The 144,179-nt window shown below is 48.7% G+C and overlaps 1 protein-coding gene across 2 annotated transcripts; it reads right to left on the reverse strand.

Annotated features, from left to right (window-relative positions):
• Positions 1-32,671: 32,671 nt before the first annotated feature.
• LOC144161484 (superoxide dismutase [Cu-Zn]-like) lies at positions 32,672-100,210 on the reverse strand. 2 transcript variants are annotated; one of them, XM_077692144.1, is made up of 6 exons: positions 99,546-100,210; positions 43,818-43,954; positions 42,278-42,374; positions 37,885-37,954; positions 36,156-36,273; positions 32,672-34,522 (listed from the first exon to the last, which is right to left on the reverse strand). In XM_077692144.1, exons 2-6 carry the CDS (start codon positions 43,947-43,949, stop codon positions 34,403-34,405), a joined length of 537 nt encoding a protein of 178 aa, XP_077548270.1. In that variant the 5' UTR covers positions 43,950-43,954; positions 99,546-100,210; the 3' UTR covers positions 32,672-34,402. The 2 variants fall into 2 exon arrangements, with proteins under 2 accessions (XP_077548270.1, XP_077548271.1); XM_077692145.1 differs by lacking the exon at positions 99,546-100,210 and adding an exon at positions 65,425-65,577.
• Between the last annotated feature and the right edge of the window lie 43,969 nt (positions 100,211-144,179).

The following is a 144,179-nucleotide window of genomic DNA, read 5'->3' on the forward strand; positions in this document are numbered from 1 at the left end:
TGACACAGGGTAGGTGAGAAGCTCACAGTAGTTCACACTCTTAACACCCACTATACCGCGGCGACATCGGCTGCCTCATGAAAACGAAGCGGGGGGGGGGGGGGGGGGGGGGTTGAATTTGTGGAAGAGTATATTATTACTGTTCAACATGACAGTTTCAAAAAACTTCCAGGTTTTATGCTAACGCAGTGGTTCTCAAATGGGGTTCCGCGGACCCCAGGGGGTCCGCGAGAGCATTTTAGGGGTCCGCGAAGCTTCCCTCAAAACTTTTCCCCCGCCATTTTTTTTCTCGATTTTGCCAGCATTTCCTTGCAATGCAAAAAGGTGACTCCACCGCATTACTTGTACGTTTAGCTTCTCCGCGTAGCACATATTTTAACATCTGATTTGTGCACAACACGCAAGCTATGAGAAGACAAAAAAAAAAAAAAAACAGACCCACAAAAGGCAGCGTATGGGTGTCTAGAAGACTTATAGATTCCAGTATAACTTGTTTCACATTATGGACCCTATCAACATGCGCTCCATCGTGGGGCCCCCCATCCCTACCGAAAGCCCGAAAGGGGTCCCCGGGGGAGTCATGGCTGTTGTTGTTGTTGCAAAGCTTTTATTTGGGGAAGGGAGGGCTAAAGCCACTTGGTGGGCAAAATGGGATATGAAGGAGAGGATTACACAGGTTGCTTCAGTTCCAGGCACTTTTTCTTCTATTCACTGACTGTTCAAAGGCTTCGCCGGGGTCGTCCTTCGTCAGACTACTCGCGACAGACCACTTTTGGTTGCAAATTTGCCTATTTCGTGTAATAAAGACTTATATTATCCGGTATGTGCTTCTTGGTGTATGGTGTTTAGATCAATGTGTCGAATGGTGTCTGAACGATGTGCATCGAAGAATGGGCATACACATACTAAGTGGTGAAGGTCTGCTTTGGTGTTCGTGTTACAGTAGGGACAATGTGGGGGTGAGGGTGTTGTGGGGCCCTTTGTCCTTTTCTGGATGATATGTGGGGTGTAAGCTGCATTGGCGCAAATCTTGTTGATGACTACTTCTTCGGCTCTTGTTAATGAGGGCATGTTAGCAAGATAACCAGATGGTGTCACTTGTTCATACTGACATTTCTTGCGCTTCTTGAGTCGCTGGATGAGTAGAGCAGGTGAAGTGGCCGATGTATGAACCAGTAAAAGTGTTACGTTAAGACTTTCCTGTGCCGCTTCGTGAGCTGCCTGATTTCCTGGGCTGGCATCTTCATGACCCGGTGTCCAGTCGATTCGGATGTTCACTTTGTGGCTCTTTAGTAGTTCCTTAAGCAGTAATATGGAGTTAACAAGTGGGTTGAGTGAAAGGGGTTTTCGTAGTTCTCGGATTGCTGCGAATGAATCTGTCAAAATGCGCACGTTGTGCGGTGGTTTAAAGTTGATTTCGTAGCAGATGTAGTTAATCGCGCTGTTTATGGCGTGTAGTTCTCCTTCTAATGCGGTTCCATCGTTTTGGTTGAAAGATATCTGCCCGTTAAAAGATGAATTTTCGGGACATGTCCATGCTGCACCGATATGTGTGGGAGTCACGCTTGTATCCGTGAAGATATCAATTTCATTTGGCAGTTTAGACGCCACCAGGTAGTGAATACGTTGAGATCTGGTTGCTGGAAGAGCCCGTGGGATTGGCTTGCTGAGGTGGCTTTCGATGTTGTTTGATATCGACCAGGGTGCAACGGGGATGGGTAGCTCAATTGTTGGTGCGGGTTTTTGTTCGTCCCATGCCGTGAGGAGCAATCCTTGGCGGGTGAGACCTCGTTTGCGGTCTGCTTGGTCTTTTGTTTCTTTCATCACAGTAACGATGGGAGGAAGTGCCACTGCCTGCTCAAGGGCTGCCTTTTTTGTGTTTATTGGGAGGCCCGTTATGGTACGCAATGTGGCGCTGTGGAGCACCTGAATGTGTTTGGTGTTGGTCTTATTGAACTCATAGACAGGGGTTCCGTAAGCTAGAGTGCCAATTGCGACCGCACGTGCCATCGTTAGGCAGGCTTTTTGATTCGCCCCTCCGTGTTTGTTGGAGAGGCGTTCTATCAATTTCAGCATTGGCTTCCATTTTCGTCTAGGCTCTGCGATCCATATCTTGGGGCTGTTGCAGCTGGCTAGCGGGAGGCCGAGTAGCCGTAAGTGCCCTCGTTTCATTTGTATTTCAGTGTCACCTATATACAGCAGGTCATCTCCTGTGGGCTGAGCTTTGTTCGTGCTTGAAACCATGAGCAGCTCAGTCTTTTCAGCGGCGAGTTCAAGACCTAGTTGTGGTAGGCACGCCTCTATGGTGTTTACTGCTGCCTGTAGTTCGGTGAGCATGTCTGTTGTCGTTGAGTAGTCTCTACCCTCGCACCATATTGTGACGTCATCGGCGTATATAGCAAATCTGGCCGACGTTCCTTGTTCAAGACTCTTAGCCAATTTCGCCATGACTATGTTGAAGAGGACCGGTGCAAGGATGGATCCCTGTGGCACTCCCTTGTCGTTGTAATAGGTGTTAGGTGTCCATCCGGGGAGCTTGCTGTTGAGTTGTAAGGTGCGGTTGTGAAGGAAGTTTCGCACCCATATTTGTGCTTTTTTGCTGGGAAAGGCTTGAGCTAGTTCATTCAGAATTGTGGTCTGATTTACTCTGTCGAATGCCTTTCTAAGGTCCACAGTTAAGACGTAGTCGGGAACTCCGCGGTCGTACGGGGATCTGTTGGTGACGCGGCGCAGCAGCCAAAGGCAGTCCTGCGTTCCCAAATGCGGCCGGAATCCAGTTTGGGAAGGGTGAAGCCAATGGTTGACATATTCCAAGTGGTATTGTATTCGGTTGTTAATAAGGCGTTCGATTAACTTGCACAAAGTAGGTGTGAGTGATATGGGTCTTAGGTTGGAAACTACTGATGGGTCCTTTCCAGGCTTCGGGATTAGGTTGACCAGGGATAGCTTAAAGTCTTCGGGAATTTCGCCTGTGTTCCACGAGTGGTTTACGAGCACCAGTAGTTGTTCCAAGTGAGCTTCATCGAGGTTTCGTATGTGCTGCCAGGTAATCCCGTTGTGTCCTGGGGGCCGATCTCGCCTTACCCTGTCTGATTGCAGTGTGGAGCTCTGCCATCGTGAATGGGCAGTCCAGTGATGAATCTTCGTTATCGATGTCAATGATGGGGAGGTAGTCGCTAGGTTGTCTACTAGCAGTTGGAGAAAGCGTCGAGATAACCTCTCGTTCCACCTTCTCGGGATCCTTGTGTAGTGTAAGCGTTGAGAATAACGGGATGTGCTGCTTTCCTTTTCCCGCCATTCCTCTGTAAATTTTCCAAAGTTTCGACAGGCCGCATTCATTTCCTAGACTCGAACATAGCTCTTGCCAGTGGTCGTTAGCAAGCTGTCGTTGGTACTCTTGAATCAGCTTGTATTGCCTTCTTAACCTCATGAGATCGCAATGGCGTTTTCCCATTTGTCTGTATTTGCGCGTGAGGTGTTTGGCGCGCTGCCACAGATTGGCCAAATGGTTGTCCATGGTCGGTGTGTCAGTCGAGCAGGTGGCCTCTTCATTCGAGGCTCGCGAAGCATTTTGGATGCGTTCAACAAGAGTATGAAAATCGGTGGATGGGTCAGAGATTTGGTTGAGGCTGTCACGAAAGGTCATCCAGTTCATTAATTTCAGAGTTTTGGTCGTTCTTAGTCGTTTCCCACGAAGGAAATATGTTATGGGGAAGTGGTCGCTACCCCAAGTTGTGTCAGAAATTTTCCACGCGTTTAAGAGACCAAGAGAGGCAAATGTGAGATCCGGTGTGGTATCTTTTTGGGAGGCGTGCAGCCCTATTCTTGTGGTTACGCTGAGATCGTTCGCGAGCGTGAGGTTATTCATTTCCATCACGTCTTCCAGAAGTTTTCCTCTGATGTCCGTCATTGCGTATCCCCACGTTGTGCTTTTTGCATTGAAATCACCTCCAATTATGACTGGTATGTTTGGATATTGATGAATTAGTTGGGTGACCCATAGGAACGATGAATTGCGAGCGGAGCCGGTTTTAGGTCTGTCATAAGCCGAAGCAACAATTATTTGCTTTCCCTCTGGGAGCCTGCTTCGAACCACTATTGTCTCATGGTGCTGGGACGTGAGTCCTGGAAGTTTTGTTTGATGGCACCCAATTACTTTCTTGACGAGGATTACTGCGTACCCAGGTGTCCTGGTCGCGGAGTGTCCAGGTTGGCTTGGTTTGCATGTGATTGCGGGGTCCGAGTATGTTACATACCCACTAATCGAAGGTATGGTGCGTGGTTCTTGTAGGAGGATGAAAAGTGGCTTCAGCAGCTGAATCTTTTGTAGCAGTATGGGCGAATTTTGTAAGAACCACTGTGCTAACGCATTAGCCCGCTCACTGTTTCATGCAATTATGAGTGTCTCATCTTGAGGAAAAAACAACCTCATAAAGGAACAATGAAGGGAGTTTTAAGCATTGCCAAGTTGAAGTTGACAAGTTTACAAGTTGAAGTTCAGATTGCATAGTTCATGCTCTGCGTTTTTTCGGCCTATTTCCGGGCGTTTTCCCGGGAAAGTACGTTCTAAAGTATCGCTTAGCTTCCACCATCCCCGCTAGCTTGTTGGTGACCTGAGCCGTGGTGGCACACTGGCAAGTCCATGAACAAGAAAGCTCTAAACGCATCCGGAGAACGTTTATTCTGTAAGCTGTGCGCACCCTGAACAAAAAAGAAAACAAAGTTGGGAGTCACCATGCAATAGGAGCACGTTTAAGTTTTAAAGGTTGACATAGCATCAAAGCAACCGGAAAATAAATAAGACGTCATTGCCGAAGAGCGCGATAAGCTGCCACGAAAGGCACATGATGTGTTTTCATTCAGAAATGATCCGAAGGCCTTGATTTTTTCCAAATGGTAAAATGAAGCAGTACAGGTCTTTAAGTTATTCAATGCAGCCACAAACAGCTGTTAGACTGATTACTTTTCTGCCCCCCTAAGGCATTCAATTCTTGATGTCTTTTACAAATAGCGAGTTAAGAAACAATAGTTTAAATAAAGCATTGTTAGCACCCACAATAAAAAGATACGGGGGCAACTGAGAACTCTAGAATGCGAAAACATGAATGTACGGCTGAAGGCCTGAGATGGATAGCGTCCGCCTCGCGTTGTCGGAGGGCTTTCGCAACCTTGCCGCCGCCGACACTTTGCTATGTGATCTGCCTTGACACTTTCGAATGGCTTCGATCTATCTCTTACGAGTTCGCCGCTACTCGCTTCTGTCGAATGGGCGATTTGACGACGGTGGTTAATTTCAGTGCTTGCTCTTCCCCTCCCTTCATCTGCGCTATACCGCCGGGTACGACCACCTGTCGCGATATTCAGCTCGCGTTGTGGGACGCCTTGTGAAGGGGCCGTTTTTTTAGGGGCGAAGCACCTTAAGACCGAGGCTTGTCCGGCGTCCGGCGTCCGTGCTCATGGCACAGCACCGTGTAAATCGAAACATCTGGGAACAAAGAGTTCCCAAAAGGATAACAAGAACAAAATAAAAGGTTCACGAAAGGTTAGAGAGAGAGCGAGAGAGAAAGAGAGGGAGAAAGAGAGAGATGGAGATAGAGAGATGATTGGATTGTATTGAATTGGATTTGGATTGTATTGGATTGGATTCGATTGGATTGAAATAGATCGGATTGAATTGGATTGGATTAAATTGAATGGTATTGGATTAGATTGGATCGGATTGGAAATCGTTTTAGCAGCAGTACGCACTCTCACGGGTGATTTACGGTAAGAACGATCCCCAGTGCTTCGCCCACTCGTCATGATTAACTTCGTGGAGACGCGTGAATTTTTTTTTATTAGGGACGCCGATGGAGGACGCTCGCTTTCTCGCTCGTGATGTAGAACGCCTCGTGATGTAGAACGTCTCCGGAGGAGCGGTTTTTCTGTTGAGGACGCCGGACGCAGCCTTTTTCGCTCAATGTGCCATTTCGGCCTTTCGCCTCAAAATTTCTGTCTTTTATGTGCGAATAATCAGCGAGTGTATTTAAAATGCGCGGCGCCATTTGCTGCCCAACTCCTTCGGGTAGAGAGCGAACCGCATAAAAATTCAGGAAATGACTTATGATCTCGGTTCCTTGCGGGACGCGCACACGCGTTTATATGGGGTTGTTACGAATGGACTGTGGCACGTTGCGCTGGCGCTGCGCTCAACAGCACGCAAAACGACTCGGAGGCGCGCTCTCCCATGTAGACTCCCCGTGTTGCGGTGAAGCCATCCCGAATAGAATCATCATGTCTGCGCTTGATTACGCCTCGCCGGCGCCGAGGCAGCCCACGAGATTGCGGCCTATGAGCCACCGATACACAGCCGCTGCTGAACAAGTACAAATGGGTTGCAGCTAAATCCGGTCCGCAACAAGCGTATCCGCAAAACAAGCTACGCAACGGCGACCCGGTACGCTTCACGGCCGCTGCTCGTTGCCACGACTGAATTCCCGTAAGTATTGGATGCGAGGTTGATGCATTTCTTGGCGGCGCTCTATCGGGTCAGGGTATTGGAATCTCCGAATCATGAAGAGAAGCGTGTCCTAAGTCCCATTCATTTTTACACGTGCGTGTCCGCGGACCCTAATGACAGTATTATGAAGCTAAGGGTGGTTGCGTGGGATATTGGCTAGTGTGGGGCGCATGGGGGGATACATATAGTTCTTTCCGAGACCGCAAATTTCAGATTTGCTGTCGGTCATAACGTCTAGTTTTACTGTCTTGGTGTGCTTCTATGGCGTTGAAGAAGGCCCAAAGTTACAGACATGTCGATGATGGTGCCAAACACCACGTAGCTGCTGCGAAGAAGGCGTAGCTGTGAAAAGTCTCCGTCCCGATTTTGGTGTGTATGTTATATGCAGCGCCACCGGACCCCGACGTGATACCAGACAACGTACAACGATGGCTCACCCTTTGAGCGTTTTTCTGAGGACTCAGAGACACCACTCTTGGGCCAACAGTCAGCCCTGACTGCAAGCCCTTGTTGCTGACCGTAGACTCATTTCCAGCGGCCCTTGGTGCCGTTTGCTCGGCGTGCACGAGCGCAGACTGTGCGGCTGACATTGTTTTTGTTCGATCCTCCAACTTCAACTGCTGCAAAAAAGTTACAATGCATAGCGTATAAGCACGGGCCGCGTGTTATGCACATATAAATTTAAACCCGGTGAAAGTACAGAAAGATCCCTCTTAGTTGGGCAATCGTTATTTCTAGGGACACTCTGAAACTGTTCAATAAGTCTGCGAAAGAAGTTACAAAACTGAAAAGGCAGACGCACGGTGAGCCAAAAAAGTTCGTTAATTGTGACATCCCATACTACACCGAAAAAATTAAGGATACGTTGCTTCTTGGTGATCTAGTCCCGTACGTAAAGCGAATTCAACACACACCAGTCATGATAGCACATGTGGATTGAACCATCGGTAGTTTCCAGTTTCTTGGTTAAAGAGACCCTGCAACACTTTTTCAACTTTTTTTTTAAATATTAAATAGTTGCAGAACGTAGTCACCCAACACATTGAGTACTTAAATTAGGGGGTCGCAAAGTACCTCAGCCGAAAAGTACTGCTCTATGCCCATCAGATAAAGTTCGAAACTCACTCAAAAAATTTTTCTCTCTCTCCCGGTCTTGACGTTCTTCGACGGCCCGAATTACGTCACTGAGGACATGTAGCGGCTATTGGCCGGTTTTCCTTCAGTTGCAGCAATGAAGGATTTTCGATAGGAACTTTAGGAATAAAGCCACAAAAGCACAGCAGAAACAGACGGTGTATGTGCTGCGACGAGCAAATCACGCAGTGCCACTCCGTGCTGGCGATAACTGTGGCTTTCGCAGTGCTTCCAGACTCGAAGACTAGAGTGAAAGCGTATATTGAAAGTGTTGCAGGGTCCCTTTAAAGATTCCCAGGTCGGCTAAATTAATTCGGAGCGCACCACTGCGGGGCACCTCATGAACGAGATGAACTTAACGTGTAAAATCCTCATAATTTTCTCTTTTAACTTCCAGTTTCTGTCACATTATTCCACCCACTACCCCAATCTAACGCCATCTAAGCAAATAGTTTGCTCTCATTCCCCACTATAAAGTGCGTGCAACGAATGAGATTTTTTGTTTGTTGTTTTGCTGGTTTGCAATCAGATGTCTGTTTATTATTTTGTTCTGATGCGATTACGCCAGTGTGCTCTCTTTTTTTCAATTTATTTTGGCGAACCCATGTAAGTCGCTTAATTTTTCTTCTTGTCTCTATAGCTTGTGCAGAAACATTTGTTGTTCCTTGTGATCCCACTGCTTCCCTGATTATTACGGGTGGCAAGGCCGCATCAGGCATATTTTCTTTTGCCTTTAGCCATGCCACCCAAGACACATTATATCCAAATGTCTTGAAATAAACGGATACTACATTGACAACAACGCCCACAGCAACATTCGACGCGCAGAAGTCACCTAGCGACGGCGGTGTCTACAACAGCACCCCGTCCATTTAATCAGCGGTATTTGAAGTTACGCGTTTTCATCCCAGCGTGCAGCGTATCCCCGCAGCAGCGGCGTCCACAACAACGCGCGGCACAAAGGCGTCGCCTCCAAATCTTGGCATTCAGCAAACATCCCGCCTCTGGGGCACAACGGGTAACGTGCTCGTCTAAAGGGGACATGAAGACGGAATATAATAACATTGCTCGATTTTAAGGGACTGGCTTTTGGTGACTTACTAAGCTCCATCCCAGCCACGAAAGACGTTTTTTAACTGAGAAAACGAAAGAAATATTGAAAAATTAGAGCCGTTCTACTCAATTTGAAAGCTGTCGGAAGTGCAGAGCAGTTATTCGCCATAATGGGCTGCAGCGCCGTTATCCACTCTATGCTACCACCCAATGCAATTCAAATTTCCCGCCTTCGCAGTGCTCGCGCGCCGCCTGCCTGAAACTGCGCCAGCGGGAATTCTGTTCTTTTTATGCTTCTTTTATGCCTCTTCGAACGCGTAATTTTTTTCTTGCGTGGCTGGAGCCTTTCTGCGTCATTTTGAACGCGCCATTTTTTTCTTGCACGGCTGGAGCCTTTTTGCGGCATTTCGAACGCGCCATTTTCTTCTTGCGCGTGGAGCCTTTCTGCGTCATTTCGAACGTGCCCTTTTTTTATGCGCGGCCGCTTTTTTTCGCTTACTATCATAAAAACCAACCAACGAGCGTTCCTAACTAAATGAACGTGGGCGCTGCCGGTTAATTACGTATATTTTGCCTGAAATGTAGCTATAGTTTTTTTTTTTGCGCTAAACAACGGGAAGATGTAGGACAAGCGCCAGCGGTTCACGAGTTTCGAACGCTTATGACTATATATATAAACCGCTTGGCTTTCGAAGCCTCTGGGGTACGCCCCGACGGCATCGCTACAACGGAACGCCCTGTTGCTCTTCTTGGGTCCAGCGAGCGAGCTACGACGACAAGGCGAGCGCCTAAAGTGCTCTGCACTTGAAAGCTGAAACTCCGCGCTACACTGACGTGTTATGGGCAGGAGTGATGTAATGTGGGACCCCACTGAAACTCCGAAGAGTTGAAACTTGAGCCGGTTGGTACATAACTGTGAGGGTAAGGGGCAGCGCAACAAACGGGACGAAGCGGAGACGAGACAAACACGAGCGCTTGTGTTTGTGTCGTCTCCGCTTCGTCCCGTTTTCTGCGCTGCCCCTTACCCTCAAACCACTGAAACGTAGTTATCAGCGTGTCAACTGCACGTTAGCATCCTAGCAATACGATCAAACCAAACTAGAGGCCCCACTACAATCGCCCAGTCATGTTTTCTGGCGGTGGCTTATGTCGGCGGCGGCCAATCGCACAAACAGAATTCTGTGACGTCATAGAAAGGTTGTCGGAAACTGGCTGTGGAGTCGCCACTGCAGCATGTATTTTCCCGAATATCTACCGTATTTCTTTGAAGTCGGCGATAAAATTGCTATCATTGGTATCGGGCAGAGGAGTGCTTTTAATGAACCAAACTTGTGGTTTGGTTTCATGGTCCCTTCAACGATCAAGAGGTTGATGGTCAAACCTCGCCACGGAAGCACTTATTTTTTCAGAATTCCAGGTCGTACGCGAACTGAGAAGTCCGCCTACGTCAATGTATGCGTCAACGTATAGATGGTCAATTATTTAGCTAATTATTACACCATTAATTAGGGCGTCACCTAGACGAGGGGCTCCACCGGCTCGTTTATAGGCGACGCAACGAACCACATTTCGGTTGGCGAAGACTGACGAACCACGACCGCCTAAGAATTCCTTGGTAAGTAGCCTAATAACTTTTCCCGTTAAATGTTTCAATAATATGAAAAGGGATAAAAGTATTGAAGGGTAAGTAATCTAAAACCTTTCCTGCGTGAAAATATGCCTCGATGTCTTTTTTCTCGTACACTTGACTTTGCTTCATTTTATTCCGAGCTTAACGCATGGTCGTCGCCGTCTATCGGCATACCAGGCGCAAAGCACAGCTGGGTTAACGCACTGCGCAATACCCAGCAGTTCCTTTTCGAAATCGACCTCTCAGGTGGTTTATTTCACATCGCCGCCCGTGGTCAATTCCAAAACATTGGTAGTAGACTGCGTTACGATAAGCCCTAAAGAGAGACACGCGTATTGATTCGCTGTTACACTAATTATTTGTTAAGCGCCTTTGCTAGTGAAGGGAACTTTTCTGCATTAGAAATGTACTTCTTAAATGCTGTAACCGAGTAAATGACAACCTGAACACGCTGAACCTTGCATACAACTGTTGTAAATCGTCCAAAAATTATCTTAAGCAGCCTGAGCCAAGCACGTGCTCTATCACGCGAACTCCTCGGTTTTCCATTCGTAGCTTTCCCTTCCCCTACTCTTTCCCTCTTCTTTGGCTATAACATATGCTATAATTATGTTATTTTCGAACAAATCAACGTTTCAGCCCCAGTTTTGGTCTCTACTATCGTTCAGCAGGGTGTGCGCTTTGCGCACTCTGACTATGCAGCAACAACAACAAAAGCTCTGAAGACAACAAATAAGGACTTAAAAGTATGTCCCAAACGCATCCCCCTTATTTACCCGAACATCAACTTTGAAAATGTAGAAACCTAAGTTGACTGCAAAACGTTGATACTCTTCAGGAACTTGGGGCCAGATGCACGTAACTGCGTGCATGAAAATTGTGTTCGAGATTGGCCGTTGCTTGTCTGGCGTGATGCTTTTTTTGGCTCCCGAACCCACCCGAGTAGGAGCCAGGCAAGGCGACTGCAAACATACTTGCATACTAAAAGCTCCGTGAATCCGGCCCCAGGTTCCTAGCGCATCCCAAAAACTACAGGGTATACCTTGGCGTATCCTGCGCCGTCCACCGCGAGAAAGGTCCGCTCAGGAGGCTGATTCGTATCTGCGCCACTGACGGTCACCGCGGGGCTGGACGCAGCGGTGGAGGAGGCCACGTAAGTCACCGCGAGCACCGTAGCCGCCGCGGCCACGAACAGCAGCAAGGTGGAGCAGAACGTCACAAGCGCGTAGACGAACGTAGGCGCCAAGGCCTTATCCGCTTCTTCAGACACGTCGCCTGTTGCGTGAATTAAGACCGGTTAGGGGGCACGTTAGCAACGTACTGGGGGCCAGGAATAGTATTGTATGTTAATTTAAGATGCGCTCTCTGTTCTCTTGGTAGTATTGTTCAATCACAGAGAACGGCGGCTGAAAATCCCCGGAAATGCAAGCATGCACGCCCCCACGCACACAGACACACACGGGAGCACTGGTGAAGAACTTATTGCTTTAACTTCTAAAAAGACTTCGCATATTGAAAAAAAAAATTATTTCGTCAAATCAGGCACAAAAAGGGTTGTACCTAAGATAAATTTATGGTCACTGAGAAAGAGTGGTAAGAGAAGGAAGAAGATACGCGCTGAAAGTTTCAGGCAAGGTACCAAGGTACAAGCTGAGCCTTTAGGTCATTCAATGAAATAGAATTCAAATGTGTGTATTTCTGTAGGCTGGCGTTCTGATGTTTAAAAAAAGAAACCACATACTACGAAAACTAGAAAATGGCATCCATAATTTTGCACTTGGAACTCAATGTCTAGGCACAGACTGACCCCCGCACAAAAATCCGCCCCAGACTTAATGTTTCTCTGTAATTTTACCCCTGTAAGAGTCAGGCATCAGCCAAAATTGTTTGACAGGTTTACGGCAAAGGAGATAACGGCGTTGTAGAAGAAATAAAGGCTCCTCGTTGCAGACTTTGGACAAAGTGGCATGTTCTATTTTGTTTTTTATAAAACCAACTTCAGCCAGACAATTTTTCTTTAACTGCTTTGGGAGCTATCTGTACTTCAGTTCGTGCTGACGAAGAAGTCGGTAGAACAAACCAGTCGCTCTGCTACCCCGCTAATACCAAGCGCGAGGTACGGCCACCCATTCATCAGAAGGTTGAGGAAACCTTCAGTGAATGATTTGGATGAGAAGCGAGAACGCTACGAGGTGTAAAACGTCTTGATTTCATTGTGCGTGCCTAGGTTGGGAAGGAAAAGGTTGGGAAAGCACTCTTCCTAGCTAAGGGGATTGATTCCTCGAGTGGCAGTGGAGCAAAATGAGCCGCATGCAAAGGGTGATCGGGAAGACGCCTCTTACTGATGGTGTGTGAGTGACCCTCACCGTTCCCCGCCGTGCTGGGCTACGCGCGGCTCCTAATGCAATTATGCTTCCTCGTATACATCACCTGCAGCGGGGAGGCTGGCGGCCACCGACCGTGTGTTTGCACTGCTGACTGAGTCGGGAGACGACGAAAGGCTCCTCGTACTGTCCGAATGTCCCAATTCCTTGTGCCGCTGGGCATGGCATGAAGGGGGTTCCCAGTCAAGGGACGTTAAAACGCTGTCTTCGTCGTCCGAAAGCGTCATTTGTGCCCGAGGTATTCGATTTGAGTGCGCCATCTTCGTGGTGGTTCACACCGCCTTCCCGCTCTAATCGCACACATTCAAAAGGGAGGATTTGCCCTTGGCCTAACTGATTCTTCGCAGAAAAGTGAAAACCTGAGAACGCAATAAGAAAGTTACATGGCATTTTTGTCCCAAATTTAAATAAAAATAAGCGGTATCTGCCAGTGAAGCACAGGAAATATGTAGCGTTCCTTTTTTTTTTTTTTGTCTCATGCGTTACATGTCAACTAACTTGTTCCTCTTCACTGTACACCGATGATAACGAAAAACAAACACTTCGCGGATGCCTGAGCACTTCTTATGGGTTGTGGATGTCTAAGGGCTTCGTCCTCATGCCGCCAATTTAGGCTTTTCTTCGCGATCCACTTTCCGCCCTAAAGCTTTCGAATGGCTTCGATCTGTCTCCGCCGCGTTGCGCTGCTACTCGTTTCTGTCGCCGTGTAATGGGAGAGTTGACGACGATGGCAAATTTCGCTGCCTCTCTGTTGACTCGTTCGAGTCTTTTTACCTCACGTGCGATGTACTGTCCTGGACGGCCAACTTTCCCTATCACCGAGTTGAGGCTCGCGCTGTGAAACGCTTCCCAGAGACGTAGGCTAGGAACCTTTTCACGGCTTCCGACGGCGATGTCGACGCAGGCTTTTTCGCTCAATGCGCCATTTTAGGCTTTTCATTAAAACAAGGTGGTAACATAGAACTTCAAGAAATCAAAGCCACTCATCTCTTCTGACCAGTATATATACAAGCAACTGTTCTCTTTGCTTCGCTGTTTGTGGGAGTACCGACACAAAAGATTTGTTGACGATGGCCTGGGAACGTCCTTGCTGAAGTCACAAATATCGGCGAAAACTGCAATCGTGATCATTGATTAAGACGATTTAGGGGGAACGAAATGTACCCAAAAAAGAGATTGTCCAGAAGATAGGCAGCATAGATTATTCCAGTGATAGCTTTTGAGAAAATGTGGAGTTGGCAAATATACCTACATTGAAAGCGACGCAGAAACGCAAAGTTAACCCATGAATATTTCAGTTATGAATGACAAACAATTAAAACTGCTTAAAAACAATTTCTTAAAATTAAGGAATCAGGCTTGTAGACGAGTATTAGGTGAGAGGTATAGTTAGCCTTGTTTTTGCAGACGAAATTGAAAAGGCGCAGCTTTGTTTGTCTTAACCACTTGGATCTTTGGGTTTGCAGTGTCTGTATAGTTAAAGTAGGGTGTGCGAATATATTTTTCCCCGCGGGTGGGTTCAGCGGTTGAGGCATGGTACACAAGTATATGGGTTGCATATGCCAAGCCCCAATGTCTGCTTTCTCGGCAGAAACAAAAATGCATAAATTCCAGCGTGTTCAACACTTCACCATGCATTAAATATCATCAAGCGATTTAACTTGTTATGCAGTTACCCACAAGGCACAGCTCATAGCTCGGGTTTTATTTCGGTGTGTAAACGCATCCCAACTATAAAAGAGCTTTTTATATGTGCGTTATTTGAGGATGACATGAGCTCGGTATCATTAGTGTTATTTCTGCTTAATGAACTTTTACCCACCTGTACATACATGATCCGTTGGCCTTAAAAGGGCGCAGTATTGGTATGACGGGTTCGTTTTTTATCGCATGTTGCTGTGGACAACATGACCAGGTATGGAATCTATTTCGTTACGTGCATACATCCGTAATATTAAATGACGTGCAAGGAACGAAACGTTCATATAGCAGAGCAGCCCGAAACAAGATAACCAAGAAAAAAACAATTTCGCCTATTGTTGTTCCTGTAGAGTCAGTTCCACCGGGTGATATACCGAGTGCTGGATGATGGCTCTAGGGCTGATCGCAGTTTACAGCTATATATAACAGGTATGTTAAATATTATTTTGAGGTACAAAATTGATAACGTGACATGGGGACAAGTCTAAGTTGGGATGATGCTTTCGCATTTCGCCGAAAATCTTTGAGCGAAAGCTTTGGGCGAATATTTGGTAAAATTTTAAGCTAACGAAAAGATGGTGGTTGTTTTATCGCATCGGTAATCACCAGCTTTGAAATCGTCGCGTGATAAAAGGCATCGAGATATGACTTCGCAGAATTATTTGCAAATCAATTGCCTAATGCGTTTTACCACTCAAGTGCCGTGTGCAACACTTCTAGCCAAAAGAGAGCAATGAGGGAGTGCCATTGCTCCTTTGAGAGAGAGAGAGACAGAGAGAGAGAGAGGAGCCCTTTGTTAACAGTGCTCTTTTGGGGGACTACCTGGGCTGCCACAACCATTGTTCCCCTACGAGAGTAAAGGCGAGGGGTCGAACGGGGTTGCTGCCTCAATTATTCGTCTTTAGCAGACGAGCCGTTGCTCCGGTTGGTAAATTTTTGGCCATTTCCTTCAGTTTCAATGTGGACTTTTAAAATTGTGGTCCGGCGACGAGCCGCAATTTAAAAAAATATACATTGAGTGAGGGATTTTGATCTGGTAGAAGTAATAGCAATAGAAAATAATTTTTTTGCGAAATGCGATCAGCTTGCTGAAACACGCTTCCCGTACAAAGATGGCAGACAAGCGACCTGCAGTATACCCGACATCATGGGAAGCAGGAATATTTTGCACTTGGCTCATACATCTGATTGTTTTATTTTTACTGATAACATCGTGGACAATAATATTTTTTGAATGCCATAGGTTTTTAAATGTCTTTACAGCAATATTAAAGCTTTTTTGGCGTGATTGCAGATTACAAAATACGAGGGAAGGAAGTATCGATACCAGACAGGCGTTTACTTTAATTAAAACGTGCGGCTACAGTTAGTTGAAGTTATTTTGTGCTGCGAATACCACCGGCTGTCCTCTTAAACTCACCAAACCTTCTACTCTATCCGTTTATTTTTTAAAGCGAAACTTTCAGACTCTCACTGATGTCGTCTGTAGTCCATCCACAAAACGCTCTGCAGGAAAGACAACTTTCTCTGACGATGATGATGATCGTGGGCAAAGTAAGGAAAACTTAAAACACTCCCCGTGGTCAAAATCGAAGCTGGGGGCCTCGCGTTATGGAGGCGACGTTTATCCGATTGCGCAAGCCTACAGAGGACCCACACCACACCAGCTTACCATACACATATGTGTATGGTAAGGTGGTGGGATGTAGGTCATCGAAAATCATCAAAATCATCAAAAATCACCCAAAATCATAAAAAATAGATAGGGTCCGCTCGCTTCTGGGTTGTTTAATTTGGTGTTTGACTTGATTTTGAAAAGCTTCACGTTCCCTATTGTTGCCGTTTCGACAGACAGGTAGTTGATTTTGAGTAGGTAATTTTTCTCCCTGTCTCAGGTTATTCCTAAGGTGGAAAAAGCTTTTTTTAGATGCGACTGCATCTCATTCACTCGCCTTGTCCCTCCATACGGCGTCGTTGTCCGTCCACACCCCTCCCCCATTCTCCTCGCCGCGCGAGCTGCGCTCTCCGCCGCTCACCCCCTCTCCTCTCTGATAGCGAACACGCTCTCGCGAAGGACATTGGATTGGATTGGATTGGCTTGGCTCGTCTTGGCTTGGATTGAATTGGATTTGGATTGGATTTGGATTTGGATTGGATTGAATTAAAGTGGATTGTGTTGGATTGTGTTGCGTCATAGCCGCGCCACGTTGCGTCATAGCCGCGTCACGTTGCGTCATAGCCGCGGCAGGGGGTTCACGGCACGTTTCACGCGATGGGAGAATCAACCTAACGAAAACAACAACGGAACCCCCCATGCGTCGCATCTACACAGGGGTTCCCGCGAGGGGAGGTGACAGTAATTTTTTTCTGTTTGTTTGTTTTGGTGGCTCTCCCTTCCACGTGATGAGACATATATAATTTAGTTTAAAACAAAACGTATATTATTGTCCATTAATAAGTGAAATCAAGAGTATAGACAGCTCCGTTATGAGGAAGTCCATAAGTGCGGAGGGACCAGAAGTGTCCACGTAACGTTTTTGGGTGTGGAATCTTCCCCTTGTCAAAAATTATAGGTAAAGCTTGTGCGTTAGTGATGTTGTATACAGCTTTTTGCTGCATGTAATTTTTACTTGTTGACTAGAATACACACCACAAAGCAGAATTGAGGTTTGATTTCTAGATCTTAAGAAAAATTCCGAAAGCTTCAGTCCACTAGGGAAGTGACCCAATTCTGATACTGTTTTATGCTTTTGTAGCTGCGTTGCAGATTTCACGAAAACTGCGAAGACGAACGAAGCTATGAATGCAGGAAGCAGGAGGTACTGTCATGGGCCGCTCCTAGCATTTTCCGATTTAGTTACGCAACTAGAGAGCAGTGTAAACCAAGACGAGCACTGCAATAAATGACAGAGTGATTTTAGCAATGTTCGTGTTCGTTGCCATTTTTTTGCGCTTGCAAGAACGGCTGAAAATATACTTGTGGGCAGTATTCGGTGCACGTTACCGTCAACACTGGAGATACGCGATAAATTGTTTTTTTACTATACACGCTGTGGTAATGTAGGAATACACACATGGTGGAATACGCACATGGTGTTAGCATACAAGGGCAGTATTAGGAATAAAAACTTGATCCCAGCTGTTAAGTAGCTAGGGTGCATGTCTGTCTCATTTCAAGTATAACCTCGTAGGTATACGATCTTGGTTTGTGCAATTATGTAGCCTGCTCATGGTTAAAATTGCTGAAAATTTTCAACCTAATCGCCATATTTCCCATAAATTTGTTGCTTCCACATGGCTTTATTTTTAAATGTGCTACCGTGATGAAATGTACTGTACCATATGAATATACTCTACCATATGATTTGGGCGTGCTCCCACACACCATCTCTCCCCCCTATTCCCTCCCCCAACCATGAGCACTGGGAAGGCATGCTAGCCAGCCCGGACCCCGGCGATCAGCTTCGGCTGGTTGAAAGGGCCCGCCTGGCAGAGACCGCCCAGGGAATTCTGGACTGAGAAGACCCCCCATTGCCACTACTCCTGAACGAATATAGAAACCAAGTTTATTCCTCCTCCTCCTCCTCCTCCTCCTCCTCCTCCTCCTCCTCCTCCTCCCGACATTTCTTAACACAAAAAAATAAAGTCGGTATATGATGATAGGCAGAATAAGTTTCCATTCTCAACTATACACGTTGGCAGGAGGTACTGAAGCTTTGCAGCAATAAGTGCAGTCAGTGTTCCCACAAAAAATATGATTAGAGGTTGATGTAAAAAAACATTTCAGTTGGTGATTTCAAAATCATATTATTATTTATTTCAGGCGAGTGCAGATTTTCTTTTTCTGGTAAATTTGGCGCTCCCCACTGTGATGTGAAGAAATCACAACGACGAAAATGCACGCCGATAAAACGAAGACGACGGCCATAAACAAGACCAGCGCTGTGGCTTACGTTACAAACACCCCCACAGCACCATCATCATCACCGAGAGCTATGGCACAAAACGCTCGAGGTAAGAGCACGAGCTCACGCCGGGCGCTGGCCAATAAGAAGCTGCCAGCGACAGCGGCCTGCAAAAATTCCCTCGCACTTCCCCGAGGGGGAGAGTGTGTAAGTGCGAATGCACGGTTGTTGATTGCGCGATTACGGTGGATATCGTGATCTTGGAGTGGAGAGGAGGCGCCCAACACCCGCAGTCACTGAGCGGAGAGAGGAGGAGGAGAGTAGCGCCCGCCGTTACGGCGAGGGCTACACGAGCGCCCTCACGCGTCGGAATGCGGAGCGCCCGCTACGCGAGCGAGAGCTCTCCCGCCCGAAGTGGAGAGGAGGCGCCCAACACCCGCAGTCACTGAGCGGAGAGAGGAGGAGGAGAGTAGCGCGCGCCCATCTCCCCCCGTTGCTAGGGAAGACGAGGAGGAAGACGAGGAGCGCGCGCACCCGCAGCTGTTGCTATGCGGACGACGGCGGCGGACGATTCAGGCTCGCTTAAGAAGTGCATTCGCACTTAAAACAGCGATCCCGTGAAGAACACCGAGTGAGAGGAGAGTCGGAGGATGGAGTGTGACCGGGATGCACGGCGGTCGGACTACCAGACCCGTGCTGTGCCCCAAGAGGTGTGGAGGACCTCTGGACCACAACTGCAACCTCCAGGAGGTCTTCTCCGTAAGCGAGTCGTGTGGCCGGACGTCGTTAGGAGACAGCGACGCCCCAAGAGAGCTGCGTTCGCCACGACTGTGCAACGGGAGCTCGGTGCGCGCTCTACCACCTCGGCCTGAACCAACACCACCTAAATTGCCTGAACACGTTACCTGGACATTTCAACGCTGCTACAGACCTTCCCCGGTAACAACCAAATACCGTGTCCTCTCCATCCTTTCCCGGACTGCGACTTTTCCTTGTTTGTTTGAACTAGTTCCGGTTTTCTATACCGCACTCTCGCTAGTTTCGCTAGTGTTCTCTACCTCTGTATGGTTCCTTGTTGTTCATTAGTAGTTTCTCTGTCCATTGTGTGTGTATTTATTTGGGTTTTGGGTACAATATAAACAAAGTCTCAATCACTGAGTTTCCTTCTTGTAATTATTATTGTTAAGAACCTGACACCCACCATAGCGGAGGCGCCCCTCCTTAATCCTGTACGCCTATGATTGGTATCAATTACTGGTGATGACATAACTGGAGTACACTTTCCAGCCGCACTGTCCATTGGAAGCATAGGAAACGATCGGTCAGTTGCGGCGCTTGCCTTTTACCACAGCTTAGCTTGCAATTTTGTGTTTGCACGTTGTCGCAATTTCGTTGGCCAATTCACTGATGTGTGACTCAATTATCTTAATTTTTTACGCGAGCGAGGACCTCAAAGCAGTGACAGTCGATGGCGCCAGTTGACAGATTTCGTTAGAACAAGTCTAAAGAGGGATACCACCATAGAGTGTTTACAATGCTTAGGATAATGTTAAGTACAGACTAAGTGGTTTGTTGTTATTTAAGTAAACATTTATGCTTGAGATTTCGCTGAATTTTACATTCGATCGACGAGCAAGAAGTAATTGTGCCCCCGAAAATATCCCATACATCTGTATACAGATGCAACAGTGCTCGTGTTTCTTGGTAGAGACATCAAGGAACGAGCAGACGCTGCTAAACTTTTGTGGTTGGCTTACAGGTGACGTGCGCTCACCCTCCCCCCCCCCCCCCCCTCAGTGGCGTAACTAAGGGGGTGGGGGCAGGGGGGGGGGGTACAAGTGCCCCGGGAGCCACTTGGGAGGGGGCGCCGAGCCGAGTACGCCGAGTAGGGGAAAATCACAGCAGGGAGGTGCAGCGGCAAAAGTCGCCGTTGAAAAGAGTGCTAGTTTGGACTTGTCGGTACATGGTAACGAACGAACAGCGCCGAGGAAGACAAGAATGAAAAGGGGGTGGGGGGGGACACACAAGGGGCGCTGTGCCGGGGTACATGCACTAGAGTCACTGAAAATAGGAAAGTATACTGCCATTAGTAGGCGACGCGCGGGCAACATTAGGGTTTTGTTGCCAGATTAAGTCCAGCGCTGCTGACGTGTTGCCCAACTAAAGTGACTAAAATTTATTCTATGCACTATAGTTCATTGTTTAAAGTATCTATAAACGTTGGCATCGTCTGCTTCGCATAGAAGTCGCCACTCGCGCGTGTAAAAACTATTTTTCTGCTGGTGGATTAGCCATTTTTGGAGTGTTATTTGAGAATTTCGTGTGATCTACTAACAAAATGAAAAACAGGCTGCAAAACAGTATTTGTTTTTGCACCGTAACGATATTCACGCTAAGGGCCAGTAGTAACACGCTCTCCCGTGCGCCATAAAGTCACCGGAACTTCGTGCGCCGAAGAGTTCACAGCTGGTTGTTTACACCGAATAGTGCCAAAGATTATTGTCCATCCACTTTTATCACAACTTTCGGACATGCAGTGGTACGTACGACGCATATCAGCGAACATCAAGGTTATCAGCATTATCCGTATGCGCCAGTGTCGTACACTGAATTTTTCCGGGTTTCGCGTGAAGAGGGTGTTCACAACAATAGGCAAACATAAGGAGAGAAATGAAACCATTTAAATTAAAAATCCCTTTTACTGTTGAAAAACCTTAAAAACCGCTATATCCCTCATAGGCAACCTCAGTGACCTTGATTCAAACTATGTAACCGGGATTATCCGCACACCCGTAAGGAAATAATTATGGGGGGAGAGGGCGCCAGCCCATCCCATCCGCGTACAGAGCGTATGCACAGTTTGTTCATCGTGCCTCGCAATGTGTTCCAGCTTCCTCAAATTAGATTTAAATATTAAACGAAGTCTCTATCAGCACTAGCTCCAATATGCAATCCGTCTTTTGATTTTCCCAGCGTGCGTTTCGTAAAATTGTTGCGGCAGGAAATAGCCCGTAGTCATTGGAATTATTGAGGGGCATATGCTCTGTCGATCTTGGAATGTACAGCCCCTTTCATCATGCCGTCCCTGAGGTTTAGCGTAGTGATGTTTAAACATTCCCATTGAAGACGTATATTTACCGCGACATCATGCGTTAGCGTTTTTCTTTGGGGGGGGGGGGGAGGGGGGCGGCAAGTACTGGGAGGTCCAGCATACAAAAAAAAGTTGGAGGGGACATCTACGTTTAGGTCTTAAGATGTAAGACGCGATAGAGTTACCTCGTGTCATGGGCGAGCTTCCAACGGAGCTGCTTAGAATCGCATTCATGCTCTCCGACCGCTAAAGTTTAACCTACCGAAACTAGGAACAACGGCTTTATGTAGGGGAAGGATCTTCTCTGCGCAGAAGCGGCAATTGACGAAACCACCTGTCCTTTCTGTATTCTACGCAGCAGTATCATTGTCGGCAGGCCTACCGGCCCGCCTTTTCCTTTCCACATTGGGTTTGAAGTAACTACGTCCGATTACAGCTTCAGGGGCGAGCTCTGTTCTGGGTGCGCAGACAAACAGTCGCGTGCAATTTGAAGGTAATCGCGCGAGCGTCGACCGACCGCGACGATAACGCCCCCGCGCGGCTTGTTTTACTGCGCGTGGTTCCTAGTTTACGCATTCTTTTCTCCCTCGGTCGCTGTTTATTCAAGCAGCCATCACTCCCGTGGCAAAACCAGTAACCCCTTCTTTTTTTCTTTATCGTGCAGGCGGCGACGACATCCCACTTGTATCTTACAGCCGTTCTCTAAAAGGTGCGCACAAACACACTGTCGGGAAACACTGGGCATTTGTAACAATGGGTATAATCGCTGCTTACTGTAACCAAGCGCACACGTGATTACAACCTCACAAAATCAACACAAAGCGGAAAGTGTGTTTACAAGCCGCTGGAGTGATGACGGCTTGCAGTAACAGTGACCGAGGGAGAGGAGAATACATAAACTAGGTCCCAGGCGCGCCGAAAAATGTCGCGCGGGGGCGTTATCATCTTCATCGGTCGAAGCTCGCGCGATTACCTTAAAATCGCGTGCGACTGTACTTCTCGGTAGACGGGCACTTCCGTGGTCCGTTCATGAGCACGGCTGATAGCAGATAGTTAGCCTTTACGGGCAGTCGCTGAATGAGCCCAGTAACGGTATCGCGTCAGTAGTGGCTCATAGGCGCGTGAGCCAACGGTGGGAGAACGAACTAAGTGCACAGAAGCGACGCTGGATTAATCAATACGCACCACTTCTCTGTCATAGCATCAGCCGTAGCGTCATTGCCCTCCTTCAAGCTTTGCTACTGGCTGCCTCACGTAGTTTCCGGTTGGCAGTGGTGATGTATTACCGTGGACAGTTGTTGAGGCCGGCTTATAGCGGACGGCTAGCGGGCACAGCAAAATCGAGAAATGAGCCTAATAACGCTATCGCGTGAAAAGGACAGGGGACGAATCTTGGGTAAATCTCCAGTGGAGATTGTATAAACAAGTAAAGCGTGAACCGCATGTCGCGTTTTTGCACGCGATTCGTGCGCGTCGGAGTTGAGCGTGCGATTATTTGACGCCCGCGTCGACGATTCCGCGCGCGCGGCAGTTTCTGCCTCGCTCAGAAAATGACGCGCGTCGCGCGCGGAAGTGGGAGGAGCCAGGCGATTTGCGCCAATGGGGAGGCGCGCGCCTCATGGCGGGAGTTTCGAAGCGCTCGAGACAGCCGGCTGGCTCTGCCGGAGATTATTGCATGGGCGCTTTCACTAGCGGCGCGGATGATGTTTTATAGTACCGTTTTCGCCCACATTATAAGCTCCTTTACCGCACAAACAACTTCGTGCGCGCTTTTGAGCGGCATTTTAGAGAGCGCTCAGAAGCGGTCGCTCGAGCTTCCGACACCCCTTCGCGGCCGAAGCCGCCGCCATGTTGCCGCCGCCGGCCGCGTCGCGCGTCAGCGCGCCTGTGGCGTGCGCGGCGCGTTTTCGCGAGCAGAAAACGCTCCACGTGGTTCACGCTTAACATGGGTGCAAGGTTCTTCACGGCGCCTCGAACAAAACTTGAGTAAGCTGCGTAATCAACTTCGTTCAATGACACGTAACGAAAATAGTGCCTTTCCAGACTCTGTTCTGTTGCTGCAGCCAAACGCACAGCCCCTGGAATTCAATGATCTTTTACTTTTTGTGGTAGCACGTAATGTAATAATAAAAAAAACATGCGCGAAACCGATGATGCAATCCGATGTGCATCATCGAGCAGATGGACGGAATGTGCATGGTCGCCGCCGACCGCGTGACCGAGACGGACCACTGAACGGCGGATTCGGGCGGCAGTGGAGAGAAAAGAAAGACGGTACTCTCCGAATTCCAGTGAATTTGGTACGCACGGGGAGCTAGCGCCCCTCGCATCCCCTGGCATAGCCCCCCTTGTGTGTACCCCTCCCTGTGTGTAGCCACGGGAAGAAGTGCGGCCGTTATCATTTTGTCCATCAAGTGCCGCTACCCTCTCGTTCATCGTCGCAGCGGAAGCTTTTCAGTCCGCCTTGGTTTTCCTTGTCACATTATTGGGTCGCTTGCCCGCGCTTATCGTGATGGGCCGTTTCGCCTCCTATATATTCTTGCTCCGTGACCGAGGTAACGAGGTAGCTGAACCCGCCAGTCGACTCGACCCTTTCTCGTCACGTTCATGTATCCGGGGCTCTTTTCGTGCAACGCCGCCACCCATGTGTGGATACTCAGGTACGCCCGAATCAAGGAGTCCAGGAGGAACGCCCTGATGATATCCAGTGTGCGTGGGTGCGTGCGTGCTGCATGTGTTTTCATCTGGTCTCGTTTGTATTCCAGCAGTAGGCGGGGAGGGGGGGGGGGGGGGGGGGGGCTAAAATTTGCACCCTTATATTCCTATTAACCCTTTGAAGGTATTCTTAAAAGGGTCATTCCATGCCAAACGTCCCAGCCGTAAAATCGACCATCACGGATTAGCTCAGTAAAAATTGTGGGTCATCCTCGCATGGCCAACAATGCCCCCTGAAAGTGTTTTTGTCCAAAAAAAAATTTGTTCCTTTTCCAAGCGCCATTTGACCCCCAGGGTTTAAAGCAAACTTACGTCTGTGAAAAAATTCATAAAAAAGTAACTTCTCTTGTAATGGCCACCATTTTTTGTGAGAATCATTTTGAGGCCCTGGGCTGCTTTTTGCCGCATTTTTAAAATATTTGTGCTTTTCTTTGCTGTGATTACGCCATTCAGAAAATACACGATGTCGAACGTTTTCAAACATTTTTAGCAAATACGAGCACATTCTCTCAGCCAACGAAGCACTTGTACCTGTATCTCAGCATTGTGGACAAGTGGTAAAAACTGTATTTACAGTGAAAAAAAGGTGAAATGTGCGAGAAAACGTTTGTCAAACTTGGAAAAATCTCCTTTCTTGGCCTATTCACCTTGAAATTGCGCATTGTTGTGCTCGTAGTACAAATATCAAATACAAGCCATTCACTAGTACAAATGATCGCAGTTTATTTCAGAAAGTTTAATCAGAACAGTTTTTGTTTTAGCAGAGAAAATAAATTTTCAATTTGTACAGCGACACTACTTCACCCCATTGTTCCACAGAGCGTTTTCTCTGCACGGCACCGCCTGCCTGCATGAAAGTCTCGCGAGCCAGCAGGTTGGCGGTACTACACTTCCCCGCAATGGTATTTCGTAGCGTCAGTACAGGAAAAGGTGTAATGCGCGTGCTGGTGAGAAACGTACAACGTGGAGCTAGCGGTGGTGTGCCCATTCCACGAGTACATGTAACTCAACGGCTGGACATCAGATGTGCATTTAAAGCATCGGGTTAATCAATTCCCGCTAACGCATACAAATAAATCCGTTTAACTCGATGACTCCGCGGCTGTTTATTTCGTAATTTTCGGCATATTTAAAAGATACCACGTATAACATACCCTGCTTCTTTAAATGCACATCCATGTCCAGCCAGCCGTTGAATTACCCGTATACGCATGGAATGGGCGCACCACCGCTAGCTCCACGTTGTACTTTTCCCACTAACACGCGAATTATTCCTCTTTCCTGTACTGACGTTGCGAATACCATTGCGGGGAAAGGTATTCTTGTAGTGCGAACCCGCTGGCTCGCGAGACTTTCATGCAGGCAGGCGGTGCCGTGCAGAGAAAACGCTCTGTGGAACAATGGGGTGAAGTAGTGTCGCTGTACAAATTGAAATTTTTTTTTCTCTGCTAAAACAAAAACTGTTCTGATTAAACTTTCTGAAATAAACTGCGATCATTTTTACTAGTGAATGGCTTGTATTTGATATTTGTACTACGAGCACAACAATGCGCAATTTCAAGGTGAATATGGCCAAGAAAGGAGATTTTTCCAAGTTTGACAAACGTTTTCTCGCACATTTCACCTTTTTTCACTGTAAATATAGTTTTTACCAATTTTCCACAATGCTGAGATACAGGCACAAGTGCTTCGTTGGCTGAGAGAATGTGCTCGTATTTGCTAAAAATGTTTGAAAACGTTCGACATCGTGTATTTTCTGAATGGCGTAATCACAGCAAAGAAAAGGAAAAATATTTTGAAAATGCGGCAAAAAGCAGCCCAGGGCCTCAAAATGATGTTCACAAAAAATGGTGGCCATTACAAGAGAAGTTACTTTTTTATGAATTTTTTCACAGACGTAAGTTTGCTTCAAACCCTGAGGGTAAAATGGCGGCTAGAAAAGGAACAAATTTTTTTTTTGGACAAAAACACTTTCAGGGAGCATTGTGGGCCATGCGAGGATGACCCACAATTTTTACTGAGCAAATCCGTGATGGTCGCTTTTACGGCTGGGACGTTTGGCATGGAATGACCCAAAAGCGAGGTGGGGAACGTCCAGGCGATTGCAGGGACGCTCGTTTGTTTACTCACGAAAGCTTTATGGTCATGTTTCATCAAGAAATACCCACCGCGAATTCCCAGTGGAAGGCGTTCCGCTACTGAGCTCGCTGTTGGGTTTCTATACTTTTGGCGAGTTTTACCGTCCTGAAGTTGATTCCCACGACCTCTATGAAGAGATTTTAAATTGGTGATTGCTGCTTCAACGTCGGGTTGACCAGCCAGTGCTGAGACCTGAACAACTTCCAAAATTTGTCGTGCAGTATGGAACTGTTAGCGTATTTCCCAAACTTCATGTCACCATTCAGATAATGTTAACCATAGCAATTTCTGTCGATGGCTGTGAGAGGTCCTTCTGCAAGCTAAAATTTACACTTTCATATTGGTGGGCCACAATGAGCCAGAACAGACTTTCCTTTTTTAATTTGCGAAAATATGCCCGCTGGCATAAAAATAACCTATTTAGAGGTACAGATAGGCAGCCTTGTCTCGGAGGAAGGCCTGAATCTGATCTTGCTCTCCTGAGCATGGAAAAAGAAAAAACTGAAGAAAAAAAACGAAGTTTTATGACATTATGAAACAGTTTGTTCCTTCGAAAACAAGAAAATATCTGGTCTAGCCTTGACGAAGTGCCCTTCATTTAAATAATTTATTTATTAATCCCCAAATGATTTCAATGAAGCCTTTCAAACAAAAATAAACGTGTTTTTCTTAACAATACTGTAGGACCAGGAAACAACAGGGATAGCGGGAACGAGTTTTCGAACGCATCATTAGCACTGATAAAAAATGGGGGCGTAGTATGCAGATTTTAAGTACGCAATATAATAAATTCTTTTCAGTAATACATTTCATGGTAATGAACGAAAAACGATAAGAGCTGTTTACATGCCTACATGGTCGTTCTCTTCTGTGTGGTTGTACGTAATTTATAAGCTTCAACTATTTCGTGCCAAGGGAGACGCCAACAGGTGACCGGAAAGGTAAATTTCTTTCACTTTTTTTTTAACCTTCTGGACGAAACAAGCCTTTTGGTTAATTACGATACATCGACCTGCTAAGACGGCTATACACCAGCGTTGCATGAAGGCGTTCAGACGGCTATAAAATCGCCAGTTTCATTAAATATCGTTCTCTCTCTCTCTCTCTCTAAGATGGCTATGGTCCACTGTAGTGAACAATCAATCACAAAATCGCTCAGAATTCGCTTTCAGAAAACAGCCAGGTGGTCGTTTTTTGCACTTACATTAATATTAAAAACTCAGCAAAGCTTGCACTCCGTCGCAAGGCATGAATGGTGAAGCGGTTGTAGGTGACCATTGCCGCACTTAGGATTTCAGTATAATTGTTTATTTGCACAGTTGCGGTGCTAGTAATCGTCTTCATAGGCTTCAAAGAAGTCGTCGTCTAAGTTCACGGCGAGTGGTGGATGCTAAGTCATCCTCAGCATTGTAGACTTCCGCCAGCTCAACTGGCGAAGCTTGCACTAAGTCGCGCAAGGCTTGAACATAGGAAAGCTACATGATTTCTTGCTATGTGAGCTCGGAAGGACACATAACCACGCATTTGTTCAAGTTTGAAATTGTTTATTTACATGTTCCGTCGTTACTTTGCACTGTGCTTGCAGTAGTCATCGTCATCTGCATCGATATCCTCGTGTTCCTCATACCAAGCATCACATGCACGGTAGCGCTTGACGACAGCGCTGTAATTTTTTTGTTAAACCCACTGCGCGAGCCGCGACTCTGCGGTCGCCGCTAGGCACGCGCTCACGAGCGCTCGGCATTTTCTTGGCATTCTTGCCTGCAACCCCGAACTTAGGGCTTCTACAACAGCTGCTAATATTTATGATACTATAATATTGATAATTACTATCCTTATCATCATGAGGGGCGCGAAAATATATTTGCCATGGGCGCCTTCCCATCTAGTTAGGCCACTACCCTCCCCCGCCCCCCCCTTCCCCACTTTTTCTTTTTTTTTGAAGCGGCACCATAGTACCTTTTCAAGCAGGGTTGTCCGTTCCGTGACATCGAGTGGTTGGATTTGAATTGATTTATAAGTTATTGTACAACATTAGTGTTAAACGTTCGCAGCATTTCCGGCTCTGGTGGACATACTTTTTTATCAGCGGAGCTGTTCAGCAATTTGTCATTTTGCGCGTCCGCAGTTAAAAATACCAAGAAAATGCCGAGCGCACGTGAGCGCCCGCACGTGAGCGCGTGCCTCGCGCCGACCGCCTGGCAGTTAAAAAATCACGCCATATCCACGGAATAAATGATGATAAGTGGGGCGAAGCTCGAGAGGGGGAGATCATCGGTAACCGTAACTCTCCCGTGAAAGTTCGCCCATTACATCATTAAGAAAGACGTAAGACTGTGTGCGTACATTGTACAAATCTACTTTTATTTTCGGAGTCAATGCTCCCAGGCCCAGACCTGGTGAAAGACCCCGCGCCATCGAGGACTACCCCGCACCTCCACCACAATTTGTCACGTAGGATGGGACAGAACGGTAAAGAAAGAACTTTTATTTAGGGCGAACTTGTGCCCGAACAAGACGAGAGGAAACGAGCAAAGGTCCTTGCGTCTCGTTCGATCTCCGAGAACGACTGCCTGCGTTCGTGGCGTGATCTCTTGCGTGATCTCCCCCTCGCAGTGCACGTGCGCTCGCGCCTCCGTTGGCGAACACAGACAAGCTCGCGCTCCCGGTGCCGAGTTTGCGCTGCCGGTTGCAGCCGGTTCTTGCGCGTGCAACGCGGCCCACTTTGCGACATCTCCGAAAGCATGCGGCGGTCACGTAACACGAGACACAAGGGATGGACAGACCCATGACTTAAGGAGCTTCGCCCCTAAAAACCACGAAAAGGCTGAGCGCTCGTTTTTGCGTGCCTCGCGGCGACCGCACAGCGTCCCCGGCACACGTTTGTCAAGCCAAGCATACCCACTTATACCTGTGCTACACGAGCGTTTGAAAGGACATTTGAGTCGAACGGCCTTCGAAATTTCGAATGGCATTCGAACTGAAAGGAGTTGCACCGATCTACACGACAAATCTAAAAGGCAGTTGAAAGTTTCCGTATTCGCCCACCATGTTTTCGTGTCGCCACTGCTGCCCTGTTTCTTTCACTCTTGACAAAAAAATTTAATTTGAGAGTTAAAATGGGCAAAAAACAAGTATTAGTGACCAAATTGATAACAACCTACAAGTGCGCACAAACCAGTTTATTTTTTTGCACCACCAGTGTTGAGAGTACCAAGTTACCCTGTAATTCTAGAGCGAGTGAAAGAAAACAAAAGCAAGTAGAAAATTATGAAGATCGTGCACTTTAAACACCAAGTTTTGCTCGTAAATAATTGGTTTGTAACTACGGCATGCAGAAACTGCAGCTGAGAGGACGACCGCTCACGTTTCAAAGGCCTTTGAGAACCTCAAAGGTCGTTGGTGGTGCTCCTTTGACTCAAATGACATTCAACTCAAAGGCCTTTGAAACGCTCGTGTAGCAGCTCAAAGGTGTCATTTGAGTCAAATGACATTCAACTCAAAGGCCTTTGAAACGCTAGTGTAGCAGGGGTACTAAGGAGTTTGGCCAAGACTGGCAAAAAAAAAACTCCAGCATTCGCTGTAATTGTGGCAACACTTGAACGGAACGAGAGACACGTCAGAGCGTACGCCCCTCCAAGGTGATATCCAATGCTTATCACTTCAAAAAAAAAAAAAAAAAGAGAGAGAGAGAAGCTCACATTTATAGCAACAATGATGGAGTACAGGTCGTTGCGGCAGCGAAGAAGAAGCAAATCAGCTGCAATCGTGCACTTAAACCGTCGTGATGGTCGTAAAGTTTGCGTACAGCTTCGCTACCTTTAACGTCTTACGCGTTAGTGTGAGCTCCCTTCATTTTTTATGTACTTTGCGCAGTGCGCTTTCCCAATACAGCCTTTTCATTATAATGGACGAGCCGGACCGCACGGTAGTTGATGTAGTAATTACGCTATTTGGGATAATTAATGGCTGGTCTCGTTTTACTATACCCAGATTTAAAGGAGCCATGAAGAGAAAAAACAACTTCATTTAATTTGAAAGAGCTAGGATTCAGTATCTCACTCAGTTCCATTAGCGCCACAAAAGATGTTTTTTCCACGAAAAAAAAAGCAAGAAGTATTTAAAAACTTTCAAATATTGCGCCACAGTGACGTGTTGTGAGCAAGAATGAAGTAATACGGGCCAACAATAGAATATAATTTTCAGTGCGTTCACTGCACGTTAGCATTCAAGTGATGCAATCAAATGGAACCAGAGGCCTCATTACAGAGGTCCAGTCATTTGCCGTCACGACAGGTCGGTTAGGCGGCCGCCAATCGCACAAACAAGGTTCCGTGATGTCATAGAAAAGTTGCGGGAAATTGGCTAGGGAGTGTTGCAACTGGGGAGGGCCGTGCCGAGCCGAGCTCTGTCGCCTCCGGCATACGTGTGGTAGCGTGGTGTGACGAGCGGCCAGACTCTTTTGAAGCCCTGAAGAAGTCCAGAAGCCGTAGGCTAACGTAACTGTTTACTTCATAGCGAGAGGTGAGCCGAAGCCAAAGAACAACGCCCCGACGGGCGAGGTAACAGTACAGGACTCGAGCAGAATGACAGCAGTGATTCGCTGCTCAAACAGGAATGGGTTACAGCGCTTGGGCAGCTCTATTTATACCCAAAAGCGGTAACGGTCCAAACGCCAACAAGCGGCAACACGCCACGAACGTCACAGACACACACAACGCTCTTTCTAGAGTTCGTGAGCAGTCGGAAGCATCGGCGCTCGTTGAGTCCAAGAGAAAGGAGAGAGGAGGACTCCGCTGCGATCGCGGGGCTATGTGTCCTTGGGGCAGGTCTGGGCCTGTTGCGTCGGCACGCCATCGAATGTTGATCGCGCCTATAGCGAAGCATCTGACCCGGGCTTGTCGAGGCATGAAAACATGAATCACTGACAGGGGGGCGGGGGCTGCCTGAAAGGCGCACGCAGTGGTTTCGCCGCACAGCCGAGGAGTGATGCGGGAAAGTACGGCGGCGGGCCGATTGGTAGTGTCTATCCGATAGACGTAGTGTCTATCCAGCAAGACGAATTACCTAGAGTGAAGGAATATAAATATTTGGGAGTGTGGATAAACGAAGGGGATAACTACTTAAGTACTCACGAGGAGCAACTTAAGGTTAAGGGAAAGCGAAATGCAGCTATAATGAAGCATAGAGCTCTGTGGGGGTATAACAAATATGAAGTAGTAAGAGGAATGTGGAAAGGAGTAATGGTTCCAGGTCTCACGTTTGCGAATGCTGTACTCTGCTTAAAATCAGACGTTCTATCAGGCCTTGAAGTAAACCAGAGAACGGTAGGACGTTTAGCCTTAGGCGCGCATAGAAAAACAACTAACGAAGCAGTTCAGGGAGATATGGGCTGGGCGTCGTTTGAAGTTAGAGAAGCTCAGAGTAAAATATGCTTTGAGATGAGGTTGAGGGCAATGGATCAACGAAGGTGGGCAGCTAAGGTTTTTAGGTACCTATACTTGAAAAGCGTGGACACGCAGTGGTTAAGAAAGACTAGAAGGCTAACGATGAAATACGGAAAGAACAGTGGGGAATCCAAAACAGCCAAGGTAACCAAAAAAGAGGCAAGGCAGATTGAAACGAATAAATGGAGGAAAAAAATGGAAGCTAAAACGTCGTTAGAGATGTACAGGGCTGAGAAAATGAACATCAGAAAGGAAAATTTCTACGATAATTCCCAGGGGAGTGCTTTGCTTTTTGAGGCTAGAGCAGGTTGCCTGCGAACGAAGAGTTTTGTGAGGAAGTATTCACAAAATGATGGGGTATGTGTGGTCTGCGGAAAAGAAACAGAAACTATGCGGCACATAGTGTTAGAATGTGAGGGTATCCATCCAAATCTACATGAAGGGAATATTGGGCTTTCAGAAGCCCTAGGATTTAAGGGTATCAGAGAGGAAGTTAACTTCAAGGCTGTCGAGGGGACGAAAAGAAGATTAGAATGCTGGTGGACGAAAAGCAGAGAGCGGAATATTGCCTAGGACAGTTACCACCTGTAACAGGGAAAAGAAAGTATTTCGGGCGTAATAAGCTTTAGTGCCTGCCCTAAGCAGCGCTAGTATTAAACCAAGAGTGTAAAACATGGTTATATTAGTCTTTTTTGGTAAGATGGCATGTCATCACCCCGCTTCAAAGGGGAAACCAATAGGGATCATCATCATCATCATCATCATCATGTTAACAGGGGTCGCGACTGCTTCACACGTTTTCTTTAATATCTCCGTTATTTGTTCGAAGATTGCGATGATATGGTATCATTGTTATCGGGACTAAGCAGTCTTTCTAATAAACCCAATTTCATGGCTCCTTTAAGGCATCAACTATGAGTCAGACAAATACAGTATGCAGATTTTTTGCTCCTACGTTTAATGATGGTGGCCTTTCTTGGGCTCGTTAAAAGATATTGATCTGTTTGTTCGTCTGAAAAGATAAATTTATTATCAAACAATGCTGGTATCAATGATACATAGTAACAAGCATAAACGATGATACAAGTTCACCACCTGTTACAAAAATAACAGAGCCAGAAGGTTACAGACTCTTACAGGTAGTTGAATACGCTTACAGAAACACACAAACTAAATTGTTTGTGTGTTTCTGTAAGCGTATTTGGTTACAAAGTTGGTTACAAACAAAATATTAACACAAAAACAATGTACAGTTGGTTACAACCAAAAGATTAACATGCCACGGAAACAAGGGTGCAAAAGCATTCGCCTCAACAATGCAACAAGTTACGGTACAAGGGTGGCGTTTCCGGCTTAGAGTAAAAATAAAACTTTAAAGAGGTTTATATAAGCAAAACTTTTCCAGACTACTAAATCTGGAAACAAACTTTATACTTCTCAAGATTGTTCAGAAAAAAAGAAAACATTAGACGCATTAGAGGCAAAACATCAATGCACAACTGGTACTCACAGTGTTCTTTCAAAGTAAAATAATTGTATACTTGATATTTGCGGCAGCAAATAAACAATACGCGTTGAAACAATATTTTTACCCAAAAATACAAAAAGCTAGTGGACCTCGTGGCGGTGTTCCGAGTTCAACAGTAACGAAAGGTTCCGGTGGATGGCTCGAGCGGTGGAACGCGGCAAAATTGACTTGACTTGAGCGAACCTCCTCCGTGCTCACCGTGGGAGGAGCGAAAAGGGAGAGGAAGCGCGTGAGAGGTGGGCGGGGGAGAGAAGAGGGGCATTTACATGGAAGAGGCCGCAGAAGACCATCGTATTTCCATATTTGCAGCAGAGTGAGCAGATACGCGGCCAATGTTATCAGCCTCACTGTGATTTGTGAATCGTTTTGCTAAATCTCGCTGAAGCTGTGCTGCAATGGCGACCATGCATGCCAGGCTATGCAGGCGCACGCATAAAGTCGTGCGTAAAATAATACCGCGTGTACCTAAGACAAACAAACGAAGCTTCCATAGGAATTCGCGACCTTGCGTTATGTCGCTTATAGTAGGTATTTCGCTGGTGAGGTGGTTCGCGCAGGGATTATTCCATTTCAGACAAGTATTTTCTTATCATGGCATGCATATCGCACAATAAGTGTTTCCGTGTACTCGGTTATTTCGCTTTGTAAGAAAATTTACCGAGTGTACAGAAGAGAGGATCTATCATGATTGGGACTTCAATGTAGTTTATAATAAAAGTTTGGTTATTGAACGCAGTTCCCAGTTCTCCAACAAAAAAAAACTGATAAGATTGTCTTTTCGTTAAAGAAATCGGATAGTTTGTCGAGGCGTTTTTTGTTAGAACATAGAAGAAATGACCCGCACCCCAGTATCGCAGCATTCACCAGAATTCCAGTCTCCCGAACACTGGTAGCCGTCGCTGTAATAAAAAGGCTTAAAGAACGCTCTCCTAAGCAGTCAACGTAGCGTATGATTTCCCGCTCAACCTCGGCTTCAACCTCCGTGGACTGCAAAACTTCATGGCATGGCAAGATACCGCTCAGGACCTCGGTACGGTAACAGAAGTCTTGATTAGTGTTCGTGCATACTTCTCTATAATGAAAGTCGTACAAATAAACGCGGTAAACAGCAAGAGAACGAGTACGTTGAAGGTTACAAACTCGTAACAATAGCCATGACAGAGCCGATGCAATATACTACTTTTGGGGAGCGGCGGCAATGCCGATAACGCAGCAGCCTATGCGGGCCCCGGCATGTCCAGTTGTGAGACTGTCGTCGTGGCCCCCAAGGCCAAGGTCGTCTTCGTCTGCGTGTACCTAGAAGTCAATAGTAAAAAAAGCCAAATTTTAAGCGTCTTATTTATTTTAAATTGTCTTTAAGACCTTAGAACTATTCAACGACCTTTGGTGTCTTAATTACCACGTAATAGCTAACGTGTGATTAACTCGACAAATATTATCGCCCGAAATCATTTGTAGTTTTCTATCCCTTCCATTCGAAAAAGAGAAATTGCTGTGGGCGAACGCGGTTAAACCAAACTTCTCCAGCAACAACTTGGCTTTCGCGCCGAAAGCGTGCAGTAAGCACGCGCACAACTGCTCTGCAAGACAAAACACAGACGCTGCTCGACGCAATCGCTGATCTATGGGCGAAAGCGCAGAGAACCTCGATGCAATCAGAGCCTCTTCGTATCATTTTTTGATGGCACGCGCCCTTACTCTTCCCTCTTATCCCTCTCTCCGTGCCCCTCCCCTTGGAACGAACTAGATATTAGACGCTTTTACTTCACGCAACAGCACCAGGCGCTGGCTTGACTTTGGCTGAGCTTGAAGGTCAGGTTGACGTTACGAGAAATTAAGGAAACGAGGTTTTCTTCGGGATTGATACGTGGGGTAATAGAGCTTTTGCTATAAAATTCATAGCGCATAAAAAAAAAACGGATGAGAGAGAGGACACCCGAAAGCGCCTTCAGCTTGTTCTGTATGCGAGACACGTTTTATATAGACACCAGCTACGGGAGCTATTAGAGGAACTCTGGTCCTGGCAGGGTGCCTGGATGTTCCTCCCCTCCCCGGAGGAACATTCAGGCACCCTGGCGATACCCCCTAGGTGGTATTGACCCTAGTCGCCCTAGTCTCTGGTTTCTGGGCGAGGGGGCAGGTCGGAACTGACGGCTTAAATTGGGAGGGAAGCAAGGGCAAGGCTTTGGCCTCAGTGCGGTTGGAGCACGTGACTTGACGCACGTGTGAGGCGGTGGCTTTTATGGAGAATGGAGGTGTACAACGGGAGGCTGAGTCTTACGAAGGGTATACCGCACATGTGGCCGCTTTGTCTGGGAGTGGATTTCACGTGCATATAGGGGCACGCACACAAGATACTCTACCACCGACAGCCTTCGAGCGCGCCCAGGAGGGAAAGAAGGAAGTCCTTGAGAGAGGACGCCACGATGCGATGGCTCTGAGCAACGATGACGTAGGATTCAGCCTTCAGTCTTTTATTAAACCTACAAATGTTTCTAACCTTTAATCATCTGTCATGGCCTTGCTCAGAGAACATAACGGACAATGGCAGCGTAATTTTAAGTTGAAATAATTATAAGAGTAATTTGAATACATAAGCAGTAAAAACAAGGTGTAGAACACAGAGATAAAAGTAATCACTGAAAAACAGCTGTCTCCTCGAGATATTCCAAGAAAATGGGAACAAAGGGTCCCAACAGTGGGACTCGAGAAACTAATTACGTGGGAGGGACAACAAGCAGATACGCTTCGAATATTTTTTATGAGTGTCCTCATTTTTTTCAGCAAACAGAACGCGTCCAAGCCTCTCGTGAAACCTGCGTGTAACACTGACTCGAAAAATGGTTAGCAGCAGAAAAGCACCAAGATTTCTAGAGCCCCTGGTGGCTATCAGCAGAAGCCACAAGATGGATTCATGAATCGCTCTTACCACAACTGAACGCCCAATAATTGAGTACTCTCCATTCAGATGTAGCAGAGGGTCCGTCAGGGTGAACACCGCCGATCCACTCTCGTCGGCTTCGATGTTCCCTAGATCTCCAACGTGTCTGAAATTGGAAGCCGTCCCGTGCGATAGAGCAATAGTGGCCTAGCAATATCTAGGGGCTATAAAACTGCAAAGCTAAGGCTGCCTCATCCAGTTCACATAAAGGTAAATAATAAATCATTCCCTTTCCCTATATGGCTTCACATATATCATCATGGGTTCAAATGAATCTCAGCCGCTGGGTTAAAATATTTTTTCAGTCCATCTGCTCTAAATTTGTAAAATAAACGTTTATTCCTCCTCCTCCTCAAACTACGCATGCAACGTGTTTTTTTGTTTCATTTCCTGTAACAGGAACTAAAAGGTGAAACGAATGCGAAGTGAGCGTGATGGATATGTCATCGCATAGTGTTTAAACGATCGTCTGCAAAAGCGCATGTAAATATATTGTTACAACTACATTGGAGAGAAATGGGTTTTTAAGCGCAGAAGCTGGAGAATACCGTGCAGTAGAGGTTGAAACGGCGGAAGCACGTCCACATTGGTCCTCTACTTTCCGTACTTCTAGCTTAATCGTGATTTTTGGGTCCCTAACACATACTCCGGCTGAGAATGAGAAAACGGCGCTCTTTGCCCTTAGTCGGCCTTGCGCCATTAAACTCCAAACATCACACTAAAAAATCTCCGCGTACCTGCTTCCCCGCATTGCACAAAGAAAGCCAATCCCTGCGAATAGGATAACGATGGCGACACCAAGCAGAATATTTTACTCGAATAATGGGGTCTGCGCTGTGATACCACGCATTGCAAGCATGATGATTTGCGTTGCGCGGTATCGCAGCTCAGATCACATTTTTTGAGTCAAATCGTAAGTCCAGCCTCCGTATCCAAGTGGATTGGGGCAAAGCAGACCCCCGGGCGTTTTTTTAACGTGCATGCTGTAAAGTAATCCTTTTCTACCAGTCATTTTTGCATTACTCACCGTGCTTTTACGTACTACTAGTTTTACTTTAGGTAGCCCTATTTTAGCCTGTAGGTTCACGTGGCTTCCAAAGAACTCCTTTTGTAGATTACTTTGTTTTTATTTTATTTCCCAAACCTGCCCTTCCTGTTCACCAGAGTGTTGGATATTTGTCTTCTTTTCACTTGTTTATGGAAATGGTGCGTCATTGTTAAATTGTTAAACCTTGTGTTGCTGGGGCTTGTATCACCTGTGTACCAATGCAAAAGGCAGAATGGTGGTTGGTACGTGTGCGGAGATGTTAAAAAAGTAGCAAGAGGCCGCTACGTCCATTTCGAAATTTCAATTGTATTGGGAGTATCGGAAGCTGTTTAGCAGTATTTACTACATAAATGCAAGTGGATAAGTTTAGGAACATAGTTTTAAAGGCATAAGAGCAAAAGAAAGTCATGTGCTCGCTTCTTGAAGGCGTGAAGACATTTTGGCTTCGTTATCTCAGCGCATTTCGTTCGCTATTCCGTGACTTCAGATGTCGATGAATGCTTTACTTGGCCTCTTAACGAAAGGCGGGTACACTTTATTCCTCTTTTCAGGCACCAACCCATATCACTAAAGCCATGTAAACATAAGGGCGTATTTTTCCCGTTATTTTCAAACCCAAACGCTTACCGCACAGTAAGAAAGAACAGATATGATTGAAAATGTACTCACCGCTCTTCAGCGTCTGGAGCACCGTGAGATTTGTTGAAGGGGTTGTAGTGGGCGCCAGCCGACGTGCAGCCTGCATGAGCATAACATCAAGGAAGAAAATGATGTAACTCGCCACGAGGCTTACGAAAAGTAAGCTTCTTGCCCCTGCTAGGCTTACGGTTATCAATGTGTAAATTTAGTGTCTCCTGCGAAGACTGACTTTCTGACTATTGATCGAGTGACTCCCTAATGCCAGAGTCCTAATGCCGGAGGAAGGCAATGAAGAAGACGTAGGAGGGATGAAGTTGAGGAAGTAAGTGCCGAACAAACAGAAAATGAATCCGTCACAATTATTGCCTGTTGTTTAGAAGAACCAAGCTTACGAAGGGCCAAAACTATTGCGAGAAATTATGTGTGGAAATAATTAATAAAGTTAGGAAATCGGAGGGAAAAGGCCATGTCTAGACCGGGAGAAAAGCACACTCCTCCTCAATCCGCTCATGACGTCAGTGAGGAACGTGACACGGCACTGTTGGGGACCGGAATCACGATTCGGCTCTGCAATGCGCTGGATAACAGGCGTCACCTTCAGGACAGGCATCATGATCACGCCGGCCCAGGGAGACAATGGCGTGTTCTTCCTCTTTATCAATGTGCACGCGTGCGTCACTAGTTTCCAAAGGGGGCGAGATCGCACTTCTGTCACTCATCCTTTCCTCGTGTTAGCTGCGTGTTCGCACTTCCGCTTTTCGCTCCCTTCCCGGGTCAGGGAGGTGCCGGATGACCGCAACTCGGGTATCTTGGTCCAGCCCATCCCTGCGCACTTCCACATTAGTGTGGAGTAAATAAACTCCTGATTAGCGAGGAGAGAGAGAGAGAGAGAGAGAGAGAGAGAGAGAGAGAGAGAGAGAGAGAGGAACGTTTATTCGAGCTTTCTAAAGTGGAAGTGGTTCCCTAGTCCGGGAATCCATCAAGTGAGCAGAGAGCCTTCGCTCTAGATGACAGGAGCTGCTGGACGTCCAGATGGTCGCTGGTCACCAGGTTCTCCCACAGCTCAGGGGTGGGAAGAGGGGATCGGAGAGGTGGAAGTTTGGGATTGCACACACACTGTATTATAATATGAGCTAGAGTTCCGGGTTGTGAACAAAACTGGCATACAGCAGAGTATTGAGTTCGAAACATACGATGCAGGCGAACTGGGTGAGGAAAGGTATTGGTTTGTAGTTTGCGGAGCAGCGATTCTTCTTCCTTGGATAGTGCAGGGTAAGGGGGAGGGAAGTGTTGTCTGTCAGACCGGTAATATTGCGTGATGTCTTGATACGTTACGAGCGGGATTGACGATGTGGTCTCCTCGGAAGCCTGGAGAGAGAGAGCGCAGGCTTGGTGATGAGCAAAGTTGTTGCCCGTCAGGGAGGAATGGCCAGAAGTCCAGATGATATAAACTTTCCGGTGGGGTTTATGTGGTAAAAGTAGCTTTAAAGTAGAAGGGGCCACCCTCCCAGCTAAGAAGCTTCGGCAGGCAGCTTGGGAATCCGTGATAATGATTGGATACTTCGTGTGTATGAGGGCTAAGGCGATAGCTATCTCCTCGGCAACCCAGGTTGATGATGTCTTGATTGATGCACAGGTAATGAGGGCGCCCTTTGTAGTGACTGCGGCTGCTTTGTGTTGACCATTAGGGTAGGTACTAGCATCCGTATAGGCGACATCTGATCTTTTTCCATAAATATTCTCATGTGCTTGGCTTCGGGCTTGTCGGCGTCCGGGATGGAGGTCAGGGAGCATATTTTTGGGTAAAGGGCGAACCTGGATGTTACTTCTCCAATGGTCAGGGAGGGGCTGACAGACAGTAGATTGTGGGCATGTGATATGGAGGCTGTTTAGGAGGGCTAGCCCTGCAGGTGTTTGTGTTAAACGGAGCCGTTGGCTTGATAGGTGGCCTTCAATAAGCTCGGATACCGTATTGTGGAGGCCAAGTTGTCGGAGACGGGCCGTCAAACTGTTCATGGGTAGATTTAATACTTGTTTAAAAGCTTTGCGGATTAATCGATCAATGCTTTCTGTGTCACTTTTGGTGAGGGTAAGGTAAGGTGTTACATAGGTTACTCGCGAAATCAGGAGAGCTTGAACCAGTCGAATGAGATCTTTATCCTTCATGCCCCGGCAGTGGTTCGAAACGCGTCAAAGCATGTTGGAGACTTGCTGAAACGCCTTGGAGAGCTTCAAGAAAGTTTGATCATTACGCGTGTTGGCCTGGATGATAAGGCCTAAAATTCGAAGTGAAGAGCTGGGTCGTATTGTATGGCCGTCGATGTGGATACAAATCGGTTCTATGTGTGAAGCAGGGGGATGTTTGCGTACGACGATAAGTTCCGATTTTTGTGGCGATCATTCAAGCCCGACTGATGAGGCATATTTGTTAACGACATCCGTACCCTGTTGAAGTGAGTCTTGGATTTTTCCTATGGAGTCAGTGTCTGTCCATATTGTGATGTCATCGGCGTAAAGCGCGTGATTAACGTGTGGGATGGCGCCGAGTTGATGGGGTAAGTCCAGGAGGGCCAGATTGAAAAGTAGGGGAGAGAGAACGGAACCTTGAGGCGTGCCCCGATCACCCAGTGCAATAGGCTGAGATTGAACGTCTCCTACCCGGATAATAGCGTGGCGTTGAGTTAGGAAATCAGCAATGTATGAGTACGTGTGGTGGCCGCAGGCTGTTTGATTTAGACGGGATAATATGGATGAATGCGAAACATTGTCGAATGCGCCTCTCAAATCTAAAGCAAGAACGGCTCGCGGGGAGTGACGGGTAGCCGGGGAAAGGACCTCTTTAATTCGAAGGAGAATATCCTGGGTACTCAGATGCTTCCCGAACCCATACATGGTGTTGGGAATGAGACCTTTGTTTTCAAGGAAGGTTTGAAGACGCTTCAGTAATAATCGTTCAACCAATTTACCCACACAGGAGGTTAGAGAAATGGGCCGAAGGTTATCTAGGTGAGGGGACTTATTAGGCTTGGGTACGAACCGGATCTATCTCAGCTGTATTTCACTGGGGAGGGAATTGGCCTGAGCCCCAGCATAAATTGATGCGGTGGAGCAGATGATCGAGAGAGTCACCATCCAGATTGGCAAGAAGCCGGTAAGTGGCTTGGTCTGGACCGGGAGCGCTATTTTTGTTGCACTCGGAAAGAGCTGCTTCTGCGAATTAAGCATGACGGTGATGACTGCGCCTCGTGAGCCAGCATATAAATCGTATTCAAAGATAGCAGCTGCCTCCTGAAGAACGTAGTACTGGTGGCACATGAGAGATTCATCAGAAAATTGTGCAGCAGCGTGACACCCTTAGCAGACGTCAGTGCTTTGTCGCACACCCCAAGAAGCCTTTCCCGGAGGATACAACAAGCGGGATCGAGTTCATACGAGGAAAAAAACAGAGAATACAGAGGGAAACACACAAAACGCAGTTTAACTACTAAATTTAACTATCAGAAGAAAACATGCAGATAGTTTCTGTCGCACGAACCAAGGGATATGATGACGGGGTTCTTCAAATGAATGAGGGCTAATGTGATGGCGAACTTTTCGGCAGCCCACGTTGGCGACGTCTCGATTGTTGTAGAAGGCATAAGAGGGTGGTCTTAATGGTGACCACTTGATGCTGTCCGTTGGGGTAGGTGCTAGCGTCCGTATAGGAGACGTCTGCACGCTTTCCATGTGGTCTCGTGCGCTTGGCTTCGCACTTTTCGGCGGCCGGGATGTAGGTCAGGGTGCATATTTTTTGGCAAGGGGCGAACCCGGATAGCCCTTCTCCAGTGATCAGGGAGGTGCTGAGAGGCAGTGGGCTGACATAGGACGTGAATCCTTTTCAGGAGGGCTATGCCCGCTGGTGTTTGGGTGAGACGGAGACGTTGACTAGATAAATTGCGTTCAGTGCGTTCTGACACCGTGTTGTGGAGGGCCATTTGTAAAAGACGGGCCGTGGAGAGGTGTTCATAGGAAAATTCAGTACCTGTTTTAATGCTTTGCTTATAAACCGGATAATGGTGATCGCGTCATTTTCGGCGAGGATGAGGTTTGCATGCAGCCTGGGAACGAGCTTGATTTTTTATTCGTACACTGTGCCTTCCCGATTATTTTCGCCTAAAAGAGTTTATTTTAAATTGTGTATCTAAATTCAGTCTGTCATATTCATCACTTAAATAGTTGCAGAACTACACGCGACGCGGACTGTTTCCATTACTATTGGTCTTAGAAAAGGAGCGCAAGTTTTTTTTCCTCATATGAACTGCGTGTTTACACAAATAACGTTCATAACTGAGTGACTTTCTCTTTGCTTGCCTCTTTTCCACCCATGTTTCGCGAGGGCGCCTGGTGGCGTAGCGCTTTGCTACAAAAAGAGAGATCCACAAACCGTCGGTCAAATCGCCGTTCTGGTGCACATGGAAACCGTGCTTCCCTTGGGATAGGCCGGTTATGTTCCCTTCTACTGCCACGTCAGCCCCGAGTTCCTGCAAAAGGAATACGCACTGCGGCTTTGTTTCGGCTCAAGCTTCTTCACTTTGCAGGCAAACATCAAAATGTAAGCGCGGCCGCGGCTGTGGTGCTATTGGCGGAGCGAAGAAATGTTTCAAAAAATCAGTAGAAGTGTTGAAATGAAGCGATTTGAGAGCGCCTTCCAGTCGGACTTCTGCCGTTATGCGACCATTACGATAACATTCCTGGACACAATGAATCTACAGACGAGAATGTGCGTTTCTAGCTACGTGCTGTACCTTTTAGAAGTTGAACAACAGCCCTACGGACTGAGCTTTTAGTGCGTAAGCAGTTTGGCAGCCGCGACTGCGGTTCCGCGGCAGCGACGGCGCCGGCGCCGGTGGTGTAACCGAGCGAGCAAATGCAGAAAGAAAACGGCGGATGAAAGTGTGGCGAAAGGGTGAGGGGGAGGGCAATAAGCTGAGCGCGCACGAGACGAGCGTCTGGCGAAGGGGGGAGGGCGAGGGTGGCCCGCGCTGCTATGGCGTCATCTCTCTCACCGCCTCCCCCGCCAGACGCTACTACTCCGTGCGTGGCTCATTCGAACCACGTGACATTTGCGCGGGAGGTTCAAACGCGATTTGTAACAACACGCTAGCAGGCGGCGGCGACACACTGCGAGATAACAGCACAGTAGCGAGCGCCACCGTGCGTTCGCTGATCACACGATCACTTCCTGAGACGTAGCAGATATGCGCGGTGGCCGAGAAGCGCCGAGAAGGCTGCAGTTCGCGCTGCGCACAAATTTCGCCTTAGGGAATATAGTAATCATCAATGCACTTTTTATCAACGCTTCAATAGCCTATACATAGGTTATTTTCCGAGATGTGTTCAAGCCGACAGCTCTGCAGAGCGACGCAACAAACAGTGAACATCACCCGGTGAATATCGAGGCACTACCTGGGATAACGTGCTCTTATCAACGCTGTAAATTCTTCTGTTCAGCCTGCTTTTTGTCATCTTTTAAAGCACCGCGCGACACGCACGTTTGTAGTAATTTTTTTTATTTTTGGTGCGATGAATACTTATTCTATAAGTGTTCTCGTTCGGTAAAATTTTTGGCATTGACCATTTATTGCGCTGCAATGGTGAGAGGCGGCACAACCCCCCACCCCCCATTTGTCTAACCTGCACGGCGGAGAGCTCGTACTCACACCGCGGAACACTTTTACACTTTTACGGATGTCATTACATGTTATTGACGAGTGAACCTCTTGCCTCAAAAAGGCTTGAAACAAGCAAGACACAACATAATCAAATGTATAAGCTTTCATACTACCGAAATACCACGTCTCACGAGGAATAATAGCGACAACTTCACTAAACTTCGCCTCCATCCCGTCCCAGTTACAGACCTGACTCATTGCGGTTCATCATCATTAATGTTATTAGGTGGCTACCCTTCAGGGCGTACAGACCTGGTGAAATCTGACATAGCCGCTCACGCTGCCGGCTTGGAACACGCAGACTGCGTCGTTGATGTTTTGCTGCGCGGTGACGGCACACAGTACGGCAGCTGTCACAGGAAGCATCATATATTTTCCAATCATGGTATCTGGAAGGTGGAGGTTACATTGTACATTTTTGACGTCAGTATGGTCTTAATAATTAAAAATGCTTATGTCTAACGGGTGCAACATTCGATGAGAAAATTCGAGCAGATATTAAGCGCCGTCAGCAAGTAGAACTCCCGCTATTAACAAACTCATAGCTCCGGCTTCTCGCCGAACAGGGCACCTAAGGATTCCGCCTTAAAAAAAGGGGTGTACAACCAATGTCCATTTCTAATGATGACGCATGGTGCAGAAACTTGTGGTTTTTCTTAGAACCTTGATAGAAAACTTAAGCCGATCGGCCCAACAAGCTATGTGAAGAAGAATTGTTAGGGGAACCCTTTCGGATAAGCAAATAGTGCCCTAATCATGGTGGAATACCTCCTATCTCAATTTTAGGTTTGGGCAGGCCATGTAATGCTCATACAGCACGTATCTGGTGTTCCCTATAGCTTTCATTTAACCCCGCGGTCGGACACCCCTTCCCTGGATTTCCGCAGGCCGATCTACAAAGCAGTTCTGCACCTGGATAGTGTAGTAGTGCAGCTGTATTTTTAAGATCACAGAATAAAACGAAACGACCCATGAAGTGTTTCTTTTTTCTCATACAGATGAAATAAGTCGCGTTTTTAAAAAAGGCAACGCTCGTTGTCCTGTAGATTTTCTTTATGTTTCTGGTGATATACGACCGACGCTTAGCTGAAGAAAATGACAACCCAACGAGTTCATTGTCGCTGTGAAAATCGCTGTGGATAGCGTACACATAGTGCTAGCCAAACGGTACAACCGGCGGCAAAATAAGCCGGGGCACGGGAGCGCGTGGCAAAATGCATCCATCGCCGCGCCATCTGACGTTACACTGGTGTCGAGATATCCATGTGCGCGTGCGCGTCCAACCACGCTCGTTATCCTGTCTTTTCCTTCATCTCAGGCGGCAAAGCTGATCACATTCAACGTTTGGCGATAGGGGCCACTTTCTTTTTCTAACATGCCTCGATCTCACATGCGTCGGCGGCGAACGGTGAGGGTGAAGTTTGCGTTGCTCGCTCTGCCCCGATCCAACAGACAACATATCTTGTCTCGGTGATGAACTCGTGCCACATGAATTCAATCGCGTATTTGTATTTTTTTGCCTAAAACATGCAATTGGTTTGCAACTAAAAATTAGCACACCAAAACGGGAAAGAATTGAGGCGAGAAATAGTTTTTTTATTAAAGTGTGATGAAAGGTCACCTTGCACACGTACTGCAACAGCTACTGACGGGGAAAAAACGCAAGCAGAGATCGTCGCAGTCATGGGTTTGACAAAAAAGAACAGAAATAACGAAAGGATGCAATGCACGTTGAATTGATTGGCACAGACACACACCGACATTTTCGCTTTTAGACAGTCAAACAAACCCTATCGAAATTAGAACTAGAATATTTAAATCCTTTTGCAATGCGTCTTTTGTCAGAGGAAGGCAGATAGAGAAAAGCACGGTTCACACTCGCCGCCCGCCGCCGAAGCGTGTGCCAGCGAGATGGGTTGAGCATAAGAAGTTACCCTTAGCGCCAAGCGCTCACTGCTATCAGCTCAGCCGCTTGAAGTGAAGGAAAAGACAGGATAGTATGCAGGGGTTGGACGCGCACGCGCACATCGGTATCTCGACACCAGAAGTGCAACGTCAGATGGCGCGGCGATGCATTTCGCCACGCGCTCACGTGCCCCGGCTTATTTTGCCGCCGGGTGTACGTTTTTTACACGGCCAGGTCCATCTTTGCGGCTCCAGGCGAGTAGTGCGTGCTGTGACCACCACGAGCCGCATGAAAACTAGGTTTTAAAATTCTCGGCCTTTAAAATTGCGAAGACCCGCCGGCGGCCGGCGAACTGACTGTGTCGGACTGTCGGCGAGCCGCGCAGTAGCGCAGTCAAGCCAAGCAATCTCGCTTTCTCGTCATACGAAACGTCATAGGAAATCGGCAAGGAGGATGCAGAGAGTCTAGTTGATTTTGCTATTTAATTAGGTAGCGTTAACACACCGAAACTGGTCGAAGCATGACCTTGGGACTCCAGACTACAATTGGCGCTAGTAATCCCACAATGTTCACAAATCACTTCTGTGTCCCTTTAAATATAGAGAAACATATACACAAGAACTATTTACTAATCACGGTGCTTAATGTACAAGGCGATACGGGCACTCGGAAGTCGGCGAACAAAACATCGACAACAATTCCGGCTAGAACGAGGGCAATGATGCACACCGGTGCAGTGCAGGGTACCCAGCAGGTATAATATCATTTTGGTCATAGTAGCCCATGGACGTCGGGAAAGAAAAAATTCCCCCGCATTTCCCCGAGGGGGAGAATGTGAAAGTGCGAATGCACGGTTGTCGGCCCGCTTGCGGCGCTTGCGCTCGGCCCCCGCAGCCCACCGCCTCGCCGCCTTCTCTTCCATCTCTTCCATCGGGTTTGTAGTATCACGTGTACACCACGCAGTTATCAAGCCGCTATAACGCCGCTGAGTCGCCAACGCACGCCGCTGACGACGTAGTTTGAATGCGTTAAAGATATAAGGCGCGTTACTGACACCGATATCAGCGTCGCGTCCGTGGCTTATTCGGTAGAGCGTCGGGCTGCGGCCCGCAAAGTCCTCGGATCGAAACCTGGCGCCGGATGCTGTTTCTTTTTTAAATATAGAGGAGCACTGCGGACGCCGCCGCCGCCGCCGCCGCCGCCGCCGGCGGTGGATGGTTTGGGGTCGCTTATAAAGTGCATTCGCACTTAAAATATGGAGTATATATTGTGTATAGGCTGATTATTTTTTAAGTTTTAGTATTGCCAGCAGCTTCAACGAGTATTTCTTCAATAACGCTTGTGCAGTAAACGTCACCGAAAGCTCCACGAATATCTTATGACTAGCGATTGCGTCCCTTAGGCAAGAAAAACGGTCGCAAATGTGTGGTCGTGTTGCTGGCTGCTGTGCTAGTTCAGCCTGCGCAAAAAAGCCAAACGGGTGAATATCGCGGTCCTTTGTCCTCATCGCGCATGCCTAGTGCTTCCGCTGGGCGAAAATGTCGCCCATCAGCGAAGAAAACAGCGGCAGCCCGAAAGGAACCGACGACCACGGCCACCGGGATTGAGTCCCAAAGTGTACGCCGTATTTTAACGTGGTTTGCGCTTCTCGATTGGCTGCATGAAGTCGGATAGCTTGCGGGATCCGGACTTCGCGCTGTGGCACGCGCGGCACGAGCGAGAAGCAAAAAAAGTAAACATCCCCCTCGCGAGGGGCACGATCAAATGCAGAGCATTTCCGCGGGGGGCGCGCCTGCAAGTCGTATGGATTACGTATTGGTTGTTGTTGTTGTAATTGTTATCTTCCAGCGTAGACATTGTCGATGAAGTCGATGGTGAAACGTGCTGTGAACCCCCTGCCGCGGCTATGACGCAACGTGGCGCGGCTATGACGCAACACAATCCAACACAATCCACTTTAATCCAATCCAAATCCAAACCAATCCAATCCAAGCCAAGCCAATCCAAGCCAATCCAATCGAATCCAATCCAATGCCCCTTGCGAGAGAGTGTTATAGCGCCGAAATCGCGCCACCACACGAACGCGTGATGTTGACGTCACGATCACGCCACAGATGTTAGCGACCGGAGCGCGCGCGAACGACATATGTGGTTTAAGCGCGAACCGACCGCGGCGAGAGAGCGCGATGTGAGCGCCCCCACCTGTTCTTGCGCGCGAACCGACTGTTGCTCAGCGCGAACCCAACGCGGCGAGAGAGGGTGTTGCGCACGTCCCCACCTGTTGTGCGCCCGAACCGAACGCGGCGAGAGAGGGTGTTGCGAGCGGAGAGAAGGCGAGGAGGATGCGGGGGAGAGGGCGCACTTGTGGCCGACGGTTGAATGAGTCAAGGATATAAGGCGCGTTCGTAACCTTCCGTTTTGTGTCGGCTTTGTGGCGCAACATACAATTCGGTTCTTGCCTTTTAGAGATGTTACTGGAGTGCCTTATGATATATTTGTTGTGATCGGATTGTATAGCTTGTGGAAGTGCCGCATGACGGACAGGCACGCGGAACCCCCTCGCCCAACGAAGTCCATTTTTCGAGAGCAAACTGCGTTGGTGCGGAGCATTTATGCGGCGCAAAGTGACCCACCAGAATGGCTGCATCTGTTGGACGCGTGCGTCTGCTTGCCAGAGTTTTAACGGACGGCTTATTTTAACTGCAGTGATGTGCATCTTCTTGGATGACTCATAACTTTTGTAGGCTGTATTAAGGGCAGTTTTCCATGCAGTAAAGAAAAAAAAAAGTCGGCTTTGTGGCGCAGTGGGTAGAGCACCATGTACCTTGCGTTCCGCCCGCAGAGTCGTGGGATCGAAACCTGGCGCCGGTAAGTAATATTTTTTTATATAGTGTAGGGGGAGCGATGCGGACTACGGACGTCAACGCGGGTGACATCGTGAGTTACTAAAATGCTCTGCATTTAAAAGTGTGTCCCGTGCCTTGGTTTTTGGTTTTACGATTTACAATAAAAGTGTCAGTTGATTTTAATTCCTTATTACTTATCTTAACACCGCTGACTCTTCTCCCGCCCTACAATTTCCTGTTAGCGTACCACACGCCCAGGCATTAGCAGTTCACAGCTCCAGTGAAGCGAAGTCAGCGAAGTTCAATTTCGCTACATTTAAGGCCCCTAAAACTAGCCGCGTTTGCTCTGATGCGCCATCTGGTCGGACTGTTTGGACTTAGCGCTCTACCCACGAGTGCGAGGTCCGGGCCGTAGCCTTATTTGTAATTCGTAGTTAGACCATTTTAAAGTGTGTTTTTTCTCTCTCTAAAGAAACCAAGCACACAACTACTTTTATTTAAAATAACACTGCAAACACCAGTAATGTTTTGACGTTCTTCCTCAAACAAGCCTAATATTATCGTTTCTTTTTGTCGAGCAATCTTTACAAATAAGGAAAATCTTTCCAGATTTATTATACTGAAAATGTTTTGCCCATACAGGGTGTCCCAGCTATCATGCACCAAGATTTAAAAAAAAGAGCAACGGCGTTACTCGAAGAAAATCTAGTGCATAATTTTTGCAGTACTGTGGAGAAGCGGAAAGTAATTTTATCGTTAATCAGTCTTCGTTCATTAATTGTAATTAATTGTCTAACTCGAGAAGTACTCTCCTAATCATTAAAGTGCCAATGAGGCACTTGTAGGTACCCACTAGAGGCACCTAACTGTGGTATTTTCAGCGACGAACTAATTGCGTACTCATTTATTCTGACTGATAAAGAAACCCCACGAAATATGAAATATACCACGTGACTGCGCTCCCGCCCGCCACATAAAGCAGCGCCTTAAAATAAGCTGATTGAAAGCAACCGCTTCGCCCCCCCCCCCCCCCCCCGAAGATACAGGGAATCACCTTAATAATGGCATGCCTGGAAGGAGCAGCAGTAGCAAGTTTCGCGGGGCGCGTGTGGCAGACAAGGCACAAACTCGGTCGTGATTTCTTCCTTCTTTCGTTTCTTTATTTCATTCTGGCTTACTCAGAGGCAGCCTGTTTGAGGGCATTGCTTTACGAGGCGTGCGGGAGCGCCTTTACGTGGCATTTTTCATATTTCGTGGGGTTTCTTTATCAGTCAGACTAAATAAGTACGCAGTTAGTTCGTTGCTGAAAATACCGCGGTTAGATACCTATCATGAGTACCCACAATTGCCTCATTGACACTTTAATGATTAGGAGAATACTTCTCGAGTTAGATAATTAATTACAATTAACTAATTGAGTCTCATTAACGAAAAAAATATTGTCCGCTTCTTCACAGTACTGCAACTTTATGCACTAGGTTTTCTTCGAGTAACGCCGTTGCTCTTTTTTAAAATCTTGGTGTATGATGGTGCATGATAGCTGGGACACCCTGTATAAGCATCTCATTCAAGAATTAATTTTAACTTTTGCCGGGCCGCTTAATCGATGTACGGACGGACGGACAGACAGACAGACAGACAGACAGACAGACAGACAGACAGACAGACAGACAGACAGACAGACAGACAGACAGACAGACAGACAGACAGACAGGCAATTGTCCTGCACATTGTCTTTAAAAAATGCGTCTGATATGGAACCCGGGCTGATTCAATGACGAGGCAAAGCACCCACCGGTTGAGCAACGTGTGGCCTCTTCCTGAGATGACAAGCGCTTTCCCGCATTGCTTGAAGCTTTTCCGCAATACCCACACTTTAAACCTCTCAGAAACCTAGTGGAACCAATATATGTCAGCGATATTTTACATACTGGTAGTTTTCACTCCCAAGATGGCGTGATAAGAAATACATTGCAGAAAATTTAGGAATTTTTCGCTAATCACCCTAAAAAGAGCAAAGAGCTCTGCCCAAAGAGTTACGCTCGTTTCTGAGCCCCTGCTGGCCGATGACTGAACTAGTCGCGAGCCGGATAGCTGTGGCTGTCTTGGGTACTTTAAATTTCTGGGTGCCAGGAAGATAGAGTGGGTGGGGTTTGTTAACATGCCTCGAAATGCTCACAGAAACCTTGCCACTCCCGAATGTCACCGGGTGGTACAAGCATTTGAAACTTTGGCAAGGCAACCCTCTGGGTCGAAGTGCACAGGTCGACTTGAGTCGTGGGCTCGTGGTTGAGTTCGCCGTTCACTCCGGCGCAAACGCCACTCGGTTGGTCGTTTGGAAGCAGTACTCCCGATGGGCTGACGTCAGTATGTGGGGCGCGTTTATGGTTTAAGGCGAATTGAAGCTTACCGAGGGCGGGAAGGATCGTTTCCTGGTACTCACACGCACGTGCAATCCCGTCCCAACTTCATTCCCGTCGAGAAGGTCGGCGATTTTTTCGGTAAGCTAGTCCAAGGCGGCATACTTTTCCTGGAGGTTTCCGCTGGCTACTTACAAGTCGGACGTGGTCGGTGTGGTATCTTGAAACGGCTGACTGGCCGAGGTGTAGAGGCAAGTAACGGCACCAGGAAGAACAGTTAGGTATTGGCATAGCTTCTATGTGGTCGGCGAAGGCGACTCTCTCGAATTTCAGCATCAGAAAAATTATTTACAGCACAAAGATGACACCGACATTCACGCCATTGGTCGCGGAATCCTCCAATCTCCTTTATTCCCATTTCAGCATGCTACGTGCACCCGTGGTCATTGTTGTTGTTGTTGTTATTGTTATTTTTAGTTAATAGTCCTGTTGAGTGCCCCAACCTCTTCATCCCTGCTCTCTTGATTCCTCGGAGGGGACATCTTTCGCACCCCGAAAAATCGAACAGGGGAGGGAACTTGATACAATGAATGAAACGGCTGCTGTGCTTCAAGGATTGCGATTTATTTGTAATGCGAAAACGACGAATGGCTCACTGAGTAGAAAAGCCGGCGTTTGCAGCATCGAAACGGCTCCTAAAACGGCCACGAGAACGCACAGGGAATAAAAGTAAAATAGTTGAGGGGAAAAGAGAATCAGTAAAGATCAAATTTCCTCCGCCTAACGACGACGATAGCTTAAACGCGAAGCTTTCTTGCGTGCGAAAATCAAACTGTGAATTAACAAACAGAAAGCCGCTGCAATCAAAGTGCTAGCGTAAATGATCAAAGGGCAACTGCTTTCGAGTGAAAGTCCGAACTCAGACGACAGCAAACGAATCCCTCACGAGAACGCTGAGCGCGCCTGGCACCCAATCCATCGCCTTCGTTCAAAGTGAAGCGTTAAAATTCGCTTTAAATTCCAAACTGCTTCGATGTGTCGGAAGGGCGCGATCGGATAGACGTCGGCTTCATAACGTGAGGGACCCGGGTTCGATTCCGACCACGGGAAGCGTTCTTTTTCTTGTGTCATTATCAGGGCGTCGAACCCGAACTCAACCGAACCGGAAACCGGAACCGAACCGGTATCTTTGCCGGAACTGAACCCGAACCCGAACCGTCATTAGAGAGCTATAGCAGAGCGGAGCATCGCTCCCGGTACGGTACCCGGTAGGCGACCGGCGATACTGCGCGTGGGCAGAGGTGTAAAGACTGGTTGTGCGCATGCGCAAGTGTACCGGGTACCGTACAAGGACCAGTTCCCCGCTCTGCTATAACACTTTATTGTTTGAGGCCGGTGAACCCGATTCGGAACTGAACGGAAAAAAAATAGCGGTTACCGGCTCACGACGAAAAGGTACGACCACCAGTTGTTGATATTGAAAAGACAATGCCATCGGGCTTTTTTCTTTTCACGCACCATCAACTTCGTAACCTCTCAGGAAAATTTCCCCTTCAAACCAATCACGACAGCATCAACACTCTCTTCGTGGTCGCAGCAAGGAGATGGGTATGTGCATCAGTGTTGCAATCATGTGTTGCTGCGGCTCGCGCGTTCCGAGTGCAAAGCCAAGTGAAAGAAAAGACATCCTTTCGGAGCTCTGCAGGCGATATGAAACATCGAATTTGCCCTCCTTCGTTGGGACTGTATAGGAGCACTCCGGCTGCAAGATTGCTGCACTGCACAACGGCGAAAGCCTACACCCTAAACGTGTCGCGTTGTTGCATTTTGTCATTTGCTTAAAAAGGTAGCACGCCTGGAAAGTGTAAATAATTCCCAAGGATTCAGTGGTATGGCAAAAGCCAGTTCGATCACTGCCATCTGCAGCACCTGGGAGACTCAACTACCCTCCCTCTGCGAGTTTCCGTACTCCCCCCCCCCCCCCTCCTTCCACCACAACCCACCCTCTGCAAACAGGCCCTGCGGAGCTCGACCCTGGATACCCAGAGAACTCTCGCCTCCAGGGTTCAAAACAGGTCGCGGAGGCCCATGGGCCCTCGCCATCCCCTCCCCCTGACCCAGCCATGAATAAAGGGCCTCCCTCCCTCTCCATCCCTCCCTCCATCCCCCCTCTCTATCTCGGCGGGGATTTTTCTGATTTAGACGAAAACGACAACGTCTGTGTGGCGATATTTCGACGTTCGTTAAACATTCCAAGGTGGTTAAAAAGGTTTTCGCATACCTGCTATATTACATCAAACGCGGCAATTCTTTTGACAACTGCGTTCCCGTGGGAAAACCTAGCGTTCGTCCTGTGGTTTTCTTCCTCTTCTGTCCCGTACTTGCGCTAGTGCAATGTGCCCAGGAAAACAAGAAGTAAAGGCCCATCACTCTGTTTTAAGTTATTCCGCTCTGAGTTCATACACCAATAGTTTGAGCACTTTTCCGCTGCCTTCAGCCATCGAATAAGCACAAAACCAGAAGGTAGATTCCTCAAGACGTCCCTTCCTCTGTACGAACTTTCACATAACCAAGTTTGTCATCACTGCGTATAATGCCTGGTCTCTCAGGATGCGTAGAGCGGGCAAGTTTTTACCGGCCATTTCTCGTCTTACGTTGACGCCAAAAGTTTGTTGCAAACCACTCCAGTATGTTACCGCAGTACAGCTACAAGGTCATATTTCGTGCTTTGTAGCTACAAAACTACATAATAATGCAACATATTTCTTAGGCATGGTATGGAGAACAACCTTGGCTATATTTGTGAAAGTTGAAAAATAATCCAAGGTGCCTTTTTTTATACGTATTTGTTTTCAAATTAGAGAAAAATGCCCGACTTATCTGCAGTACAGCGCATTTTTCAAATTGAACCACTTTGCTACACAAACTAAAAATGGCACAAAGAAATAGAAAAGATGGCAAACAATACTAAAAAATATTGTGCTGCCTAGCTTGCTTAAAGGAGCCATGAAGAGAAAACAAAAGTTTGTTTTATTCGAAAGATTAGGTGTTTCATAGTACCCCAAGCGCTTTCCCGGAAGCAAATGATGCTTTATTCACTGATAAATAAGGCAATTTAAGCCAAAATTTTAAATCTCCCGCTAAAATTGAACATTCCGTGACGTGTACAATGGCGTCATAGAGCCGGTCCATGAAACAGATACTTAGTATGTCGACTCCATATAGCACCCACACGCGGGAGTCGATCGAGACGGCGGCCATTTTAAAAATACTAGTAAAACCTAGTGCACCCGCAGCCCTAGTCATGGAATCGCCTGATCCGGAGAACAAAACTCTCGCCGAGGAGCTCGGGCTTGCATTTAACAACCTCACACCACAAAAACGCTCAATGCTTCTAAGTGCACGAGCGGCAAGAGTTGTGGGAAAAGCGGTGGACGTGAAAGCGACCATTCCGCGATAGCCACAACAGACGAACGCCCAGCCGTCGGCACCGCTGCCTCGTCAGCCCCGTCGCGACGGACGAATATAGACTGGTACGTATGTGCCGTATTTTGATTACGGTTAATAATAGTTCAATTTCAGTAGCAGTATCACTTATGCCAGTTGGCCGGTGTCGTGTATGGAAAGCCGTTCGCGCGAGCTCTCTGCTTCGACCAGAAAGATACGAGCGTCAATGCGCGGTGTATACGGCATATTTTTCACCCAAGGTCAGAGCGATTTGACGAAGTCGGCAACGAGCGCCAGCATGTTCCAGGAGTGAGCTAACGTAAGGGTCCCTGCCGTAACTGAACAAACTGAAGTTTTCCGTGGTTGTAAACTGGAAACGAGCTCGTAACGACAGCAGCAAACCAACACCATTCGAAACTTACGCGACGACTGGCACTATCTCGTCGCTTCTTGCTGTTCCTTACGCCCCTCGTTTCTATTTTTACCTTTGCTGGTTGGCGATATGACGGCCAACCTCCTGTGAAGGGATTACGATACGAAGCAAGGTCGCGGCTGTGCGTGCTGGAACGGTTCGTTGGCCCCGAAGAGCCTCGAACCCGAAAATTCGTCTGCGCGACGGCGAGATTTCGAGCTCGGCCGGCGCGCTAGTTTCGTACGCATTGGCGCACACGCTTGCGAGTTCGTTCGGACCTTCAACCGTTTACTCCACCGTTCTTTGTCATAAAAAGAATGTGCAGTATGTTTCACGGGCATTTAGCTCGCTATGCAAGCTGTAAGCCCTGCCTAACATGCGTTTGCTTTTGCCGGCCTCCGCCAATCGCAGAGCTTAGCCCATGTGACGGCATAGGTTCTGTTGCGGGAAATGAGCTGGTGGGTCGCATGACCATTCCCGTTTTTCCTAATTATGTAGCTTATTTGAGCGAAGTTTGCGTTATAAGTGGTGTCGTTATGGTTCTAACGAGGCAATCTTTCGAATGAACCTAACTTGTGTTTTCTCTTCATGGCTCCTTTAAATGCAAAATAACAGGACCGGAGATTTTAGCAATTTTTAAACATGCGTCATGTCTGTAATTGCTTATTAGAAAAATTCATTCGGTAAGTAAAAAATAATGCTCATTTAAAAATTTCTCGACCGAAAAAAGATCTGGCGACAGCTGTTCTAGGTTCTGCTTGGAGATTTAAATGTTCCGAATTTCGCGCGAATCGTCCAGTGCGTTTGTAACCCGAGCAGGCTTTAGGATTTCTTTTAAAAATGAAAATTTACTTCAGATATATTAATATCTGTGCACAAGGAGTCATGTATAAATTTCTCGTCAAAATTGAAAATACCGTATTTTCGCGCGTATAACTGGCCCTTGTATATAATCCGCACCCCCCCCCCCTCCTTTCAGCCCGCCGGAAAAGAAACAAAAATCCTCGCGTATTGTCGAACTCACTCATGAGTCCACTCACTCAGACTCATTTGGACTCAAACTCACGCGTGAGTTTGAGTTTAAGTGAGCGCGAGGCTAGTGTGGCATGGTGAGTTTGAGCTTGAGTGAGTTTGAGCCGAGTGAGCCCGACTGAGTTTGAGTCCGATTGAGTTTGAGTACGCCTGAGGCCTAGTGAATTCTGAGTCCATTTTGAGTTCTGAGTACATTTTGAGTTTGAGTCCATTTTGAGTTCTGAGTACATTTTGAGTTTGAGTCCCCTTTGAGTTCTGAGTACATTTTGAGTTTGAGTCCATTTTAAGTTCTGAGTACATTTTGAGTTTGAGTACATTTTGAGTTTGACTACATTTTGAGTTCTGAGTACATTTTGAGTTTGAGTCCATTTTGAGTTTGAGTACATTTTGAATTTGAGTCCATTTTGAGTTCTGAGTACATTTTGAGTTTGAGTCCATTTTGAGTTCTGAGTACATTTTGAGTTTGAGTCCATTTTGAGTTCTGAGTACATTTTGAGTTTGAGTCCATTTTGAGTTCTGAGTACATTTTGAGTTTGAGTCCATTTTGAGTTCTGAGTACATTTTGAGTTTGAGTACATTTTGAGTTTGAGTCCATTTTGAGTTCTGAGTACATTTCGAGTTTGACTACATTTTGAGTTCTGAGTACATTTTGAGTTTGAGTCCATTTTGAGTTTGAGTACATTTTGAATTTGAGTCAAAGGGGATGGCATTCCCACGCAGGTAGGCTTCATGCGCTCACCGATGACATGACCGTTGTGCCTGTGGGAGATTTCGACGTTGTTATCTCACGGCCCGATGCGACCTGACTGCTGTCCTTCATGGTCGAGAGGTTTTTGGTAGGTATTTCACACTGACAGCAAGATCCCTACGACGCGAGAAGGAAACGGACAATCCCGGCTTTGTCCGCTATAGGAAAAAGATGGTCCTTCCAAGTTTCACTCAATTAATTAGCTCGCAAACTACAAACAGACGTGTTTTGTTCCGCGCACTCTTTGGTCATCCCTCTTCACAAAGTGGAAGGGCGCTGATTTTTTGTGTTTCATGGCACACATCCACGCGGGGGTAGCAAGATGTCGGGAGTTTTGGGAGGCTAAGGCGCCCTCTTAATGCCTCTTCAGAATGATTCTTGTGAAGGCTAATACCTCTTCAAAAAAATATACATTAGTAACGCAAACATTTATACGCACTAAAAGGAGCATAATCACAAGAGATAAATGATAAAATAAAGGATAGAAGGCAGAGGTTAAAACAGAAAAATCAAATTTTTATGCAGGAGGAGGAGGAATAAACATTTAATTGTGCAGTCAATGTTGTTGAGTTCACCGCCAGGTGCGGTTCCTCCTTGGTCCACGAAGCCCTCGGTCTTGGCGGCCTGTCTCGCCCGGTCTACCAGATGTTCAAGAGGACTGTGATTTGGGTGAGTTGGTGAACGTTCATGATTGAAAATCAGCGCGGAAAAAAGCACAGCACAAAAAAGGAACGACAAGTAGACTAGAAGTAGAAGTAGCTAGTTAAATGAATAAAAGGCAAAGATACGGCAGGTTCCGCGACGCAGCCGCCAATGCAAAGAAAAAGATACCCCGTTGTGATGCGGTATGAGCACCGGCTCTCTCATAACTTCAAAAACATGGCAAAAAGGTACTATTATGAGCAATATGAAAGGGAACACAGGAACTCGCACAAAACACCCTCAGACCCAGCTGTGAGTGATACGCAGCGGCCAGCGTCGGAAACAAAGTGGAAAGGGGGACGCTGTTCTAACAACTGTTTCCATTCCCGCCGTGCGTCTTATCGGCTGTAGGACGATACCATACTATCGGCGAAATGACGTAAGCTGCTGCTTTGTAGAAATGCCAGCGGGGTGGGAGTGCCAACTGCTAGTGGAAGAGCGCCCTCCTTTCCCCCCCTGTTTTTCACAGCGCCATCCGCGTATCGCTCCGAGTCTGTTTCGAGGCTGTTTGCCACGCGTTTCTGTGTTCCCTTTCATATTGCTCATAATAGTACGCTGTCGACGTGGTGTTCTCGGCCCCAAATAAATTAGGAAAATTGTGAAGTACGGTTGGCTGAAGATTCGCTTCCCGGAATACAAGGACAAAAAATGTGCGCCCGATAAATCATTCAGAGCATTTGTGGAATGTGCAACGGGTGTCGTGTATATGTTGCCACTTCGGTGTGGATATATATACGTGGGACAAACCGGGAGGTGCCTAAACACCAGGTTGTCGGAGCTCCAGCGTTCATTAAAAGGGAATCCGCACAGTCACCTGGCAAAACACTGCAGCTCACACGAATGTGTGCCGCTCTTTAAAGAAACCACTGTGTTGTCGAGACACAGAGATAAAACAACAATCGAGGCCTTTCAAATGAGACGATCCGCCGACCGATGTATAAGTATGCCCTCAGTAGTGCTGCATGACCGGGAATACGCTTATCTGATTGACACCCTTGCATGACCAAGTAAACGAAAAAGATTACACATGTGCAGACCGATGAGTGATTGCGTTTTTTGTTTTTGTTTAGTCGTTGTAATAATTCACCGACAAGTGGGAGACTGATCTATGTATATTACTAATGTTTTCTTCAAAATAAATCAGTTTTGAGAGCAGCGCTGTCCTGACTACTTCTCGTTCCTTTTTAAAGCAAAACTTTTTACCTCTACACCCCAAGGGTTCTTTCGCGACCGTTGGTGTCACCAGAAAACTCCAGCGAACAAATAAAAGAATTTACTGGCACCGCCGGGAATCGAACCTGGAACTAATAGACTAACAAAGCGAGACACCGTTGTCTTACCGATTCAGCTACGAGCCTTTTTTTTTCTTTACTGCATGGAAAACTGCCCTTAATACAGCCTACAAAAGTTATGAGTCATCCAAGAAGATGCGCATCACTGCAGCTAAAATAAGCCGTCCGTTAAAACTCTGGCAAGCAGACGCACGCGTCCAACAGATGCAGCCATTCTGGTGGGTCACTTTGCGCCGCATAAATGCTCCGCACCAACGCAGTTTGCTCCCGAAAAATGGACTTCGTTGGGCGAGGGGGTTCCGCGTGCCTGTCCGTCATGCGGCACTTCCACAAGCTATACAATCCGATCACAACAAATATATCATAGGGCACTCCAGTAACATCTCTAAAAGGCAAGAACCGAATTGTATAAGGGGTAATGTCCATGTCCTTTTTAAGAGTTCGTTGCAACACATCCCAGAAAAACACCGCATCCCGGCACAAAACAAAACAATGATCAATGGTTTCAGGTTGATTGCATAAACGGCAATTGTCAGACCAAGGAATAGACATTCCTTTCTCGCGCAACCATGTTTTCACTGGGAGTGTTGATGTATGCAGCTTAAAGAAAAACGTTTTTGCATTTGGAGGAAGACACATACGTGTGACCCGCTTCAAAACACTGTCCTTGTAGTGGCCAATGTAAGGCTGGCGATAAACCGGCACTGGGAACAGACTCTCTAATAAAGTGTTCGTCAAAGCCTTCCTGGAAAGGGTAAACAGATATTGCAGGGAAAACCTCGCAGTAAGGAAATTGAAGGTGTCGACCACCTCCTTTAAAAACCCCCATGGCGGCTTCGTACTGACTTCACCAGTGGAGACAAGCAAAAACGGTAAATGAAAACTTATGCGCTGTTGAATAACGTTGAGCAGAAGTGGATAATGCGTCACCTTATAGAAGAAAAACCGAGATACAAGCTGGTGTACAAACAAATGTATCAGCCCAGCACCCCCAGACACTAATGGAAGAAACAAATTGTCCCTACGCATAGGTTCCCATTGGGACCCCCACACAAATGTTGCAAAAACTCTATGTAGAGCTTGTACTTTAGAACGCGCACAGTGGAGTACTTGCAGCACATAAACAAGCTTTGCGACAAGGAAGACATTACAAACGTGCGCACGCGCAAACACAGAAAGTTCTCGCCCCATCCATGCCTGAGAGGCTCGCTTGACTTTTTGGAGTGCCAATGACCAATGAGGCCCAGTGTTTCGTATTTGGTGCAAAGGTACACCTAGGTATTGAAGTGCGTCCGTATCCCAAGTAATGCCACCAAATAAGGATGGTTTCACACCCCATTCACCAAACCAAAATTCCTTTGTTTTTTCCATATTCACAGCTGCTCCAGACGCGCCACAAAACTGCCTGGTGAGATTAAGGGCTTCTTGAACGCTTTTCTTATCAGCACAGCCTACGCGAAGACGGGGAAGACATGTGGTGTACTCATCAAGCACATCTACGGGTTGACCCCCTGTGTTCTCGCTGAATGCCACGTGAAAGCGTCACGCGACCACTCACGCCCGTCTAGCGGCCCTGTGCGCACCTTGCTCATGTGCTAAGAGTTACAAAAAATTACCCCACCTTCCCGCGAGGGAACCCTGTGGAGATGCGACGCATCTTCGGGGTTCACACTGACGAAGTTCAGCATCGGCCGCTCGCTTCTCGCGTACGGCAGCGGCTTCACGTTGACGAAGTTCAGCATTGGCTGCTCGCTTCAACCGTTTGCGTTCGGTATCACGTTTACGAAGTTCGGAATCGGCTGCTCGCTTCAATCGTTTGCGTTCAGCATCACGTTCACGCCGCTTCCCAGCCTTGTCTTCAGTGGTGCTAGCATTCCTGTGTTCACACTGATCGGTGCTTGTTACGGTTGCGCGGGCGATAGCAGAATTGTTAGGCTCCATTCAACACATCGATGGAAATCGGAACGCCGGTGCTGGAACGACCGCGGCTATGACGCAACGTGGCGCGGCTATAACGCAACACAACCCAACACAATCCACTTTAATCCAATCCAAATCCAATTCAATCCAATCCAATCCGATCCGATCCAATCCAATCCAATCCAATCCAAGCCACGCCACGCCACGCCACGCCAAGCCAAGCCAAGCCAACCCACTCGAATCCAATCCAATGCTCCTCGCGGGAGAGTGTTCGCAATCGGAGAGGAGAGGGGGTGAGCGGCGGAGAGCGCAGCTCGCGCGGCGAGGAGAATGGGGGAGGGGTGTGGACGGACAACAACAACACCGTATGGAGGGACAAGGCGAGTGAATGAGATGCAGTCGCATCTAAAATTAAAGGAAGCTCACACCAATGCATGGCATCTCACTTCTAGTACGCCAATGTGCTAAAGCCTGTGGCCTCCAGTGTTCACGTAAAAAATCACAGCTCCTTGTCGTCTGCCCTAACGCCAAATCAAGGAATACATTCAAATACTCCATGATGGCCAGGCCATCACTCCAAGCCCCAGCATCAAGATCCTAGGCCTACATCTCGAGGCTAACACCAAGAGTGACGTGTCCTTGCAGCACCTCAAAAACAGCATTGATCAAATCATACACATGATCAGGCGAGTTGCCACCAAGAAGCGAGGCCTAAAGGAATCCGGTACCTTTCGATTAATTGAAGCTTTTGTTCTCTCGAGAGTCACTTACGTAAACCCCCTGTCTTCTTCTCGACAAGCAAGACATAGAGATGCTTTATATAATGATTAGAAAGGCGGTCGAGCAGGCCATTGGTCTTCTCATGAGTGCGTCCACACAGAGGCTTCTTAGCACGGGGCTCCACAACACGGTGGAAGAGCTGATAGAAGGCCATCTTTCTCACCAGAAGGTCCGACTCAGAACTGCGGTGGGTAACCGCATGCTTCACCAGATTGGCTGGGCAGCCCAGAATGTCACTCCGCTTGACGTACTCCCAGACTCTTGGCGACTAAAACTAAAGATGCTCCCTTTGCTTAGAAATATGAACCCCTCACATGACGAGGGTCACCGAAAAGCACAGGCTCAAGCGCTAAACACCACCCTCGGTGGGGATCATGCAGTTATCTACACAGACGCCTCCAAACATCGAGGGCAGCAATACACGATCATCGTGGCTACCCCCAGAACCAACCTCCTTGCGTGTGCCTCGCTTAGGACCCAAGAAATGACGGCAGTAGAAGAGGCAGACATCACCTTGCCTCTCACTCAACCAGGCGTTCGGAGGGTAGTCACCGATTCCCAGCAAGCCTACTGGAATTACCAGTTGGGTTGGGTGTCCTATCCTGCACTGCGCGTGCTGCAAAACCGCTCCCCAAACGGTTCCATTCAGCTCATCTGGACACCCCCTCACGCTTCAAAAGACGGCAACGAATACGCCCACCCAACAAGCCTGCACTTTTACCTCCCGTGCTATGAAGCTGCATGAGGACAGTCACCCGCTTGTCACGTTCAGGGAGATAACCCATCATTATCGCCTTCTGAGACAGACCGTACCTTCGCCTTACCCTGACCTTTCCAGAGAACAACAAACTACCCTACGGCTCATACAATCCGGGCTCCTTCCCACAGCCTACGCGTATTCACTTAATGCGTCCGAATCACTACGACGCTGAATGTAAATTTTGCTCAGAAGTAGGAACACTTAGCCCCGTAATCGGGGTGTGCGACTTTAGCCCTGAGCACCCTCCTCTCTTTCCGTCAACTACCCAACAAGAACAATGGGAGATGCTGCTGTCCAGGCCCTCTCTACCTACCCAGCTTCAGCGGGTGGACAGAACACAGGCCGCGCGAAGTGCATATGGGCCCCACAGAAGAAGGAATCACTCCCCAGGGCTGCACTCTGGGCTGTTCAGAAATCTGAACAGAAGTATTTCTTCCTCCTCCTCCTCCTTCTCTGCCGCAAATCTCGTTGTCTCCGTCCGCGGCGCAGAGACGGAGAAGTCAGATCGTCTAACAGCGGGTTGGAGCTTACTTTATTTTATAAAAAAAAGTTTAAACTCTTGCGAGAGAGAGAGAGAGAAAATTCTTTAATGAGACCGAAGAGGTCAGCCCTGCATAATGCTGGGCTTGCTACTTTAGATGGTTGGTGAACATGTGATAAGGGTTATCAGCTTACATGACTAATACAAATAAGGAAAAGAAAAAGAAAAGACGAAAGAAACTCCACCAGACAGACCAGACATGAACACACATGTCTGGTCTGACTCCACCAGACATGAACACATGAACTCCACCAGACATGAACACACATAAAAAAAAAAAAAGTCACAGACAGTCACAGGCTGGAGTCGAGTCCAGGGTCTCTGAGGAAACGCGCAAGAGCTTTAAAACCCCGCATCGCCCTGTCTTCGCTGTTCCAGGGGCCGAAAAAGTCCTCCATGCTGACAGTTCTCGCCCGTAATAAACTTCGCGCTGTCGTTCGCGCCGAGTTAAAACGTGGACAAACGCAGAACAGGTGTTCCGTGTCTTCTCGTACACCGCAAAGCGTACACAGAGGTGATGCCATCAAACCGATTTTGTTAAGAAAGGTTTTTGTATAGGCTACTTTGAGGCGCAGGCGATGTATAGCACACTCTGTTTGCCTCGATAAACCGTGAGGTATACGAAACGTACACTGCGGGTCGATAGCGTAAAGGGGGGCGTACTGCAGGTCCGGGTTCCGCCAGTGCTGCAATTGCATGCGCCATCCAAGAGTTGTGGCTATTCCGTTGATGCCCTCTTTGGATAAAGGGAGTTGTACTGGTGAGCTCGTGGAATGGCCCTCACGTGCGAGCCGATCCGGTATCACATTGCCCGTGCGGCTACACCAATACAGCTCAACCAAATACCGTTCATGCATCCTGCATTGATTTAACTTTACTAAGAATATCTCTTTGAAGTAATAACTGTTATGGTTAAGTGCATATCACTTCTTTCTGGTTTTACTATTTGTAAAGCGATGTGAGGGAATTTAAGTGACGTCGCATGGGTAATCGTTATGGATGCCGTTTACAGCTTTGCTTTTCAACCACATTCACGGGGTGGATTGGCGGGATTTTTTTGTGCTGTGTTTTTTCCGCGCTGATTTTCAGTCTACCAGATGTTGTTGGTGATCCGGGATGCGTATTCCCAAACCATATCCCGTAGAGGCCCAGGCCCCCCCCCCCCCCCCCCGCCCCCCACCCCCCCTAAGCAGCGACGCAGCACCGTGACGTCATTTCCTCTAAGTGCGCGACTTCAGGCGACGTGGATTTTTTTTTTTCTTTTTTCCCCCTTCCCTCGTTTCGATTGCTTTGCGGGCGGCCGATGGTTTCGCTCCGTGCGCAGGGCTGGCCTGCGGCGCTGGGGAAGCTGACGCACATGTGGTGAAGTTAACCTTTTGTACCTGAGCCCCTGAGCTCTCCGCGCTCTTTTGCGTGCCTGCAAGTTGACGCTGACCTCCTGTCGTGTTCCTAGATAAGCGCTCGGCTCGGTGCTCTAAGTGCGCGCACTCGGATGGACGCTTTCACGTACAGGTGCCGTCCGAAGTAATTGGAGCATGGGAGCTGTGGCCGAACCGCATAGGAGCGCTGTGTAGCTGCACCGGCGGTAAACGAAAGGAGCAGAACAAGCAAGCGCGCCTGCCCACGGCGATAACCCACTTCTTTTAACCCGGCTTCAAGCATTATACGCAGCATACCGGTCTCAGCGATGGCGCTGATCGCAGAGGCGGTATCTGGCGGTATCTGGCTGGAGAAGCGTCGCAATCGCAAGGATCTAAAGTGGCAATTTTTCTTTCCAATATTTTTAGGTGGGTCTGCTATTAGCGCCATCACCGAGACCAGTATGCTGCGAGCAACGCTGGAAGCCGCGTTAAAAGATAAGGGTTGAAAAGTGTAGCGGGGCTATCAGCGTCGGCAGGCACGCATGCGTGTTCTGCTCCTTTCGTTTACCGTCGGTGCAGCTACACGGCGCTCCTATGTGGTTCGGCCACAGCTCCCGAGATAAAATTACTTCTGACGGCACCTGTACATGTGGCTATTATATACGTTCCGGAAAGCAAACCCTCTCATTGAAAGGCCATTCTACAACACACAGAAGGGTATACAATTGAGTTGGGTGCTGTTTCACATACACACCTCAAAACACGATTCGGTGCTGCAGGTAGGGATTACAGGAAAGGCAGCCAATTACCCATGACTACATTTATAAACTGTCCTGCCCTGGCGAAATATTACAGCTGCATGAACCGCTACATTTTGGCACTTTGATAAGCACTATTACATTGAATTTCGTTAACATGAACTTCATTGCATTAATTCTTGGTCAGGAACAGTGCCACTAAGGAGAGCATTGACATTTTGTTAACAGCAATGGAAGATGTGAATCGTTCTCGCAGGGGTGATACGTTGATAAGAAAGACACTAGCTCAAACGTACACGTTTTACACTCGGTCATGAATGCTGCATAATTTGCACTGCTGGTCATAACAATTTAGGGAAACAATATCGAAAATTTAGACAAACCAAGTGCTAAGTAATAGTTGGATTGTACAGCTTCTGAAGTACTCGAGGAATTTGATATATGTCTTCTGTAGAGGGCTATTGACCCGTAATCATGCGTGCTACCACTCACACTGTTGCCAATGTCGATTAGTTATTTTTAACAATTTGTTCTTCATGCACACACAAATTTTGCGGCATAAGATACGTATATTATTTTCGATGGGACTAATGAGTAGCTGCGCGTGAGCTTGAGGTCACGGTAGTCGCAGCAGAGATAAAACTAAGTAAAAAAACAGTTATCTCCTGGGCGCACTATTTGGGATAGTATTCTCGGAGTCCAAATAGCGGCAAAAAATGTCACTTTTCGAGATCCACTTATGGGGATAGATGAGCAGTTTGTGTACGTTTCCTGCGACGCTTTTTTAGCTACCACGTATAGATTTCTGTGGTGTCTGCCCTTATAATGCGCGCGCATCGCGTCACAGTTCGCGCCTCAACTGTAAGCGACACACACGCAAAAAAAGTATACAAATGTATAAACAAGAAATAGCAAGAACAAAAATAAAAATAGTACACCTCAAGTTGCAAAGCGCTGCTTCACGTACTACAACGCTTCGTATCGAAAAACATACCTTACGGCCCGTTTATGGACCTTTTGGACAATCCAGGTAGTGTTGGTGCACCCGCTCTACGTGTCCATGAAGGCGTTGACTGCTACTTCGTCTGGCAGGTTCGCGCGGAACACAGACTCATGATCTGTTGACGCGAGGTCATCTCTGACGACCTCGAGCAGCTGCTCGTGCTCATCCATGAAGCAGAAGTTATAAGCTGCGCGACAATCGCGTGAATGCGAGGGGGACGCGCGTGGCGAACACAAATATGAGAACGGACCTTGTGATGGGCGCTTCTGCGCGAGTGCGAGGCACAGACGAGTATGGCGAATAACACGCTCGCTGATGTTCGCAGCAGACGAGCGACCGACGTACGCGTGTGCTTTCGACCGAACAAGAGCAAACGTTCTGCGCTTCGGTACGGAGTCGAAAGGACCACCCAAGACCAAAAAAAAATATATATATATTTTTGTTTTCACTTATATTGGCGGTGAGATCTTTGAGTGGCGCCCCCTGGCTCTGACGTCGGCTTAGGGATTCGCGCCGCTGTCGTCTGCTACACACCGCTTGTGAGGGGCAACAGTGCCTGGGCTAGAAATCGCCCGCTTCCTTGCTGTAGTGCGTTAAAAAGCGTATTTCTAGCGACTCAGTTATTTTGCCAGCTTCTGACGCATCTCAATAATTTGAAGCTGTATCCCCCACAAGTTCGCAACACACAAAGAGATAGAGAACAACTTTCTTCAGAGTATCGGTCAGAAGATCGTGTGTAACTCGTCCTTTCTTGCTTATTCGCGATGATCAGCGATCAGAGCTTCTCAATAAGTATTCAAAATGCGTAGGCTTCCCTGCAGTATTTTTGAGATGCTCATATGAAGACTCAACAGTCTAATAATACGTACCAAGCAGCGGTCTCTACACGCTCATCGCACAGCAGGAAATAAAGCGGCTTTCTTCTGTTTCTTTCGTTGTTGTCTTGTATCGGATTAATGTTTCTTGCTTTTTTTTTTGCCCAACGCATTATTTTTTCTGCGCCGTCACCAACTTCTTATTAGGAGGTTTCGGGATGTTTGGGAGCCTCACAAAGGTCGTGTGGATATTTCCTTCATTTTGTATGGCATACATTCCCTTTTTCACAAAGTGGCTTTCATTAAGGCTGCGTGCAAGAAGGTGCATATCCGCAGCGTGCTTTGTTATTCACATGCAAATACAAGGCGAAGGTTTGTGCTACGCCACCGCGATCGCGCCCTAAACAACGTGGTCCACAGTGCTCGAAGGCGGCTTTTGTGTTCCGAATTTCTATCGTAATGATATCGTTATCATAACGAACTGACTCTCAACTCGAACAATGATGACATGAGTACGGTGTTGAAGGCATGATATACTCGCTAACTAACGTAATAAATAGTATACCTGCATATATTACAAGACTCGAAACCGAAGAATTCCAAGTAGCTCTTTATTGCTTTTCAACCCTTCCATGCGCGAAGAACAAATCCTATTCTACTCGGGGCGGCGTTCTATGATTTGAAGAAAATTACTTATGCGAGAATCCCTAAGCTGACGTCATGGAGGCGCGCTTCGCAGCGCCGCCTGTGTTCGCGCTCACCGCCAATAGGAGTGCTTGCTTTCCGGAACGTAAACAGTAACTACATGTACGTGCAAAAGCATCCATCCGCGCGTGCACGGATCCATCAATCTGCGCGAGCAACGCGCCGAGCGCTAGCTCAACATGGAACAGCATGGGAGACGAGCGACTGCAGGCGCGCAAGAGAGCGCGGAGAGCGAGCTTCAGCTTCCCAGCGCGTACGCCAGGCTCGCACTCGGAGCGAAATCATCGGCCGCCGCGAAGCAGCGCGACCACAAAAGACCAAAACAAATGTTTGTCTTCACTTTAATGAGAGTGTTTGCTTTCCGGACCGTATATAATAGCCACATGTACGTGAAAGCGTCCATCCGAGTGCGCGCACTTGGAGCACCGAGCCGAGCGCTTATCTAGGAACACGGCGGGAGGTCAGCGTCAACTTGCAGGCGCGCAAGAAGAGCGCGGAGAGCTCGGGGGCTCAGGTACAAAAGGTAAACTTCTACCACATGTGCGTCAGCTTCCCCAGCGCCGCAGGCCAGCCCCGCGCACGGAGAGAAACCATCGGCCGCTCGCAAAGCAGCCGAAACAAGAGAAGGGGGAAAAAAGAAAAAAATCCGCGTCGCATAAAGTCGCGCACATAGAGGAAGTGACGTCACGTTGCTGCGTCACTGCTTGGGGGGGGGGGGGGGGGGGGTCGGCCTGGGCCCCTACGGGATATGGTTTGAGAATACGCATCGGGGATGGAGCTGGTCAACCAACCCTCCCACTGCTCAAATGAGGAATTTGGATTTGGGGCAAGGGATTGCGTGTGGCAGCACTCCCATGCCATGTGGTAGATAGTGCATGACTCATTGCAGAATTTACAAGTTTATGTGTACAATGTCAGATGCATTGAATGTAGTAATGTACCATGTGGAAATGTGTTAGTTTGTAGCTGTCTTCAGATGACCGTGTCTTCGCGAGACATGTTGAGATGGGGAGGCGGAAAGGTTCTTCGTCCCAAGCGGTAGTGGACCAGGATGTCACTGTTCCTTCTGGGGATTATTTCTCGTGTTGGGCTTAGGGAAGGACTGGCTGACATCCCAGAAGGAGGCGCCCGGTGTTTATGAGCTCGGGCTGCGGCATGGGCCGCCTCATTCCCTTCCAGTGATGAATGGAGGTAAAACTAGACCCAACGGGAGCAACTAACAGGGAAGGCGCGTGGTCGCGGAAATGAATGCGTGAATGGCTGTAGCCACATATTTTTGACCGAATACCAGGGATGTGGCCCCAAACCAAAGCAGGACCGGCATTGAAAGAGCAAGTCCAAGTCGCCGAACTGGAGCAACAACGTACCGCCGCCTCAGTAAAGAAAAACCGCTACAATACAAGAAAGAATGATCAATTGTTCCGTACTCACGGCAAAGAGCACAGAGACAGGGAGCGTTCAAACCAGCCTGGAGCACTGGGGAACTCTTCATCGGAAGCTGTTTAAAGTAACCTCGCATTTAAGACTCTGATTCACAAAAGCGCGAGTTCCAAGTATGCATGCTTTAAATGGGAATAAGTCTTCTGGCTAGGAGAAAACATCTTCCTGAATCTTTGCTGTACCTTCATACGTACGAAACCTTGCTTCCGCGACTATGGGTAGAACAGGGCATGTATGTCCACCAGAGGGCCATATGTAACGATGATTGCGTAAAAGAATCAGCCGCTTCATCAAATGGGCATGAAGACAACATGCAAACTTGATTCATGAAAAGGCCGCTTTGTCCTGAGAACTGTGATACCAATTTTATTGCAAAATTCAAACAAGTCATCCAGATATTATGGAAAACAGATGAAGCACGGGCGGCCATTTTCTGGTGTTTTTGCTAAGACGTCACCGAATCTTGTTTAGGGGATTGGCGGCCGCCGACCTAACCAACCACTAGGAAACTTGGCAGGGCAATTGTAGTGGAGCCTCTGGTCATATTTAGTCGTATCGCTTGCATGCTAACGTGCAGTGAACACGCTGATAACTGTGCTGCTAGCGTTCGTTCATATTAACTCACTGCAGCGCGAAATTGGAAATGCTTTCCATACTTCTTACGTTTCTTCCGGTTCAGAAAACGTCTGTCGAGGCTGGAATGGAGCCGAGTAAGTTAATAAAAGCTAGATCTTTGAAACCGAACGTAGTTGTACTTTGTCTTCATGGCCCCCTTAATTAATAAGCTCTGATAACCAAGACCTCAAATAGGACGGATGTTCCGCCAATGGAAGGGAACAACAGATCTGAATCCAAGGGGGGGGGGGGATATAAGATAGGCACGAGGGAATAGGTGTCACAAACGTCGGCTACATTTCAATACTGCAGAGGTAATTTATTCAAGTTTGCTACGATTTCTAGAAATTAGGCTTAAAATATCGGAGTGAATTCACTCCGATATTTCAAGCCGACTCTTTATAAATAAATTTTTAAAGACGCAAGTGAAACGAAAGCACTTTCGCGGGAATTTTCTCTGAACACCTCAACTTGCCACTTGGCAAGTCAAGGTGTTCAGAGAAAATTCCCGCTTTTGTCCTGTCTGCACGTTGCGATGCATCTAGCTGTTGCCTTTATCAGATGAGAATTCAAGCTAGCCAGATGTTCGTCTGGCCATCGCCTCCTGTATTTTTACAGGAGGCGATGGTCAGGCAATCCCATTAGTATTCGTGCAGAAAGCACTCTGGCGTTGTCGGTGAAAACTTATCAGAGGCTAAAAAAGCAGGAACGACATCTCAGAGCATATGTAGTACTGTCGGAATGTTCATGCCGAGCAGAGGAAGTAATTACCGCGCACACACACATTGAGGGCGATTGTACCGAGGGGGATTGCACATTGAGGGCGATTGTACAACGTGGTTAAGGGACAGGCAATTTGTGCTGGGCATTTCCTCTAGCTCATTTGAAAGCCAGCGTTTTATAAAGTGAGGTGACCACAAGAAATATTTAAGTATATTGGGGGAAATTATTTATAATTTGAATTTTGCCATAAGGTTCCGGAAATCTTAAAGGTGGCACCACATAGTGTTAAACGAAACACTAACGTAGGTATACAAACAGCTTCGTCGGTTTCATTGCGCGTTTTTTTTTTTCAAAAACAATAAAGGAACAAGAAATTGCTCAAGTTTTTGCTCAGGACAAGTTTTTATAGACGTATTTTCACGTAATGTACAGTTAAAAGTATGTCACTACACGGTTCCCTGTCATAGTTTCCAGCATTCGTTTCGGCAGCATACGGACGGCCGGTGGATTTAAAAATTCCGTTTCGAAGCGTTTTATGTATCAGGAAAAGCTTTCGGTTTAAGCTGTTTCAAGTGATGCCCTTTTAATTTGGGATAGAGAGCGTATAATGTACAAACATCGGTTGTCATTCCATTTAAAAATATGTATGGCTATCAATGGCAGAAATCTGCTCAATGGAGATTAGAAAATCCGCTGTCACATCAGCCCCGCTAAGAGGTAAAACGAAGACTCCAGACACTGCATGCTGGCCTCTAAATTCTGGATGTAATTTGCCACTTATCTAGGAAATCCGAAGCAACTATCACGACACGGCGCTCTAGTATTATATGACAGTTGAATTTGTAAGCTGGTGAAACCGAAAAAAGGACGCAGCGAAACATTAATAAAATTGGATGCGCGTTGCCCCAGGAAATAAACACTAAGGTGTCCCTTCTCATAACAAAATTTTATTTGATGATTTTGAGCACTAATTATAAATATCAGGCTCTGCTCTTCAACATTCCCACCATTATAAATGAACATAGATGATGCAGATTGCTTTTCCCGCAAGCAGTTGCGGCGATACTTCGTAAACTTGTAGTTTCCATCACTGTGACAATCATTGCTGCTGTTTTGTATTTATGCGCTATTGCTGTGTCTTCTATTGCTATTGCTATTGTTTCGTGTCTTCCTGTGTGTAGAACTGTCTTTTTGTGTTAATTTGTGCGAATTGTAAATTTTTAAACCGTAATTCTTGTATAACTTCTCCAATCTAGCTTATTGTGTTGTGTACTACGTACCAAGGATGTACTCCTTCATTTGCTTTCGTTATGAGTGATTTTTTTTCTTGATCCCTGCCAAGTGAGGGTTTCCCGGCCACTGTCAAGCTGTCTTCAGCAGTTTTTAGCCCTGACGACCTTCCAGTTTCTTTTGGAGAAAATAAAGATTATCCTATCTTATACAAGTGTCCGCTGTCCCTTTGGTCGTGATGTGGCTTATATGAGGGCGCCAGTCATGCGCTGTGTCTCAATCAAGTGCAATAGCCCATCCTCTAAGCAGGAAAAACAAGCGGAAGGGAGGGCGCTGCGCCATGCAATCAGGACCGCAATAGCGACATGAGCGCTGCCTGTCGCTACAGATGGGAACAAGAGGGAGCAGCACTGGCACGTGCCTGCTTCGCTCATGCGAAGAGAAAGTAGACAACGGTGCACGCTCAGCTCGATGCGAGCCTCGGTTTCGGCTACTAACAGCACTGACCGTGACGAGGATTTTTGAATCTCCACAGAGCCGATATTTTTCATTGATGGTTGCTCAGCCGGCACTCTTTTCAGCTCTTGGTGGCCTCGGTACATTCGTCCACAGTGTGTTTAACTATGCCCTGTGACATTCCTCCTGCGCGTTTAACTTTCCATAATATTTCCCCCAGTCTAACGCTAAAATGCTTACGTCGAGATTTTTAACAGGAATACTGCACGACCATTTGGCAAGCTTGAAGGATTATGCAATAGTGGCAACAGATGCATCCCACCGTGAGGAGCGAGCAGGTGTGGGAATTTTAGTCCACACCTTAACTGGTCAGTCTCGCTGCGTTTACCTGATTCCACACCGATATTTCAAGCCGAATTCCTAGCGTTAGTTCTGGCCTTGAAAGAAGTACATCCGCAGCACTTTAATATAGCAATAATTACTGTCTCCTTATCGGTTTGTTCTGCTCTATCTTCATCCAAAAATTCCGCTCTTATTCGTACATTCAACTTCCTTGCACCTTCACATTTGCGGGACATCTGCCTCATTTGGGTTCCAGGTCACAAAGCGTTACAGCTTAATGAACAGGCTGATTCCTTTGCGCGATCGTCGTTGGATGGCCCTCCAATTTGACCTATGCCCTATTCCCTTTATTATAGCAGGAGCAAGGTTTCGTACCTGTCAACGCCTAGCAAGAATGCAGGAAGGGATCATCACTAATTTTGAAGATTATGTCCATTTAAAACATAATTGGAATACCCGTTTTCCTAAATCTCGTCAATGCGAGGTCACATTAACTACCTGCAGATGTCGACTCCCCCAACTCAACTTTTATATGCACCGGGCTGGTCTAGCCTCCTCCTCCCGATGGGCTGTCTGCGGTGATCAGGAGACTTTAGAGCACTTCCTATTGCATTGTCGCGGTTTTTCAATGATGAGGCAACGACATCTTGCCACGCCATTGCGACGAATTGGTCTGCCTATTTCCATGCCCGTACTACTATCTTTTGGGGCCACATCACTGGGATATTGTCACCGAGGGGTACGGCTGCAGCCATTCATGCATACATTTCCGAGACCAGGCGCCTGCCCTGTTAGCTTTTATTCTTGGATGTGCTTTTTCCCGCCCAAAAAGCTCATTTGTTCTATCCCAAACTCTACTTACAACTTTCAACCAATTCTATTTTCTCTCTGTCTGCGTATAAATCGCTCGGTTTATAATTTTCCGGTATTTTAAGCGGGCGCATTAGATCTCCTCACGCCCGACTCCTGGCCAATCCCCCACATGGGTATATGCCAAGTCACTAGGAACAACAACAACAACAACAACAGCAAGAACGAGGAACCCTCTCGACGACGGCAGTGGAAGAACAGCATAGCGAAAATGCTGCCGAAGCTCCTCGAGGACAAAAACGGGCAAGTGCACGATCCTACCATCGGATGCCGACTATTCCACATCGGCAAGGAGTACGCGATCGAAGCAGCAGTCGACAACCCATGCAACCTCATGGCCTCTGACAAAAAGCAGCTGAGCTGCTCTTCCAGCATCGGCCTAAAGATGGTCTCTGGTGAGTCGTCGACCTGCAGCGAGCCTGGCCTGGAGCTTTCGTCGACCTATTGCAAGGATACGAGTTCACGGCTGGGGCGAACCTTCGGGCGGCAGGACGTGATGCAGCGGGGGCCCCTTTCATTCCGGAGGACCTTTTGAGCCACGTCAGTGCCATCCTGCTCCTTCGCCATCCGTCCGTCCAGCAGGCCCTCCTGCCACAGCCTACCTCGACGTCCCGACTGGCCGCACCGCAATTGGCTTCATGGTGGTGGCCTTCTGCCCGGGATTCTTTGTCAAGATAATGGACGCGCTGTGGGCGCGGGCGACGACCAATGCGTCCGCTTTCCCGCTAAGGACCTTCATACAGTGCAGCGGAAACATTAGCGGACAGGAGGAACGCCGCATGGGCGACCATGTCGAAAGACTTGGGTCACTCATACTGCAGTTGCGTCCCGTTGGTCGCGAGAGAGAGAGAGAATAAACGTTTATTTAAATCAACAGGGGGGGATTGTACTGAAGCTTGAAGGAGGCGTCCTCAGTCCAGGATGCCTTGAGCGCGGGCAGTATCGACAGCCCTTTGAGCCAGCCGAAGCTGGTCGTCCAGGCTGGTGCTCGCCAAGGCGCTCTCCCAAAGCTCGATAGTGGAAAGTTGCAGGTTGGGAGGAATCAGTGGAGATTGGTCACATCCTCCGACCATATGGCGTAGCGTTCCGGGTTCTCCGCAAAATCGGCAAAGCGGGGACTTCTGTCGGTCGAAAAGGTGAAGCCGGATAGGATGGGGGAATGTATTAGTCTGGAGAGCACGTAAATGACGTTCGGGCTCTCGGGGTAGAGATTTATGTGGGGGAGCGAGTGTCTGACGCGACAGCCTGTAGTGCTGCGTGATCTCTGCGTAAGATGTCAAGGGCTGCATGCGCTCGGGTTCGGCAACGCTGCTCTCGGCGCCCGCTCGGTGGGTCAATTCTCGAGCGATGGCGTCCGCCGCCTCGTTTCCAGGGATGCCGTGATGTGCGGGAGCCCATACAATCCTGATTAGCCTCTTCAGGGGCTGCTGCTGAATGATGCGTAGAGTTGTTGTGTGAAGGCGTCCCCTAGCGAAATTCCGACAAGCCTGCTGCGAGTCGGTGACAATGACCGCTGCATTAGTTTGTACGACGGCGACGAGCTGGGCATCACCGCATCAACGGCTTCTGGAAGACGCTTCGCCTGAAACCCAACCATTTAACGCCGAAGATGGCTGCGATACCGTGAACGTTGAAGTTCCACAAACGCGTTTGTTGCTGCTTCGAGAAACGTGACCGGTCCCTAATTGCACTTAAGGTTGCGGGTTCACAACTGTTCTTCTGATGTGCAGTTACGCCAATCTCCCGTTTACGTGTTATTGTGTTATGACAGTTGGTCGTGGTTATGACGCACCATTGTTTATATAGTGTTAAATTGTTTTAAATCGAGTATCACTCAATAAAATATTATTCGACGTGACAATGAGGGTCCTTTTTAACTGCCGCTAAGAAGCGAATGGTGAGCTGTGTTTGGCTGTATAGTAGACAATTGCTATCCGTACTGGAAACAGGGTTAAGAATAAGGTATGAGGAGAGAAAAGATGTTTAGAGCGCGGAGGAGGAGCAGTTGAAGTGGAGGGAAAGTGCATGAGGGGAGATGGGGAACGGGTGAAGTGAAGGTAGGAGGAATAGAAACGAGGTATAGATTTACTTACTTAGCATACATAAGCAGCTATGTGGTAAGCTTCTAATTTCCGCTTTTTAGGATATAGCTGCGTGGGCTTTCAGTGGTGTTCGTAAGACAAACCTTTTTTTTTTTTTTTTCCTCGTGAGGCTATTGGACGGTCTCACGAGTTATAGTCTCCAGAACGATCGCCGGGTGGCGCTGCACTCTCCCCTCCGCAGTGGCTGCCGACGCTTCGGCGCGTGTTTTTTTCCCTGCGCGCGTGCTGCATTTATCGCGCTACAGTGAGGTTCGGGTAAAATTTTCTTTCGACTTATGAAAGCATACACGTTAGCACGTGTCCAGCAAGTTCGGTTTACACGTAGAGTAGCTACTGGGTCCATTTTTGCCGGTGCTTGTCTTGTCGTCTGCTAGAGACGTGTCGTCTGCTACGCGCCGCTCGAAAGGCCGAGCGCCCCGGCGGTTTCACGGGATAAAGCGTGCTCTTGGGTGGTGGTCAGCTGCCGTCTTTTTGTCGTCCAGGCTACAGCTGTGCAACTTGTCAGAGCGCATTTTTCTCTTGTTTGCTACTTTCTTCACGTGCTTCCACTTTCAACATCCGGATTTTATGGACGACAGAAACACTGCGGCTTACAAGAATTCCCGTTAATTCATTGTATCTAATCCTTGAAATGATCAGCTGCCTCCTATGAAAGACGCATTAAAAAGGCACATGCTGTTAAAGGGGTGCGCTGACAACACCGCATTTCTATTTTGCTTATCTTTGAAGGAATTTTGTTCGCAACGTTCGTCCCACAGATTGACCCGCTGGGAGTGAGGGTGATACTGCGGCGGGAACAAGAGGACATCTTGTCAGGACTCGGGACTCCGACAACCTTCCACGCCTGTTTTCTGTTATGTTCCCGTGTTTTGTGACCATGTAGACACGGCTGCGACAAAACATGGTTGCCTTGTGTGCAGTAAGCAAAACTGCTATAAGCTGGGACGGATTCAGATAGATTTTTGCCCTTTTGTTGTTCTCGCCGTGTGCACAAAAAAGAAAGGCAGAACGTGCAACTGGTACGAGGGCGATGCATTTGCGCCTGTGCAGTGTTGCCGCGTGCATAAACGAAAACATGTGGCCCTTCAGTCGTGCACGGCATCGACGAAAGAGTGGAGCACACCTGTGGCGCGTCCAGAGCAGCTTGGCTCCCAAGGCTGCCTCCGCTGCTTTTGGTGCTAACCAGGGGGGGAAAGCTAAATGGGAAAAAAGAGATTTTGCAGAAGAGAACACTAGTTCTCTGTTGCTCGGGCTGCCTCGAAATAGATAGGGGGTGGGGAGCCCTCCCCTCTACACTTTTTTTAATGCATGCTGCCAATGATTGTTTTCCGCTATAATAAATGAAATTCGGAGTTGTTTAGCTGGTGCCGTTCGATATCGTCCATATATAACACATTTGGTTGACATTTTGCATGGGTGAAAAAAAATAGTTTCTAGCGATTTACCTGGCTGTAGTAGCCCTGGTCCGTCTTGTCATTGTGACTTGTGTTCTGGACGGGATTGCTGCGTTCGTTTTTTTTCCCCACATTTACAAATACTGGTAATTAAAAGAGGTATACACCAAATTATGTACATTAATAGTAAGTAAAAGTTATACGCCACAGGCTGTTCTGTTGTTTCCGCGAACTGTCACTCTAACCCATACTTGTACTCCAAGCGGGTGACAAACATTGCGAACAAACATTCCTTCAAGCACAAGTAAAATGTAAATGCGGTGCTGTCAGCGCACCCCTTAATTAGCGTGCGCCTTTCCAATGCGTTTTTATAAGATGCAGCTGATTGTTTCAAGAGTAAGAAATAACCTATTACCATAATCAATCACGTTTATCTTACATTTCTTGCAAGTTTCAGTGTTGCTGCAGTCCAGAAAATCCGGATGTCCGAAGCGCGAGCACGCGAAGGGAGTAAGAAACAAGAGAGAAGTACTCTGTGACAAGCTGAACAGCTGTCGCCTTGCAGACGAAAAGTCAGCAGCCGGCGACCGCCGAATAACGCGTTTCCCCCTTAAAGGAGCCATGAAGAGAAAACAAAAGTTTGTTTTATTCGAAAGATTAGGTGTTTCATAGTACCCCAAGCGCTTTCCCGGAAGCAAATGATGCTTTATTCACTGAGAAATAACGCAATTTAAGCCAAAATTTTAAATCTCCCGCTAAAATTGAACATTCCGTGACGTGTACAATGGCGTCATAGAGCCGGTCCATCAAACAGATACTTAGTATGTCGACTCCATATAGCACCCACACGCGGAAGTCGATCGAGACGGCGGCCATTTTAAAAATACTAGTAAAACCTAGTGCACCCGCAGCCCTAGTCATGGAATCGCCTGATCCGGAGAACAAAACTCTCGCCGAGGAGCTCGGGCTGGCATTTAACAACCTCACACCACAAAAACGCTCAATGCTTCTAAGTGCACGAGCGGCAAGAGTTGTGGGATACGCGGTGGACGGGAAAGCGACCATTCCGCGATAGCCACAACAGACGAACGCCCAGCCGTCGGCACCGCTGCCTCGTCAGCCCCGTCGCGACGGACGAATACAGACTGGTACGTATGTGCCGTATTTTGATTACGGTTAATAATAGTTCAATTTCAGTAGCAGTATCACTTATGCCAGTTGGCCGGTGTCGTGTATGGAAAGCCGTTCGCGCGAGCTCTCTGCTTCGACCAGAAAGATACGAGCGTCAATGCGCGGTGTTTACGGCATTTTTTTCCCCAAGGTCAGAGCGATTTGACGAAGTCGGCGACGAGCGCCAGCATGTCCCAGGAGTGAGCTAACGTAAGGGTCCCTGGGTCCCTGCCGTAATCACTTCCTCGGAAATGAAGCGAGCACACTCGTACTTCCTTTAGCTCTCTTTCTCCTCCGTTTGCAAAGTTCACAAAACGTAGCCACTTGCTTCGCCTAGGTTCGTCGTTGGGCAGCACATGAAAGGAGATCTCCTCACCGGCGGGGATGTCGCACTCCCTCGACGATTTGCCCGTACTACATGGGCATTTCAAAACGCAGCAACGAAATTTCATTGTAAAGTACTCGAACAAACTGAAGTTTTCAGTGGTTGTAAACTGGAAACGAGCTCGTAACGACAGCAGCAAGCCAACACCATTCGAAACTTGCGCGACGACTGGCACTATCTCGTCGCTTCTTGCTGTTCCTTACTCCCCTCGTTTCTATTTTTTACCTTTGCTGGTTGGCGATATGACGGCCAACCTCCTGTGAAGGGATTACGATACGAAGCAAGGTGCTGTGCGTGCTGGAACGGTTCGTTGGCCCCGAAGAGCCTCGAACCCGAAAATTCGTCTGCGCGACGGCGAGATGTCGAGCTCGGCAGGCGCTAGTTTCGTACGCATTGGCGCACACGCTTGCGAGTTCGTTCGGACCTTCAACCGTTTACTCCACCGTTCTTTGTCATAAAAAGAATGTGCAGTATGTTTCACGGGCATTTAGCTCGCTATGCAAACTGTAAGCCCTGCCTAACATGCGTTTGCTTTTGCCGGCCTCCGCCAATCGCAGAGCATTCCCAAGTGACATCACAGGTTCTGTTGCGGAAAATGAGCTGGTGGGTCGCATGGTCATTTCCTTTTTTCCTAATTATGTAGCTTATTTGAGCGAAGTGGTGTCGTTATGGTTCTAAAGAGGCAATCTTTCGAATGAACCAAACTTGTGTTTTCTCTTCATGGCTCCTTTAAAATCGTCGGGGCCGTCTGCCGGTCGAGCGGCGGGTCTGTAGCAGACGACAAGACAAACGTCGACAAAAATGAACTCAGTAACTACTCTACGTTTAAACCGAACTTGCTGGACACGTGCTGACGCGTATGGTTTCATAAGTCAAAAGAAAATTTTACCCAGCCCTCTTCCTAGCGCGAAAAATGCAGCACGCGCGCAGCGAAAAAAGCACGCGCCGAAGCGGCGGCAGCCACCGCGTACTCCCGCGGAGGGGAGAGTGCAGCGCTGCCCTCGCCCGGCAAACTTTAGCTTCGCCTCCCTATGATATCCGAGTCGAAGTCGCCCTAAAGTAATGATTGATTATGAGGTTTAACGCGCCAACGCTATACACAGGTGATGAGACGCGCCGTAGTGGGGGCTCCGGATTAATTTTGGCCACCTGGGAACCTTTAACGTGCGCGCCCAAAAGTGATGATCTACCTCATTCGACATTGCTGGCTAGAGGTAGATATCGAGTTTCCATTCTCGATTTTTGAGCCTGCTTTTAACTTTACCGCGGTGCGTATGCTTCCCGAGCGTTCTCGCGGGCTATTGGTCGATAGGACGTTGGAGAGGAGCTGGGTTTGCCTCTAGTTAGGACTGGGTTTGCCTCTCCTCACCAAGGTGTGTGTTGGTGAGGAGCTCTCCGTAGACCCATGCTCTGTTGGGGGCACTAAGCAGTCGGTGTTTTCCAGGCTCGTTAAGGTTTTTGGGTGCTTGGTAGGGTACTCCATCGTGTCCTGAAACGCTTCGGCGCTTTGTGTTTTCTAGTGCTGCGCGGAGTTCAGTGATGGTTATTGTGGCATTCCAGGCCGCCGATACGAGGGCACTGTTTCCGGTGTTGAGGGAGGGTGACAGGGAGGCGAGATGGTCTTCGAGGGCGTGAGAAGCTGGGGTGATTATAAAGACCTATCAGTCTCTTTGTGGGCGCGGGATGTCAGTGGTTTGAGTGCTGCACCTAACGGGGGTGCATTGGTCAGCAAGTAGCTCGACGAGTGCCTCTATTGAGATTACCCTTGCAACTGCCATGGTTAGAGCTGGCGTGCGTTGTCGTGCTTTGGCGTGCGTTGGCAGACGTTGCGGGGGTCCAAAAAGGAGTGAACTAGCACCAAGCCCGTCAAGAGTTTGACAACCGTTCGGCACCCTGTACCATCTAGTATGGGAATGCCAACAATCCCCATCCCTCACATCCAATCCCCGTCCCACGAACGAGCAGTAGGTGGACCGGCTATCCAGCTCAGACCTCTCGACCCAGCGCATGCTGATAGAGAGGGCACCAGCAGCCATGAAGGACCAGGGCATCCCGGACTAGCGGACGCCACCCCCCCCCCCCCCCCCCCCCCCCCATCACGGTGCTCTCACCAGCCTGCACCATAAAGCTCGAAATTAAAGATGCTGATTCTCTCTCTGGCTCTCTCTTTCTCTCGAGTGTTGATAGGGGAGATTCCCATCCCTGTCTGCGACGTTGGGTGGTGGCGTGCTCCGAGCCGGTTGTACGTGTTCCAATCGAGGGGTCTCCCACTTATTGCTTTACCCTGGGCTCTCTGTCTGGCGGCTCATGATGCTAGTTGTTTTATACCCGGGGCGGGTTGGTGTGGTTGGGCCTCACATCGGAAGGTTGCCCTCTTGAAGCAGTTGCTGATTTCTATGCCCAAATCAGCATCTTCAGGGATGGCTCGGGGGCGATGCCTGAAGTTGGGCTATTTGGTGACACCATAAGTTCTTTTGGGGCGTCTTTTTATTTTCGCCAGTTGGGGCTACAATGATGGGATAATGGACTGATCCCCAAGTGTCAGGGGTAGTGGACCAATTGTAGATCTTACTGAAGTTGACAAAGGAAACGTCATCAGCCACAGAAAGGACTGGATTAATATACAGAAGCAGAAACGGTTTCGCCGCCTTCGTAGTGCTTTCGCACACGACCCGAAGAAAGCACAGACGCAAAAAACCCACATTTCCGGGTTCGTGAGAGCCGGAAGTAGCGGCGCACGTTGCACCTGAAAGAGGTGGGAGAGGAGATCTCGGCGAGCGGCGTCCGCTGGCAGTTTCAAGTCTCGGCATGCCTTCGCTAGAACAGCTTATTTTGTATTTTTGCAGCTGCCGCGGCATGAGTCATCGCCAGCGGGCCCCGCGCGGCAGGCGCATGTAGCAACATGTTCTCGGAAGGCGGCAGAGCACTTGTGCTTCGCCACACTACACACGGCGGTCTGCATCGTAACAGCTTCTAAAGCTACCTCAGGCTCTTTCTGACTTCATAAGAAGTCATTCTAATGAGGATATAGCCCTAACAAAGAGGAGGACGAAGCGAGTGTACAGGGAACATATAGGAATTCCTGCGAGCCAAAACTACCACCCTCTTGAGGGGCAAATCAATTTCATCCCATAGGTTTAGAATAATTTCCAATCGAGATACTAGATATTGTCACGGGACACATAGGCGGGCCATGCTATGGCTCAAAACAGACGACCACGAGGATTAGTACAGCATGTTGTTGGGCTAGTTGGTGCAGCATCATGAAAGTAGAAAAAACTGCGCGTAAAAGACAGGACCGTGACAAGTAGACAGGACAAGCGCAGACTCACAACTAACTTTATTGAAACAATAAAGAAGAATATATGTCATATCTGGCACATGCGCACACAGAAGCCAGTTCGTTTATCTTTTCCTGTCAGTGCACCATCCTCTTTAAAAATTCAAATTCATTGCCGTACAAAGCAACGGATGGCACGCTAACACAATTTTTGTCATTCCTGCGTATAAAAAACGCCTCCATCAACTCTCGGGCGATTCGATCACGGCCTTTGCCCAGCACTGTAGTTTCATTTATCAACGGCCGACATGGTTTATCTTCACAGGCAAGACAATGGTGCGGAAGGTGGGACCCTGTTTTGTTTTTTATTGAAAGCTGGTGTTCCCTCAGGCGGTCATTGATGCAGCGCCCCGTCTGCCCAATATATACCTTCCCGCAAGTGAGCGGTATAGAATACACAACCCCCGTTGCGCAACGCACAAACGGTGTAGCATGCTTCGTTTGGCATGCTGCGGCCTTGTCGGATCCTTTTAGAATCTTGGGGCATAAGCCAGCCAACTTACGAGGGGCAGAAAAGACTACCGGCACTCCGTGCCTGTTGGCCACATTTTTCAGGTTGTGCGGTACTTTGTGGACATATGGCAAAACTACAGGGGTTTTTCGCTTAGGAGCGTCAGCCTCACAGGTCCGGTTACACTTGATCTTTTTCAGCAGTGACTCAGCCACCGCTATCAACACCATCAGAGGGAAACCAGCAGTTAGCAACCTGGACACCTGGGCAACAAAACTTTCACGCACCCTGTGGTGGCAAGAATTAACAAGCGCTCCTTGGAGACATGCCATAGCAACCGCCCTTTTCACAGTCTTTGAGTGCGCAGACTCATAAGGCAACAACCCTTTACGTACCCTTGGCTTGTAAATCCAGCATACATGATCCGGTAAAAACGTGAGGTTCAGGTCTAAAAACTGGAGACAGTTATCGCTCGGCATTTCATTGGTAAAAGAGAGGCCTTTCCCCACTCGTTGGAACACTTCTAAAATCTCGTTAGCAGTGACAATGTATTTAGAAACAGGTAAGGTTAACAATGATGCTTTTAAAATAATCAAGAAGTCGTCTACGTATCTAAAAACCTTCAGTACCTTTCCTTCAAGGTCGTGCTCCAGAAATTGATCAATGCGGGCCAAAAACATATCACAAAGAACTGGGGCCACGCACGATCCAATACACACGCCCCTACGTTGAACGTACAAATTGTCCCGGAATGAAACAAACGTGGACTGAAGATAGAATTCTAGCAGGGTCATGAAATTATCTAGTGTCATGCCGCACGAGTTCTGGAATGAAATTACATCGCCCTCTTCAATGCACTCTCTGACAGCAAAAAACATGTCTTGGTGCGGAATAGAATAGAATAAATCTGTGACATCAACGGAAAAGGCGAAACCAACTGGTGGGTATTTTTTTAGATATGACACGACCTCAAACGAACTCTTGGTAGCAAAAGGATCATGTAGTTTGACGGCGGTAAGGTGCTTTTGCAAAAACCCACTGATTTGGTGCTGCCACGTGCCCCTCTCGGTGACAATGCATCTAAACGGGAAATCGTCCTTATGGGTCTTCACAGTGAAAAAAATTTCTAGGCTGTTGCGTTTGCACGCGCTAACAGATTTTTCAAGCTTCTCAAGGGACATTTCCTTGCATAACTTCACAGCACATGCTTTTACCTTGGAGGCCACAACCTTCCTAGGCGAGAAGTTCTTTGTCACAGCCTGTAGCGCTTTGTCCCCATAGGATGACGAAGTGGCTGTGTCGTTGCGCGCGGTACCTTAAAGGGGCACTGACACAAAATTTTGAAGGCGAGATAACTTCGGAGATAGATTGGCGGGAGCACATATACATCATCTGCAAAATATCAGCGGCGAACACAGCCTAGAACATATTTAAAATCAATTTTAAAGTGTGCGAAACGCAACCGAGCAGCCAGCAGAGGACCACGCGCAATCGACATCCCGAGGATATTGTGTAAATATAACAACATACAAACACGTCACGAGTTTGTGTTTGCCGCTTCCGCGCTGCCGGCGTTTTTCGCCGGCTCGCCCAGCTCGCCGCTCCAATCGGAGGGCCGGAGGGTGGAGCTTCTGCTCTCGAGAACGAACGACCCGATCGTTGGCGGCGGAGGCGCCGTGATTTCGTCAGCTCATCGGGCAGCTGGCCGCGACCAAAGTTCTACAGCGATTCCAGGCACTCTGTTTCTATTACTGTTTATTACCATTGGATGCGAAACCGCGCTTGAGGCACGAAAAGCCCACTGAGCTAGCCGCATGGTCGTTGTGCAGGCGGCGGCCACGGCCGCGAAGTGGCCCAGGCCGGCGTAGGTAGCTCGAGTGATAGCTTGTTACCGCTGCACGAAATTGTCCCCAAGTCCCGACCATGGTGGCTTAGATGAGAAAGGAGTTAATGATGCGATGGCGGGTTGCATTAAAAATTGTCAGCTGCACCGCTTACGAGAGCGGCACTCGAATATCCGCCGCAGTGCTAAGCCGAACACATCTGCAGGCGGACCTGTAGGGAGACCGGCCGGCTGCTCCCAGCGCGCGTCTTGCCACCCACTGTCTCGAGCGTCGCGCGTCGTTCTTTAGCCGCGGTAGCATTTGCACTCGCAGCGCCTGCGTCACATCCACGGTCGCTTTTTAATTAAGCGCCTCACGAGATCAGTACGTGGGGGCATTCGCAGAAACTGCCGTCGATGCGGATTCGACAGTGGTACGGCGGCCCTGCTCTGTGATATCCCTCCGACGGTCACGTGGTCAGCTTTGTTCACACAAAATCCACAAAATCCATCGTTTCACGGCACTCGCTGAAACCGAAACTGCGACTGGCCGCATTGAAAATGCCTCTAATTAAATAACTGTCGCACGCTGAAGCAAATGAGGTTTCTACAGGTCATAAGTAGGTCACTAGCTACTTATCGCAACAAAAAAAAAACAAGATGCAAAATTTTTGTGTCAGTGCCCCTTTAAGGCTGCCATTTCCATTCTGAAAATACGTCCATCGCATCTGCTTGTAAACAGACCACTTCCCATCAACCATGGATCGTCTCATTCCTTCTGCCACCCCGTAACACTATTAGTTTAAAAGTATAGCCATGACTCCAAAAATGATAACCTGTACCAACAAATGCCACCGGTACCAGCGATTGATAACCGGTACAACATTACAAAAAGGCATTTAGAAGGCTCTGCTTCATTCTCAGAGAGCTGAGGCAGTCTCCTAAAAAAGTGAAACTAGACGCGTGCCGCATATTCATTCGACCAGTCCTCGAGTGTTGATCAATGGTATGGAATCCACAGTGCACAAAAGGTATTGCAGTAATAGGCACCGGACACTGAAGTTTGCGCGCGACTGCAGCGCCGCCTCTCGCCGCCGCTTAGCAACTCTGGGTCGGTGGATGTTGCGACCGGCCGTTCTGCGCGGAAGTTTTTGTGACGGAAGTTTTTTTAAGAAACATAGTTATAATTGCAAGTTGCAGGGTCCGAAAGGAGCTGCCACAATCGCGAAAGGCAGCCTGCCGTCGTTCTGTACAGGTTTCTCGCTCGGGCAGCCGTGGGAGAATAAGCGTCGCAAGAAATGATTTTAGCAGTAAGAAAAGTCAAGGAAGTAAGAAAGTCAGGACATTTTTTGTCAGTGGAAGGAGTAAAATTATGAGCACGATTACCGTTTATGCGCAGCGCAGACACGAAGGGCCGTAAAATTAAAACGTTTGTTTCAGTGTTTCATACACATCACGCGCTGCGATGAATCGCATGCCGTCGTAGTATTTGCATAACACAAGGTACTACGTCTTCCACCATTGTTTTATCAGCAGTAACCATTTTTTTAGCGACATTCACGGCACCGAACGGATGCCAAAAGGCGGCCTAAGAATATGTTCACAGCACTTCGCGGGTGATGACAAAAGTAATGTCAACATCGACGGTCAATACGCATCCCGCTTACTGCCCTACTTTGTTCCCCGGAGTGTACAGAGTTCGGCCACGCATTCCAAGTGAGAGCGTGGCATGCTATCAAATGCAAGTTTGCATTCACTCACGCTGACTTCTTTAGTGCGTTTTGCATACTCTGAAAGTTGTGGTTATTATTGTTTAAGCAGATGATGGGGAGGAGGAGGAAATCTTTTTTGGAGAATTCTGAACGGCCTGAACAAACTGTATCACAATTTCACCGCTAAGACGACTGTAACATTACTCACAAGATGGAGGCCGAAACGAAACGGAATCTTCGTAAAAGACAACCGCTGCTCCGCAGCGGATTTCAAACTGTGTGGATCTGCGTTTACTTTGTCATCAGCTAATAAAGTTTAGAATGCGTTGTTAATTAGTGACATCAATTCCGAGCTGAAGAAGGGCAACCGAAAAAGTACTTGTAGTGTGGTTGCGCGAACAGAGGAAACAGCAACACAAACACGCTTTTGCCGTGGAGCGCCGTTGTATACGCTGGGGTCACTTTATTAGGCTGTGATACTAGAAAAAATTGGTGCTGACCTCAACCGGCGCTGTAAATAAGCTTCACTTGCTGAGAATGGGACTTCGCAAGGATGTCTGTCCCGTCAATTTCTTTCACGGCGTACACGCGTGCGGGAACGTACAATCTCTGTAACTTCTCGCGCACGAGGCTGACAGTAGTAGTTCAGCCCCGTAATTGTCCGGAAATCGCACAGAAGCCCTTGAGACATGGGGAAACTATTTGCTAGAACAGTTTTCAAGCTCGAGACACCTTTCAGAAACAATTGCAGAATCGCAAAAACAGACAACCGAGAGGTGCCGAATATATGAACACGCGCCCGCCGTCTGGCTCTCACCGACCCAAAGTTAGCTCAAGCTTCCGCGGGGCGGCAATGGGTGTACTTATTCGTCGCGCCCTCTGAGCAGTGACCGGTCCCTACAGAGCGGACCCAGCGGCTAGCTGCGCGATTCATTCTTTCTGTTCACAGGATGAGACCCCCTGTTACTAATATGTTGAGACAGCAATAGAATTAGAGCCACCCCGGAAACGTCGGAATATGACACGCTCAGGCTCCTGTAGCTATACACTTATAAGCTGCATGCTTCGCCCCTCCCCAGGTTTCACCTTAGTGGAGATGACCCGGGATTCTTCTTTTTTTTTTCACAAAAAAGTCGGCTGAGCAGTGGTACCAATCTACAGCCCGCTCCCTATACGTGAGTGAGATTAAACCATTCCAAGACGACACGACCGTTCTTCGCCCGTACCGAAATCTTTCAAAAATATTTTTTTCCTATGCACAGTTGTACACTGAAATGCTTTGTCATTTGATTTCGTGGATTATCCGCATGTAAATTGTTATGAACGCCTGTTATCAACATCTCTTCTGTAACCCTCCCTGCTTGGACAGCTACGCTGCCCGCAGTATCTGAAAATAAATAAATAAATAAATAAATAAATAAATAAATAAATAAATAAATAAATAAATAAATAAATAAATAAATAAATAAACAATTCTGGAAAAACTACCGCGCAGGGGGAGGAGGGGTAAACTTTATTGGCAAATAAAAATGTAATCTAATAAAGGTGAGTGGCGTCTTCTCCTAGGACTGATGGAAAGAAGAGGTAAATTCCAGCGATTTATTGTGTAACGTTTGCGGTGTCTTACAGGTCCCACGTGTATTCATCGCATAGAGCATTCAAACACACGCTTCAAGCAACCACCGCAGGAGGTTGGGGCACATGATAAACTCAGAGAGAAGAGCAGCTCTCTCGCTCCGTAATACACGCCTCGCGCACAACGCAGCACAGTGCATGATTCACGGCATCACACGTAACGTACATCACATAAACATCATTTCCCCGCACTTCACGCAACCATCGCAGGCTTTGCAGCCACGCAAAAAGGGAGGGGCATCTTCTACTGCGCAATCCTTGTCGCTCCTTCCGGAACGACATATCTCCCACACAGAACAACAAACGTCGCGCGTCGAGTGCACAAACATCATTCAGAAGCGCAGCACTAATCCATCGCAGGCTCGAGCGATCACAACGCCGCAGGAAGCGTCTCGCACTGCGCGATACACTATGCCACACGCATCCGGAAGAACATGCACACAATGTCGCAAGACTAGCTAACATGCATGACGGAAAAAACACAATGTGCACTGGGAGGCTAAGACTTTTGCTGGCTAGAGGACTGGGAAGCCATTTGCTTTAAGAACTGAAACACCACAGAGCTACCACGCCAACTGGATACCGCCTCAAGAGCAGGGGTGTAGCCAGAAATTTTGTGGCTATGTCTCGTGCCACGCGCGTGGTACGAGACGCGCCCCCCTCGCGGTGGCTGCTGCCCCGCAGAAGTGACGTCAAGCTAAACTAATCGCGTGACTTCCTGTGACGTCACAAAATGTAAGCCATATGTAAATCATGTGATGTCGCCTTTTTTGTGTGCTAACGACGGCAGCTCGGTGTTCATGTCTTGTGTCCCGATCTTCTCCGCCCGTGTTTCGAATGGCAAGCCTGACGCATCGTTACGTCCTTACCTCCCTGCACAGCGGCTGACTCGCGGTGCTTTTTTCTTGTTGGGAGGATGGCTTGTAATTATTTAGATTGGGTATTTTTCGCGAACTTGCTGTTGCACGCCTTGGTAAGCCTAACGCATCCTTTTCTGCACGCTGCTTCGCCCGCGTTTTACATGCTCCTGGAACTGTCGTGTTTAATATTTTGTAAACTTCATGTTGCCTTTCAGATCGCTTGCAATCGCCTTTACGCACCTGCATTCGTTGTCTACTTCTGCCTCGCTACTTCCATGCCAAGCCTTGTGTTCTGATTCTGATGTGGTGGCTCAATGATAAAACGTGGGGGATCAGTATTTTCCATCGCGTCGCGCCATGGATACCGAGGTAGCTGTCTTTGATGACATGACAACGCGAGCGACGCAGTGTCAGCGTGTGCACGAATCGAGTGTCGTCAGGTAGCACATGGCATCATCGAACGCGATCCGTCCTCGCATGTAGCTTCTGCAATTTTTCACGTGTGGTAGTACTACTGTCGCCAAGAAGTGTATCCTGACTACTCCGCGGAAACGATCTGTGCACGCGGCGCTGCAGAATCCGTGCAGGGAGCGAAGCTTCACTTCCGTGGGTGGAGCCCAACTGCCCGTCCATTGACATCTACTCAAGATACTGAAACCATTCGCTGACTGGCTGGCTTCTTCTGAAGGGAGGCTCAAGCTCCAACTGTGCAAGCATGGGAGAAGTGTCGCCGTTAAGATAGCCGTGTGGGCCAAGTTGGGCACTTCTGCTAAATAGACTTTTGAAGTCTGTGGTGTGCATAAATTAAACAAGTTACAGTTCAGTTATTGTTCATCTATGTTGTTCAAATTCGTTGCTTCGAGTACCATTGTGCTTTCAACTCGGAAAGTATTAATGAAATGATAAACAAGACTTAAAATGAGCTGTGAATTTTAAGCAATCTGTAAACAGCCATTATTGAATGCACACGAAACAGATTTATACGTTTTGTGTACCTCGAAATTATCCACGGAAGGTATGTGGAACTGCCAGTTAGGAAGTTTGATGAAAAGTTCTTATCTGCTCAAATGGATGTAAAGAATTGGCAAAGGATGGATAGGATAGCCCTTCACCCTCGCCAGTTGATTGTCTGCTAGCACCACGGGATTTCGTTCACAATTACTGCTTGGCTTTTATTTCCCTTTCCTTTGCTCCAGTGCCTTTTGCCTCCTCTAACCTGGTTAGGCAACAAAACGTCCTCCTGAATCTGCTTTGAGCATGTATTTTGATAGGCTCGTTCCTTCAATTCCGGCAAACATCTCGGCTTTCTTTTCTAATAAAGAGCCTTCTCTCTCTCTCTCTCTCTCTCTCTACTCCTGTGTTTGGCTTGGAATAGAACATAACCTGCCGCAATACTTTCATTCACTCTCAGCAGGATGGGCTAATGATAATGGGAGCTTATCTCAGAGGCTTGCAGTCTATCCACAAATTTCAAGTGGCTGTGACATCTATATGCCCATCCCAAGCACTCTGCGGAATTCAACTTGACACTAATGCTTGTATTCGCAACTGGTGAAGAGTGTTTAAACGTCTGCTGTCCAAGCCTTTGGGGTAGTGAACTGGAAGAGCGGGGACGTTTCACATTCCATTGCTTTTTAACTCCGCGCTGCGTAAACTGTTTTGGAAAGTTGCTCAAGTGATTTTACTTAGTGGTAAGGGGCATAACAAAATGTCCCACATTTCGTTCACAATGGTACAAGTCTCGTCAGAAGCCAGCTGCTAGAAAGCCCATTCACGGGTTGTGTGTTGTGTGCCCAATAGCTGTTTTTTTCAACAAAACGGGCATTTAAACAATCCTTTAAAGGAGCCATGAAGAGAAAACACAAGTTTGGTTCATTCAAAAGATTGTCTCGTTAGAATCATACTGACACCACTTTTAACGTAAACTTCGCTCAAATAAGCTACATAATTAGGAAAAACGGGAATGGTCATGCGACCCACCAGCTCATTTCCCGCAACAGAACCTATGATGTCACATGAGCTAAGCTCTGCGATTGGCGGAGGCTGGCAGAAGCAGACGCAAATTAGGTAGAGCTTACAAACTAGACGAACGAGCGATTTGCGCTTAAATTTGGGGCACATTCTTTACAAAGCAATAAGAATGATGGGACAAACAGTGGAAGTTACGAAAGCACATGTAAACATAGAAGTACTGATGCGTTCTGCTGTTCGTACTCCGCACAGCATGCTTGGTTTAGCTGCACAGCACTACGGGGCTTGGGGTTGTCTCAGACGACACTGGCCGATTGACGCAAGCAACGGTGTCTTACGTGACCCCATTTGTCGAGCGAGCACTGCTTCAGGGAACGAATATTTTCTCCCAGAACAAAAACAAGCCAGGTTTAAATGCGGGCAAAAACAAACCAAACGCTTGCCACGGTATGGTGGCGCCATCTAGGTTACGGAACGTAAAGAAACGCGGGAACAAACCAACACCGCTGTACAGGGTGCAGACAACCTTTGAACGGTCCCGTGCCGCCCAAAATTGGGCCAACGGGCTCAACGCGTTATTCTTTTCGTTTCCCACGAGACCTAGCAACGCGAAACAGACAATATGATTCAAACTTCTTCAGTAAACCGCGTTGCGGCGATAATTTTAGCGCGGTTTTGACACAACGACTTGCTTCGGCGGCGAGCGAGCAACCGAAAATGGCGGCGCCAGCGATACGTGTCTCTACCCTGTACGGCGGATGCGTGAATGAAGGTACTCTAGGCTGCAGAGCGGTCGGTTCCTGTGATGTCATTTGGGACCTCGAAAACGCACGATTGAGCGGGAAAATCAAAATTTTAACCTAAATTGTATAATTTCTCAGTGAATAAAGCACCGTTTGTATCCGGACAAGCGCTGGGGGCACTATAAAACACGAAATCTTTCGAATGAAACCAACTTGCATTTTCTCTTCATGGCTCCTTTAAGGCTTCCAACAGGCTTAAAAATAGTTTGTCAAGTACAACTACGCGGAAAGGGTTTGTGTTGAGCTTGACATTGCCCGCTCCCGAGAGTACTTCTTAATACCTTGTGCAAGAACTGGAGCCAAGGCCACCTGTGTGGATGTGAATGTCTGTCTGTGTTTGTGAAAGTTGCAGTACAGCTGGAAGGTGTATGGATCATGGATGGCTTTAACAATAAAATGACTGCTGAACGTACTTTTCGTATCAATGAGCAGCATGTGAGCATTGATAAGTGCTTCACTGTTGGCATTTTTGTTACACAAAAACAGTCCATGTTCAGGCACACTACCAAATATTCATGAAAAACACTGGAAAGAAACTGGACAAAAAAGCTGCCAGCACATGGAAACCGTGTTCATCACGGCACCTTTACTAGTACAACAGTACCATTTATCAGCGTTGTGCCTTCCCCCCACCTAGTAACCAACTATCCCAGCGTCGCACCTTAAGCCAGAAATCAAACACTTGTTTGTCAATGACAAGTGATCCGCCAAATTTCCGTGGCTATGCAAAAAGTGAGGGAGTAGCTCAACTTTCTCTGCCAGTCTGTGGTGTGAAGCTCCGTTTCTAAACAAAATGCCAGGTTTTTCTGGAAGATGCACAGAATTAAAACAACAAAAAAGGAATTAGCAAGTGATACTTTCTTGCACTACACCAGAGTCCTGCAGGAAAGCCAAACCAGCAAGTGATCTTTTTGCTTGACTACAAAGCGCTGCAGAGGAGCCAAGAAAAAGATTCATTTTTGCTGACACCAAAGCTACGCTGGAAATACAAAACTTGTGGTGTCGTCACTGCAGATTTGCTGCAAGACCGGCATGCGAATGTATTGCAATAAGGCATTTATGTTCACGCCGAGGTTTATGAACCAGGCTGGCGGGGTAACAAAAACATTGAGTGATGTTACAACAAAATGTGTTATGAAAATAGAATACTGTTTGCTATAAATAGCAATTAAAGGTATAAAATGCTTTTGACACTAGTTAAGTGGCCTGTTGGAAATCGTTGGCAAAACCTGAACAGCAACATTTTAGACAGCTGCAATGGTGAAATAGCAAAGCATGGTTTGTGACCAAAATTCAGCAGGCAGGCCCCAGCTGGAAATGTATAATTGCAGAGCAAAACAATAATAAATGCCTAGGGAAAAGGGGAGCTTAGTTGAGTTACCACCAAGGTAGTTGGTAGAAAGAATAGTTACAAAAATAAACAATATGGGAAGCTTTTTATGCCCTGATTTAAGTTTATCAGCACTGATCTTCATGTTGCGCACGTAACACCATTGGAGAATGTTACGCCTGCATGCACTCGGCACAGCAGATTTTACGGTATAACACAGTTTACTTCAAACATAGGCAAATAAGAGAATATTTCATAAGCAGTACATTAATATGTAAAATGGAAACACCAGGGTTTTTAAAACGAAGCTCGTAAGCATGCTGAACGAAAGGGACGGATGACGAGTTTATGTTGTTACTAATACCAAATTTCAACCACCTTGTCAGAAACAAACCCCTTCCATGGAGGGACTGTGTTTAATCATAAGAGTTTTTTAGAAAAGTTTGTAAGTTCCGTGTACATGTATGTCAAAAGGTATTTTAACACCCCAGCCGTGGACTGTGAGTCATCAGCGCTCTTTTCTGCTGTTTAGATTATCAAAGGCTGTTGTACAGGATCCACCTTCTCTTCTTACTTTGGTCACTATCTTTCTATAGTCACTGCATTCATGTGCTTGCTCAGCGAGCTAGCAAGCATGAAGACGACAGTAGGCACCAACTATCAGCCGAGTTCTCTCAGGATTGGACAATTGCTGGAGAGGCTAAACAATGTTTTTGAGATCCCTAACTGTGAACTTTCACTTTTTTTGCATAAGAACACCTAAGCAACCCTTTGAGAACTGTACCAAATAACAAAAATGACTATTGTGCACCCTAAATAGTTCACCCACGCACAGTGAATGGCTTGCATAGAAATCTATCAATGCAAACCTACCCTTTGAACCTGCTTAATACTTAGCAAAGATTGACTGCATTGGCTGTTTTATGGTACTGTGTAAGTGGTCTACTGGTTTCCACCTATGGAGCCTGTGGGCTGCACTAGTCTCCAGTCCTGCTGTCAAATTTTTTTGGAGACTGGCACTACCCTGCAGTGTACGAGCCATGGATTCCTTGGGTTGGCCATGGGAAACTCTAGTGGATAATTACAAGCCCCCAAAGCAAGTGAGTATTTGTTTATCGACGACTGTGTTGTGGCCACGTTCGTTCGTTCAGTTTCGTTTATTAAAAGACTAACAAATGTCATCAATTCTATTGCAAACTTCAAACAAATAATTTGTAGTACAGAAATTGTGTAAAGCAGTCGGAGCTCCATAGCCACTTTCCAGCTATTTCTTTATGCCATCACAGAATCTTGTTTGTGCGACTAACAGCCACCGACCTAATCCACTGCAAAGAAACATAACTTGGCGATTGCAGTGGGGACTCTAGTTCCGTTTGATCATATCACTTGAGTGTTTACGAGCAGTTAACATACTGATGACTGTGTTTATAGTGCATGTCCGTATGACGTTACTCCTGCCAATATTACATCACTGTAGTTTGAAATTGGGATGTTTTCAGCCATTTCTTTTCGTTAAGCTCGCCTCGTGAGAGCCTTGACGTTTGCCTATCAATTACATTTGCAGCGTGCCCGCTGCTTATACCTGTGTACACAAACAATCCGTAGATGCTTTCACGTTCCAGGCACATCTTAAGATTCTCTTTGACGTTGCGTTGATTATTGAGCCTCCGCAGAACCCATGCGTTTTCATATGCTGGAGCGCATGTATGTATATTAAGCATGATGGTCGGCCAAGTGTACATCCTTCCTATTACCGTCTGTACAGCCTCTTCTCTGGCCCAATCGTCTGGGTGTCCTGAATTAACTTGCTTTGCATGAAAGGACTCAGTAAATTCTGGCCAACATAGCGTATATCAAGGATATACAGTAAGACGTGAAAGTTATACCAGTGCAGTAGCTATGAGATGAAGCACATAGCTAGTGTATACTTTTTGAAGGACCCAGGTCCTGAAATGTCATAGAATCATGTATGTGCCAATGTGAGGAGCTGTATGCATGACGGAAATTATTCAGCCACGTTCTGGGACATGGCACATAAGAGACTGGTCTGACTCTTGCGGCATCTTTTGAGTCGCAGATGTATTTTAGCCCCATTTTATTGTAGTGAATTGGCTCGCCACTACAGCTGGAATGGTTTATACTAGAAAATATTTTAAGCACTGAATATCATGCATTTATGATGCTTGTGGCGCATGCTAACAAGACTTTTCTGCTCACAAAACGTATCCTGGGTGTAAAACAAATTTTAAGGTACAATTTCGTCCACTCGAAAATAAGAACTTCCCGATTTTCGATAGTTTTCCTTGCTAATATTTCTGAAGAGGAGATCTACTGTAGTGGTACGTACGCGGTACATGTGTGGGGACACCAAGATTATCTTTCCTATTCTTGGCACAATTGTTTGTAATTGTACTGCGCACATGTGCCTAGTGAAAAAAAGTTGCCGCCACTACCCTTCGTCCTCAGCACTGTACATTCCGATTGCCGTTTGGCGCTGCTAAGTTGTCTGCACTTCGAGAACACACACCGCGATTTCAGGTCACCCATTTAAGCATTCTGAACTTGCCATGGTGCGAACTGTTGATAGCAGAGGCCGCCGCGCCGACATGCGTCGGAAGGATCACAGAATTACGCTCGGACGGTGTCTTTTCTTGTGTGGAATTTAGGTTGTTCGAACGGGGACAGTCGGCATTGCGATGTCGTCTCGCGTACGCTTAAATTGTACGCAGGTACTATAGGCGTACACCAAGCATAACCAAGCGGTCATAGGTCAACATTACTCGAGAGCGGCTATTTTGCTGTCGTCTGGAAAGGCTGGCTGGGTCCTCAAGCAACTTTCTCACATTTTCAGATAGTGCTTCTAACAGTATGAACTCCGGTTTATCTACGTTGTCGGCCCGAGAAAATCGGAGCTTCGTCCCGCTTTCGGATACGCAACTTAATGTACGCACGTGATACGGCTGCAGGAGCAGCAGCGCCGGCTGCTCCCGCAAGAAGAAAAAATTGTTTGTTTACAAAAGTTTCAGCAGTTGAATGGCGCGTTAATTTGTACTACAAATAAAAAAATGTGTATTTCGTACTACACTACAGAAAGTAATGACAATTATTATTGTTCTGACGAGATGCTGCCAAATTTTGTTCGGGGGAGCTGAGATTCCACCTCGATCCTCTCCATATGACTTTTCAAAGGATTAAAATATGAAAAATAAACGCATAAATATTAATCGATATTATATGTATATATTAACTAAAACTATTAACTAAAATTTATAACTATTAACTGCAAATGCATAACTACTAACTGTCAAGAACAAGAAAAGCTAAATATTTCATAAAAAATGTATTTACATGTTTCAAAAATTGAAGCAGAGTTGCTATCACTGCTTGCAGTTTTCTGTTTTGTCAACATAAGGAGTAATGATACTTAAATAAATAGAACAAATATAAACATACATGCTTATTACAAATATGGAATAAATAACTATTTCATATAAAACTAACAAAGCACAGAACAAAACGGGCAACATGTGGGTGGACGTTTTATTTTATTGTCGCTCTGCCATGCCACAATCTGTTTTCTTTTTTTCATGTTTGCACACATGCGGCGGTTAGGGACAAATCTTAACAACTCTGTTTTTATAGCAATAGATTGCGCAGGTGTAGCCTGTACGGCGGATAACTGCCCCAGTTACTCACAAAAAATGCGTAAAAATGTACAACTGTGGTGAAAAAAGCGGGCAGATTATATTTTGATCAGGGCAACGAAAGTGCCACCGGCAACAAAGTGTCCATTTATACAGAAAGCCCGTTCCACAAGTTGCAAATTTACCTGCGAATTCGCTGCTGCGGCGTCGGCCGTAAAGAAAAACGACCAATTTTTGTAGCTATGGCAATACATCATTGTGCCTCACGAACGGCGCCGCAGCAGAAAATTCGAAATAAATTCTCAACATGTATGGGGGGAGAAATGTCGGAAGTGGTTAGCGCACTGCTTCCCGGCGGTGGCCCTGGTTGCATGGAGGTAGTGAAGCATCCAGGCCTGCGGTTTCGCCCGCGAGTCTCCCCTTGTTTTCTGAGCGGCGACTCTGCGGCGCTTTGCGGAGCGCGAGCTCGCAGAACGCCCCTGTGTATGAAGGCCTTGCCTAGGAGTTAGGCAGCCAGGAGGCAAACGGGCCACCAAGGGTGCGCTTTCCGGACATGAGTGCTGGGGCTCTAGAAAAATCCTATGGTTTCAGGCGCAGGTGGTTTCCTTGGTCGCTCTGCATGACAGCGCGACAAAATTTGCGGAGGGGGGGAGAGGAGGTAGAGCCCCATAAGCCCCCCCCCCCCCCCTCCCTCCCTACCTACGCCCCTGTTCAAGTGGACAAGTGGACTAGGGGCAACAAATGAAGATGGATGCATTTCAGGTGGATGTGAAATGTTTCCTTTGCAGGAACTTACTCCACATTGTATAAGAAACGCCCTTAGTCTACCGCGCAGAAAGGCAAGCTATCCAAAAAAATGGCCGCGTATCTGCTTGCTCTACTGCGAATGTATTCCACGGTCTTCCTCCCCTCCTGCCCAGTGGCACCCTCCGCTCTACTCTCCGCCCCCCGCCCTGACGCGCTTCCCTCCCCTTTCGCTTCTCCTATGGTTTATGCAATTGGTCTTGTCTGAATTCATTTTTCCCGCGCTTTAAGGAGAGTGCGCAACTTGCCTTCGTTGGCAAGGGCGCTTTGAGGTGATGGCGTAAATTGCGGGAACGGCTGAGAGTGAGACCCGTTTCTACCAAGCTTGCGTCAACCGACGGGGCGTACAACAAGCTTTACTGCACAGGTGCGGCGCCTGCTGAAATCACGAGTCGTTTGCTGCAGAGAACAACGCAGGTAGAAGCACTCGGACACATCTCTAGCCAGCAGAATTTACTTTCTGGAGCAAGATTCTGCAAGCAGAAGCAGATGGGAAGTACCCATTTGTTTATAAACACTGTGCTTTCAATCTAATAAAACGTCCACTTTTGTCCTTTGTGGCTAATTGGAAGTTCGCTCAATTCGAAGTTTTCTGCAGTTTCCGTGAACTTCGTATTAACGGAAGTCGTATATGTATAGTACTTCTAGTGGAAGAGCTGTTGCGACTTCTTGGCCGGCAGGTCGATTCGATTTATAGACAGACACAGAAGCAGACAGACCAAAATTTCCCGTTTAGATATCCCCAGAAAGACCATCATCTTTATAAGTAGGTGGTAAAACCCTGGCAAGAAGCATAACTGAACGCTCTTGCAGTCCATGGTCCTCTGCAGCCGTGGTAGTGCAGAAAAAAGATGGCGCATGCCAGTTTCGCATCGACTATCGATACCATAGCGCAGCCACAAAGAAGGACGTGCATCCCCTTCTCATCGGTATACAACAGCCTCGCCAGCCGCTACAAGTTCGAAGTGATGCCCTGTGACCATTGTAACACCCCAACTACATTCCAGCGCATGATGTCCTCACAGCTTCGGGGTCGCCATGCCAGAGTCACACGCTATAAGCTTTAGGGGGCTACACGAGTCAGGAACGTACTGTGATAATAAATTTAATTTGCCGTCTGCTCACCAAGTCATTGACCCCTCACGAATTACTTAGTATTTTAAGGGGAATCTGCAACACTTCCGATAAACGCTTTCACTCTTTCGCGTCGCCAGCACGGAGCGGCACTGCGTCATTTGCTCGTCGCAGCAGATACGCCTTCCGTTTCTTCTTTGTTTTCTGGCTGTATTTTGTAGCGTAAGCTACACTGGCCGAAGTTGAGCAGTTTCGCGTGGGTCGTGAAGGGCCGTTCTGCGCAAGCGCGAAGAGCATTGGATTGGTTTGAATCGGTTCGGATTGGATTGGCTTGGATTGAATTGGATTGGATTGGCTTAGCTTGGATTAAATTGGATTGTGTTGGATTTAAATCCAATACAATTGGAGTACGGGTGTGTAGAGAATTGGGTCTGCACATTCCCCGGTCTGCGCATTCCAGAGGAGTGACGTCATAACCGCGGAAGACGCACTGGCGCCGGCGTGCATAGCTGTGCGACTCCGTTGCGCAGTAGCTAAGTCTGACGCTGCGCAGGAGCCGCTTGATAGCCGTTTCGCGTGGCTCCTGGAGAACCGTGCTGCGCATGCGCGAGGAGCAGTGACTGGACTGGACTGGACTGGACTGGACTGGACTGGACTGGACTGGACCGGACCGGACCGAACCGGACAGGACTGGACTGGACTGGATTGGATTGAATTGGATTGGACTGGATTGGAAATCGTTTTAGCAGCAGCAAGCATAATCAGCCAATCCTAGGAAACCTAAGAATAACTAGTTGAAAAGTTTAGTGGTCAATTTCTTCGCTTGGCAACATTGGAAACGGCCACAGACATTGTCGATGCGCCACGGACACGGTGCGGCATGGGCCACTGCGCCCGCACGCCGAAGAAAACACCGGCGTGCGTCATCTGCTCCGTTCCAATCCGATTGTAAACGGTGGCGTCGACAGAGATGTTAATAATCGCACTCATTGAACTCGAGGCAATACTTTGCGTTCGGTGAGGTAGAGTCTCTAACGTGAAACACAGTCATGCTTAGCATGGACAAGTACCGCCATCCTGCGGAGCCCAACGTAACGAGTGACGGCGCACCCCGACCGGACTAGAGCGGCGGCGCGCGATGTGTTGATACGGCCTTCGCAGCGGCGGCGACAACAATGCAGCCCAGCTTCGACGTAAAGTTCCGCCACCAACACGCTCAGGCCGCTGCTCTAGCCCCGCCGTGGGCGCATTCATACGGTTGCATGGAGGAGAAGAGGGGTGCCTGATCTGCTGGCCGTGCGCACAACGTCGCCTAGCAACAGACGCTTGGCCACAGATATGGCGGCGCACACTTGGTTGCCTGCATGCATTCCACGCCATTGAATACCGGCTATACCCTGGCATAGCCGAGCTAAGCCACTGCTAATTTTTCAAAGTGGCTATCGAATGCGTTCATTGCTGCAACTGAAGCAAATCCGGCAAATAGCACCTACGCCGCTGTAATGACGTAATTCCAGCGGTCGAAGAATGCCAAGACGAGGAAAGAGACAAAAATTTCTTGCGCAAGTTTATAAGTTATCTGATGGGCATAGAGCAGTAATTTTTGTCTGAGGTACTTTAAGACCCTCTAATCTAAGTACTGGATGTGTTGGTAGACTACGTTATGCAAGCGTCGAAAATGACAAAAAAAAATTCCAGTTGTTTGTCCTATTTTTGTCGTCTTGTATTCTCGTGTCGGGGTTCTCGCAGCTGGCTATGTCACGGCAGCGTGATGGCTGTCGTAGCGACAGGCAGATCTGTTGTGACAACAGGAATGTTTGTCGTTTAGAAAACTGACTTTGTCGTTGCGACATAAATGTGCGCCGTAACAACAGATGACTTTGTCGTAACAACAGGGCTTCTGTTGCCACAACAAAGTTTTTTGTTGTACGACAGGAATTCTTGATATGTTTCTGCGGTATTCCTGCTGTCATTTTAGACTTGGTTAAGACTTAAAAAAAGTTGAAGTGTTGCAGGGCCCCTTTAAAACAACCTCCTGCGCTAAAACAAATGTGTAAGAGTCCCAAATACAATGCACAAAATGGAAATTTTGGAAGTTTTACACGCCGAATCTCCACCTGGGCTATCAGGCACAACGTAGTGGAGGGCCACGGATTAATTTCGACCACCTGGGGAACTTTAGCCTGCGGCGAAATCTCGGCACTCGCGCGTTATCGTTTTTCGCCTCCATCGTACCCGAGTGCGATACAGATTACATGAAGGGAAATAAACAAATGGTTTCGCATGCACTGAAAAGATGTAAAATAAACATATATGTGTGCATTTCTGTGGAACTAACAACAAGCAGGAAGCGGGTGACATTTGGATTGCGGGGCTCGATTTTCGGCGCGTGCAAAGAGCAAAGTATACCATAGCTCACCGTGGGAGAAAGCCCTCCAGCCGTGAAATGAGGCCTGTCGACAAAAGCAGCCTTGGAACAGGAAGCAAAGAAGAAAAAGTGGCCTGCGGCCCTGGAATGTCAGCTGCGCCCTTCGCTCTTCCCGTGTGCCGCCCAGCTGGGCCGTTCAAAATCGTTTGAAAAGAATGGGCACAGCACGTTGCCGTGTGCTCGTCCTCCAGCAGCTGTTGTGACCGCCAACTCAATTTCACGAGGCCCGTGACAAGCTGCTTTTTCTGTCCCGCTCTTCGCAGTGTTTGCGTGTGTGACGAAGTGTGGTCTAGCCAGCCGAAGCGATATGTTGAGTTATTTCTACGTCTGCCTTAACGAGAAGAGAACTGACGCTAGGCGCTTTCGGTGAAGTGATTTAAAACCACACGCCGGCAGGCGTCTCAGCGTTGCTTCGGTTATTTCGGTAACACAAAGAAAATTCAACCGCCGTTATGCGCTTCACGCACTTCGCCCCTACGGTCGTGTGCCTGCTTCGTGCGTCATTTCAATGAGCGCTGGTAGGTATACAGTGAACAGAAAATTCTGTAGTTATGTACACGCCCCACCACTACCAAGCAAAATTTTTTTCCCGTGTTACAACCTCAAATAAAAATTCACACGGCTTGAATACCATATGTTCATCCCCGTGCGTACACAGATAAGAGCGGCCCTTTCTCGTTAAGGCAGACGTAAAAATAACTCAACATGAGGCTTCTGCTGGCTAGACCAGACTGCGTCACACACGCAAACACTGTGAAGAGCGGGACAGAAAAAAGCAGCTTGTCGGGGCATCGCGAAACTGAGTGCGCGGTCACAACAGCTGCTGGAGGACGAGCACACGGCAACGTGTTGTGCCCATTCTTTTGAAACGATTTTGAACGAGTTAGCTGGGCGGCACACGGGAAGAGCGCAGGGCGCAGCTGACATTCCAGGGCCGCAGGCCACTTTTTCTTCTTTGCTTCCTGTTCCAAGGCTGCTTTTGTCGGCAGGCCTCATTTCAAGGCTGGAGGGCTTTCTCCCACGGTGAGATATATGGTATACTTTGCTCTTTGCACGCGCCGAAAATCGAGCACCGCAATCCAAATGTCACCCGCTTCCTGCTTGTTGTTAGTTCCAAAGAAATGCACATATATATGTTAACTTTACATCTTTTCAGTGCATGCGAAACCATTTGTTTATTTACCTTCATGTAATCTGTATCGCACTCTGGTCCGATGGAGACGAAAAACGATAACGCGCGGGTGCCGAGATTTCGGCGCAGGTTAAAGTTCCCCAGGTGGTCGAAATTAATCCGTGGCCCTCCACTACGTTGCGCCTGATAGCCCAGGTGGAGATTCGGCGCGTAAAAGTTCCAAAATTTCCATTTTGTGCATTGTATTCGGGACTCTTACACATTTGTTTCAGCGCAGGAGGTGGTTTTAAAGGGACCCTGCAACACTTCAACTTTTTTAGAAGTCTTAACCAAGTCTAAAATGATAACAGGAATACCGCAGAAACCTATCGAGAATTCCTGTCGTACATCAAAAAACTTTTTTGTGGCAACAGAAGCCCTGTTGTTACGACAAAGTCATCTGTTGTTACGGCACACATTTATGTCGTAACGACAAAGTCAGTTTTCTCAACGACAAACATTCCTGTTGTCACAACAGATCTGCCTGTCGCTACGACAGCCATCATGCTGCCGTGACATAGCTAGCTGCGAGAATCCCGACACGAGAATACAAGACGACAAAAATAGGACAAACTACAGTATTTTTTTTGTCATTTTCGACGTTTGCAGAACGTAGTCTACCAACGCATCCAGTACTTAGATTAGGGGGCCTTAAAGTACCTCAGCCAAAAATTACTGCTCTATGCCCATCACATAACTTATAAACTTGCGCAAGAGATTTTTCTCTCTTTCCTCGTCTTGGCATTCTTCGACCGCTGGAATTACGTCATTACAGCGGCGTAGGTGCTATTTGCCGGCTTTGCTTCACTTGCAGCAATGAACGCATTCGATAGCCACTTTGAGAAATTAGCAGTGGCTTAGCTCGGCTATTCCAGGGTACACGTAGAGTGAGCTAAGGTTCAGCTGGTTATTCTTAAGTTTCCTAGGATTAGCTGATTATGCTTGCTGCTGCTAAAACGATTTCCAATCCAATCCAATCCAATTCACTCCAATCCAGTCAAGTCCAATCCAGTCCAATCCAATCCAATCCAATCCAATCCAATCCAATCCAATCCAATCCAGTCCAGTCCGGTCCGGTCCGGTCCAGTTCAGTCCAGTCCAGTCCAGTCCAGTCACTGCTCCTCGCGCATGCGCAGCACGGCTCTCCAGGAGCCACGCGAAACGGCTATCAAGCGGATCCTGCGCAGCGTCAGACTTAGCTACAGCGCAACGGAGGCGCACAGCTAGGCGCACGCCGGCGCCAGTGCGTCTGCCGCGGCTATGACGTCACTTCTCTGGAATGCGCAGACCGGCGCATGTGCAGACAAAATTCTCTACGCACCCGTACTCCAATTGGATTGGATTTCAATCCAACACAATTCAATTTAATCCAATCCAAGCCAATGCAAGCCAATCCAATCTGATCCAAACCAATCCAATGCTCCTCGCGGTTGCGCAGAACGGCCCTTCACGGCCCAAGCGAAACTGCTCAACCTCGGCCAGTGTAGCTTACGCTACAAAATAAAGCCAGAAAACAAAGCAGAAACGGAAGTCGTATCTGCTGCGACGAGCAAATGGCGCAGTGCCGCTCCGTGCTGGCGATGCGAAAGAGTGAAAGCGTTTATCGGAAGTGTTGCAGATTCCCTTTAAAATACTAAGTAATTCGTGAGGGGTCAGTGACTTGGTGAGCAGACGGCAAATTAAATTTATTATCACAGTACGTTCCTGACTCGTGTAGCCCCCTAACGCTATAGCGTGTGACTCTGGCATGGCGACCCCGAAGCCGTGAGGACATCATGCGCTGGGATGAAGGTGGGGTGTTACAATGGTCACAGGGCATCACTTCGAACTTGTAGCGGCTGGCAAGGCTGTTGTATACCGATGAGAAGGGGATGCACGTCCTTCTTTGTGGCTGCACTATGGTATCGATAGTCGATGCGAAACTGGCATGCGCCATCTTTTTTCTGCACTACCAGAGCTGCAGAGGACCACGGACTGCAAGAGCGTTCAGTTATGCTCTTTGCCAGCGTTTTACCACCTACTTTTAAAGATGATGGTCTTTCTGGGGATATCTAAACGGGAAATTTTGGTCTGTCTGCTTGTCTGTCTGTCTATAACTCGAATCGTCCTGCCGGTCAAGAAGTCGCAACAGCTCTTCCACAAGAAGTACTATACATATACGACTTCCGTTAATACGAAGTTCACGGCAACTGCAGAAAACTTCGAATTGAGCGAACTCACAAAGGACAAAAGTGGACGTTTTAAGTGCGAAGCACTTCTTAGTCGGACCTACTTCTTCCACCGCCGTCCGTCGCCCGCAGGTGTTATCGCGCCCTCCTCTCCTTAGCAACGGCGCGGTAGCGGAGGGAAGGCGTCCATAGCAACGGTGCAGTGACGTCACTACACCATGTGATGGCGCGCGCTCTCGCCGTGACGTCACGCGCTCGCGCCTCCCTCCCCTTCCGCGCGCCGTGACGTCACGCGCTCGCGCCTCCTCTCCCCTCGCTCGGCTGCCGCTGCGCCGTTGCGCGCGTTCGCTGCCCTCTCCCCTTCGCTCGCCGCGCTCGCCCCGTGCCTACTCTCTCTCAGTCGCCTGGCTCGGCGCGGCACACTCCCCTATATATGCAGCAATAAACGGCCAGACCTCTGTGGGTCGGCTCGCGCGTGCTCTCTCGCTCGGCTCCTGTAGTCGCGCGCGCGTCTTCGTCGTGCGTGTGTGTGTGCGTGATTACATTCCCTCTCGAACATCTCTCGAACATACACGTTAATTCACCAATATTTCCGCAGAGGGACAAACGAGGCATGTTAAGCCGAACGTGATCACGAGGGGGTGTTAATGTAACTAACGGGCAAAATGCCACCAAACTTCAACAAACTCCCCCTCATAGCATCGCCCCGTGCTTCGCACTTCCTCATACTCCCCTTCGGGGAAATGCGGGGGAATTTTTTATTTGATTGAAAGCACAGTGTTTATAAACAAATGGGTACTTCCCATCTGCTTCTGCTTGCAGAATCTTGCCCCAGAAAGTAAATTCTGCTGGCTAGAGATGTGTCCGAGTGCTTCTACCTGCGTTGTTCTCTGCAGCAAACGACTCGTGATTTCAGCAGGCGCCGCACCTGTGCAGCAAAGCTTGTTGTACGCCCCGTCGGTTGACGCAAGCTTGGTAGAAACGGGTCTCACTCTCAGCCGTTCCCGCAATTTACGCCATCACCTCAAAGCGCCCTTGCCAACGGAGGCAAGTTGCGCACTCTCCTTAGAGCGCGGGAAAAATGAATTCAGACAAGACCAATTGCATAAAACATAGGATGAGCGAAAGAGGAGGGAAGCGCGTCAGGGCGGGGGGCGGAGAGTAGAGCGGAGGGTGCCACTGGGCAGGAGCGGAGGAAGACTGTGGAATATATTCGCAGTAGAGCAAGCAGATACGCGTTGGATAGCTTGCCTTTCTGCGCGGTAGACTAAGGGCATTTCTTATACAAGGTGGAGCAAGTTCCTGCAAAGGAAACATTTCACATCCACCTGAAGTGCATTCATCTTCATTTGTTGCCCCTAGTCCACTTGTACACTTGAACAGGGGCGCAGGGAGGGAGGGGGAGCTTATGGGCTCTCCTCCCACTCCCCCCATCCGCAAATTTTGTCGTGCTGTCATGCACAGCGACCAAGGAAACCACCTGGGCCTGAAACCATCCCAGGATTTTTCTAGAGCCCCAGGACTCATGTCCGGAAAGCGCACCCTTGGTGGCCCGTTTGCCTCCTGGCTGCCCAACTCCTACGCAAGGCCTTCATACACGGGGTGTTCTGCGAGCTCGCGCTCCGCAAAGCGCCGCAGAGTCGCCGCTCAGAAAACAAGGGGAGATTCGCGGGCGAAACCGCAGGCCTGGATGCTTCAGTACCTCCATGCAACCAGGGCCGCCGCCGGGAAGCAGTGCGCTAACGACTTCCGACTTCGTCTCCCCCCATACATGTTGACAATTTATTTCTAATTTTCTGCTGCGGCGCCGTTCGTGAGGCACATTGATGTATTGCCGTAGCTACCAAAATTGGTAGTTTTTGTTTACGGCCGGCGCCGCAGCCACGAATTCGAAGGTAAATTTGCACCTTGTGGAACGGGCTTTCTGTATAAATTGACATTTTGTTGCCGGTGGCACTTTCATTGCCCTGATCAAAATATAATCTGCTCGCTTTTTTCACCACAACTGTACATTTTTACGCATTTTTTTTGTGAGTAACGGGGGCAATTATCCGGGGTACTACAGGCTACTCCTACGCAATCTAGTGCCATAAAACAGAGTTGTCAAGATTTGTCCCTAACCGCCGCATGTGTGCAAACATGAAAAAAGAAAGATTGTGGTATGGCAGAGCGACAAGAAAATAAAACGTGCACCCACAAGTTGTTTGTATCGTGTTTTGTTAGTTTTATATGAAATAGTTATTTATTCCATGTTCATTAGCATGTATGTTTATATTTGTTCTACATTTTCATATTTACAAGTGCTATTACTCCTTATGTTGAAAAAACAGAAAACTGCAAGCAGTGATAGCAACTCTGCTTCAATTTTTGAAACATGCGAATACATTTTTTTATGAAATATTTAGCTTTTCTTGTTCTTGACAGTTAGTAGTTATGCATTTTTCGTTATTAGTTATAAATTTTAGTTCATACTTTCAGTTGATATTTACATATGTTATCGATTAATATTTATGCGTTTATTATTCATATTTTAATCCCTTGAAAAGTCATATGGAGGGGATCGAGGAGGAATCTCAGCTCCCCCGAACAAAATTTGGCAGCGTCTCGTCATAACAATAATAATTGTCATTATTTTCTGTGGTGTAGTACAAAATGCACATTTTTTTATTTGTAGTACAAATTAACGCGCCATTCAGCTGCTAGAACTTTTCTAAACAAACAATTTTTGTTCTTGCGGAAGCAGCCGGCGCTGCTGCTCCTGCAGCAGTATCGCGTACGTACATAGAGTCGCGTATCCGAAAACGGGACGAAGCTGCGATTTTCTCGGGCCGACAACGTAGATAAAATGGAGTTCATACTGTTAGAAGCACTATCTGAAAAAGTGAGAAAGTTGCTTGGGGACCCAGTCAGCCGTTCGAGACGACAGCAAAATAGCCGCTCTCGAGTAATGTTGACCTGTGACCGCTTGGTTATGCCGACTGGCCCCGGTCGAACAACCTACATTCCACACAAGAAAAGACACCGTCCGAGCGTAATTCTGTGAACCTTCCGACGCATGTCGCCGCGGCGGCATCTGCTATCAACAGTTTGCACCATGGCAAGTTCAGAATGCTTAAATAGATGACCTGAAATCGCGGTGTGTGTTCTAGAAATGCAGACAACTTCGCAGCGCCAAAAGGTAATCGGAATGTACAGTGCTGAGGACGAAGGGTAGTGGCGGCAACTATTTTTTACTGGGCACATGTGCGCAGTGCAATTACAAACAATTGTGCCAAGAATAGGAAAGGTAATCTTGGTGTCCCCAGACGTGTACCGCGTACGTACCACTACAATGAACTCCTCTCAGTGGCGTAGCCAGAGGGGGGGTTTGGGGGGTTCAAACCTCCCCGAAATTTTTACTGCACCCCCCCCCCCTCCTCACTCCGTCGTTTTTAAGGAACCATATTCTGCCCACAGCGCCGCGAATAGTGCCTCCTTTTCACCAAATTGGCAAACTTCCCAGGCTCGTGGCAAGAGAAAATTATGAATGACGGCAATTTTCTTGCTACTTACGGTAAGATCTCAATCAAGGTTAGGGTTCTAGTCGCTGTTGTGATCTCCCGGTTTGTCTATAGTTCATACCACAAGCTTGGTGCAGCACTGTGGAGGCTACGTTGTTGTCAACAGCCCGCCCCCTCAGGGCGCCTAACTCACCGCGAAGGAAGCGACAAAAGGCGACGGGGCCTTGCGGTTCATTTTGCCGAGAGGGGAGAAGGGAATGTCCTTTCAGGACCCCCTTCACGGCGAGTGAGGCGCCCTCAGTGGGCGCACTGTTGACAACAATGTAGCCTCCACAGTGCTGCACCTAGCTTGTGGTATGAAGTATAGTTTGCCTCCCTCACGTGGGTTCCTCTATCCGTCCGTCGTCGCAAGTTCCAGTGGCATAGCCAAGGGGGAAGGGGGAGGGGGGGGGGGCTGACCAGGCTTCAGCACCCCCCCCCCCCCCCCCCGAAATTTTTCCGGTCGGCGCCGTGCTGCCTGTTATTCCTGGTACGTCGCCTGTGAACAAAGGCGCATATCCTTCGGATGTTCCACTATTAAAAACATTCCCGACCCAATGCCTGTCCTAACGCATTGGTGCTTACACAAAACGAAGCACCGGGGTCCGGATAATTGCGTCGGAGGGGTGCAGCTCCAAAAGTGATGGCGCCCTCGGGTAAGGTCAGCCCACGTTGTGCCCTTTGTGTGTGGCATGTCGCCACACAGAGAATAATTGGCCGGCTGAGTTGTTCTCAGCAGAGGAGATTGACTCGTCACGGTATAACCGGGGAAGCAAGGAGTAGTCCGCACTGACTCGCGGCGGAAAAAAAGAGAGACCGCCCGCCATTGATGGGTGAAGACTGGTACGATGAAGGGCCGAAAGGGAAAAGACGATCTTTATATGTGTAAACAGAACCACGTGCAAGCGGCGGTGGCAGACAGTTAACGGAAGAAAGCGATGGGTCTGCGTATTGGGCGAAACGCGTGCTTTAGCTGGATGAATGTCGTGGTTGGGCAGAGGGCCTTTGTGGATGAGGCAAAGTATGCCCCTCTTCTGCGCGTCACCCCTTTATTCTTTTTCACGTTTCTGTGGAGCCCGGGAGAGTGTTGGCGTGGGATAATTGAATGGGTTCAGCTTGCGCGCACTGCGTGTCCCCTTCAGAAAGCGGTGTTGCAGACAGTCATTTTCTCCTCCATGATTAGGCAGATTTGTTCTGCGGTATTTTTCGCTAACCTACGAAACTGGGGAACAGGGAGTTGACGAAAAGGGCACGCTGCGGCTCGCCGGGCCAGTTCCAGACTTTATCCTACACGGGAAGGCTTGACAGTCCCCAGCCCTGCCATAGGCAGACGGCGCTCGCGACTGTAACAAATACCCGATAGCCATCTTCGACCTCGGTCACAACAAAAGCCCCTCAATTGCGTCCACGGCCGCTGTTTGCCTGGGCGGCGGCTGCCCAGGGCAGTGTATATTCAGGGGCCTGAGTCACAAAAACGCCCACATGGCAGAACGGCGCAAGGACAGCAGCGCCTGGCTTTGGGAAGCTCACACTTGAAGTGCCAACACATAAAAGAGGCCTCAATTGTAAGTCATTTTCTTCACCTGACCCCTGATTTATCCTTGCGTGATCACTGTCTTTTAATATTTAAATAATCGCTTCCTAATATTCACATGATGTCACAGTACCTTAATGTCTGCGAGTCAAAAAATGTATATCTCGTTTTATTTCTAATGCAATATTTGCGTTTGAATTGGTTGTTGAAAGGAGCGCCCACGATGAAGCGGATAGGTAGCTTAGAAAGAGGGAAAACGTAAATTCTACTCATATAAACGCCTGAATGTCCTATGATGCACAAAGTTTACTCAAAGCGCATCGGGACAGCGTTAAGTACATGAAGAGTTACCGCTGTCCGTGAATTACGTGAACAGTTACGGTACATGAAGAGTTAAAAAATACATCCGTTCTCGCTGGTTTCAGTAGTTTGCTTCATCTACAGGCACGCAACTCCAAGTGAGGTAGCGGCTGTCGCATGGTGTTCCCGTTATCGTGACCTTTGTTATCCCATTTGACGGACGCGATCGGGCGTAGAATGCTTGTCAGCAAAAAAAAATTCTTCAGCGTTTTGGACAACAGCAACTAAATAAAAAAATCTCATTCTTACGGCCTACGCCATTTTATTGGGGATGTCACCCTCATCATACCACACACGTTGAAATAAAGCAAGTAATCACATGAAACTATGCTCATTTAATGCAATGCCTGCACAAGGTGCCCGTGCGTGCAGTATACGTACCGTATTACGAGCGCAGATTTTCACCACGCGATCTGCGGATTTTTTCCCAGTTTACAACTTCATCTGGCACTACCATCATAACCAACACCAATATCAGGAGCGAGACCTTAAGCCCATTTTAAGACAAAATACGACCTTGTTGAATTTGAAAGAACTAACCTTTGGTAACTCACTCAGCTACATTCCAACCCCAGAAGACGTTTTTCAACCGGAGCAATGCAACAAATATAAAAAAAATTTCAAATTTCGCGCCGCAGTGACGTAATATGGGCAGGAGTGATTTAGTACAGGCCAGCACTAAAACGTAGTTATGAGTGTGTTACTGCACGTAACAATTGAAATGATAGCCTCAATGGAACTAGAGGCTCTCTACAATCGCGCAGCCATGTTGATTGGCTGTGTCCTAGGTCGTTTGACGCCAATCGTACAAAAATCATGTGATGTCATAGAGAAACCGCCGGAAAGTGGGTGGGGAGTGGCCGCTGCTTCAAATGTTTCATTTCATATCTCGATTATTCTTTTGAAGTTTGCGATAAGATTCGTACCATTGTTATTGGGAGAATGCAGTCTGTTTAATGAAACAAACATGTATTTTGTCTTGGTAGCCTTTAAGGGCGCCTACAAACTACCTCGCTTTTTCTCTGTCGGGGGGGGGGGGGGTGGCTTACAAACAACTTTAGCCCGCCCCCCCCCCCCAAAAAAAAAATCCTGGCTACGCGCGCCTGCTACAGCATTCACCCTATTCACTGTGTTCCTTCGTAAGTCCTTCTTGCGGGCGATATCCAGCGGCGCGTGTATGCAAACTATAATCATCATTGTCGTCGGCATCGTATTCGTATTGTACCACAAATCGAGTAAAAGAGAAAACAAGCGAGCAAACCAAACACCGTGTGCCAAAAGAGACAGAACACCACAAAGACAACAACTTGGGTACAAAAATCACTTAAGGCGCATTTCAAGACGGAGCACAAAGACGCGTGTGGCAAATCCCGCCACTCAACCAGAGAAAAGTTTAATGGACGAGGAGAGAGGGAGAGAATGGCTTTATTTTCTGAGGAGGCATGAATGCCCTTGTCACGATTTGGCCCGCATTCGTGAACGTGGGAGGGACGGGGTACCCTCCAGCCGAGTGACGACCTGCAGCGTGCTGGTGGTGACGGTGACTGACCGCGAGCTGCTGTGCTCGGCGGTGTTTATTCGCCAGCCAGACACAATGTTGCCCACCGAGCCTGTTGGGGCCAGTGAACTTAGCGGCCAACGAAGATTAGGGTTGGGGGGCGCCACACACTTGTCACACCCCTCACCACCAAGTTTGTCCAACACAACCACGAAACACCTGTCACCCCGGCGATTAATGGTTCGGCGGTCTCCGCTGTCTTTCATTCCGCCTGAGCACAGGTGTCGATGTCGGTGTGGCAGCATCGGGTGCTGCCTGTGCCACTCTCGCACCGTCCGTCAGCCTTGCAGGTGGCACCGGACTTGCAGGTGGCGCCGCAGAGGCGCGAGCAGCGCCAGCCCCTGGTGTTGTGCTGGCAGCAGCCGGTGCAGTTCTTGTAGAGTGAACTAGAATAGGGGAGTGGCCCGAGCGGGCGGAGACGGCGTTGCTTTCGGCGTGCCGCGCGCCGTCGACCACCGCTAGGGTGGCTAGGGGCGCTCGTGCACGATCTCGCAGCCGGTCAGCCGCGCCCGCGCTGTCGCCGCAGCCCTCAGACCGGACGAAACGTAGAACTTGGAAGGCGGTGGGTGCACGTGCGTTCGGTGGAACCGGTGCGGAGGTTCTGACGTGTTTTTTAAAACAGTGAGAGAGTGCATTTCGTCAAGGACCAGCATGTGAGGAAGATGGCGAAAAGAAGAACTGATGCGCACTGTTTTGACCAGGCTGTCACGCCGGCTATCAGGGCGCTCCAAAGGCGTATTTGTTCGCCTCCCCAAGAGACGAAGAGGTTCGAAAAAAGTGGAAGCGCAATTTGCGCCGGCAGGAGAGAGAGACAAAGCTTTTCTTTATCTAGCTTTTAGGTGGGGTGGTTCCTCATTTCAGGTAACCATGTGCCGTCCCGGCTCGACTGGCCCTCTCGACCAGCAGAAGTTGATCTTGAGAAAGGGAGCTGGAACGCAGTATGTCCCACTGCTCAGGAGTAGGGGAAGGAAAAGGAGGTGGGAGGTCTGGGTTCTTGACGCACTCCCATAGTATGTGCCATAGAGTGCCTGGTTGAGTACAGAATTTACATTGTGCGTCGAATTGTGTGGGAAATAACAGATGCATCCTGACTGAATGGGCAAACGTATTTGTAACTATTAGGGCAAGCCCCTCACACAATCGTCGGCTGCAGTGTGCGAGCTCCACTTTGTGTACACGCCGTTCTGCACCGGTTTGTGCTAAACATGGAGAACGCGATCACTGAATGCTTCAGTGTTCTTGAGCTTCATTGGGATAGCATCCTTGACATTTTGAGTGTGGTGAAGGCTAAGCAGCAGTGGGAACTTGGGTGCAGTGATCATTGTAAGGCTGTTGCGGCAGAGGTGCGTTTTACCTCACGACCCGCATTCACTTCCACATCAAAAGCATCAACAGAAGCAATGCGGCGAGTCTAATCGGCGAGTCTAATCTTTGGTGGGAATCAGCTTGAATAAGACGAACACAAAAGGAAGAGGGAGTAACACGACACACTGCTGTTTTTTTTTTTTTTTACTATCAACTGGAATTTTACTGAAGGAAACACCCTCTTCCTTTTGTGTTCGTCTTATTCAAGCTGATTCCCACCGAAGATGTACCAACTAGCACAGACCAGAGCCATTCTGCAATATTTTTCTAATCTTCCTTTTAGGAGATTGGGGGTGCGGGGGGTCAACGTGCTTATTTTCGCACATGCGCCGAATAATACATCAATGTTTACTGCAACACCTCGGCTAAAAAAATTGTCGCTCTTAAATGCTGCTATACGAGCAATGACGTGTTTTTAGAACCGCGATGCTCTGCCCTGTGCAGGGACTAACAGTCCATGCTGAACACCTGCCAGTTCGCAAAAAGTAGTTAATTGTCAATCGTAAGGCAGTATTCGGCGGGTTGCGGTGAACACAGGTGACAGTTCATTGACATTCAGAAGCGCCCACGCCAGATATAAAGCTCGAGGTGAATCAAAATCGTGGATAGCGGAACTAAAGTGCCTGCAACCAGAACGGCTCACCACATCGAGGTCACAGGTCTTGTGCTCCACCTGGAGCAGCAGTAAGTAAAGCAAAAATTACATTTGGCCGTTTAGAATTTCGCTTAGCTTATGAATGCCTTTGAAAGCCGAAAGAGAACGCGAGAACACGATAGTACAAGGCCAGACGCGTAGTCTCACTGGTCTCACTGCGCCAGACCAGCTGCGAAAGGGCGCAGTCGCGCCACCTCGCGGTGTCGACGCCAACCGGAGCGGCTCGGCGCCGCCGCTCGGGACACTCCCTTATTCTAGTTCACTCTAGTTCTTGGCTCCCCTGCCTGCTGGCTTCCTGAAGGGGCGGCTGAGGTTGCCAGGCGAGGCCTCACATGGTCAGCATGCCGGTGCCACGTGGTCCCGTCCGACATGCGGACAAGCAGTGACGACGCACTGGCAGGAGAGACCACATGCCCGGCGGACCAGGGTGGACCAGGCCGGAAGTTCCTGGCGAAGACCGGAGCCCCAGACTCCGGCAAAGGCCCACGACGGCAACCTCGGTCAGCAGGCAGCTTCTGCTTCAGCTGCTTCAGGAGCGCTGTGGACCGGAGGTCTGGATGCAACACGTCCAACGGTGTCTTCACCATCCTGCCCAACAGGAGCTCGCAGGGGGCACGGCCCGTGACGTCGTGGGGTGTGGTCCGGTACGGGAACATCGTCGTCGGTCAGCGAGCCAGTCACACCCCGCGGACTTTCGATCGGCCCAGAGAAAGAAAGAGAGAGAGAGAGAGAGAGAGAGAGAGAGAGAGAGAGAGAGAGAGAGAGAGAGAACAAACTTTATTTGTCTCTTGGATTAGGAATGGGGTGGCGCAGGTCCATAAGGCCTCCGCGACGTCCAGTGCCCGCGACGTCATCAAATATTGATCGGAGATGTCTGGGCTCCCCAGGGCCTGTACCCAAGAGGGTGGGGAGGGGAGGTGGGTGTGGGGAGGCTGGACACTCACGAAGGAAGTGGTAGTGGGTGTCCAGAGCGCCACATGCTGAGCAGTTGGTGGATGGGAAAATGTGGGACTGTGAGTGGACCAGTTGGGTGCGATAGGGGAAGGTGTGTGTTTGCAGAATCCGCCACATGTGAGCTCCAGCGGGGTTGAGGGAGGAGTAGGGGGGGGGAGGCATAGTTCGGGGAAGGAGGCGGTGGTGCAAGTTAATGTCCCTGTAAGTTAAAAGTGCTTCAGAAGCTACTGGATTAGGGGCCCGTGGGTAGCCGTAAAAGAAGATGGAGCCCGGAGAGTCAAAGCTCGAGCATGATCATGTATCGCCTCATTAGGTCCTATGCCAGTGTGGGCCGGAGTCTACACCAGCGTCACGGGGTCGGAGGGATGATTGGTGAGTAGAGTTTTGAGAGCAAGGGGGGGGGGGGTGCGTCCCTTGATCTAATTCCGAATCGCCTCCTGGGAGTCAGAGATGACATGGAGAGGGATGGGGCTCTGGGTGAGAGCAAGGGCTATGACAGCCTCCTACGCCGTGGTGGGGGATGCGGTGTGTATAGTGGCAGACCTTACGGGAAGTGGCTGATGTCGCCAACAGCGAGGGCAAACGCTTCGCCCGCAGGGTAGGTGGCTGCTTCTACGTAGTGCGTGTGGTTGAAAGGGGGTGGGGGTTCGCATGATATTGAGCGCGGGCCAGGCGGCGGTGGTGGTGGTGAAATGGATGCATGTTACTACGAGGTAAAGGCCGAATTCGGATGAGGTGTCTGATGGGCGGAGGTCGATCGGCGTCGTGTGACAAGGCGGCCTATCAACTCGAAAGTCGGCGTGGCCGTCCTGTCGTCGTCGTCTCGGCCTAGCACGCGCCTTAACAAGCAGCGTGGCAATAGAGTAAAAAAGAGAAATATGGACGAACACGATAGCGTTAATGCGTACTGCAGGAAGCGACAAAATGCAAGTTTGTGTTATTCGAAAGATTTCGTGTTTTATAGTGCCCCCAGCGCTTGTCCGAATGCAAACGATGCTTCATTCACTGAGACATTAATCAATTTAGGTAAAAATTTTGATTTTCCCGCTCAATCGTGCGTTTTCGTGGTCCCAAATGACATCACAGGAACTGACCGCTCTGCAGCCTAGGGTCCCTTGATTCACGCATCCGCCGTACAGGGTGGAGACACGTATGCGCTGGCGCCGCCATTTTGGTCCACTCGCTCGCTGACGAAACAAGTCATTGTATCAAAACCGTGCTAAAATTATCGCCGCAACGGGGTTACCTGGCGAAGTTAGAATCATCTTATCTGTTTCGCGTTGCTGGGTCCCGTGGGAAACGAGAACGACGTGCTGTGCACGTTGACCCAACTGCAGCTGCACGGGACCGCTCAAAGGGTGTCTCCACCCTGTACGTTGGTGCTGGCACTGAGGTATTCGCGCGTTTGTTTACGTTACTGTACCTAGATGGCGCCACCATACCGTGGCGTGTCGTTTTCTGCCTTTTTTTTTGTTCTGGGAGAAAATGGTTTCGTGAAACATAGTGCTCGCTCGACAAATATGTTCACGTAAGACACCGTCGCGTCAATCAATCGGCCAGTGTCGTCTGAGACAACCCCAAAGCCTCGCAGTTCTGTGCAGCTAAACAAGCATAGTGCGCGCAGTACCAACAACAGCAGTACGAAGCCGTACTTCTATGTTTACATGTGCTTTCGTAACTTACACTTACCACCATTCCTACGGCTTTAAAAAGAATGTGCCCTAAATTTAAGCGCAAATAGCTCATTCGGCAAGCTTGTAAGCTCTGCCTAATTTGCGTTTACTTTCGCCGGCCTCCGCCAATCGCAGAACTGGCTCGAATGACATCATAGGTTCTGTTGCGGGAAAGAGAGAGAGAGAGAGAATCCACTTTATTGGAACTCTGGTTTTAGGGTGGGGGAGTGGCGGTGGCCCATTGGGCCGCCGCAACGTCGAGGGCACGACCGGTGACCAGTTCTTGGAGGTCGCGGTCCGAGCACCCCAGAGCCTGTTCCCAGAGGGTGGGGGAGGGTAGAGGTGAGAAAGGATCGCGCGGACATTCGCAGAGCGAGTGATAGAGCGTGTCCGGCGCGTCACACAAGGGGCAGTTGGGAGAGGAAAAGAGGTGAGGCTGCGTATGCACTAATAGAGTGCGGTGAGAAAACGAGTGAGTCTGAAGAAGGCGCCACATGTGGGCAGCCTCGGCGGTGAGGGAGGGGTGGGGAGGGGGAAGTTGTCTGCGAAGGAGGCGGTAATGTTGGGTGATGTCCCGGTATGAGAGCGGTAACGAATGGGACATCTCGGGAACGCCGTGTGTAGGTGTAAAAGAAGCAGGCGTCAAAGCTCGGGCTTGGTGGTGGGCAGCCTCATTACCACCTATGCCGGTGTGGGCCGGGGTCCACGGCAACGTCAAGGGTTCGGAAGGGGGTCGAGTGCGAAGAATTTGGAGGGCCAGTGATGAAATGGTACCCTTGAGGTAATTTCGGATGGCGGGTTGCGAATCTGATAATATAATGAGAGGGGTGGGTGTTTGGGTAAGATCGAGGGCAATTGCCGCCTCCTCCGCGGTAACTGAAGTCGAGGTGAGCACCGTGGCTGAAGCTTGCGGGTCGGCGCCAGGTGTTCCTATGACCGCAATGCCAAAAGCGGGCTTGCTCGGATACTCAGCCGCGTCTACATATACGACGCTCGGGGAAGGGGAGTAGCGTCTGAGATGGTCTCGGGCACGGGCTAAGCGACGACCAATGTGGAAGGCGGGATTCATATTGCGAGGAAGGGGTTTGATGTGGATGCTGGAGCGGATTGAGAGAGGGATGGTAGCCATAGGATCGAGTAGAATGGGTGGGTCGAGATGCGCTCGTTCAAGAATGCAGCGGCCGGTGGGCGTTTGGGATAGGCGAGTGATTTGGGCAGTGCGGTGCGCTTCGAGTAGCTCCGTCACCGTGTTGTGTAGACCTAGGGCTAGAAGTCGTTCGGTAGGGGCGTGTGTAGGCAAGAGAAGCACTGCACGATAGGCACGTCTTAAAAGAGCGTCCAAGGACTGCTTCTGAGTGAGGGTGAGGGTGGCGTACGGTAGGTGGTAGCAGAAGCGAGAGATGAGGAAGCTATGAAAGAGGCGAAGGCGCTCAGATTCAACGAGGCCATTTTTACGGGTCGTGATGCGTTTAATGAGGGCAATGATCTGCGTGGTGTAAGTGCGAAGCTGGGCGATGGTGTGTGTGCTGCTGCGAGTAGAGTGTATGATAAAGCCAAGGATGCGGACTTGTGAGACATGGGGAATAATTGTGCCATCGAGCGAGACCTGGATGGATTCGGCGGCACTGTGTAGGGAGGTGGACCGGGATCGCCGTGGAGGTAATATAAGTAATTCTGATTTGGAGACAGAGCAGGAGATACCGGCAGCTCGGGCATGCTGGTGTACGATAGAGGCTCCCTGATTGAGGGTCTCTTCGATCATGGCATCACTACCGCTGGGCACCCATAGTGTGATGTCGTCAGCATAGATCGCAGATCGGAGGTTGGGGGTGTGCTCAAGTGCGCGAGCGAGAGGCGTTATAGCTAGGTTAAAGAGAAGCGGAGAAAGGACGGCGCCCTGGGGCGTGCCGCGAGAGGGCATAGGGAAAGTTGTGGTGTGGAGTGAGCCGAGGCGCAGTGTAGCGGTGCGGTTAGAAAGGAAGTTTGTTATGTAGGTGTGTGTGCGACTGCCAAGATTGTGGTGGTTGACTGAGTCGAGGATGGCGTGGTGGGAGACATTATCGAAAGCTTTATGTAGATCAAGTGCGAGGATGGCGGCGTTGTCAGATTTAGGTGGCTGGGCGAGGATATCAGCGTGAATCTGGAGCATAGCATCCTGGGTCGAAAGGCCAGGACGAAAACCAATCATATTGGGTGGGAGTAGCTGATTCTCTTCGAGGTAGGCAGTAAGGCGGGTGTTGATGACATGCTCTAAGAGCTTGCCTAGGCATGAAGTGAGCGATATAGGCCGGAGATTTTCAAGTGCAAGAGTTTTGTTGGGTTTAGGGATTAGAGAGATGTTTGCGTGTTTCCACGAGCTGGGAAGAGTGCCGTGCTCCCAGTGGTAGTTAAACAAAGTGGTGATGTGATCAATACAAGTATCGTCAAGATGTAGGAGTAGCTTGTTAGTTATGGCGTCCGCGCCTGGTGCGGTTTGGCGGCGCAGGAAACGTATGGCCTGTATGATTTCCTCGCGGGAAATTTCAGCATCGAGGGTGAGGTTGGGAGCTCCGGCGTAGCGTGCAATTGGTGGCTCGGAGGAATTAGAGGTCGGTATGTATAGGGCTTTAAGGCGGGATATGATATCTTGCTTGGTGCCATCTTGCTTGTGGAGAAGCTGTGTGATACGTAAGGATTGGCTGGATTTGGATTTGGAAGGGTCAAGCAGGTGTCGTAATAGAGCCCAGGTGCGACGCATGTTGAGGGTACCCCGCATTTCGTCGCAGAGTTGGTGCCAGTTGGCCCGCCTAAGGTATTCGGCGTGTCGTGTAATTTCAGTGCGGAGGAGTTCGAGTCGGCGGCGCAGGGCTCGGCGGTGCTTGTGTTTGCGCCACCGTCGCTCGAGGCTACTGTAAGCCTCCCATAGATGCATCATTTTGGAGTCCACGTAGGCGGAGGGGATTTTCGGGTCTACGAGTTTCTCGTGTTGTTGTTTAGCGTGCAACAGGTTGGCGACCCACTGCTCGAGGTCAGTGTCTTTGTCAGGGTCAGGGGGAGCGATATGTTGACTGTGTAAGCGAAATGCATCCCAGTCCGTTATATGCGTGTGCTGTGGGTGCTCGTCTGAAGAGATGTGTATCGTGGAGTGCAACTCGGTGATGAAGTGATCGCTGCCCAAGGTACGTGGAAGAGGGTGCCAAGTGGCAAGACCCATGTGAGCAAGTGATATCGGGGGCTGTGTCGCGCTGTACACTATTTCCTATGCGTGTGGCGAGGTCAGGGTCGTTGCGAGTGGTGAGGTAGAGTTGTTGGATCGCCTCCCACAGCAGGCGCCTTTTACGAGTTGTGCGGGAGTAGCCCCACGCAATATGCGGGGCATTAAAATCGCCCATAATGAGGAGGGGTTGGTGGCATGCGTGCTGGAGAGCCGATTGGAAGACGTCATGGAATGTGTGTTGCATGTTTTGGGGAGAGCTGTAGGTATTAGTTACGTTAAGTTGTCTGTGTCCTATACGTTTGGGTAGGATGGTCGTGAATATGTGTGGAATGTCGAAAGGCAGGCTGCGCTGCTCTACACTGTAGTTGCGGTGTATTAGAGTTGCCAGCTGAGGAAAATCGGAGTGTCGGTATGCTTTGTAATTTAACAGTTTGACATTAGGGCCCGTTTCCTGAAGTGCAATGACTGTAGGCGTGTGAGACAGTGTGGTGATGAAAGCTTGAAGCGATGCCCGCTTCGTCTTGAAGCTGCGGCAGTTCCATTGCCAGGCTATAACGTCTTAAGAGGTCATTGTCGGCGTCTATGGGTATGGGGGCGTCCGCAGGAGTTAGGTTCGCAGAGGGCGGTGGGTTCTGAGCGAACGAGCGCATCCATTCTAGCATTTCCGAATGTAATTCTTGTGTGGACAGTTGTAGTGCCGTCAACTGGCCCTGAAGCGACGCGAACATAGACTGATATTCAGCGCGGAGCTCATGCGGAGTAAGGGGCCCGTCAGTAGAGGCTGGCTGAGTATCGCTTTCCGCTTTGCGTTTCAAGGGGAGCGGTTGGGCGGGATTAGGAGGAGTGGATGACTGAGTAGGCGAGGGCGCTGCGGAGGGGGTAGCAGGGATGGCGGGGGAGGTGGTAAGACGTTGGCGCAGCGTTTGGTTTTCCTGCACCAAGCGGGCGTTTTCTTGTTGGAGGCGAATGCCTGTTTCGCGCAGAGCTTTCATTTCACGAATGACGTGATCATAGGTGGTGCTGGGTGAGGTGTGGAAGTGGGTGGGAGGAGAGGTTGGGGTCACTGGGAGGCTCTGGGGGCTCACCTGCGCTTGGTGACTGACGTGTGGTCGTCGGGGAAGTCCTTGGGCCACTTGGCTGTAGGAAGGAGGGCCGACATGGGTGACGTGAGCAATGAGCTAGTGGGTCGCATGGCCATTCCCTTTTTTCCTAGTTATGTAGCTTATTTGAGCGAAGTTTACGTTAAAAGTGGTGTCAGTATGATTCTGACGAGGCAATCTTTTGAATGAACCAAACTTGTGTTTTCTCTTCATGGCTCCTTTAAGGGAAACTCGCCTGATCACATTCCTATCGGGCTTACTACTTCATGACCGACGGGCTTAAAAAGCATGGTATGCCAATACAAAAAGGTTTACAAATACATGAAAATGTTCCTAGTGGCACAGCCCTTCGTAAATGTACTAAAAAATAAACAAGAATTCCATTTTGGTTTATTTAGCTTTCACTAGATGGCGCTACCCAAGCAGCAGAAATTGCCAAGCCCAAGCATGGCAAAACATCAGTGGCCAATGTGTCCGAGCTTGGCAATACCTCGGCCGCCAATATTGGCTGGTGTTTGGGAAAGGTGACAAGCCAACAATTGGCCAAGCCCTGGAAGGCCAATATTGGACAACGCTTGGCAAAGTACCTTGCCATGATAATGCCAATGGGTGGACCCCACGCTATTTTCATGCACATTTTTGGCTTTGTGGCCAGTCCTTATGACCAATGCTTATTTTACGAGTTGCCTCGCGGCCCGATTTCTGCTTTATACATGCCAGTATACAGGAAATTATTAAACGAGTGCGCATTATTTATTTAATGCGCACTCGTTAAATAATTTCCTGTACAATGGCATGTATAAAACAGAAATGGGACCGCGAGGACAATAAGCAAACTGCATCAACTTTGCGAAGAAATTATAAATACGTGACTTGCCAAAAACAATTGAGCAACACAACACACCGGGTCTCTCTGTGTAGCTTTTTTATTATGCACATCAAATATAGGAGAAATCTGACTTAACAGTGGCAAGAATACGAACGCAAACATGAAAGCAAACACAAATGACAGTCGAGAAAAAATTTAAAAAAGCGCTGCTCATGAAGCGCGAACCGATTATCATTCGTTTAACTGCTTGAGATGCCTACAATACAGAAGCATTCAGGTAAATGAAAACAGGACCCTCATTCCCGGTAATTCGCCGACCTGCCAAGACCACAATATGTTTTTGAACAGCACTATTGTAGAATAGCCCAGCTTGGAAAGCTTGTCACTATCCCCAGGTGGTCAAAATTAATCCGGAGCCCTCCACTACGGCGCGCCTCATCGCCTGCGTTGCGTCGGCGCGTTAAACCCTACAATCAAATCAATCAAAGCTTGTCACTGCTGCATCCGCCACTTGTCCACAGGAAACACCTGTGCGTCGTAGCGCCTGTAATAAGTAAAAAAAAAATAGTTCACTATAATGCTAAATTCACGCTGCTTACTAAATACAGCACCTATACAAGCCTTACAACATGTCCGTGTGAAAATATTCAGCCTAAAGTTCTAGCTTGTTAACACTCGCTATGAAACATAAAACGTACTGCACTATTCATTTTTCAATACTGCGTTTTACGGTAGCAGTTACTTTGCTCGTTCTTGAGAAAACAGTCCGGAATTTCGCAGAAAATGGGCTTCACTCTTATTGCAGTAGCGCAAAGTAATATAAAAAGTCCAATAGACAAAGCGACACGCCAGCGGTTCCGTGAAATTTTGTTGTGCCTTCGCTCACTTCTGCCCCGTCAGACGCGGAAGACGCGAACGGAACCCACGGAGAATCCCAGAGGTAGTGTAATTACTTTGTCGCTCGACAATACCTTTACATTGCTCAAGAAAATAATCAAACGAAAGCTTCATTTATAGCTAGAGTTTAACTAAGCCAGCTTAATACATCCGCAACTCTTATACGGCACACGAGTCTTGCTTCAAAAATGCATGCTGAACGTCGTGAAACTGCAGTGGGAGCACGGCTGCTTGTTCGGAAAACACAAAGCCGGAAAAAGGATAGCTAGAACTGGCGTCACACAATTGGAAGCACATGTATGGGACCACTTTTTTCTTCGCAAGAACCAACAACATAACACTAAGCAGCACTCGCGAGCGCCAGTTATAAACGACAGCTGAAGGTTTGGCGGGAACTAGCGCGAGCACTCCCGCACCGCGAAAAGAAAAATGAAATGGTGACTTACGTTTTCAGCGGCGGCCGTAGCAGGCAAACGATGTTATTCCACCAGTCAGGTATACTTCACACAGCCACCGACACCAAAACGCACCTCACAGACACGTACAGGAGTGCTACCGCAGTTTCAATGCCACAAAAGAGAAGGAGCCGTCGGTGCAACGCGTCTGTCCGCCGGACCCGCCGCGGGTTCAAAGAACGCGCAAAGGCACAACGCTGAAGTAGTTCGACGGTCACCGTTGTGTTAGGTAACACAAATGACCAATTCCTACTGAACGTTTAACACTCTCTCTCACGCTGTTTTGAATAAGCTGCAATTTAGTTTAAGTACGCTTTGTTTCGTGGCACCGTGCTGTGGCTCTTTAGGTAACTACTTTTTGCTGCGTTGGGGCCTGTTCACGGCGCTCTAACCGTCGTTATCCGTTGGGGGACCGCCGCGGGCAACGACCGCAGTGCTGCCCTCGAGTGGTGCTGCTTGCGCGCCGGGTGCGCATGTACACACGCAAAGTAACGCACACGAGTGCTCTACAGTGAGACTTCATGCAACAATATGCAACAACAGGCAAGGCTGTCGGCATTTACACCTGCCAATACTTTTTATTTAAATGTGTTACTTGACACAAGCTTGAAAATGATTTGGAACTACTTTTTTTGTTGTGCGCTGCGCGTGAAAACAAATTCAAAAACACGCAAAATTCAGTAATATTTTGAGTGAACTTGAGTGGTCATTCAACTAACAAGAAAATGCCAAGACGTGCGTAAAGGCACTCATAAATACCTGCGTCACATATAGGCTACTACTCTTCATAAAATGTTATGATCAAAAATTACGTCTGAATGAGCGCGCTGTCCAGTGTGCTTTTTTGCGCACCAGCCAATGCGTGTCCTCAAGGCCGGTCGTATAGCGCTCGTTGTCCACGAATGGCTTTTGCGTACAGGCCGGCGTCTGGCCAAGCTATCGGCTGTCCAGTGTGATTTTTTGCGCACCGGCCAATGCTTGTCCTCAAGGCCGGTCGTATAGCGCTCGTTGTCCACCAATGGCTTTTGCGTACAGGCCGGCGTCTGGCCAAGCTATCGGAAGCCAAAGGGAAGCCAAGGGGCGTCCAATGATTGGCTATCGGCCAATGCTGCTTGGGTAGCTGTCTAGCAAGCGAGAGTTTTATTTTTCATTTCAGTACAGAAGTGGCATATCTCTAAAAGAAGCAAACTAGGCCGTTGTGATTATTTGTATGTACTTGCAAAACATTTCGTATTCTTGCACGATAATTGTTAAGCCCGTTAGTCATGAAGTAGTGCCATAGGAATGTTAACAGGTGAGTCCCCCTTAACCAAAGGCGCGGCCGCGACCCGTCGACGCTCAGCAGACGACGCTTCTCTTCACCGCGAAGTGAGAGAAAAAGCCGTCCAATTGCAAGATTTCTGCTTCGTGACGCACATGGGAGAATTGATTACGTGCATGCTGGAAGATGGTGGAGCCCAAACAAACGCAGGAAAGGGTGGGAACGTGGAAACAAACTTTGCAAGGAAAGTGTGAGCTTTCCGCTGCACGTAAAGATGTTACACTTGACACAGATGACGTTGACCACCCAACCTAACGATTGCGCTAGTTCATTTAGTGTGCTCAAAACGCCTTTCAGGACCCTTTTAATCCAGGGCGAGAAGGAAAACGAGGGTGCAGCCCACTAGGATACGAAAACATGTACCTGAAACGGGTGGAGCAACGTACTCGCGCTCTGTCCCAAACGCACTGGCAGTAGTAGCCGAGAAGTGAGCAGATATATCTCTCAACACCTTTACTCTATTGGTCAAAACAGGCGTTGAACAAAAAGCAGAGCCACGCACAAACAAGTAAAAACACTCGTTGAGTCCGGGACAATGGTGACCGGAACTTTAGACAAAATGCCTATTTTTTTCTTGAGTCCGTATCAAGCCTATTGGACATAAAAGCATGACCTAAAGTAAATAAAACGTTTTAAGCAATATTGTTCTAGCGTCCATATTCTGCAACAAGTATTCCCTCATCAGGAGGCCGGAACTCGGCGTTCGTCGCACGCCGTTTGCGGGCAGAATCCGCGCGCCGTGCCTGACACGGCGAGACGTGGAAACGAGTGCTCGAGTCGCCACCACCTCGACCTGACGTTACCGCGAGTAACTAACCCCTAGGCCGCCAGAGACCCGAACGTTGCGACGGCGCAGCCAAGGTTGCCGCCGCGTGGGCTTGACGGCACTCTTGTCAGCACGAGCCCTTCCGTTCAATGTTCTTCTGTGGCCCTGGGTACCCGGATCAACGGCGAAAACTTTGTCCAACCTTCCCCATCTATTGCTAATGCAATAAAAATAAGCGAAGAATGAAATGAACGCAATAAACCGCGCATGTACCGCTCAAGGTCAAGGACGCCTCCCGGGATAAAACCACATAAACAACTGACATACCGAAGTTTCAAGGCGAGGCCACGAACGCGTACATGGGCCAGGCGGCCCTGGAAGCATATGGAGCCCGTGAACCCTTACAAAAATGCTTCTTTACAATCTGTAGACGTTTTGTTGACACCCTACCAACTCTATTGCTATCCTACATACTCTTATATTCTATTGACAGTTGTCTGTAAAAAGTCTATTGAATGTATGTTGCACTCGTCCATTGACTTTTGTATATAGAAAGTCTACTTAATTTACGTTGACATTCGTCTATTGACGGTTGTATATAGAAAGTCTATCTAATTTATGTTGACATTTGTCTATTGACGAGCGTCTGTAGGATGACCACTGAAAGTGTTTTTGAGACGCTCGCAAGTTGAACGCAAACATCTGATTCCCTCGTCCTGGAGTCCGATTTGAATTAATTCATATTGGTCTTTTTTTTCTAAATTAATACCTGTACAGGTTCACAACATTTCGCGACAAACTTCTTTGCTTGTCTTTAACCAAATTACGTTACTTTGTTCGAATCAGGTTTTGAACAAACACACACACACGCACGCACGCACGCGCGCGCGCGTGCACACACGCAGACACACACACACAGACGCACACGTATCTTTCTCTCTCCGTCTCTCTCTGCATGTATCTTCACACTTGTGCACTCCAGGCAAAAAAAGTAGCAAAAGGGAGCAACTTTCACTGTTCCTACCTCGAGCCGCGCAGTTTCTCCCTCGGAGCAACCAGTTCGTCCCTCAGCCGCACGGATTGCTCCTTCACGAACCGCTCATGCACTTTCACTCTTCACGGTGATAAACATGGCTAATCAGCGGTTCCGGACAAGCGTCAGCCAGCAGCATCAACCACGCGCAACCGCTCGTTACTGCGCTTTGATTTACGCAAGCTAAATGGTACATGGTTGAAAAGAACAAATTACGTGCGTAAATATTTCGCGACAGACTGCTGGACGCGCTTATACCAAGGCGACAATCGAAAATCGCCCGCATGCTAACATAATCCGGCCGGCGCAGATGCTTTGGCTGCTCTCGCAACCCAGTGTTGCCAACCAATTTCGACCAGATCGCACCACACCGCACCTGAAAAAGCCCTACATCGCCCTACACAATATTCGCAATAGCCCTACGCCCCGCCCTACGCCAAAAAAAAAATTGCAATTTTTTTTTTATTTTAAACGGTTTTGCTTTGTTTCCTAATACTAAAAAAAAAATTTTTGTTTGTTCTAATTTTAGTTATTTACCCGCCGCGGTGGCTCAGTGGCTAGGGTGTTGCGCTGCTGAGCACGAGGTCGCGGGTTCGATTCCCGGCCGCGGCGGCCGCTTTTCTGATGGAGGCGAAAAGCAAAAACACCCGTGTGTACGAGATTTCGGCGCACGTTAAAGATCCCCAGGTGGTCAAAATTAATCCGGAGCCCTCCACTACGGCGCGCCTCATCGCCTGCGTTGCGTCGGCGCGTTAAACCCCACAATCAATCAAATAATTTTAGTTATTTAGCTTCGGCTACAGAATCAATACATCTGCTTGCTGTGGAGCTTCGGGTGCCCGTGTTCCACGGTCATGTTAGCGCAAGTGCGTCCACTAGCTGCGAATGCCGACTTGATGACCAGCACGGAGTTGAGATTCTCATTTCCAAGCCTATTGCGCTTTTTTGTTTTCACGTCGGCCATGTGCGAAAATCCTCTCAGTAGCGGCATTGGAGTGGGGCAAAGATAGTATCAGCTGAGCCAAGGTTACGATGTTGAGAAACTCCTGCTTGTCTCCGAACGTTCTCATTTGGTGGAGATCGGCCCAAAACAAAGCAGGTGGTTTGACTTCCAATGACAACTTCTCATCTTTGCTGAAGTAGGAAGGTAGCATTCTCCATTCTTCCTCGACTGTGTGCGTAGCGGTTCTGTAGCGTCGGCAAGGCAGGTAGCTTCCCTCCGTCTTCTGTGCTGAGGGCTGTCTTCGGGGTCACGAAATGACAAAGAGTCATGGCAACCGGGGTCATGACAAAAAGTCCGGAAACTGGAAGCCTCTTTTTGACCTCAACGGCGACTGTCTGATAAAAAGACAGACAGCGAATACGAAGGTCGCAAACCGGCACACTTCTTCAGCACAGAATTGCACCCTTCGCCCAGGTATACCTCTTCAAGGGGCAGCAGAACTCTTGGGTCCATGGTGTTTATGTCATCCCTCTCCAGAACAGACGGCTGGACAAAATTTTGCAGCAGACATCGGATGAGGCGTTGACTCTCTCTGCCTGGAGTTCTCCGATGAGGTTTCCGTTGCCTTCCGTTTCAGTAGCCTGTTAAAAAATTTGAGCACGAATTTCATAGACCTGAAATAAGCCTCTGTGACACTATAGTTCATGTGGTTTAGTATGAATTCGGTGGCCACTATTCGGTCTTCCACGGAGGCTTGCAAGAGAACGAGTCGCAGGGTTTCCCATTCTTTTAGTACACGCTCAACGCACGCATAAAGCACGAGCCATCGGGTCTCGCATGGCCGCAGAATCTTCCTTTTTTCAGTCTGGAGGAACTCCTGTAGTGCAGATACTTGTGCTTGTCTCTTGCTGTTTTGATGTTTCGCAGAAGATCTTCCAGGTATCTGGGACGCTTCATTGCAGCTTTGCTGGCAACAATGTGGGTGCAATGGCATATGCAGCGAATGAGCACGAAACTCCTGTCTGCCTTGTGCTGAAATTTTTGGGCCAGGGAAATATGCTCGCCAACCATAACGCTGGCGTTGTCACATGCCAGGCCCAGGATGTTTTTCAAAGGTACCTTTTTTTCTGAGAGGCAGTTTTCAACAACTGCTGTAAAAATCGAAAGTCGAAAATTATGGAGCAGGCGCCCCGCGATCTGCGAGATCTCCAATAGGCACCTTATCACGGGAACACAAGTTCCGAAATGGTTTCGACATGTTTGGCCGCGGCGCTGGCTCGAAAACACGCGCTCCACCTTGGGGGTAGCACTATGGAGGCACCCTGCATGCTAGCCCCCATAGCAACCGTTGTACCGCTGCGCTGGTAGCAATTCAAATCGCGCGCGCGCGCCTCCCGCGCCAGCCCGGCCATGCCCTCACGCTCTTCATTATAGCTACACCCCCTACCAGCGGTGGAAACCAACTTTGCAACGCAGCAGCCTGTTCATGCCACAGGGCATCCACAGGGCAACACCAGAGTTTGATCTTTTGTGCCTTTCTGCTGCGTCTGCTCTTCGCAAGCTTTTCTTTCCTCCACGGCTCTTCATTTGCTCCCTCCACTCCCTCTCTACTGAAAGTAAGGTGGTTAGAATGGGAAGGTGTGAGTACCGCGGCGCCTTTCTTCGGCCGCGCGTGGCTCCCTTGCGCACGGATGACACCAGGGAAAATGTGGCGCTGCCCGTCGAGGCGTGGTAGTCGCAGCCGGCCGCGCCGTCCTGCCCGCGCTCGCCCTGCCCTTGCCGCGGCCAGCTTCGTCGTGCGTTGTGGACTGCCTCGCGTCGTTCTCCCATTCTTGGAGCGATGCAGTCGATAGCAAAGAATACGGAGCAAACGGAGAAAACAAGCTAACTCGCGCATTCAGCGTAACACATTTGCATGCTAAAGCGGCGGTAGAAATTCGCTAGTCAACGGGTGATGTGCCGCAGATTGCCTGCCCAGGGCATTCTGCTGCCCTGACGGCAACTGTTGTACGGTTTTATTGCATTACGAGGATACACTTTATACTTAAGGTGTGAACCAGCAAGGTAATTAGAAGAAACTGAATGCAGTGATGCCTTGCGTGATGTAGGCTGAATTTCACAAATTCTTGTTTTTTTTTTTTTAATTCTTCACCTGTAGAAAAAATTCAGGGAAGCTTGCATTTACGCGCAGTACTTTAATGGCGAAGCTCTTGTAGGTGGGCATGCAGGAACCATAGTTAAGTTTCAGTATCATTGTTTATTTGCATAGTTGCGGAGCTAGTAAGAGCTAGTAATTCGTCGTCATATGCATTGAAGAGGTCGTCGTCTTCTTCGCAGCGAGTAATAGATGCAAAGTCATCCTCAGCATTGCAGACATCCACTATGCTCTTCTCATGCAGCTGTGGTGGGATCTGTAAGTCGTCTCGGGAAGGAGGGGCACACTCCTATCCATGTGTCCAATTATCCATAATGGCTTATGCGGCGGTCCCGTGACCTCTTCCAACAGGGTCTTTTAAGTTTGACATTGCGATAAAGTTTTTATCTATTTTTACATGGGCGGTAGCGCTTGACGACAGCGCTGTTTGTTATTATTAATTATTATTAAAGCCAGCTGGAATCTTGCTGTTTATGGCTTTGTTAGCCTTAGTCCCAGTGTCGAATCACTTACATTTCACGTAAATCCGTTGAAACGGCGATAAATGTCTGGAGTAATTTCACGAAGAAAATAAAATTACTTCCCCACAGCACGAGATTTGTCCGTGGTTTACATTGAATGTTAAACAACATTTGTCCTGAAATACGCCGCTCAGATTAATATACATTGAGCTTATATATGCCTAAACAATGGCATTTCATGCCTATACCTGCCTAAATGACACTTTTGAGACCCTATTATAGGCCCTATATAAACGTTGATTTTTCGTGTCTAAACAAGTCCGACCTAGCCTTCAAAGATAGTCTGCAAACATAATCTTTACCAGGAACACATGGTGTGGGGTCCCATCGTTCACAGGCGCCTTATCATCTATAATGCGGTTCCGATGCTTGTTTTGTGAATGAATGAATTAATTTATTGTTAGAGGAGCCATGAAGACAAAGCACAAGTTTGGTTCATTCAAAATACGGCCTCGTTAGAACCATACTGACACCAGTTTTAACGTAAACTTCGCTCAAATAAGCTAAAGAATTAGGAAAAAATGGAATGGCCAAGCGACCCACTCGCTCATTTCCTGCAAGAGAATCTATGATGTCATATCAGGCTGCTCTGCAGTTGGCGGAGGCCAGCAAAAGCAAACGCAAATTAGGCTGAGCTTATAAGCTTGCAGAACGAGCTATTTGTGCTTAAATTTAGGGCACATTCTTTTTAAAGCAATAAGAATGGCGGGACAAACAATGGAAGTTACCAAAGCACAGTAAACATAGAGGTACTGATTCGTACTGCTGTTGGTACTGCGCGCATTATGCTTGGTTTACCTGCACAGGACAGCGGGCTTTGGGGTTGTCTCAGACGACACTGGCCAATTGACGCAAGCAACAGTGTCTTACGTGACCATATTTGTAGAGCGAGTACAATGTTTCACGAGACGAATATTTTCTCCCAGAACAAAAAGAAGCCAGGTTTAAAGGAGCCATGAAGACAGAATACAAGTTTGTTTTATTCGAAAGATTTCGCGTTTTATAGCGCCCCCAACGCTTGTCCGGCAGCAAGTGATGCCGTATTCACTCAGAAATTGATCAATTTAGGTTACAATTCTGATTCTCCCGCCAAATCGTAGGTTTTCGTAGTCACAAATGACGTCAGAGGCGCGTGTATTCAAGCGAACTTCCACTGCGTCATTCGGGTTGGCGGCCTTGCTGTCCGTCAGCCCTCCCAGATGGCGCTGCTATAGTATAGGGTGTATTCACAGGATTTAGGGCTGCGCGGCAGCGCTACCTGCGCGGCGGCGACGACGCCATATTTGAGGTTGCGCTCCGCCGCGCGGGCAGCGCGTTTCCCGACGCGAAACGTGGTTTGCAGCGTGCTGCTGGCAAGAACGTTCGTGTGGACGGTGTTTTTTCTGCGTGATTCGTGGGTTTGCGAATGCTTCGTCCTACCGAGTAGCTAGCATTGTTCGCGCTTCGAAAATCCGGACTGCGCTGGTCTCCTACAACCGCAGACCCGAAGCAGGCCGCACGACAAAATAAAAAAAAGCGCGCCGTGTATTTTTTTTTTCCTTTCGCTGTTTCGAAGCGACGGCTAGGGCTGTGCTTGAAGGCTGTCTGTCTTCATTCGACGAATTCCCAAAGAAGTTATCGATAATATGGCTAATCAGTATCGAATCTGTTGGAACCCGTTTCATCCAGGTGGGCCCCGGGACGATGGGCGCCGGAGCTTTCACCTCGCACCTCGTCACATGTTTGAAACATTCGCATGCTTAAAATATTCACAAATTAAGGTAGCCGGCGTACTTTATGGATGAGACGAACCATACTGGCCTCCCAGCCTCAACATGGGCTATACTTCAGGTGTTGAGGTGAACGCACGCGTACATGCAATATCGCTTCCCAGGTAACTGCGGGCATCCAAATTGATCCAATTCTTCTTCGTCGCGTTCGACTGCGCTCTAATGACCAAGCGTGTTACGTGATCAGACACTAAGCTTGACGCTGGGTACACAGTTTGTTTGACTACTTCAAAAAAAGCGCAGAGACTAAAACGTTAACGTAAGCAGGGACAAACTAGAGCAGCCATTGTCACTTGTCTCTGCGCCGCTTTCGAAGTAACCAAAGCGTACGTGTTCCATAATCTTGTTCTGCTTATAATTTCCGCTTCGTCTTTGCCGAAAGGAAAAGACTTGAAAATCATCGGTGGGATTTTTGTCGTCGCCACCATGCCTAATTTTATCACGTACTTACCTCGCGATGGTTTCCACCCAGACCCTGTGCGTAATTGTTCCGCTTCATTAGGAGCTCAAATGGACGACCTTCGTGCGTTCAACGCACAGAACACTGTCGCCAGAGCACCTCACCGTCTCTCATACTCCTCAAGAAGTGCGCAACATGCCTGGGTGGCACGGTAAAACCAGCTCCTCTCTCACATGCTACCACCACATCAAATATCCTCGCAGCCTTGGGTGAAGAAATTTTCTCAACTCGCGCCACGGTCGCTTCAAGCAACGGAGGAAATAATGAAATCGGCGCACGACGATGACACAGAGATTGCGCGAAATCGCGAAAAGGGACCGTGTTATGCACGCCGCTGGCCGCGCCTGTCAAACCATCGGACAGTTGCATTCGTCGAGCGAAACCATACCGTCTTCAAGCACTGCCCTGGCTTTCGCATCGAAAAAAAAAAAAAAAAAAGGCGCGCTTGATTTCGTCGTTTGGCCTGCTTCGGGTCTGCGGTTGTAGACGTGAACAGCGCACCTGGAATTTCACAGCGAAAACAATGCTGGCTACTCGTTACGACCAGGCATTCTCAAACACACGAATCACGCAGAGAAAAACACCGTCCACACGAACGTTCTTGCCAGCACCACGCCGCAAACAACGTTTCGCGTCGGGTAACGCGCTGCCCGCGCGGCGGAGTGCAACCTCAAATATGGCGTCACCGCCGCCACGCAGGTAGCGCCGCCGCGCGGTCCAAGGCTCTGTGAATACACCCTATAGCTCGCTAAAGCAATGAATTTTGAAGTGGTTGACCTCAACCGGGAAGTGCACCGTGCGGGCCGGGGCCGGGCGTATATGGGACGGAGTACATTTCACTGAGGGCGTAGCGGAGCCGGTGGGGAGGCGACTAGCTGCGCGGGCGGTAGCTTTTTTAGGGGGGCCAAGAGCATCCCGGAAGCTGGACTAAATAACAGGCACAGTGAAAATGCGGCAGGGACAAGCGATTGCGATCGAAGTCGAATGTACAGCGCAAAGGAAAGTACCAAAGTTAGCACACAGGGCGCACAAAAGCTTAGAAAGGGGCATGAGGTAGCAATGCAGGCGAGCGAGGAGGCAAGCGACGTCCCCCCGGTGACCGACTCTTACCCCAAACATCGGAAAAGAATTAACCGAAAGAAAAAGCGTGGGGTAACTAAGAAAAACTACATAAACATGCACGGTGGCAGATTACGGGAAAAATGGTTAGAGGTTCGCGGTCAACTAGGAAAAGAAAAAACTGAAGTCGACAGAAAGACAGACGCCTTTACAGAAACTTTTCTTCGAGATTTAGAAGAGCCCCCAGCAATGCATGAATATATATGGCAAGGCTGTAACAGAACGGTAGGTTCTAGAAGGGGGGGAGGGGTCGGCATGCTTATTCAACAGGGAGCCAATTGGCACAGAGTAAACCAAAACTGCGAAGAACATATGTGGGTTAAGGGCGCGATAGCGGGAAAAGAAACGCTGTTGGGAGTCGCCTATCTGTGTTCAGGTGATGACAGGGAGGTTAGAGAAAAGAATTAAAAACTGGTAGGATGCATTAAGCAGGACCTCGATCAGTTAAGTCAATCGGGAGAAGCGATTCTAGTGGGAGTCATGAATGCCCACGTTGAGGACCTGGACGGATACACAGACCGCAACGGCAAACTCGTACTAGATATGTGTGAAGAACATAATCTCATTGTAGTAAACAGAGAGAAAAAATGTGAGGGACAAATTACTTGGAAACGAGGGGAAAAGCAGTCCAGTATAGACTACAGCCTACTTTCAGAAGGGGTGTATGAAAGGTTGACTGTAATGGAAATAGATGAAATAGGTGCCCACAGCTTAGGAAGTGACCATAAACGGATAACATTGACTTTTGGAAAAATGGAAGGTCAAAACCAGAAAACGGTGGTACACGACTTCAAATTAAACGATCAGCAAATGGCTAATATTGCCAAAAGCCTGGAGACAGAAATTGAGAGGCAACCTACGAAAGATTGGGAATACAGCGAACTCATTGGTTTCATTCAAGGAAAGATAAGGAACGCGAAAGAACGCAACTACTGGAAAGGAAAAAGAAAACCTAGAAGCTGGTGGAACGAGGAAATCAAGGAAGCTAAAACAGAAAGGCAGCAAGCATCGAGGGAGCACAGGGAGGCCAAGCGAGTGGGAATGCAAATAGAGGAAATAACTTTGAAGTGGAATTGGTACCGCCTTTAAGAAGCTGGAAGTACAAAAACTTGTACAGCAAAAACTTAAACGAGAAAGTGAGCGATGGGTCTCGAATATACGGACAAAGGATAAAGGCGCGCCGAGAAAGTTTTGGAATCATGTAAAGGAACTAAGGAAAAAGACCGAAGAAGTACAACGTCATGTCATAAACGGTGAAGGCCAGGTACTAAAAGGGGAAGAAGCGGTATTTCACATACGCTCAATGATAAAAGAGAAGTTCAGAAGAACGGAGAGAGGGCTACAGCATTCAGGGAGTTGGGCAAGCGAAGTGCGTACAGATAGAGAGCTAAAGTTGGAGAATCTAAACTGGAAAAAAGCTGAACAAAATGTTCCAGCTAATACGGCAACAGGGACGGAGGAAATTCCTATACGGCTGGTCAACCTACTGGGTCCAAAAAGCAAGGCACAACTGATTCGAGCAATCGAAAAAGTGATAAAAAATTGGCATAAGAGCAGAATGAAGATGATATATAAAGGTAAAGGAGACAGGCCTGATGCCAATTCGTACAGGCCTTATAGGCACCGGACAGCGCCCAGAGGGCGACACGGAGCCCGCGACACCCAGCGCCCCCTTGGGCAGATATGCGCAACACTGGGTCGGTCCCCGCAAGCCGGTACGCTGCTGGCTCGGGGGCGCTCCTCTTTTTGCGGCGTGGATTAAGCATGTTAGTCGCCCCTTTTGGGCTTAAAACGAAGTAAGAGATTGTAAAGTAATCCTGCCACATAGTGCATGTGAATGAAGAAGGATTTATTCGGTTGAACTCGCGTGTAGGAAGGCATATAAAGGCCGCATAGGAGTGATGCCCAGAAGAGAAACGCTTGTACAGCCTGCCTGCGGGGCAAACCTTTCTCAAGATCAGCATGTTTCGCTTGAAAAGAAAACGTAGTTTATATTGTTCAATCCACAAAAGAGGAGGCTTTGTCTGCAAATATATCAGACGTTGCGCGATGTTTGCGCGCGGGGTATTCCATCCATGTGAGTGCATTCGCATGCGACTGCAGAACTACTAACGGGATCACATGGGAGTTACATATAGGTCTTTGATTGAAATGTGATGCTCCATACATGTAACACTATGAAATTCACGTTTCTTGGGGTATAGTGAAAGTGCGGACGTTAATAAGTGCCCGCTTCGCCGATAAACTTTTGGGCTTCCAGTTGTATAGCCCAGTACGCTAGTTGCATACATGTAAACCCGCCCCGAAAAAGAACTCTTCACGAGAAGGCTATCACAAGAAATTCCTTTGGGCAGGGATGGGATGGGGGGAGGTGTAAGCAGAACATCTAATAGGCGTATCGGAATAAATTACGGAATATTCATATTCGGGTATTTTTTTTTCTCTCCACGACATCGGGTTCGGCAGGAGACCTCCGTTAGGAAGGAATAGTAGCGCTTTTATTACAGTCAAAACATTTGCAACAAAAGTCACGGGAGAAAAATTTAGTTCCCTGAGTACACCTCTCACTGGTCCAGAGTGACCGCAATCACAACGGATGGGATAAATAAAGCTTGCCCTCCTCCTTCTCCTCCTCCCCGAACACGAATTTTTTTTTCCTGTGTACATATCGTTCCAACTTTTATTGCGGCACTCTTAGCTCTATTTTTCTTTGCTTTTCAGTGGCTTAGACAACAATTTCATTGTTTTTTTTTTTGAAGAAGAAGAGGCGGTGATTTTACGCTATCCAAATGTTCGCGATACATTAATTTGGGAACGTTAACACCTATAAGTGTCCGCGCCCCATATGTGGTTATATGTATTTAGTAAGGCGGTATAAGCACGTGGAATATTAGATGAAGCAAAGTAGAACCGCTGTGTGATAAAACTACAATGCTATAACTGTGCTTGGGTGCCCTCTTTGTTACCAAGTTTAAAGCGCACTTATTGACCGCCTGGTAACCAGCCTACTAAGAAGCTGATCGTACACCACGGCAGCATGTAATCCGTTCGCTTAATGTGGGCCTTTCAAGATTCAGTAACCATGTTTGGTATCTGCGAAAAAAAAACAGAGGAGAAGAATCCGCTGGAGAATGCAAAGCCTTGAACACATGCTTTCCCAGTTGTGTTAGCCTACGGCTCGTCAGCGAGGCGACAGCATTTTATCAGCGCCCCGTTTTATTTGGAGGCTTCCCCCGACTATGTAACATTTTGCATGACTTTGTTGCACTATGTAGTACATATGCGCGCAAATAACGTTATAACACACGTTTTTTGCACATTTGCGTTCACTGGCGCTGAAGGCGGTCGGCGCGGCGGGACCGGCCCAGAGTTGCGCGTGTTTGTCGCGGACGGCGCTGCGCTCGCACGGCAAACTTCGCTGTCCGGAGCCTATTACAGTTACCTCAGTGGCATACAGGCTGGCAATGCAAGCCATAAAAGCGGAACTACAGCCGTGGATAGAGGGGAACAGCATACTGGGAGAACTACAAAATGGTTTTAGACGAGACACACGCTTAGAGGACAATTTATTTGTCCTAACCCAATGCATAGAGGTGTCAATGGTCCAGAAGCGACCACTATGGATAGCATTTCTCGATATAAAGGGAGCCTACGACAACGTAGACAGAGAACTCCTATGGAGCATACTTGAGCGGGAGGGATTAGGCCAGGACTTTATACAGCTGTTGCAGGGAATTTACAATGAGAGCGAGGTGCAAATTACCTGGGAGGACCAAAAGTGCACGGAACCGGTAGTCACAAATAGAGGTTTAAAGCACGGTTGTCCTCTGTCGCCATTGCTGTTCATGCTGTACATGGCTAGACTAGAAAGAAAGCTTGAAGGCAGTAAAATAGGTTTCAATCTATGTTATAGCCGCAAAGGACAGGAAGTGGAACAACATATCCCGGGACTGATATATGAGATGACATAGTACTACTAGCAGATAGCAAACAGTGTCTGCAACAGCTCACAGATATCTGCGGGGAAGAAGCCACTGAACTGGGGTTAGAGTTTAGCACAGCAAAGTCGGGAGTTCTGGTTTTTAATGACAACGCCCGTAACGAATCGGTATTCGTTCAAAAAGCAGCAATACCGTGGGTAACGGAATACAAATATCTGGGCATATGGTTAAACGAAGGTCAGGCGTATCTAAAAACTCATGAGGAGCTGAAGGGCAGACGAAACGCCTCTATCATGAAGCACAGAGCACTGTGGGGATATAACAGATATGAAGTAGTGAGAGGAAGTTGGAAGGGAGTAATGGTACCAGCACTCACCTTTTCAAACGCAGTAGTGTGTGTCAAATCAGAGATTCAATCAGGGCTAGAAGTAAATCAGAGGGCCGTAGGTCGATTGACATTAGGAGCACACAGTAAAACAACAAATGAGGCAGTGCAGGGAGACATGGGATGGGCATCCTTCGAAGTCAGAGAAGCGCAGAGCAAAATATGTTTTGAAGAACGACTTAGAAATATGGATGATCAGAGATGGGCGGCCAAAGTGTTACGGTATCTTTACATGAACAGGACTAAGTATATGAAACCTGGAAGTGCAGGGGAAATGACCAAGGCAAAAAAAAAGAAATGAAGTGAAAGAAACAGAGACAACCTGGTGTGAGGAAGTAGCCGGAACTTTGCGCCTTTGAAGAACATTTTGTGCAAGAAGACGGCCAATCCCTATTGTGGGGCTATGTGCCACGAAGAGGAAGAGGAGGTGCGAGGGGATCCCGACGAAGGGGACGGTGTGTTCCGGATTGCTCGGCGGTGATCTTGAGCGAGAGGACAGCCTTCGGACCGGACGCCGCTGTTCCAGTACCGGGTGCGCGACCGTGGTTCCCCTGCGACAGCCTGGAAGGCGACGGCCAGGGAACGACAGCACGGACCAGCGCCCCACGACCTGCCCACGTTCGAGGAAGTTCCGCCGGCGCGCCGAAGACGCTCCAGCCAATCTGCACACTCCCGAACAGCTCATCCAACACGTGAGACTGTTGCAGTTGGCCAATTTGACTTCCGTTCAAACGGACTCGTGCTTCTTTTTAAGTTAGCAGCCCTGTTTAGTTTTCTTTTTCCGTCGCTTCTTACTCCGCGTGTTTCTGCTACTACCCAACCCCATAAAGCGTGCCATCTTCTGTTCTTCGCCATGTTCCTGTGCCCTGTCTTGTTATTCTCCCGTCCGTAACGCTGGGGATCGTTAGAAGAGCCTGTATTCCATCACACCTGGAAAAAGAGAATGGACGCGAAGAAGTCACTAGATATCTACAGGATCGGGAAGCAGGAGATCACAAGGGCAAAATTATTCGATAATACCAAAGGGAGTGCAATGCTTTTCGAAGCCCGGGCGGGTTGCTTGCGGGCCAAAACGCTTATCCGCGAGCCGGTACAGGAAGAACTATGCGCAGGCTGCGGAAATGAGCCAGAAACCATGCGACATATTGTAACGGAGTGCAAAAGTATCCGTCCAGTCCTCAGTGATGGAGCCATCCAGCTTCCGGAAGCCCTTGGCTTTAAGGTTAGCGGAAAAGTGAATTGGACAGCAGTAGAGGTTAGTAAAAGAAGGTTATAATGTTGGTGGGAAAAGAGCAGAGAACAATCTGGGAAGACATGCGAACAAAGAAGTCAGACTAGCACAAAAATTTCGTAAAAGTATTTTCTTTTTATTTTGACATTATTTTTTATTTATTTTGTTTGTATTTTTGGCGAGGTGATTGTACAGTGCGTTGTGACTAAGGCCGCTGTGCAATGCCACCCCGTTACAAAGGGAAAGCCACTAAGCATCATCATCATCATCATCATCATCATCACGAACCGTTGTCCGCCGTTGCTTTGTTTTTCAGCGTATTTGCACCTGGCTTGTTTTTGTTACTGTAAAAAGTGATCGTCTCATGAAACCCGGGGTATCCTCGACAAACAGGGTCACGTAATACAACGCCTCTTACGCCAATCGGCCAGTGTCCTGTGTTGCGACCGGGCGGGGGCACCCGATCCGAGCTCCGTGGCCTCCGACATACGAGTGGTAGCGTGTATGATGTGAGCGGCCAGCCGCTGTTGCAGCCGTGGAGAAGTCCAGAAGCCGAAGGCTAACGTAACTGTTTACTTCATAGCGAGAGGTGAGCCGAAGCCAAAGAACGATTCCCCGACGGGCGAGGTTACAATACAGGACTCGTGCAGAGCGACTGCATGCATCGATTCGCTGCTCAAACAGGAATTGTTTACAGCGCTTGCGGGGGTCTATTTATACCCAAAAGCGGTAACGGTCAAAACGCCAACAAGCTGCAACACGCCACGAACGTCACAGACACACACAACGCTCTTTCCAGAGTTCGTGACAGTCGGTAGCCTCGACGCACGTTGAGTCCGAGAGAGGGGAGAGAGGAGGACTCCGTTGCGATCGACGGGGCCTCTGTGTCCTTGAAGAGCGTTGAGAAGAGCCTCGCCGGCAGCCGCCGAAGTTTTGAAATGCGTCGAAAGCGAAGCGTCTGAGCCGGGCTTGTCGAAACTTGTCACCGACATGGTGGCGCCTGTTTTCAAAGGCGCACGCAGTGGCTTCACCGCACAGCCGAGGAGTGATGCGGGACAGTACGGCGGCGCTGGCCGATTTGTAACAACTTCTCCGCCGGGGGTCCGAGATCCCGATGGATAAGGGTCTTCAACCGTTGTCCGGAGGGATGCTTTCAAAGTGAAGTGCTCGGCAGACGCTCGACTCCAGGCCTGGGCTGTATGACACCGTGCTGGAGCTTCACGGGGCCGGTCACGGGACGAGTAGTGGCTTCCAGAACATCTCTGGCCTGGTCAGGCAAGCAACAGAACAACACAGGAAGACACAACCGCATCGCCGGCAAGTGCGAAGACAAATCCACACTGAAGATCTACCAGGCTTTTAGTTGCGATAAAATACTCTAATAACTAACTACACTAGTTATATTTTAGCCCAGCGGTACTTTAGACAAGTGTACAAACTTGAAAGGTGACATTTCGCGTGATTGGAAATGTCCCACCAAAAAGAAACGTAATCGTAACGGGCGAAACCTGCTCCAGGAAAAACAATGAATTTGAGAAATTCAGGCGTCTACAGGCCACTTCTCGCGCAGAGAGCTGCCATTTGAGCTCTCGTCAATGCCCTGAGCTTTTCCCCTTGTGTACCGCACTTTAGGTGCACCCGTTCTCTGAACGCTGCTGCGACCGCGTGAAAGGACACCGGTCGTCTTGTTCGACAAAGGTCGAGCGCGCGGAGGAGCGAACGAGATTTTCCAACGTTCAAACGAGAGGCGCGCACTCCTTTTTGGAGGCGGCGTTCCCCTGGCGCGATGCGAGCTCACGGCTTTGCCCCTTCGCGTGCCCGCACTGAAACGCGCGCCACAATTACGCGCGGAAGTTTTTTTTCTATCCTTCTTGCTCGCCTTTTCAGCAACGCGTTCGGCAAGCAAACGTCGGAACGCGTTTACGTTTTCTCCTCTAGGCTGATCGGTTCCCAGCTTCGGCTCAGCCACATGCGACACCGGAACCTCAACTAGCTCAGCCGATGTTGGCCTATCGTCGGGAGCATCAGCTGGGAGTGACAAGGGCACGACGTGCTCATTAGACACCTCGTAGCTTCCAACAGACCCTATCTCGGCGTCCATTGCCTTTTTCGCAACACCCTCAGCAAGCGAACACCGAAGGGTGTTTTCGTTCTGTTTTGCGGCTGTCAAGGCTACACTAGATCCAAGCTGCCCTGTCTCAAAAGACGGCTCAGCCGCCCCAGACACCTGAATCTCTACGAGCTCAGCTGGCCGTTGCTCGAGGTCAGCTACCTGAGCTGGTGTCATGACGGAATCGGCTTGCTCAGTGGCGAGATCGTGAAGTCCAGAAGCCGAAGGCTAACGTAACTGTTTACTTCATAGCGAGAGGTGAGCCGAAGCCAAAGAACGATGCCCCGACGGGCGAGGTTACAATACAGGACTCGTGCAGAGCGACTGCATCGATTCGCTACTCAAACAGGAATTGTTTACAGCGCTTGCGGGGGTCTATTTATACCCAAAAGCGGTAACGGTCAAAACGCCAACAAGCTGCAACACGCCACGAACGTCACAGACACACACAACGCTCTTTCCAGAGTTCGTGACAGTCGGTAGCCTCGACGCACGTTGAGTCCGAGAGAGGGGAGAGAGGAGGACTCCGTTGCGATCGACGGGGCCTCTGTGTCCTTGAAGAGCGTTAAGACGAGCCTCGCCTGCAGCAGCCGAAGTTTTGAAATGCGCCGAAAGCGAAGCGTCTGAGCCGGGCTTGTCGAAACTTGTCACCCACATGGTGGCGCCTGTTTTCAAAGGCGCACGCAGTGGCTTCGCCGCACAGCCGAGGAGTGATGCGGGACAGTACGGCGGCGCTGGCCGATTCGTAACACCTGTAAAGCAACTTCAAAGCGGCGGAGTGCTGTGCAGCTAAAGAAGCATAGTGGGCCCAGTACCAACAGCAGTGCGCATCGGTACTTTTTTTTTTAGATAGATATGCTTCTATGCCTACGTGCGTTTTTGTAACTTTCATTGTTTACCGCACCATTCTTACTGCTGTAAAATGAATATGCATTACACTTATTGCGCAAATAGTTCGTTCGGAAAGCCTATAAGCCGTGCCTAATTTGCGTTTACTTTTTCCGTTCTCAGCCAATCGCACAGCTGAGCTCATGTGACATCACAGGTTCTATTGCGGGAAATGAGCTAGTGGGTCGCATGGCCATTCCGTTTTTTCCTAGTTATGTAGCTTGTTTGAGCGAAGTGTGCGTTAACGGTGGTGTCAGTATGATTCTATCGAGGCAATCTTTCGAATGAGCCGAACTTGTGTTTTGTCCTCATGGCTCCTTTAAACACGGCGTGCCACGGTATGTTGGGGCCATCTAGGTTCGACGTAAACAAACGCGCGAACGCCGCCATAGAGCACCTCGTTGCCAGCGCCGCCGTACAGCGTTGAGACCGAGACACCATTTGAATGGTCCCGTGCCGCCGAAATTGGGTCAACGTGCCCAACGCGTTGTTCTTTTCGTTTCCGACGAGACCCAGCAACGCAAAACAGATAAGATGATTCAAACTTCGCCATTAAACCGCGTTGCGGCGATAATTTTAGCGCGGTTTTCATACAATGACTTGCTTCGGCGGCGAGTGAGTGACCCAAAATGGTGGCGCCAGCGTGTACGTGTCTCCACTCTGTACGGCGGACGTGTGAATAAAGGTACCCTAGGCTGCAGAGCCGTAGGTTCCTGTGATGTCATTTGGGACCACGAAAACACATGATTTAGCCGAAAATCAAACATTTAACTTAAATTGATTAATTTCTCAGTGAATAAAGCATCGTTTGTATCCGTACAGGCACTGGGGGCACTATAAAACACGAAATCTTTCGAATAAAACAAACTCGTATTTTGTCTTCATGGCTCCGGAAAGACCACCCGCAGGCTTAGCTTGTCTCACCTAAGGGTGGACACCGAAACGCCTGCTGGTGTGGGGGGTGTGGGGAATGGGGAACACAATTGTACAAGAAAGTGAGGATAGAGAGAAGGAGAAGATACATATATACAGCTCTAACAGGACATATATGTACAATATTTACAAGCTAAACGCTAAAACATGAAGGCAAAAAGAAACACACACACAAAAAAAACAGGCCACAGTTTAGTTTAGCTGGGGAGAAAGCGGAGAGCCGGGAGGAGCCCTGAGGCGTCCAGGTAGGACCCCAGGGCCTCATGGACTCCGTCCCGCTCTCTGGCACTGCCTGGCGGCCGCAGAAATTCTTCGAGGGGCCGAGCTCCTCCCCCGAAGGCGGCCAACAGTTCGGTCCTCCCTGCCACAAACTGGAGGCACTCCAGTACCAGATGCGGCAGGGTCTGGACAGCCGCCCGGCAGTGCTGGCACGACGGGTCATCGACGAGCTCCAGGCGGTGTTTTCGCTCGGCCCTCCACACGCTCCCCACGCGGAGGCGCAGGACAGCCGAGCGTTGCTGTCGGCGCATCCGTGTGGCCCACACGGGTGGTGGGGCCTCTCCAGCGGCCAACCTTGGGTCAGGGTGCTGGGCCCGTCCATGCCGCTAGATGAGAGGCGGGCGTCATCCGCAGCTGCCTGGGCTGCCATGGGCGAAGGGGGCAGCTCGTGGGCGTCGGCGGCCAGTTCGTCTGCCCTCTCGTTGCCCTCCAGCCCAATGTGGCCTGGCACCCGTTGCAGCCGCATGCGAGCTCCCCGCTGAGTCAGCCGTGTCACCTTGTCCCGCACGGCCCACACCAGGAGAGGGAGCGCGGGTCGCCCTCCCGGATCCGAAGTAGGGCCACTTGAGAATCACACAGCAGGGCGCAGCGCTCGGGGGGAGGCTCCAGCTCCAGTAGAAGGTCCAGGCCAAAGCTTACGTCCATCATTTCGGCCGTGGCGGATGATGCGGCGTAGTGCAGCCGGGCCTGCCTGGTGTCCACCCCCAGCACTGCCACCGCCGTGGCCGAACCCTGCCGCTACCGCACGGAGCCATCCGTGTATACCAGGGTGCGGCGCTCCAGGTCGCCCCACACGACGCCCCGGGCCAGCTGCAGCTGCCCGCAGTGCGACGTCCGCCGCTTGCTGCGCAGGCCCGGGATGTCCATGTGCACCTCGACCTCCAGGGCAGATGGGCCGTTGGAAAGGGGGGGGGGGCGGCTTCCACGGGGGCCAACACCTCATCGTACAGGGCCAACATGCGCCCCATTCGCGAGTGGCGGTGTGTGCGCAGCCGCTGCAGCAGGGGGCTGCCTCCCTCAGCTCGCTGCAGCCGGTCAATGTGGCCCAGGGCGCGCTGGTCCGCTGTCATTTGGAGCGTCCATGCTCCCGCCTCAGCCAGCGTCTTTGCACACTGGGAGTCTCGAGGCAGGCCAAGACAGGTGCGGACGCCCCTGCGGTGGTCGCCCTCCAGCTGCCGCCAGATGGGCTTGCGCAGGGTGACCACTGGTAGCGCGTACATGAGCAGTTCCACAACCACAGCATTGTAGAGCCGCAGGGCCATTCGCTGCGAGCAGCCGCGGTACCGGGTGGCCATCTTTCGCACGGCCGTGGTGGCCATCTGTGCCGTGGCTTGGAGCTCCCTGGTGGCCTGCCGGAAGTTGACGCAGTGGTGCAGTGTGAACCCCAGGTAGCGGACACTGGTCTTCCAGCTGAGCTCCTCGCCATCGATGTGCAGGCACCTGGCCCTGCGACGAGACTGGGCTTCCGGGTGCACCAGCATCGCCTCCGTCTTGCTCGTGGACAGCTGTAGGCCAACATTGACCAGCTTGGTCCGCACCGCGTCCAGGGCCGCCTGCAGCTGCAGCACAACGCTTCGGCAGCTCCCCTTGGGGCCCAGCACCCACTGGGCCACGTCGTCGGCGTACACAGAAATGTACACCCTGTGTGCATTCTGGCAGTCTGGTAGTGCCGCCATGACCAGGCTGAAGAGGAAGGGGCTGACGACTGAGCCCTGTGGGGTGTCCACGTCCACTGGCCGGGGCGCCGACAGGGCGCTGCCCACCTGCACCCGCGCCGTGCGACCCGTCAAGAACGCCTCGACGAAACCCCGCAGCTTGCCCGCGATACCTGCCTCCTCCATGGCCAGGGATATGGCAGGGCGCTGCAGGTGGTCGAAGGCACCCTTGACGTCTAGTAGCACCTGGGCTGCCACCTTCCTGGTGGCCCGGGCATGCTCCAGTGCTGCCACCACGTCGGCAATGGAGCCTGTGAGCTGCTCCGGGATGAACTCCTCCTCCGACGTGATGGCCTCCATCATGCGCACGGCAGCTGCCACAGGAGGTGAGGGCAACGGGGCGGTAGGCCGCAACTGCCTCAAAACCACGGCCTGGCTTGGGGAGGGGCCGCAGGATGGCCAGCAGCCAATCGGGAGGTAGCCGCCCTGTCGCCCAGATGCGGTTGTAGGCTGCCAGAAGCTTCGCGAACCCCACCTCGTCCAGGTTGCGCAGCATCTGGTAGGTGAGGCCGTCGGCCCCTGGTGCTGATGTCCGCTTGCAGGAGCGTACAGCGCCCCACGGAGTTCGGCCTCCGTGATGGGGGCGTCATTGAGGGGATGTCGTCCCTCTGACTCCTCCGGCGCTGCAACCACCTGCCCAGCTGCTGCCTGGTGTGGCGGCAGGAAGTGCTCCGCCAACAGCTTTTCGTAGGAAGGCCAGCTCCTCGTAGCTGGCCATCCGCCTGATGGCAAGGGCGGCCAGGGGGTTGCGGTTACCATGGGGCTTGAGGACCCACTGGAAAATGCCCCAGAGGCGGCGGCCGCGTGGGTCAGCCTCCGAGCTAACGCACAGCCCTGCCTTCCACGAATTCTGAGCTCTAATCTGTACGACTCGTAAGCTATGAGCAACGGCTTTCGAGCGAAAGCGGGTCGCCGTTTGGGAAGTTTTCGGAACACGCATTCGTCGCTGGTTTTGCAGCACCTGCAACGGCGACTCACAGGCCGCACGCGGCCGTGACGGGAGGCGCCGACATAAGAGTCCTATTGGGCTCGCTTCACCGTAACACTCGCAGCCCCCGTGGGATAGTCCGCCGCCGAGTCGTATTGTCACAAAGGCAAGGACGCCGACCATACGTTTGTAGAATTCATAAGGGATCAACGTTTCGTCTACCATAGAATAAAAGTTCGCCTTGGTCACAATAAAAGAATGAGCGGAAATGTTCGCCTTATGTACGATTCGCGACGGTGCGCAGGAATCTTGCGTAGACTGGTGGCAGGTATCCAGCGTTCCAGATTAAGCGTGTGCTCCGACGTCTGTATGTGCAGTGACCAGCGTGAGGGGCATCTTTTGCGAGGGCACGTGCGGCAGACCAGTTGACTGCGTGCGATGTGGTATCGCAATGCTCGACGAGTTTATTGTTTACATCGGTTCTTGTTTACATCGGTTCTTGTTTACATGCGGTTCTCGTTTACATCGTTTCGGTGCTCCTGCAGGCGTTTCGTAAAGTTTCCCGGCTCTCCAAACCTGAACAAGGCATGACGTAGACAACTCCCGGATATCTTTCCCTTTGCAGTTTATTGTTCACGTTCACAAGCTCACGCCTTAGTTTGCAAGACGCCACA

This window comes from Haemaphysalis longicornis, unplaced genomic scaffold (genome assembly GCF_048455015.1).
Source record: "Haemaphysalis longicornis isolate Haplotype H1 unplaced genomic scaffold, Haemaphysalis longicornis Haplotype H1 scaffold_117, whole genome shotgun sequence".
Lineage (NCBI taxonomy): Eukaryota > Metazoa > Arthropoda > Arachnida > Ixodida > Ixodidae > Haemaphysalis > Haemaphysalis longicornis.

What these genes read in the sequence shown, in the direction of transcription:
- LOC144161484 (XM_077692144.1), bottom strand. Translation starts at nt 43,949, where the DNA reads ATGATTGGAAAATATATGATGCTTCCTGTGACAGCTGCCGTACTGTGT. An exon ending in GCTATGTCAGATTTCACCAG is followed by an intron (nt 42,375 to 43,817) that starts GTCTGTACGCCC and finishes TTCCTTTTGCAG; the next exon opens with GAACTCGGGGCTGACGTGGC. An exon ending in GCTCCAGACGCTGAAGAGCG is followed by an intron (nt 36,274 to 37,884) that starts GTGAGTACATTT and finishes TTCCAATTTCAG; the next exon opens with ACACGTTGGAGATCTAGGGA.